Here is a 143846-nt window from a genome sequence, read left to right as displayed (position 1 = left end):
CGCATATCTTGGTTTTGTTTCAGCCCTCCTATCTCATGTTGTTCAGTGTTGCTTGGAGCCCAGGAGCCAGGGAGACCCTACTTCGCTGCTTGACTTCTCAAGAAGTCCAGAATAGGCCTGTGCAACATGAACCTCTCTATTTTTAATGGGGCCTGTCCAAGGTATGGTTTCCTATCGTCATCTGGCCTAACTGGGTCACTGTTACACCTACTGGTATAACAGTGCTGCAGACACTTGCAGACCGATGCCATTACTGCGTGATGACATTTCTCTGGCTGTCCAAATATTTCCCCTGAGTTGTATTTTCTGTAGCATCATTCTCCTCCTGTTTTCTATGGCTTGCTGTACATTCCTCTGCTTTCTTTTCCTTTTTTTCCTGTTCTCCAGCTATTCTTGCAACACAAGCAAAAAAGTGCACAACTGTCAAATATTGTTGTAGGACTTGCTGTGACTACCTATCCATTTTGCTGCAAACACGGTAGTTTTCTTCACTTGCCTTTACAAAATAAAACTATTGAATCAAAGAAGAAATCTTATTAAAAAAAGTAATCCTGCCAGCCTTTAAAACACGCAGTGCCTTGATTTGTGGTTCCTATAAAATTGTGTGTCTTCAGCCAGAGTCAAGAGATGAGTTATTCCCTTAAAGGACAGAAGAAATGAAAAATGGTGGAACCGTGTCTCCCTCTTAACGCATGTGTTCTGGGGGCCACCAGTGATGTCATACCTGTGGCTGTGTCCCTGTGGTCCCAGCTCTTTATTTTTAAGCAGAAATTTTATTTCCTAATGTCAGTAAAACAATCCAGACAGTGCATTGTGGTTTAATTACTCTATCTTTCCCTTGGCTGCAGTTGCTGGAGTTCTGGCTCTGCGCATCGGAGGACCACTTTGATTGTTTTACAGTCGCTTGGTTACGCACTGCCGGTTGATTTGCTGCGTTATCACGGAGAGCTGGCTTGTCGTGACGCCTGTGTAGGATGATGTATGCGTATTTGCATACTTGTGCTAATGCAGGTGCATCTTTTTTATTTTGGGGAGAGAGAAAAAAGTCACAAATACCAGCAGCCTTAGAATACAGCAAAACTGATGCTGCTGCAGCTGGAAAGGTATCTGACCGTACTTGGTCTAATAGCCTAGCAGGGTTTGCACAACATGCCCCAGCTTTTCCCAAAGATTTACTCTGTGTCATAGTGTAGGCCAGGCAGCTGCCTTTTTGAAGCCCTCCTGTGCATTGCAGCCTGTACCAGAGATCCTTAAAGAGCAGTCAACTCTGGATCAGGTAAATTAGGATGGTAACATGCAAATTAGCAGAGTGTTGATCAGCAGAATCGTCCTGCCTGTGATCTGTTCTTTGCCTTTTCTGCCCCATTCAGTGTAACTTGAGAATTTGATGTGATCTCCTCTGTGGCCTATAAAATCATAATAAAAGCTTTAGTGACGCCTCTCTAATTAAAGTTGAATTGAATTTTGCACTTCAAGCATGACTTAAACATTTATTACTTGTGAAAAATTATACCATATCCCCCCCAACTTACGCCAAGCATTCTTTGAGTACGAAATGGTATTTCTGAGACATTTTTTGTTGTTGCTTTTGCAAGTAGGAATTAAAAAGGGATCTGCTATGCAGTCCATACATGCAGGGACAAATTTTAAAAGTAGTTTGCCTTGAGCCACTAAGAAAATGTATCTCTGAACCACTGTCTGTCTATTTCCTGGATTTAATTTAAATCTATGGTGGGAAGACTCCCAGTTATGTCACTAACTTTTGGTTAGTAATTCTTTTGCACTGTACCTCTGCTAGCATTCAGCTTCCTTTGCTGAAGGTAATGAAAAATATTGATGTGGAAGGAACTGCTCTCGTTTCCCAGACGAAGTTCAACTTTTGTCTTCAGTTTAGATTGAAATTGCTGTGTGAGCACTTATACTCATTAGAAGTACCCAATGGGAGGCTGGAGAACCAGGCCGTTTGATTCAGAAGTGGACAGTCATAGGGTTGGCAATGGACACAAATTCCAAGAAAGGGCAATTCCTATTAGATATTAGAAAAAAAAACGAACAGCCATCACTTTGAGGATTGTGGAATGCATGAATAGGGGCCCACAGGTGTTGTGGGATTGATATTTAGAACTTGAACGGACAAGGTCCAGAGCAACCTCCTCTGAGTTGACTCTGCTTTGAGCAGGAGGTGGGACTAGATTTCCAGAAGTCCTTTGCAACTTGAAATAGTCTGTGATACTAAGGTGTACCAATTTTTGAGGTGTAAGGGGAGAATGTGATGAGACTGAAAATAGTAGTTAATTGCTAAGTTATGGAAGGTTCAGAGATAGTTGACAAGCACGATTGTTGGAAGGTTCAGCGGTAGTTGACAAGCACAAATAGGATTAAATTGCTTGAGTGCTGGAAAGATGTGAGGGAGAGGAACTAGATAAGCAGTTTTTGACCTATATTTGAAAAACCTACAGTCTGGGGGTGAAAGGTTGATAAGAAAAGTAAAGATATTGTCTGCAGGTTTCCATTTACTGTGTGGAAGGTGTGTCCTACTGGAAGAACCTTTAGCAGTCAAAAAGGGCTGAGACATAATAGGACTCTTCAGGCTAGGAAATGGTGAGCATGGTGGCCCAAATCACCCTGGTAAAGTGATGGAAGGAGTGGTTGTTCTTATTCACAGAAAAGAGAAGGTCCTTTTTTTTCCATGAACGTATCTCCCTCTGGTCTGTGGTTTGGCTATGGGAAAAGGCAGTGGAGATGAAAGAGTAGAAGGTATGATCTTGGCTGGAAACATAAACCCCACGAAAACTGCTCAGGGCTGTTTGTCTTATAGGTGAGGCTCTTCCGTGTTTCTTATTATTTATCTTACTGGTGAGACTTACCTGTGTTTCTGTTCAGGTTTCACCTTATCAGTGAGGAGGTGTGAAAGGAACTTCCCTGGCAGGGCCAAGCGGACCTGGATGCAGAAAAGAACCAGGTTATTAAAATATACATGAGTTGAACATGGCTGAGAAAAATGCAGGGTTAATCTGCAAGCCTTAAGGATGAGTTTCTTCCCATTATTTCTGTTATGTCACTTTATTCTCATCGTGTGCCTTTCTCGCATTTGGTCTCTCCTTTTTAAAAAAAGGAAATTTTTCTAGTGATGATTTTTTTTTTGTTTTGTTTCTTTAAAAGAAAATAGTCTGCAGAATAATTCCCTCTCCTAGGTGAACAAACGTCTTCTTCAGAATAAACCATGCATACACAAGAAAATTCCGCTGAAGGAGGAAAAAAGCATACTTGGCTTGGGCCCCTCTCGGCATTATTTGATATACAGTATTATGTTATCCTTAGATGGTCTGTTATTGTCTTCCTCCTCCTGAGCAGTATGCCAGCAACCATATGTGTGCGAGCTGCTTAAACTGTATATTGAACTCCCTGCTGTCAGACTGACAGTGTGGTCAAGTGGACAGCAGGCTCGAGTTGGGTGCAGAACCTGGCTTTGTGGCTGACCAGCTGTGTAACTTCAGGCAAGTGACTCCATGTCTCTCTTCCCTTTCCCGTCCTCTGTTTAGACTGCGATCCCTCTGAGTGCCTCTACCCTGTGTGATGCAGCGCCCTGTGGAGATGCCCAAGGTAGCTCCAGCGCTTAGAGGAATGTGCTCGTGTCAGTGTGATATTGCAGCTGAGCCAAGCAGCTCGGGATGCTGGCTGGGCTTGGCCACAGGCCATGCTGATGTGGTTCTCCTCCTCTTCAGAATAATCTAGTCTCTCTGCACGGGCCTCCATCATGCTGGCTGGATGTCCCAGCTTGTCTGTGGGGAATTGGTGCTCCTGTGAGCTGAGCACATGAATCCCTGGTGGCCAGAAGGTGGAGGGGATTCTCCTGGGCTTTCCATTTCTTGGCTCGGTCTTCCAGACACATGTATGTGCTAGACTTGATGCACCTGGGCTCATCTTCGCCACATCTGCACAGCAGAGAGCAACATCAGAAGGGAGTGTCAATTCTCTTTACCCTCATGATAACCATAAATCATACCTGAGCCTTCTCTGTATGCCTACTTTGAAAGCTTTGGACAAATCTGGGGAAGCTTTACAGGATACAGACAGCTACGTAAAACCACTGGCCTGTATTGATGGTTAGTGGAGATCAGCACCAAAGATGGTGGAACACCAATTGGTCCTTGCAAGACATTTGCTAAAATGCATGTATTAAGTCGTGATTGGAAGAAGTGTAGCTACTGTCACCTAAAATCTCATAAAAATGATTTTTGCCTCTATTTCCATGATACCCATGCAAGATGATTAATAGACAAGCAGGAGTCTTTAGTGTTTTGTGTTGACCCTGTGTCTTTATTCCTCAGAAGCCATTCTTTTTACTGATACCAAATTGTAGTAGGACTTTGCAAACGCTGTGCGTGCATATAAAATGCTTGACCGGGGAATGATCTCTTTGAAGTAGATCCTCATCTGTGCAGTGTACAGCACAGCTTCCTCACCTTCAGCTCGCCAAGGACTTGTGTGGAGTTACATTTATGAGCGCATTTCCTTCTTCGTGGGCTTCCATAGACTGACAGTGAGATACAGTGAAACGTCTCATGCTGGTGCGGCCTTTCATAGAATCATAAAATGGTTTGGGTTGGAAGGGACCTTAAAGATCATCTAGTTTCAACCCCCCTGCCATGGGCAGGGACACCTCCCACTAGACCAGGCTGCTCAAAGCCCCATCCAGCCTGGCCTTGAACACTTCCAGGGATGGGGCATCCACAGCTTCCCTGGGCAACCTCTTCCAGTGCCTCACCACCCTCACAGTAAAGAATTTCTTCCTGATATCCAATCTAAATCTACCCTCTTTCAGTTTGACGCCGTTACCCCGTGTCCTATCCTTGATGGCTGCAGCTCTGAACCTGCAAAGGCCTCGTTTGTCTTTCCCAAACACTTCTCTTGGGTTCCTGCTTCAGAGCAGGCCTAAGGCACAGGCCCAGTAAGATCTCTGTAATTAGTCAGCAATTAAAATGTACTGGATTTTATGCTAGTAAATTAACTGGAAGGAAAATTCGGCATTTTTAACACATGGCAAAAATGCCTTGGGTACTGGATCACTTTTATCAGCCTGGCTTGAATGCAGCATTTTCCAGAAAACAAATTAAATCATCCAGTGCCACTGTTGCATGGTTGTCTTAGTTCAGAAGTAACCGCTGGTCCTTGCTTTCAGGGAAAGGTCTGAGGGTTTGTGCCAAAAAGTTATACCACTCTAATTGGGCTTCTGCTTTTAATGCAATATGATTTCTTGTCATGACAAAGTAACACCAGTATCTCACTGAGAGTATGGATGTGGTCTGTGCATGCTCGAGATGCCATCTTTATACTAGAAACACATCTACACCAGGGTACGGAACATGCAGAGATCTTTCTAGTCCAGACCAAGCACTGGTTAGGATTGTCCTATACACAAAGTTGCATTTGTTAAATGGAAGTTATTGTTAAAGAACTCAGTTAAATCCGTGTGTAGTACTCTGCAGGTGAATCAGGAAGTGGCACAGGCCAAACTGATCCTGTTGAGATAGGTCTTTGCCCTGACGTAACTGAATCAAGGTAAAATTCTGCATTAAGTGATATTTAAATTGATGGCTAGACCAGAATACGTGTGGCCGGGTTTGAACCTGCCTGGAAAAACAATGAAGATAAAGTAATATACGAAATTTCAAAGGTTTTCGATCTATTCAGTTTTGTACCTGTGTTGTACTTCCATTGTGCTGGGACTCCAGTGCTTTGCTTTGGAGCAAGGAAGGTGGTTAAAAGTTTGTCTGCAGTGTGTGTGTTGGGGCTGTGAAGTTTAGTGTTCCCTGTGGATGAGGGCTGCCAGCCGGAGCTGAGAGCAGGGTTGCCCAGTTCAGTGAGGACAGAGATGGTCTGGGCAGGGGAGGTGACTGTTCTTGGTATGCCGGGAATGCGAGGGAAGAGCCCTCTGTGGCACAACTCCATCTGCTTTTACTTATTTCTCCCTTTCATATTCCATGGGGGTTTGGCTGCTGTTTGTTGTTCTCATCGTCTGGACCTTCCTTTAGGCTTTGTAAGCACCGGAGACGCCCCTCCTTCCATGTTTGGAGACACTTCTCTCCCTCCAGCTGGGAGCATGGCATGCTCCATCCACTGTGACTGGGGATGGGAACCCACAGCTCCACCAGGGACTGGCATTTTATCCTTTCCCCAGGAGAACAGCCATGTTGTCTCTACTCTTTGGGGCATCTGGGAAGCGGAGATCACTCTCAAACCCATGGAGCAGTGCAGCTTGGTCTCACTGTGCCTTCTGCATGATTCCGGTCCAGCATAATACTCTTCCACTTGTATTTGAGGACTTTCCCCCTGCTCCGAAATGCAACGAGTCACCTGTGGAAGATGTGACTTTATAACGTTTCACTATTGTCACTTAGTTTGGAGTCCTGTTCAGGGCCCACTGGAACTAGTGGAGTGCATTTCATCAATGGGAGCCTTTTGACGGTGATAGGAGTTGAGTCAGGCGTTTGAGTAGCAGCGCCAGAGCCAATCAAGAGATAGCTGGTGGGTGCTTCTGAAAAATAAGATTGTCTGCGTGCTTTGGTGAAGTGAGGAGAGACCAATGAGGGGGTGGAAACGTTTTTGTAATGAATACTAAAGGTCTTCCCCAGACACCAGCTCCCTCATCTGGGATGAGGAGACCATCTAGGAATGAGGAAGTTCTCACACATCGCCAGAAGCAGAGCTGAAATGTGAAGAGCAGCCTGTTTCCAATCAAGGTCTCACACGCACTCCAGCCCAGTTGCTCTCGCAGGATACAGAGAGTGCCTTCCATTGTGACGTATTTTGGGTGAGCTGTCAGAGGCAAAGGGTATCAGTAGCTCCCGCTCTTTGCAAGCAGTGGCCAAAAGTTCTTGCTTACGCCATGGTCTCCACTGGAACACCCTCAATCATGTGGTGTACTTTCCTAAAGTGCATATTGATTATCTGCTGCGTGTTTCTGAGGCAGAGGGTGTCCAGTGCCCAGGCTTAGAAAGGCAGGTAAGCCTTTCAGAATTCTGAAGACTCTTGTTGTGTCCTGTCTCCTGTTGAGTTTCTCTTTTATGATGGACAACCCCAGTTTGTTCAAAGCTCTCCTTGCAGGTGAGGTCTTCTTAAACATTTGATTGTTCCTGTTTCTTTCCTCCAGACCAGTCGGTGCACACCTTTTCTGAAGCTCACTGTCCCGAGACTAGATGGGACTCTCTGGCTAAGGCCTTGCTATGCTGACCACAACAGAAGGGTTACTCTACATGGTTTACAGGTTGTCTCATGTTTGTACAACCCAGGATGTTTGTGCTTTGTTTGTAGCAGTAAGACATAGCTGACTCATGTTCAGCTTGCAGTCCACTTCAACTCTCTCCCTAATTTTCTGATGAATTGTGGGCAGTTTTTCTCCATCCTTATCTCTGCTGAATGGGATCCAATTTTTTTTTCAGACATTTTTCCCACTTTGCCAAGATCAGAATTCAAACCTGTCTTCAGGCAGTCCTTCCCAGCTACATAGCAGCTGCGTATTTTACAAGTGTGTGATCTATCTCACGGCCCAGGTTCTTAGAGAAAACTTTGAAGAAAGCTGGACTCACAACAAACACAATACAACTCCGCTGGGTTAATCCCTCCGTTTTGACAGTGACCCATTGATAGTTCACGTCCAAGTATCATATTTCCAGTCAGTTTTGCATCTGCTATGTGAAAGTTTATTTGAGACCATTTATTTGATGTCTTATGAGGATGTTATGCATCTGAAGCTTTACAAGTCAAGGCATGTAACGTCAATGGCCTCTCTGCTATCCACGTGGCCTGTCACAGAGGGAAATTATCTTGGTTGGATGCAATTTGTTTCTGATTAAATCCATATTAGCCTGAGACTTTGCTTTGTTATCTTCTGTGCTTACGAATAGTTTGTGGTATTTATTCATTATTTATTTATGTTTCAGACTTTTTTCTGGGAATTGTAGCTAACCTGACTTTTCCTCCTTCTGCAATCCACACGCTTAATTAATTTAGGGCATGAAGTTTGCTCTGTTCTCTTGATTGAGCACCTTGGCCATGCTCGACAAGAGAGGCATTGGTCATTACTAATTGTTTCAGCCAGTTCTCTGAATCCTGTGAGTTAAAGTTCATCAGGTGCTGCGTCTTCCCCATTTTAGGTTGAGGTACTACACCTCTGCCATTGGTTTTAGCTGTGCTTCTTGTTATCTGTTTAGTGATGACTGCTGTTAGAAGGCCACTCATTTCAGTGTCTCACGGGTGCAGCACGAGGAGAAAGTTGCATGAAAAGTAGCATAGAGATGGTGCAGTGCAGCTCCTTGGCACAGTGTGTAAGTCAGGCAACAATAACAGATGCAAAAACCTTTCTTGGAGGAAAGCGTATGTAAACAGCAAGTAGCAGCCTCTTCTTCCAGGCTGAAAGACATTAAGTAAACAAGGGAAATGTGGGTTGAAAGGACAACCTGTATCAGTCTTTTAGCTGATGGTACTTACACATTGTAATGACCTGTGAGGCTGTCTAGGGCTCTTATTCCAGTCCACAGAGGGAAGCTGAGGCCTGAGAGTCCAGACTGGAGGATGGACAAACAGAGGTGACCTCAGTGTCTCTTGGAGTAAAGCTGTCCTGGCTTTTTCAAAACTTTCTCCAGGGGAAAGATTGTCCCTAATTTTGGTCTGCTTGGGCACTTTTCTGAATGCTGCAGTGATTGGAGGTCCCATCCAGCCTGGAGGTCTTGATCGGACCCCTTGGTTGGAAGGGGTTTTTAACCACTGGGGCAGCAAAGAGCATGTCCTTTGACTTGTCTTGCTGTCTGAATCAGTCTGCAGTTCCCTACCTCCTTCGTTAATCACAGGTCATGATAACTGGAGCCAGACCTTTGATTCAACAGGGGATATTTGCAGGGTCAAAAATTGGATCTAAAAGAGATCAAGGGACATCTACAGAGTTCCAGCTCAAAAGGTTGTCTTGGGGTTTGCACCACACCCACTCTTTTAGGAGCTGGAATAATATATACCCTGGCAGGCTGCAAGTCTAAGTCCTGCACAGAGAAAATCCAACCATGCGCTGTCTATTTCTTTTTGTAGATGCAAGGACTTTTGGCTTTCTTCTTGCTGTCTCACACTTTCTTACTTTTCTATATAGTTGGTGATTTCTGGCTCTGCTCTTTCCCTCCACTGCCACATCCCAAAGCCATCACTACCTGTACTGCAGCCAAGCAGAGAATGGCTCCAGTGGTAAGGTGTAGAGTGGCCTTTCTGGCTGAGGTCTCACAAGCCCTTCTTGTGAGTTTGAGGCCCATCCCCAGTCTCAATTCCAGTTTTTGGTCTGGCTCCAAAGCCCATGGGGGGAGGCTAGAAATGTAGTTGTCACAAAGCTCCGGGCTAGATAAGCCAAACAAAGAGATAACCATTTAGGAAAAAAAAAATAGAAAACAACTGAGTCCCCTGATTAATTTTGCTCTGGGAATCCCCATAGTGTTAGGTTTCTAGGCCTGGCCTTGGTTCCACTTCATCCTCCCTCTCTGAAGAGCCTTTTTGTCCTTAATTGCAACTATAAATAAATCATCGTAGCCAGAAGTAGTATTTTTCCAAGTCTACAGCTCTAGTGTCCAAACTCTTCAGTTTCCAGGAATTTGCTTCATCTTACCCAGAACTTGGGACAAAGAAGTGAAAACTGCATTCAGCCTTCATAGTGCTAGCTCCAGGATTGTGAAGTTTTCCTCCAGGTATTTATGTCCTGGATCCAGACCTGACCTGCAAAATAGCACCTGTCTGTCTCCCTGAACCAGCTGCTCCTAAACATCTCTTAAGCAGCCCTGCAAGCATGTTCAGATCTCTCTGCACCTTTTTGCCATGGACATATCCTCAGGAAGCAAGCAAACGTTGACCATAATGGACAGTCCACAACAAATCAACTGAGCTGAGGAAGGACCCTGCCCTTATACCACCTGCATGGGAGCACATGGCCTTCTCATAAATTTAGTTTCTCACCTGCTGTTAGTTAAGCTGTACAGGCTCAGGTGAGTCAGAATTTGTAAGTAGCTTTTCACTTGGCAGCATAGGGTGCTCTGGGCTGTTGCAGAAGTCAGCCAGCCTCAGGGAGCTTGTCCCAGAGGGGACAAACTGTCCTCCCTTGGGACTGAGTCAAAAAAGGGCTTCTTGTTGGAGCTCATAGGGCAAGTCTTCAGTGGATCAAGGTCAGGTAAGAGGTCTGAGACCTGCCCTTGCAATGCTGCCAAAGCTCCGCTCTTAGGTTGGCTTTCCCCAGCCCAGAGGAGAGTGGTGGGTATGTGCTGTGGGCCAGACACAGCCCACCTATGCTGGGAGTTGGGAAAGGGGCCAAAACCCTTTTGTGGGGTAGGTCATGTTTAGGTATCCCCAGGACATGGAATAAGCTGGACTGATAACCATCATGAGTTTATAGCATGCTTTCTTTTCTGCTGGTGAAATACTTCAACTTCATTAATACATGAAGTTTGCCTACTTGTGCAAAAAAGTCTTTAAGTAAATGGGGGAGCAAACTGGGAGTGAAAACTGCCTTGTAAGGATAGTGTATTAGTCTTTGTTTCAGCCTAATTCCCTCATTGTCACAGGAACATGTGTGATGGTGGTAGTCATCCTTGTGGATTGTCCTCTTGTTCTTCAAAGATCATTAAACACAATTACAGGAAAAGAGATCTTTGTTTCTGAGCAACACTCAGCTTTTATATAAGTGTTCCACAATTTTCTTCAAAATGCTCTACCGATTGTAGCTAATTTTAACCATTTGGTTGGCATGAATATAAGCCAGCCCTTTTCTGCCTACTGATTCCCATTTGTTTTCATGGGAATTGAGTGTCTGGATCCTTAAGTCACCTTTAAATATGCCAGCCTCAGATCGCATTCACTTCATATGGCTTTCTCGCTGCTTAGTGTCTCGGGATAAAAAAACCCTCCCATTTTGGATACTGATGGTAAATTCCTAGGGGCCTCTGTGAGGGCTGAATTTCACATGTCTAAATGGAGAGAGGCTCTGTATTAATGAAACCCATCTTCTTTCCCTGGCTCTGCTGCTGGTCTCCAGGTTGATTGTGGACAAGCAGTTTCTCCTCCGTGGACCTCAGCTGGCCCATGTATGAAGGGGAATGGGATTGCTTTCCTTTACCAAGGGGCTTTCAGAGCTGAGGGGGAGATGTGTTTTGGGAAGAACTGGGCTTGGTGGCACAGTAAAGGGAAGAAAACAGGGAGTTTCAGAGCCAGCAGCAGAGGGAGGCATGGTCCAGGCAGGGAGTGGATGAGCAGAGTCAGCAGCAGCTGAGATCTAACTCAGATTTGGCCCTGCAGCTTACAGATGTCAAGGCGTGGACCTGTTGCCTGTGTTCATTTGTTAAGTACCTTTCTGATCAATGGGGTTTTAGGGACAGTAGCATTGTCCAACAAAGGTCTCTGTTTAGAAGATGTGGGCTTTCTAAGCTAGTAGAGGCTATGAAAAAATAATAACGAAAAGATATTAAAAACTTCGCAAAGCAAAGAGTGGCAGGGCAGAACCGATTGGAAAGTGGAAAGTATTTCCCATGATGAATTATGAATGAAAAGAAATGTGTTCCTGTGCTTTGAAATTTCTGCAGCACTTTTTCCCCCATCAGAAATGCTAAAACCTAGAAGAAATTAAGTTTAAAAGAAATAAATAAGATCTTAAGCAGCTCCTCCCTCCAGGAAATGAACTCCTCCATCTCCCTTTTCTATGAAAATGTGTGTTTAGAAAATAAACTGTTTTTCTGTTTGAAAGTAAAACAAACTATCAAATATAAAAGGTTGACCAACTTTAGGAAAGTCTGGTCTTGCGCTTAAGGCACTGATTTTGGACCGAGAGACCTGGGCTTAATTTCCACTTCTGCTACAAACTTTTCCTGCGTGACCTTGGGCTAATCCTTTAATCTCACTTTGCCTCTGTTCCTCATCTGTCAGATGAGGCTATGACTTCCCCACCTCACAGGGGTGTTATGAGAGTAAACACATCCTCCGTGCCCTGAGCCTCACCTTCCAGCCTTCTCCTCTCCTGGGGCAGGGGGAAGGGAGAGGTATAGTCTGCACTTTGGGAGCCGCAAAGTTCACTCCCTCCATAGCCATCGGATAGACTGATGAAGGCAAGGCTGAGTAGGACCCCCACCAGGTCCTAAGTGTCCTCAGGGAGTGAGGAATGAGGGAAGAGAAACGCTAAGCACATGTGAACTGTGGAAAGGAGACATTTGTTGTCTTTTTGTCTTGCTTTGTTTTTGTCGTAAGATTTCCCTGTGCTTTTTTCTGCCTCTCAACCCAGCGTTCATGAAGCATCCATAGCTCTCTAACGGCACAAGAACTGGCCCCGTGTAGGGCTGGCTGCTTCCTGAATTAGTCTCCATTTGCAGCAATTACCTTCTTTCCTTTCTAGCCAAATGTTTCTCCGAGCCTGAGGCCCAGCTAATTTTTTTTGTCAGCTCTGGTTGCGCTGGGCAGCCCTCCCTTCCATACGGGAAATATAGAGATGCCATTCAGGCACCTCTAATCCCGCTTTCACTGCTGCACTCGTTAAAACATTCCTTTATTTATTTTAATTTTATTCTCTCCTCCCCACCACCTTTTCTAAACAACCGCTTGTATTATGCTTTTAATTGCCTTTAGATTTCCCTTGTGTAACTTCTCCGGCGTCCACATAGCCGTAGGCAGAGCGCGCAGTGCTGGGAGCCGTGCACATGGTCTGTGGGCTCGCTATTGACTCAGTGGCGTGCTGTGAATGAGTCAAAGATCCGTGGGGATTGCTGGGGGTGGACAAAAGGGCGGGAGGATTGAAAGCAGGGGTGGAGGGGGGACGAGAAGGAAAAGCCAGTGACACAAACACGCTCTGCTCTCCCTGCGTGTCGGTGGAGCATCTTCCCTCGGCGCAAGGAGGAGAACAACTTGAGCTGGGGACCAGGAAGCTGGGCTACCCTGCCAGGGTCGGGGGGCAGCGATGTCTGCATCATGGCTCTTTGAGCACGAGCCGTAATATGGCATTATAGAGGCATGACTTCATCTGTTTCCATAAGATTGCTTTCTCCCTCTCCCTTTCTTTGGCTGGTAATTGAGAAACGCATGAGCTCACCTCCTAGGAGCGGGAAATGAGAACCGCAAGAGGAAACGAGCTGGAAAGTATACTCGAGGCCGGAAAAAAAATATAGATTAGGTAGGGGGGAAGTCAGAGATGGTATGGAGAAGAAAAGGGATTTCTCTTGTGCGGGGTCATTGCCATACAGGGCTGACAGCACCTTCCTCTGCACTGTAGATGAGGGCAGGACTGGGGCAGCCCTGTTGACATTGCTGTGACCGTGCTTCAGCCTTGAAGGCATCCCCTGGGCATGAAGGGCCCGGAGCCAGGGTGAAGGGATGGTGTAACATGTAATATGATGGCTGTATCTCCTCTGCAGTTTCTTGGTGAAAACACAATCCATTTCTTCCAAGTGGTGCTATTTATGGGACCTGCTGGTGAGGAGGGGTGTAGCCCAGGTGTAAATGGGGGCAGAGGATAAACGCACCTATTTGGTGGGGCTTTAAAGGGCTTGCGGGGGAAAGGGGAGGCAGAAGGAGTGGTGGTTTACGTGGCATTAATTCCCCTGAGTGAGATCTACCCTGGGCTGGCACATCCCCTAAGTGAGAACTCTCCTGGGCAAGCACAAATACAAGTTGGGCGGAGAATGGCTTGAGAGCAGCCCTGAGGAGAAGGGCTTGGGGGTGCTGGTGGATGAGAAGCTCAACATGAGCCAGCAATGTGCACTTGCAGCCCAGAAAGCCAACTCTATCCTGGGCTGCATCAAAAGAAGTGTGGCCAGCAGGTCGAGGGAGGTAATTCTACCCCTCTGCTCCGCTCTGGTGAGAGCTCCCCTGGAGTACTGTGTCCAGCTTTGGAGTCCTCAGCATAGGAATGACATGGACCTGTTGGAACGGGTCCAGAGGAGGGCCATGGAGATGATCAGAGAGCTGGAGCACCTCTGCTATGAAGGCAGGCTGAGAGAGTTGGAGTTGTTCAGCCTGGAGAAGAGAAGGCTGTGGGGAGACCTTATAGCAGCCTTCCAGTACCTAAAGGGGGCCTACAGGAAAGATGGGGAGAGACTCTTTATGAGGGAGTGAAGTGATAGGACAAGGGGTGACAGTTTTAAACTGAAAGAGGGTAGATTTAGAGGAAGAAATTCTTTACCGTGAGGGTGGTGAGGCACTGGAACACGTTGCCCGGGGAAGCTGTGGCTGCCCCCTCCCTGGAAGTATTCAAGGCCAGGCTGGATGAGGCTTTGAGCAACCTGGTCTAGTGGGAGGTGTCTCTGCCCAGGGCAGGGGGTTGGAACTAGATGATCTTTAAGGTTCCTTCCAACCCAAACCATTCTATGATCTTATGGTGAGGGCTGCAGTTTTGCTGGTGGTGGGAGCTGCTCGATCAGACCATGCTTTCTGCCCTTGAATCTTGCTCACAGGCACATAAGCAGCATCTATAGCCAGCCCCCCACATCTCTTTGTTTCTTGTCTCTGTTTTTACCTAAAGCAACTTTTAGGAAGAGGAGAAAGAAAATGCCTCTGGAGGTAGGCTATTCTCAGTTGGGCTTCCACGTGGTTTCTTGTGGCTTTCTTGGCTTTTGAAATGGAGATGTGTGACAGAGGAAATGGTTTAATGTGATCAGATTGGTGAGGAGAGCCTTGTTCCTGCAGTGCCTTAAGTTTCTTCCCTTGTGCCCACTTTTCGCTCTTTCACCATGTGTCCTTTGTTTGCTTTCACTCCTTGCCTTAAGGATGTCTCGCGTCTTTCCCCACAGCTGCTTTTGAGGTGCAGTTTGGGAAGAGAACAATTGTTTCCTCAGCTAGGGTTAGCTTTTGAACCTGAAGGCCTTATTCTTTAGCTGGTGAGCACTGATACAGTGTCACCAAAATGAATTATTTACTCTGCCTGAGGAAGGGGCCCCCAATTTGTTAGTTGTCACCCAAACACAAATTATTGCAACCAAGACACAACAGAAGAAAAAGAGGGATGTAAAATGAACGATGCTAATTATGTCCAGAAAACTGGGCTGTCCTACACGCGGCCAAATGCAGCTAAGGTATGGATAAACCTAACGAACCAACTGCAGGATCCATGGAGAGTTTGCAGCATGTCCTGTTGACACAGAGGGCTGCTGCGATTCACCCAAGGCAGCCTGAGGGGCTCGGAGCTTTGCAAATGAGCTCTCTGTCCTTGATCTACACGACCTTCATTTCAAAGTGTGAATAAAGACAGGTCAGGGTTTAGGACCAGCTGTCCTTGGCATGTGTATATATCTCTTTTGACCTGTTCCACCTCTGTATGGTGATTCAGGATTTTTTTTTTTTTTTTAATTTTTAAAATATTTTAAAGGGAACTTCTAGCTGAAGGGAAGTCTGTGCAATGTGTTAGGGCTTAGAAGGTCTGTGCTGGCACAAGTGGGTGCCCCATATACGTTATATGCTATTTATGTTTCCATTGGATTTTTTTCCCCTTCTCTTCACCTTTTTTTTTTTTTTTCACAGTTTTTCCTAAGTGAAACACTAATGCAGTAATGTTCAAACCCACAATGTTTGAATGGCCTCTAAATTAGGCAAAACAAGCTTGCCCAACCCTAGTTGAACAGACTGGATTCATTTTCTAATTCATACACACTCTGTTCATTTTCCCTAATAAATACATTTCTGTCCTAGACTAGGAGCACTGGGGGACCTTGGAAAGTTTGACGTTAGCAGAAGAGGGGCAGGTGATCAGGGGAGAAAAGGAGAGACTAGATTGGTATCCATGATGCATCTATATGCCTAATAGGAAAGGCCATATATCCCAAACAGGTGTTGCATTTGAAGAAGCCCATGCTGGAGACTCAGGAGGAACCAAGTTCTTTGGATGTCACTCTTGTTTTTCAAGGGTTTGTCTTTCACTGAAGAAACCCAGAAGGTACTGAAACTACAGCTAATGAGCAGCAGAGCAGTCTGATGGGGTTTCTGAGACCTCATTGAAAATGGTCTGGGGTTTGACCCAATTTTATGTCTTGGGGCACAGGTCTAATTTGTATTTGACCTGGTTTCATTCTTAATACAGAGGCTCTAAACACTGGCAAACTTGTTCCCTGTCATGCATGTCACTCTTCGTGTAAGGACTTTTTGTTAAGTGGAGTTTTTTGGGACTCTCAAAGGGATAGAAGCATATGGACTGCTGTTACTTACTTCTCCTAAATATGGGCACAGTTGTAATAAGGCTTGTAGCTGTGACTTGCAGCCATGGCTCATCTTAGAAGAGACTCGTGTCCCTGACAAAGCTTGGCATCCCTGTCCCTGTGTGTGTACCTAAACTGACCTATGGATGCCACTAGAGCAATGCCGTTCTGCTTGGAGTTTGGGAAGGTCTGTGGCCCAGACCTTACAGTCCTCTTTCCCACTGTTAACTTGGGAGTGGGCCATGAAAAAGACAAAGGATTCTGGCATTGGGAGATCCCTCCTGACTGATATCTGTCCAAGGGAGACGGCAGACTACATATCCGGTGCATTACAGAAGTGCTGTGAGTTCATGTACGCACCGAGTGACCTGACTGCGTAGCATATTCAGTCCCGTTACAGAGCCATAGAATGGCTGTGATTCATGCCAGTTTTCTGCCATGGGAAGAAATTACATGCTTCACCTAACCCAAAGGGTTCAGCCCTGTTCACAAGTGTTTTTTAGGGCTCAGATGCATTAATTCTAGATATCCAGTCCTTCAAGAAGGAAACTGAAGAGCTCTGTCTTGAATTGGAAAGTTGACGCCAGTCAATTGTTGCTCTGCAGCTTTTAATCCAGTGGTGGCTTGTTTGTGTAGGTTGTACTACACACAGTAGGTTGGTGTGTCCTCAATGCTGGTCATGAAAAGTAATTTCACTGTGGAGCCGTTTTCTCTGTTGGCCTTATGAGGAAGCAAACACAGCTTTAGAGGAAGGTACGGGTCTGTGGTGTAGTCACTACTTGATGTTACCAGGTCTAGACTGATGATGAACCTATTTGCCTCTGTCTGGGCTCATAGTGAACACCCAACCTTTTCCGTGAAGCACACCAAATGATAGCGTGGCCTAAAATAAATATTTATTTCTGCCTTCCATGCGTGTTCACCCTGCCTTTCTACCTTCAGGTTGTAGGGTATGATTCAGAACCTGTTTGCCTGGCATTTTAAGTCTTTGCTTTTCTGACCAATGTCTCAGTACCTTTGCTTTTGCCCTGCCTTCCTCTTCTTCCCTGTCTGGCACGTCTCCTTTTTTTTTTTTTTTTTTGTCAGGCCCTTTGCCTGGAAAAAGCAGGCTGTGCCTTCTCCTATACACACCTGCCCTCATCTGCGCTGGCCACTCTGGTATTTCAATTTCTTTTTCATTGGCCCATTGCACGCGTGTTGATCAGCTTCACAGCTGAGGTCAAGGAATTTCCATGTCGTACTTGGAGAGAGGGTTTCCCCTTCACAGCCTCTGCCTCAACCAGGCACCGGTTCATGTAGAAATAGCTTGGCCACTCTTGGAAATAGGTCTGTGTGAAATAATATTGTCTTTTTGAGGTCAGGAAAAAAAAAGTCCTTTTATACAGTCATGCATACACTCTTAAAAAGAATTCCACAAAGCTTGGTCTGTTCCCCCCTCTCACACTCTCCTCCCACCCTACCTTTTTCCTAAAACACTGGAGAATTCAGCCTTGGAGTCTGACGGCACTGAGCATACAGCCTGTACTGTGCCTTTTGAAATGCTGGCTGCACATAAAAGTCTTGCTTAACACCGGACTCTGTTGCTTTATTATGTTGTGCACATGGTATGTTGGTGATGGAGTTCCCCACTGGCAGATCCATGGTGGGGAAGAAGGGCAGGTGGGATGAGGAGTAAGAGATGTGGACAACGGGTGATACATGCTGTGGGTTGCCATGCTGGGGCTCCTGCTTCCCCGGTTGGGAGGGGAAGCCAGGAGTGGGCGGCTTGATGCCCAAGGTTGTGTGAGTCGCTGTGGGGTTGTTTGGGGGTTTTGCATCAGTAGTTGTTGTTTTCCCTTCTGTTTGTGATGCTCAGTGCTTCTTGGGAGAAGGGTAGGAGGTGAACACGTGGGAGGAGAAGGAGGAAAAAAGGTCCCACTGTCCCAGGACCATAAGGCAAGTTCTTACCCATCTGCCGTTTCCAAGGGGAAAGATTGACAAGAGCCACCCCTTTGGGGGTAGATGGTCTCATTCAAGGACCAGGACTGCTGCTTGGTGTGCACATGCTTGTAAATCCACTGCTATACATCTGTATGATGGCTTGCCTGGTGACATGTTTCCAGTTCAGGCCCGTGGTGGTGTTCCTGGGTGGGCATCCACACCACTAGGCATACACGGTGGAGGAAAAAAGCCCACTGCCAGCTTTGCATGAGCAGAGGAAAGCCCTACTGTGGACATTCCGTAGGCACATTGATGGATAGAGGAGCAGGCAGCCTTGTGCTCCGTAATACATGTGTCTGGGGCTAAGTGCTGAGTGTCATGCTTTAATGCTTCCCATGTGTTCACAGTATCGCTCCGACCACTCTTCTTACTGCAGCTGGGGAGAACCTGGGGGAAATCCCTGAACACAAAGCAAAAGCTGCTCTATTTCAGTATCCGTAAGGGTGTTTCTGCCACCCTTGCCCATACACTTATTCTTGAAAAAGGGGTCAGAGCCATGTGCAGCTTGGACTGACCCTTATAGCAAACACAGAACCCATTCTCTGGAGAGGTCTGTTGGCCCCTGTAGTTAGGTAACTGCTAGGATTGCACACAGTTCTCTGCAAGCTTTGCGCTAACAGAAGTATCTGCTGAGTTGCAGATAGCTGCACCTGCTGCTGCACTGTGCTGTCATCAGTCCCTGCGTGGTGGAGGGAAACCCTGCTCTGTACCCACCAGATACACTCAAAGACCATGGAGGTTCTTGGATGGTGGAGCTGGAGGCTCTGTGGGTAACCTAGAAAAAATGGTTTCTTCTCCCACGTGCTGCTCAAAATGCATACGGCTGCTGCGGACTAGCCCTTCTTGCTGGCCAAGCACTGAAGCTGGTCTCTCTGTCAGCCTAAATCAAACCATAGACGGAAAATACACAACACTGCCTGAAATTTCCCCATCTGCAGGTTGTTCAGATGTTGCCTGTTTATTTTGGAGGTTTGGACGGTGAACTACTATGTGAAGGGGACACGGTGCCAGGGGATGGACCGGGATGCTGGTGTTTGGAGCGTGACACAGCAGTGTTGAATGGGGCAGCTCTGACATGGCTTGGCTGATCTGTCTGCAGCCCAGCTGGCTGCAGCTGTAAATATTCACCTGTGGCCAGCATTTGCCATCTCTCCTTTTATCCAGAGGACCGGGGTACGTACTCTGATGCAGCCTGGCAGAATCTTAATTTCCCCTCTCTCATGTGGAGAGTGAAGAAGGAAACCCCACAAAACACCTCCCTTATGTTTTTCCAGATTGTTACAAGTATTTTAGCTCCCATTTTCCTCTTCCAGGTGCCTTTTTCTCCTTCAACCTCTTCCTGCAGTCCCACCAGTGTCAGGTTCCTCCCTGGCATTCCTCATTGCCTTAGGTTACTCTCTGTCTCCCCAGGAGTTCAGTACCTGCCCAGGCACGTGAGCCAGCAGGCACGTACGTATCATATACACTTCATTCAGTCCCGTGTGATGGTAGCATGGCGAGAGATGGCGGAACCCTTTCTGGATACCGGCTTAACTCTCAGCCTGGCACCTTGCGGCAGCAAGTTCCATGTGTTAACTGGGCACTCTGCAAAACATTGGCGAGCTTTCTTTTTCCTGTTGTAATAACATTTTTGGAGTATTTAGGTGTCCACTATTTCTTTAACATAAGAAAGGGCAAATGGGAAAACCTTCACTCTCTCACGCATCATTTTATGCACTTCTAGCGCAAGCTATTTTGAACCATTTGGGCCTTAATCTCTCCTCCTGATGACCTTGGAAACCTTTCTGTGCCTCTAAAGATTTTTTGGCAGCCTTCTCTGGCCTCTGTTCCTGCTATCCCTGCTCTGAAACAGGGCGAGAAGACTTTAGCGCGCGTCTCAAAGTGAGAACGTTGTCATTGATTTATGTGGTGGCATTTATAACATTTTTGGTATTGTTCTTTATCCTATTCAACCTAACATTTTTTGGTTCTTTCTTTTTTTCTTTTTTTTGATGGCCTCTGTGCGTGGAGCAGATGTTTTCATTGAGCTGTCCACAGTGACGCCTAGATCTTTTTCCTGAGTGGTTACAGTTAATTTAAAACCCATCAGTGTATTACCTCAGCAATCCCTTGATGTCACTGGTTAGAAGATCCCAGCTGGCTGCTGCGCTTAATTCTATTGCCTGTCTGTTTCCTATTATTTTTTATTATGCTTACATTTACTCCCATGCTGCGCCAGTTTTTAAAGCAAGGTGGGCACGGTCGTTTACAAGTGACTAACGCAGGCTCTCAAATTCTTCTGTTCATGTACATAAATGTAATGTTTGCGCTTAGGTGTTTTCACAGAATATATGTGCTTTTCCCGTAGCACATACTACCGAGTAATGCCGGTACACGAAAACAAACAAACGTGACATATGTTTGCACATGCCCATCTTTGAAAGCTATCCTCCGTCACTCGCTGCAGAGAAATGTTGATCCCTGCATGAAAGAGCAGCTTGTATAGCGTGCCCTTCTGGATCATGCCAACGGGCAACCCGTGCTGCCGGGCAGCCCTGAATATTTGGCGCTACGCTCTTTCGTATAAAATTGTATGGCTTCAATGAACTAACAGCGAAGGGGAAAAATCCCGGATGCACCACAGGTTGAAAATGGTTGGCACAGGCTTAGGCAACACAAGGGTGCCCTTTGAGATCTCCGCCTGTTTGTGGTTTCATTGTTTATCTGCTGCACGGTTTTGAAGACATTTAAAATATTGCATGATACTTTCCGCCGTGTGAAATAACCTAAATAATGCACGGAGTCCTACGGTGCTAAAAGCAGCACACTGAGGGGGTGCTGTGGTCTGCCGTGGTCTCCGGTGAAATCACGTAGCCCCGAATAGGGCATGCAGGGACATTGCACAGGGTTTGCATTAGAAAGCTCCATCCTGGAAGTCAGTGGAAATTTCACTCTTGACTCCCAGAAGAGCAGTAGTAAACTGGTGTTAATGAGAGATATTGGAAGACTGCAGGAAGGAGCCAAATGTTGTAACTCTGCTTAATGATTGGAAACTTTGTGAAGTCCCCTCTTGCTTTGAATGCCTTTGCAAACAAGCTCTGGCAACAGCCATTTTATCTCCTGTTTTGGAAGCCATGTGCCTCAGCCACTCTGCCACCGAGGACTGAGTCGCAGGAAGATGGGACAGTTTAAACAGGAAAACAGAAAGACAGCTGCAGTATGTCCAATTTCCTACTGTGAGGAAGATGAAACCAGTCTAATTTTGCTGAACTATGACTCAGTTCAGTCCAGAGATTCCAATACCATGCAGTAAATGTTATAAGCTCCTTTGAGGGAGGAAAAAAACCCCTCCGATTCAAAGGCGCGGGGAGGAAGTGCCCAGCAAGAGACAGAGATTAAATTGCCAGTAATGATGGATGAGGAAAGCCCAGTAGGGTACTGCTGAGCAGGACCTGAGAGCAAAAGAGATGAATGGCCCTTGGTGACCAGGCTCCGCTGAAGTCTGTGTGATGTGGGTAAGAACAAAAGCGAGCCACACTCGGCTCCACATCGCGGGGAGGGGATGATGATGCGCTGTTGCCTCACTCTGCAGAGCTCCTGGGTGGGTGATGGATGGTGTTCTCGAAGGATGAAGCCGCAGTCGATTCTTCGGTTCTTGAAAGCAAAACTCTGCTGGTCCCTCCCCACAAAGGACATGTGGCTTGTCTGGCTGTGTCACTTCAGCTCATGCCAAAAATGATTGCGAGTAGCGTGCTACACCCATTAACCTTGATGGAGAATCGCTCCCATTAATCTTAAGGTAGAGCAAGAGTAACACATCTGATAGGCCAGTGCGCAGAAGAGATGAGCTGACTGAGTGCATACATGTATCCCCAAAGAAATGCCATCTCAGAGCTGTGCATTGCAGCTGAGGTTTGAATGTGATGGGGCTTAGTAGTCCAGCAATAGAAACAGATGCAAAGGTTTTTTTGCGAGCACTTCAGTTCATGATGTGCTCCAGCACATTGCTGGTGATCACGGCAAGTTTTGCTGATTCATAATAGCAACCTAGAAGAGCGGAAGATGCTTTCCCAATGCACTTAATGTTGGTAAACCTGACAAGCAGGTCTATGATGGATGCAGTGAGGACATAGAGAATCTGATTGCCTGAGCCAGGTCTTGGATGCCAAAAAGCTGGAAATGGAAGCGAGGGAATACCTCCTGCTGCAAAGGATATAGGATTACAAGGAGGAGGTAAAGAAGGTCGAGGTAGTCTGAAGTGTTACTGATGTGGCAAGAGGTCACTGAAGAGCCAGGTGTTATGGAGATTGAAATATCCTGGTCATCTTCTGCAAAGAGGAAACAAGAGTGACTGTGTCTAGCAGGTCAAGTCTGACGCTGGCAGCAAACAGGTGGACCAAAGAGCACAGGAACGGTCAGAAGAAATCCTCTTGCTCTTTACAATCATGTTTCCCACTTTTTCACTGCCTAAGGAAAACTAGGCTGAGGCTGCAGTGGCCTGAGCCAGCCAGGCAGTCCGTCAACAGGAATAGGGGAGGAACAGATACGCAATAAGGCCAACTGTATATGGGAAGATAAAAGGCAGTGCAGAAACTTGGAGGCAGTGCTGGCTTGTGACTGCACCAGAGAGAATAAATTGGCTTCTTTGCTGAAAAAAAGGCCTACAGCAGACCAAGCAAACCTATGCAAGAGATGTCAAACCAGCCCTGGCAATGATGAGGCTGAACTATGTGGACTCAAAAAGCAGCTGAAACTCTCACACAGGCCTAGAGTTGTGCGGTGGGAAGCACTCTGCTCACTTCCAGTCTGAAGCCTCTGTTGTTACTGGAATAAATCAATAGTTCTTTATCAGCTTCCTTTTCCCATAGACATAACTGATTTTGCTGGGGCAGTTCTTTCGTGAATATTACTCTACCGCAGCACGATTTCCAGTTCCCTCTATTAAAACATGGGCTCATTTCTCTGTGAATCAGCTCTTTGCTAACTGCTTTGCAAACTGCAATAGAGCAGAATATTCCTACCTCAGAGCCAGACACCTCACACAGTTTTCTGGTTGATGACCAAGTTCAGAGGCTATTTCTTTCTGCAGCAACTTATCTCTGCGACACTACGGTGCTTATGGCCATTTTCTTGCCGGGGAAGGGCTCACCAGTCTGCTCTGGGATGGCAGCAGCCATTCTCAGCCTGCCTCAGAAAGGTAACGTAATAAAAGTCTTACTACGCTGCTCACTGATGCAATTTGCCTTTTTAGGATTTCTTTGTGAGCCCAAATATACAGGAACCTCTCTTCCTTCTACACCTTTGTCTGCCTACTTGGTAGAAGCCCTCAACCCCAGAACTCTGTGTGTGTGTGCTTAGCAAATGAGGACTTACAGATGCAATGCCACAGGGAACAATGTGAACCAGGAATGTACTAAAGCCAGAGGCATTGTAACGTAGAGCCGCACTGAACAATGTGGAAGAAATGCTGTCAAATCTGTGTCTGTGTGAGCTATTATATCCCCAGCTAGCCCCCCTCCAAAAGTTTGCTCAGCATGCTGACTTTCCAGGAGCTTTCTTAGTGCTTGGAACAAGTTACCTATCTCCTGCCAGAATCGAGAGAGGAACACGACTGGCTGACGAATACCATATGTTCCAGGCTGGCCAAAGGAAACCTAATTGTATTTTGTTTAGCTTGTCTACTTAACTGGGTTTCTGTAACAGGAGTGGGTTGGTTGGTGGTTTTTTCCTTTTCTTCTTTTTTTTTCTTTTTTTTTTTTTTTTCCTTCAGATATATGGGACCAATCCCTTCTACATGGGAACTGTCCTGGGACAGTTCTGTGTTTTGCCCTGGAAATGTGGGGCACATCCTTCTGCCACTTCTCTAATGGAAGAGAGGAAGAGATCAGGGGAGAGCCGAGTAAAGGGAACGGCAGTTGCCAACAGGAGCAATCAGAAATTGCAGTGCTAAAATCTCATTCTAGGCAGGGAACATCCAGTTCTGAGAATGCAACAAGAACGCTTATGCTGACCAAAAGATTGTCGACCCCCCCTCCTTTTTTCAATTGTTGTTAATGCATCAGAAAAGGAGAAGTGTGTGCTTGTGACCTGGGAGTGGGAGCAGAGAACTGTGAATGTCAAACCTCTAAATGTAGATTTGATTTGTTTAAAATGGCTTAAAATTAGAGCTGCCTCAGGCTGCAGGAGATGAAGGCTGATCTCTGTTCTGAGACCACCGGGGCAGAGTAATGCCCTGAAAGGCCACAAATCAGAGTTTGCAGAAGTCAAGGTTGGACTGATGCTGAGCAAGGTTCAGTTCCTAGAGACACCACCTCTGGACGGAGCTAGAAGACTTATTCCCTCTTGTCTCCTCTGTTCCACTCCATTGTGTCATTTGGAGTTGGTCTCTTCTCCCTGATGTGCTTTGTTGCTTCTAACCATGCTAAATGCAGAGAAGGTGGCACCATCTTACATGGTGTGATTGTGCAGCATCTAGTCTAATCTCCACTTGAGGAGGTAGAAGGGAGATCACTGGGTGTTGTTATGTTGCAGGTAACAGCTTTGGCTCACCTAAGACAGGAGCTAGGTGGAAACCCTGTCTTTTCCTTCAGGTTGTTGGAGCATGTAGTCATGTTCTTCCCAGTTTCCTGGATAGCCTCAGCTGTGGTGTTAACAGGGGTGTGCAGCGAGCTTTGCATTGGCTAGGAGAGAGTTGTAAGTGGTAAGCTTACACTGTCTTCCCAGGTGAGCAGAAAAGGGTGGGGGCCTTCATTTCGAGCTGAGCAGAAGAGGAGAAATGGAGCTAAAAAGCAGCTGCCACTTTAAATAGATGCCTTTCCTCCCCATCTCTTATTTATCTCATGCCTTCCTGTTTACAGCGTCATTTCCTGCAGCTCCCCTTCTGCTCACTTAGAGGTCAGGTCAACTCAAGGTCTTCCCCATTTCTAAGCACCAAATCAGTGCAAGTGTCTCCATCTGATGCCACCCAGGAGATATGGGCTATTGACCACTTCCCCCTCCATTAGCTGAACACTGTCATGCCATAGCAAAGCAATGGGATGTCCCACGTTTAATGGAAAACAGAAGTTGGCACAGCTCTTGACTTGTCCCTCTGAACACATCCCCTGCCCTGCTGTGTCCTTTCACTTCTGACACACTTGTTTATCCACGAGCTGCCTGCACCCTGTTGTTCTGCCATGTGCTTCGCTGCCCACACAAGCACACTCAGCTGCATGCTCAGCGACCCACCTATCTAGATATTCATACACGCTGAATCACCCTTCAATGTACACTCATAGCCACGCTTGCAGATGGACTCTGATCTTCGTGAGCCAGACTGAAGTTCTCTTTCAATCTGTCACCCCTGTGTCCTCAGGAAAGGGGATGCTCTTCCCTCCTGGAGGAAACAGATCTTTGTAGTGTGTTTGCTTAACCAGCCATTTACTCTTAGGGCCATGGGGAAAAGGTGGTGATGACTCCAGTCATGTAGAGAGAAAGGGTGGATGTTGACACCTCATTTCTGCAGCTGACCCATGCTCTGAGATCTGGTCTTGAAGGATGCCAGCATGTTTAATTCAGGTACCCCCTTTTGGTGGGGTTAAAGACCATCTCATCGTCATTTCATGGACTGAATTCCCTGTGTCCTTCCTTGGCTTGCCCCTCCCCCCCTGGCTATCATCTTAATGTTTGTGATGACCACCATGAGAAATTTTGAGGCCAAGCCCTTGCTGGAGGCTATCTGTCCCCCACACACACCTAGGCCCATGCACGGTCCTGCTGATACTACGACGTGCGCAGGTTGGATAAGACACTCCCTGATCACAAACACCTTCAAAACAAACCAGCATGTTGCATGAATGTCCCCCATGACTGCCCTGTTCAGTGCGCAGTGCATTAGTTCTCCCTCCCCGCCTCCCCCTCCCCCCCCGATTCGTCTACCCACGTTGGACCATTTAAGAATTAATTAAGGCCAGATGCATGTTCTGCAAATGCGGGATCATTGCATTGTGGAGTAGACGCTGGCTTGATGCCTCCTGGTCCTTCGAATCTTCAGTACAGCTAATAACAACCAGAGGCAGCCCTCCTCGGTCTGAGGTAGAGCCCACCTCAGTGGTGACGTCTCTGTGACCGCAAAGGATTTCTCAGGGACCTGGAGGGGGACCAGCTTTCGGCCGTGGAGCCCCAGGATCTGGTTTCATCTCTCACCAGCATTGGCGGGATGAACTCGGTGTGACTGAGCTGTCCAACAGGGAGGCGGCGAACTAGGCCAGCGCTGGATTTCTAAGGGGGAAGGAAGGAATTCGGTGTATTTTGGTGCATGTGAAAATAAGGGATGGATCGTGCTAGTGGGAGCTGTCCACGTGTTGAGATAACAGAGCAGATGTGCTGCACGGCTGCTGTGGCTCCATGCTACAAGGTCTCTCATGAACTGCCAATCCTCCAGGCAAGAAGGGGTCAAGGCAAGACGGAGCGTTATTTTTCGGACTTGGATCTCAGTGGCTAAAATGCCATTGCCACAGCAGCTGTGTTTCCTTGCTGCGCAAGCAGAGCTTCTCTTTTTATGAAGTGTCTCTTAGCCATCTCTGCTGGTCAAGGGATCCAGGAAGTTGTTGTAGGGCTGTGCTTTGGCCATCTTCATGCAAACACATAGCGTGTGATGGGGGTCATCTAGCTTGATGTGGATGTCTCTGTGCGGGTGTGTGTGCAAGGGTATTAGAAAGAAGTGGACTTCTACAGGTTGCAAAACTGATTTTGTTGCTCCTTGGAGTGAGAGAGCCTGTAAACCAAGCCTTTAGGCCTAAAACTCATTGTGATTTGTTTGTGAAACAGCACAAGTTATTGCACAAGACTGTTTTACCCAGAGTGTTGCCTCCTGGCGGGAGGCTGGAGGTTGGTGGGCACAGATAACCTGCAGTGAAGGTGTGGTGCTACATGACTTTACTCATCACAGCTCTGCCATCATCATTCAGAAATGGTTGGGCCATGACCTTGTTATATGTTAATGATCCTAATTTCAGTTTGCAGTGATTTATGGGAAGGCCTTGTGGCTGCTTGTAGCAGTTCATGATGGATATTTCCACCACCCATCACTCTCTGGGACTTGCACAGTTCCCTATTAGTGGGTGGGATTTCTGCAGAAAAAACCTTCATCCCCACACAAGCCCAAACTTCTCAGATATTCAGCACAGAACCTTCTCTCTTTTTCCCTTCTCTCCCCATCCCCTTCAAACATACCTGTGGGTAGAGGTAGTGTTATTGGAGCAGCCTATTTGACGGCTATAATATTTTCCACTCAGATCCATTGACTTCTATTTCATGTTTTTGTTGGATCAACACCTTTTGAGAGCAGTTAAAGCTGCTTGTATTTGAATAGTTGGAGACAGTGTGTCACCCTGCTATCTTTTCTTGGTTTCACCTCTAGAAGGCAGTGATGATATGTCTATATACAATCACCCAACTGAAATGTGTGTCTCTGTGTCCCTCTCAGTGGGGGTCCTTTACCTGTGAGCCTCTGTATACCGCCAAATGTACCCCTCGGTAACATAGCATGGTCTTAGATTGTGTTTAGGGCAAAAGTATAAGGGAAGTAGGAATCACCATTTTTCTAAGTCATTTTCTTTTCTAAGAGAGAAGAATTTTTGCTGCTCTGATGATAGAAAGAAAGGAAGATCTTTGTTCTAAATGTGGGCTGTTTTGATTTTTTTTTCTCCTTATCTATGATGGTCTGGCAAAAAAATAAAAAGCAAAAAGTAAAAAGATCTCCTGTGCAGGGTTGAGAGCCCTGAGACTTCCCGCTAAACCCACTGTCCTGTTTTGAGCCCCCAAAGGTGGTACTGAGCCTGTAGTTCCTCCCTCTCAGGGTCTCTCCATTTCCTAGGAGTCTGCCCTCCAGTCCCCTGTCCCTATGTTCGTCATCTGCTGGCTTAGGAGAGAGCAACGTAGGGGCACAGAAGACCTGGCTGAGCAGTAGCAAACTAACAGAAGGGATAAACGTAGGACTCTTGATGCAGCTTTTCTCATTAAGACCATTACTTTGTTTTTTTTTCCCTCTGTCGAACCACTGGTTTTCATGAAACTTCCACGCGTGAAGAATCTTAAAAGCAATTGACAGATAGATAGGATTACACCTTCTGCTGTATGGTAAGAAATCATTTAGTTTGCCCAGAAATAGAGTCCCTATAGGAAGAGAAAAATAGCCACAGGAACTGAGGTGAGAAAAAGAAAATAAAACCAGATTCTGTGAGGTGGGAATTATCATTTCATGCTTCTGAACACTGCCATCTCTTGTTGAATATCATCGTGAAGCTTGTGATGTTTGTGGATTTTATTTGAGACTTGTGGTCTTTATTTGAGCTCCTGGAATCAAGAGGCTGAATTAGATTCTCAGCTTTCTATTTATTTTTATTTTTTTAAACTAGCATTTCCAGCTCTTTTGATCCTGGAAGAAAACAACTTCACTTGAAAATATGAAGCCTCGAGGGTCCAAATGAGAAAACAGATGAAAAATACTCCAAATTCTTTTGGGTTGGTTAAGTCTTATTATTTTGAAGCCTATATCATTCTGTTCTAGGGCCACACACAACATTTTTGAAAGCTGAAAGTTGGCAATGCTCATGCCTTTTATCCAAAGGATTTTACAAAGTGCATGAATGTTAGCAGCTATCGTGAATGCGGGTGTGCAGGGGTGATATTGCAAGCGGCATCTCGCAGGCCTGTGGACTTCTTGTGCACGGTGGCATGCAGTCCCTGCCTTCTAGAGTTCATGAACTAGTCATGGTAGACAAAGACATCTAAAGTGCTGTTTTCCCCTCTCCTGTTTTCAGTTATCTGTCTATAAGGAGGCAATAAGCAAATCGCGCCTGAAGCCAAGGAGAGAGGTAGGAATGTAAATCCAATTTGCCACAGCTATTTATGTGACCCACTGACAAAACAGTGCCGCGGTTGTGGGAGAAGTGGGGATGCACTTAACAAGATGATGGTGCTTCATCGTGTGCTGGGATGGGACATGCGGATGAATGTTGTGTGGGGCAGAACAAGGGCAAGAACAGCTCCTGCAAACGAAGAAAAACAGAGGCTACACAGCGCCAGTCGCAGACACTCCTCCTCACCATGGTGGTTGCTGTTATTGTTGTTTCTGCTTTTAAAACAATATGCAAGGAACCTTCCAATATCCTAGGGCTTTTGTTTATCTAGATTTTTACGAGGGAAAAAAAAACGTTAGAGGAGAAAAAGAAATAAGAGGGGAAACACAAGCATTCCTTCCAACCAGAAAGTCATGAGTTTTGATTCAGTCTAATTGCACAAGTGATATTTTTATAACCTCTGTGAAGTCTCCTTGCTTTCTTGGTGTGTCTCCATTGTTTATGTGAGAGTGGCCAGGTAGCCAAGGCAAAGTAATGTTGCGAGAAAAATTCCCTTGGCCTTGGAATATGCTGCACTCTCTTTTTGGCTTCATAAACAAGCCTGTTTTCCTGGTTTCAGACCTCTCTTAGGTTCTTTTGTTGCCTCTTTCTCTAAACCAGGGTTACTCATATTCTGCCCAGCCCTGGGCCATTTTGGCAGCTTCATAGCATCCCTTAAATATGCACGAAATAGTACACCGTGGGGCCAGATGTCCAGTAAATAAAATCACCGCTGCTCTCCCTGGTCCCCTTCTGTTTGCAGGGACAAAACATAGCCCATGTGGGCCCCTCTGCTGGCTGGTACGGACAGCCCCTGCCCAGACGTGGTTTTCCCCACTGTGTGCACATGGACTCCTTGTGTGGGTAGGGCCAGGCTGTCTGGGAGGCTGCAGGGTGGAGGGAAGGTGTGAGGTGGGTGAAAGCCAAATGCTGTGCTCTGTGGTGACATATTCCTAAACCATTCTATGATTCTATGATATCTTTCTGAGTAGCATGGATGTAGTGAAAAGGTGGGAGTCCAGCTTCTGTTCTATCCATCCTAGGCATGCATTGCTTGCTCAGTTGAGCAAGCCTCAGAGATTACTCCTATACTGGCAAATAGCCCAGCTGTCAACTGCATGCCATTGCCTCTTTGGAGATCTGCTTTCTCTTCTTTAAAGAGTGAGGTTTCCTAAGACAGTTTTCTGTGCTCGGAGTCAATATTTGGAGATCCAGAACTAGTCAGGCCTGAGCAATGGCAGAGCAGGGGCCTAGAGAAGGCACAGTGAGAAGCAAGGAAGTGAAGAATCAGCATCTTGGGTTCATGGACAGACCTACTGGAGTAAGGTGGATGGAGCTGTTGAGTTGTCACCTACTCTGAGCAGAGGAAATTAGCTTGGTTTGATTTGACAGGTCTTGATTGTTAGTGATTTTCATGGTGTTTGCTGATAGCAAGAACGGTACTGTCGATGGCTATGAGTTGGTTCTATCTCTTTGGCATTGGTTTTTACCTTCTCAGGGGTACAGGTGACTTTGTGGTGCAGGGGTTCAGCTGGCTGGAGCTGCATTTAATCACCACAGGGCAGTGTTACTCTGTGGATGTGTCAGGGGGTTCCAGGGACCTGGTGCGCGAGGGTGATGAGAGCTGGAAGAAAGATATTCATCCTGGCAGATAGCCAGCATTTATCCCACAGACTGGCTGCTGCTAGCATGACAGTGGAGATGTTTGTTGGTGGCTGGGTGATGCTGGAGTTCAGCCAAGGTGGGCAAAATCTTACCTTTGTAGAAAAGGTCCCTGTGACCATTTTGAGCTCTTCTTATTTGAGATGAGTTGTATCTTAGTTCACATGGTGGCAAGATGAGTCTTTTCTACAGGGACAGCCATCAGGAGATGGGGGAAGAGAACGTCTGCTTCAGGATTTCTGGATTGTTATGTGTCTGTGTCCCCTCTGCCCACCTGCTCAGGAATGTGGAAGGTTTTGTGGCAGGTGCCTCTTCTGTGCTGTGCCTCTTCTGTGAAGAGTAGTGTTGCTCTCTAGGAAGGGGATGCCCTCTTCACTGGTCAGTATATGGCATTAGAAAGGAAGATCCTTCTTTAGCTTCAGCTGGCAGTCAAAGTACTCTGTAGTCTAATGCGACTGGTAAACCCTGCTCAGTCTTACATGATCATATGCACTTCTCACACTGGCCTCCCTGCCATTATCATGGGTGATGGCTGGGCTTCATGTATCTCTCCTTGTGCTCCTATTAATCCGGAGTACAAATCCTTTTGGACTCATTTTATGCTATATTGATTCAGCCAAAATCCTGAAGCAGTAATTTCCACAGGTTTGTCAGGCCGGGTTTTTGAGGCTCACACCAGTTGCTTGAATGATATCCTAAACTTGTGCCGTTAGCCCCTTGGGTACGCTGCCTCTCTAGGGTGATAGAGTGCAGCCTAGGTTCTTGGTGCTAGGACCCACCTGCAGTATGACTATGTCCCCTTTCTGCATCTCCATCTACCTCTGCAGACTGCAAGGCTTTTGAAGAAGGCTTCAAAAACTGGCCTTGATTTTGGTTGTTCAGTTATTAATAATATGCCAGTACTAATTGCAGATGCTTGTTGCCTCATGCTTATTGCTTTTGAGATATTGCCTGTTGCCTTGTTAAAAAAGACCTCGCTCAGAGATACGTCACTCCTTGTTTAGTCCCTCCCTCAAGTATTTGAGTACCATGGTCATTTTACTGGTGTGCTGCTTGGACCGCCCTGTTGCTGTAACCATTGTGCTGCTTAGAGATTTGGAGATTCCAAAGGCAAAATGGACTGTTTCTGGGCATGGGTCTGCATGGTTGCTTTGATAGCACTATGGTGCACTAACTCCACAGTAAGCCTCTCTGCCCCTTCTATCCCTCGTGAGAAATGAAGTTGAGGTCTCAGCTGGTGAGTGATTAGCACTGGTCTCTTGCGAGGAGGCTGTCAGCTCCAGTCTAATACTTGTGAGCTCTTCCCACATCTACTGATGTCACTGTGTTTTTATGATGGGCTGTCATCCATACATTGCATGTTTGGAACAAGCGGTACTAATTCTCCTCTTGGGTGGTGGTTTGCATGATGTGGAAATAAGTGGATGTTCTCCAAGTGTAATTTTGTCAGGGGACTGCCTGAGGAGTGACCCGAAGCTTTTAGCAGAGGCATGCAGAGCAGCGAAGTGTGGGCTCAGGAAAGAGAGAAAGACAAAGAAGAGAGGCGAAAATAGATTGGTAAAGCTTCAAAGATGGCACTTGGGTTCCTGGGATTGGATGTTTGATGAAGCCACGTATGAAGGAAGGCAAAGACTCACTCAGAATCATGGGAGAAGGAGACTGTTCACCTGGGAGAGGGAGTGCTCACCTTGAGGAGTCCATGAATGGAAGATTCAAGACAGGCCATGGTGGAAAGACATGTAAAGATGGTATGAGTCAAGGGCGAGAAGAGCCCAATTCAGCACTGCTTTTAGGCAAAGGAAACTCCACTGACATCTTATAGCTTCAGGCAAGTACCAGCAAAAACATCTGGGCTGGATCTTGAGCAGTATAAGTCTGCTCGGGGGCCATTGACTTCAGCGGTGCCACACCGATTTATGCATGTGAAACGTTTGGCCCTCTGCTCACTTTCCTGCCGTCAGTCCTGCCTGCTTTTGGGGTCCTGGGGAGTTTTCCAGCTGAATTTGTGGGGGTCGATGCAGACAGTTTCCTGGTAAATGAGAAAAACACTGTCCTTCCATCCTGCTTCATCTGCCTGGGATTTCCAACCGAAAGGCACTGACTAATTCCATCTGGCAGGCTGACCACGCTTCAAAGACTGCAAATCCTGAGACTTTTAACTTACAAACAAAACCATGCATTAAAAAAAAAAAAAAGAGAGAGAGAGAAAAAAATAAAAAGACAGCTCTCCCAAGGGACAGTCTCTGCGAAATCCAAAACAAGGTCTCAGCGCCTGCCCTGGTGCTCCGGCTGACGCCAGTGTTTTTTCTGTCCCTTTTAAAACTGAGCTGGAGTGTTCCCGACTCCTCCGTTCGACACCTCCGGCTCCCTTATTCCCCTCGGTGAGTGGGGCGGGGGGGGGGGAGGAGGCTGGAAGGGAAAGGCCAGAGCAGAGGAGGAAAGAAATGCCTGGTATTGATCCACCAAGTCTGGCTAGACTGCAAGAAATTCCGGTTTGTGAAAAATGTTGCGGTTTAGAGCATTTGTTTTCGTTCCACGGTGGGATGAAACCAAGACTTTCTGGAAGGAGGGGGGAGAGGGGAGGAGAAGAAGAAGAAAAATGACCCTTTTTTTTTTTTTTTGGGTGGTTGTTGTTGAGGAGGGACAGCCTCCCTGTGGTATGGATGCCCACACCGCAGGGCTGGGGAGTCAGTCCTCTCCCAACAGCCTCTCATGTCAGCCTGTGCTCCTCTAGTAGGGTAGGGCAAGGACTGCCCTCGGGGGAATGAAGGGAGACCTTCTGCTTCCAGCTCATCAGACGCTTTTGGTGGAACAGAACCAAGGGGTGATCTTCAGGACAATGACCTGCCCCTGTGACACTCGTGCACTCATGATGGAGTTTGGCAGCAGGACTCAGTGAATGCCCCCCCTTTGTGACAGTTTGGCCCTTGCTGAGTTTTTGTCAACTCAACTGGGCAAGTTTCCCCAGCGTGGGTGTGAGGAGCCAGCTGCACAGCTTTTGGGAGGTGAAGAGGGTCCCCTGACTTCAGCAATGTGAAGTAGGGAGGCCCTAACCCAGAGCTGGTACAAAGGGGAGTTTGGAATGATTAAAAATAAAAAATTAAAAAAAAAAAATAGAGATTTAAAGACATTGCTCTTCCCTTTTAAAATGAGTGTGTTGGCTTTTCCCACAGCCCCCTGCTCCTGGGTAATGGTAATTCTTTGCAGAGAATGTAGGAGTAAGTAAAAAACATAGCAGAGCTGGGACTGGAAGGCTTGAAGATGGCAAATAGGAGGACGCAGACACAGTATGCAGCTCTTGTGCCTTCCAGGCAACTCCTACAGCATGATGAAGGGAGATCTGGGCTTACCTTTAGGTGAGAAAACAGTGACTTTGAACAAGGTAGTGGTGATCTAGCCCTTTTGCATCTTTCCCGAAGTCAGAGAGCAAATTGGCCAGCAGAGCTGGGAAGGGGATGGGGCAGTGCTGTTTGGAGGGCGTCATGAAGGCCGTGTTCCAGAGGCACCCTCTTGCTGTGCCTGTGCGGTGTTGATTGGCTCCCAAATCCCAATATGTGCACTTGCATGTGCCTCCCAGGCGCAGCCTGCGAGAGCTTGCCCCACTGTTTGAAGAATTGCTGTGGCATCCTGGTGCTTGATTTCCACCCTATCCCCCCACCCCAAAAAAAAACATCCCAAGCTGTGGACAAGATGGGGATGGCAAGTCATCCTATGCTTGCAGCTAGCAGCCCTTGGGAGCTGCCTTGTCTATTTTCCAGGAAGTAAAAACCCTTTTCTGGACATCAGCAAGCAAACTATACAGGGGAAAAGAGAGAGAGGAAAAAAAAAAAAGTGTCTGCCATGAGTCAGAGGACTCCTCCGGGGGGCTGTGGGATTGCAGGGAGGGCGGGGCAAAGGGAGGAGCATGGCTGCTATAGGCAGACCTATGTACCACCAAGCCACAGGCATGAGGTCTCGGAGCTCCCAGGCCCAGGAGCACAACGGGACCTTCATCAGCTTTTCCAAGGCAGGAGGGCTTGCAATAAAACCTGAAGTGTCTGGTATTCTGATTGTCAAAGGCCACAGCTTCCAAGGTGAACACTTCAGAGTGACAACAGAGGGTAGAGCTGAGGTTGCTAGGTGAAGGCTGCTAAAAGAACAGGTTTATTCCCCCAAAAGGGATTCATTGACAATGGCTATATCCAAAGCTTTTTCACTAGTTGTGAGCCTGTCTTGTTGGTGGGTTCCCCCCTTCCTGGCACCTCCTGCTTTCACCCAACACAGCTCTCAGGACCTTCAGCCATACACCTGTTGCCCTTGCTCTGTTATTGTGAAGCAAAAGAGTATCAAACCTGCTGTGAGCCATCATCTAAGAATTTCCCAGCCTCTTCAGCTTCCCCTATAATGGTGTTGAGTGTCCCTTCTTATAGAGGAGGGCTTCCTACTGAATGAGACCAATCATGGTTGACGCTGTTGGGGTAAGAAGGCTGGGAGCTGAGTCTCTGCTGCCACAGCTGTTTGGTCTTGGCAAGGCATGCGTAAAGCTTTCAGGTGTTGTCTGGTGGCCTCCAGAAGTGCCTAGCATATTGCAGGCTTCCCAGGTTGTAAGTAGATTATTCTCTTCCGTTTCCTACTAGTAACAAGAGATGGATACCAAGGATGGGACTCACCACCATGGCTGGGTATTTTACTGGGGTATCCTTGGTGCCATGTCCATGTGCAGAATGGCACCAAAGTGGGCTCTTTCTTGCTCTTTCTCCTTTTCGCATTGACTCTAGTAGTAGGTTTCCCATGGCTTTACCTGGCTAGTGCCCGTGTTGCTGATGGGCCAAAGTGCTGCAAAATGACAATAAGGGCCTCTACAGGTATGTCAGCCCGAAAAGGAAGGTCAAAAGCAAGACTGGCAAACTGGTAACAATGAATGAGGAGAAGGTTGAGGTACTCAACAACTTTTTTTGCCTCAGTCTTCACTGGCAACCTCTCTCCCTGCACCTCTTGACGGGGTGGACCTCAAGGCAGGGATTGGGGGAGCAGAGTCCCTCCCACTGTAAGAGAAGATCAGATTTGTGACCACCTAAGGAACCTGAACATACAGAAGTCTATGGGACCTGATGAGATGCATCCCAGAGTCCTGAGGGAATTGGCTGATGTAGTTGCCAAGCTACTCTCCATGATGTTTGCAAATTCATGGCAGTCAGGTGAAGTCCCCAGTGAGTGGAAAAAGGGAAACATTGCGCCTAAGTTTAAAAAGAGTAGAAAAGAGGACCCTGGGCACTACTGACCGGTCAGCCTCATCTCTGGGCCTGGGAAGATCATGGAACAAATCCTCCTAGAAGCTATTCTAAGGCATGTGAAGGACTGAGAGGTGATTTGAGACAGCCAGCATGTCTTCACCAAGGGCGAGTCCTGCCTGACCAACGTAGTGGCCTTCTATGATGGAGTGACTACATCAGTGGACAAGGGAAGAGCTATGGATATCATCTATCTGGACTTCTGTAGTCCCCACAACATCCTTCTCTCTGAATTGCAGAGATATGGATTTGATAGGTGGACTATTTGGTGGATGAGGAATTGGTTGGATGGTCACATCCAGAGGGTAGTGGTCAACAGCTCAATCTCTCAATGGAGATTGGTGATAAGTGGTATCCCTCAGTGGTCCACAGTGGGACCAGTACTGTTCAATATCTTCACCAATGATATAGACAATGGGATTAAGTGCACCCTCAGCTGGGCTGCATCAAAAGAAGCGTGGCCAGCAGGTCAAGGGAGGTGATTCTGCCCCTCTACTCTGCTCTGGTGAGACCCTGCCTGAAGTACCGCGTCCAGTTATGGAGGCCTCAGCATAGAAAGATATGGACCTGTTGGCGCAGGTCCAGAGGAGGGCCACAAAAATGATCAGAGGGCTGGTGCACCTCTCCTATGAGGACAGACTGAGAGAGTTGGGGTTGTTCAGCCTAGAGAAGAGAAGGCTACAGGGGTACCTTATTATGGCCTTTAAAGTACTTAAAGGGGGCCTACAGGAAAGATGAAGACAAACTTTTTAGCAGGGCCTGTTGCGATAGGACAAGGGGTAATGGCTTTAAACTAAAAGAAGGTATATTTAGACTAGATATTAGGAAGAAATTTTTTACAGTGAGGGTGGTAAAACACTGGAAGAGGTTGCCCAGAGAGGTGGTAGGTGTTTCATCCCAGGAAACATTCCAGGTCAGGTTGGACAGGGCTCTGAGCAACCTTCTCTAGTTGAACATGTCCCTGCTTATTGTAGCGGAGGTTGGACTAGAAGACCTTTAAAGGTCTCTTACAACCCAAACTATTCTATGATTTTATGATTCTAACGCCAAGTATCTGGTAAACCCATCACCACCGAAGCACCTGAGGTTAAGGCTGGAACTCCTCTCCCAGTGAAGCTGAAGGCGGGTTTGAGCCTGCAACGCTGCATTTCATTACTTACTGTACTGACTTAGCTCAGACGGGAGGAGGGGGAATGCTGTTTCCTTGCTCTTGCTAACTTTTACTTTCATACAAGAAACAAAGCTCACTCTTTTCCCCATGCTGAAGTATGCAGATGTGCTGCGCGCCTCTGCAGGCTGCGTTGGAAGGAGTTGCTGTGATCTGTTTTAAACACTTGACAGCCCCCTCATTAATTGTCGGAAAGCCTGCCTGGTAATGCGGTGGAGTCTGGAGCCTGCAGAATGTTACTGAGAGTGATACGTATCTGTATATCCTATAGTGCTGGAAGAACTGTTGAATCCTGTGAAGCTCTTGGCTTTGGAAAGTCACTTTTCAGGCACATTTTTCCTTGTAACTGAATTCCAGGCTTGTTAGCGTCTCTCCCTCCCTCTTCTCTTCCCCCTAACCCTTCCCCCCCTGCCCCAAAAGTGACAATCGTTTAGAGGAAGATACAACTGTCTTCATGCCATGTTCTCCTCTGAAGAGAAACCGAGGTCACATACTGTGCATTGAAGAATAATTGCAAATCAAGGCAAGGGCGAGTTGCTTCCTTGTATCCTACTTGAGGTGTATATGGGACTAGTACCAATTGGAAAGTTGTTCAACACTTCCTATCATAAGACCTTGTATTCAGTTGCTTATGGCTTTGCCAATCTCTAACTGTTCTAACTGGCACTTTTGGTGCCACACTTGTGACTCAGCCTGGATTTTTCTTGGGATGGTGTTATCTGAAATGGTTCAGCCATTTCCAAGAATGAAATGAGGAGAAAAAGTTTTATTTCTTCCATGTTTGAATAAAGACAAAAAGCAAGATTTTTAATTTTTTTTTTTGGTGTTATTTCACTGAGGCTCTTTCCTCATTTCCTCCTCCTGAATGAGAGGCTGAGATGTTGCTGAGGAACCACGGGGAGCTGGACCTCACCTCATTTTTAGTCCTGGGTGTTTGTTAGGCATTCATTCCAGCTAATTTGTTTGAGCTGAGCTTCCTCCACCCCCTCTGGAGAAAGATAGGTGTGTTCAGTCAGCCCGTCTGAAGGTAGGTACCTAATAGAAGTGAAAGGAATTGCACCCTGGAGGTTAATGACAGAGATAGTTCAGAAAATTTGTTTAAAGTAGACTCCTCATTTTCAGACAGGTAAGTTCAACCCTCTGAGGTTGAGGAAGAGCCTGCTGTTGTTCCTGTGAAAAGCTCATTGTTTTCAGCTGTGTTATATGTTTTGGAGAAAACAAAACCAAAAAGATATCTCAGTTTGCTTGTGGTCGTAAGAGTCTGGTAAATGTTTTGATGAGTCTACTCGAATAGTGCAACATTGTGGACATTTATCCCAAAAGCAAGAGGGTGTATTTCATCCATGAACCTTCCTAATGACTTTCATGGTACCATGATGCTAGGGAGGAGGTGAAAAAGCTGTCTGTCTTTCCTGCAATCATGGTGGCCTCAGTTCTGCTGGTGTCTGGGAGGCAGGGAGGAGCTAGGCAACCAGACTTCAAGTGCAGAGGGAATGCTGGGAGCTGAATGTGGTGGAGAAGACAGCAAAGGGAGTAGATAGACACAAGAAGGCTTGCACGGGAAGGCAAAGAGGGAAGTTAGGACAGGCAGGAGGTCTGAAAGCCAGCAGGGAAGAGGAGGCTGATATCGGGAAAGGAACTGGAAGAATGGGAAAACAAAGTGAGGCTGAGAGCATGTGAGAAGGGAAAGCAACTGAGGCTGTTGGTGGGGCAAGGAACGTCAGGCTGGTAAGCAGAGGTTCAAAATTCAAGAAAGACCAAGTCCAAGAGGACAAGAAACTCAGTTGTGGAGGCAGCAGCACAGAAAGAGGCAGAACAAGGACAGGCTGTGGGAGACAGGCAGAAAAACTCAGGCTTGGATGTGGACCAGGGAAGAATGATCTGGGATGTCCTGTGGAAAAAACTGGCTGTGTCACAACGACCATGTTCAGGGGAACCAGTTACTGCTGCGTGAATAACCTGGATTTTGGCACTTACAGGGCTTCTAGCTCCTGGCATATAACATCCTTTGTGGGTATAATACTGTATAGACTGAATGTATTTTTTCATCTGGATTTTTCTCTCTGCTCTATTTCTTGTGCTAACCTTTCCTTGGTGTTTTTCTCTACTGCTTTTTCCAGCCTTTCATGTGCAAACTTTGGGCCCAAGAAGGTTTATGCTGAGCTCACAAACATATGCTGCTCAAGTGGTTTGAAATACTGAGTGAAGTGTGTTCATCTTTCACTAGCTGGAGTAAAGATACATAAGAAAATGGTTTCCAGGAAAAATACCGTTGGAAGTCTGAGGAAGAGCCTATTATCTGTTTACTAGGACCTAGTCATTCCCTTCCAGCTGTCAGCCCTCTATTGGTTATCCGCGTTATGCCTGGATCTTTGTCTAAATGAGAACCCATCAAACAGTTAAAATCAAGGGGGCTTCATCAGCGGAAGATCTGGCCCTGATCTTCCAGCTCACTGAGACCAAGAGCAGTCTGTTACAAGGTCTGAGGTACAGCTTGACTTTAAACACCTGCTTAAGTGCTTTTGTGCTTTCAGTTGCTGGGAAAAAGTTGCTGGGATTCCTGGGTGGCAATCTGTGATTCACGCCCTCGCAAAGGGTCAGCAGAAACGGGCATTGTGCTTCTGGCTTTAGAGTCTACAACTTGATCTTCGTCTCTGTCTGGCAGCGCGTTTCAAACCCCAGCCGATATTGCGTGTACTTCTTGGACAATCTTGCCTTTTTACGCACTTGCTGTTCCATGACCCTCTGGCAGAATTGCCTGCCCCCATTATTCATCCTGACACGGTTCGTAATGCGCAGAGCCAACCTGTGGCATCCAGCCTGCAAGTTTCCCTAAGGCTGCAGAAGAGAAAAAAAAAAAAATATGCAAGCATAAGCACATGCGTGTAAACACACTTTTCGTGTGTTTTCACATACTGTATGTGCGTGCATATATTTATGCATGCTTGTCTGCACACACATATGCATCTTTTGAATACTTGTTTTGTGTCCTACTGGATGAAAACCTGAGAATGGAAAATGTGTCGATAAACATAGTGGAGCTTTTCAGAGCATTTTATCTGAAGCCGCAGCTTGCAGCTGCTTTCCAGTGTTAGGGTAGGATAGGGGGAGAAAAAGGGAAGAAGGAAGGGAAGCGAAAACAGAAGCCGAGAGGCAAGTGGGAAGGGAAGGGAAGGAAAGGGAAGGGGAAAAGGAACAGAGTGTAGAGAAAAGAGCAGGAGAGGGAGGAGGAGAGAAGAGAAAAGGGAGAGGAAAAGGGGAAAAGAAAGGAAAAGAAAAAGTGCAGATAGCAATGCTGTCAGAGTTTGTATACCTTAAAATCAGAGAGGTCCAAAAGTTTTTGACCTACATTCTCTGTTTCAGAAGCATAGTACAATAACACACCGTGGTTTGTTCAAAACATGGCAACTTGACTTGAATCTTATGTTTTGAAGAAAGATTTCGCAATGGTGCTGAGGAGAGAAAGACAAAAGATTTAGCTGTTCCCCTTTACTATCGCCCTCCCTCTGTCTTTTGGCAGGCTTGGAATCAAACCCACTCGCTTCTGAAATATCATAACATTGCTGTTTTGATGGAGTGAGGCTTGAATTAAAACTTAAAAGAAATTAAAAAATCCTTAAATCCACTGGGACAGGATGCTAGTATTTCTAATAAAGCGGGTTTATAGACTGAATGGTTTGACATCTCATATACAGACTGGTGGAAGTACATGCTGCAGAGTGGTCTGCAAGGGGACAGCCATCACGTGGTGTTCTGACTCATTCAGATGGATTTTGATTTCTGTTTGATTTTTTTTCATTTCCTTCATTTCAATTTGAAGGGGCAGAGTCAAGTGCTCTGGTGCGGGGTCTGGTGCACTAATGGAATAAACAGTATTGTGGACATGTTGGCAAACTCTCAGTTTGACTTGGCTTCGCTGGCCTCCAAAGAGTTATATTATTGGTTATTTATGAGTATGCGGATGACCTTTGGGCAGTGGGGAAAATGTTTATGAATCTAAAAGGCTTCGCAAACTTTAGCACAAAAGCTTGTTTTGTCCAAAAAAATGTGAACTGTAAGTGACTTCTTCATCATTCAGCCTTGCTTGTTCTCTTATTTTAAAAGCCTTTGGTCATTCAGTCGAGCTCTAGAATCAAACCATGTAGAGCAGATGAGCAGTCACATGCCCTGAATAGCAAAAAGTGAAAATCCAAGTGGAAAGCATGTGAGTAACTCCAAGAGAGCAGCTGGTTTTGTTCAATGGGCTGGTGAAGGCTGAGTTATTCAAAGAAGTCAAAGGGAGTTAGGTAGTGCTGACCCATTATGTTTGTGGACTTCCTTACCCGCAGGGGTATACATTTGAAAGTTGCAGATTCACTTGGGAAAAATTAGGATCAGTTTGTGAACAATTTGTAAGTGGAAGAAAAAACCAAGCCGGCGGCTGAATTTCCAATCAGTCCTACTGATAATGAATAACTTCTGCAGTTCTGCTTTCTGAAACAAACTTTGGGTTGTCCATTTCTTCGCATGTCATTTCAGGAAATTGAAAATACATGGGGGAAAAAAACCCCTCATTCTCTTCTTTTGAAAGTCATCAAAGTTATTCTTTTCTATCCTTATTTTTTTCAGTGCTTTTTACTTTTCTGTTGCTAACGCATGCCCAGCATGATTTGAGTGCTGTTCCCGGGTCAGTATTTGCAGCTAGAAAAATGATTCGCCAGAAGCAATTGGTGCATCCTACTTGCAAAAAGGCTGGTCTCTTTTTACATGCTGTCTTAGTGTTGCGCTCTCTTTGCCCATTGTAGGCGAAGCCTGAAGTATGCCACACTGGGGATTTGTAATGTTTAGTGTGTTGCTCCCCCAGTGAAAGCCAAGAAATGCTGGCTATTTAGCTTCCTTGCACCTGGCTTCAGCTCCCAGAATAAATCAGAGCAGCCTAAAGCTTATTATAAATTACTCCTGGTTGCCAGTGACTCCTGGGGAGTCAGGCAAGGATCAAAGGGGAATACAAACAGCCCAGCCACAGCTTCTTTCCTTTTCTGCGGCTGATGCTAAGTTTAGGTATCACTGCAGTGGCTCTGTGCCCTGATGCTTTCTTTTTCCTTTTGGGAGGATCCTCCACCTATGGAGTAAGACAGCACCGCCTGGCTGCTTCGGTACTGTCCGGTTCTTGTTACAACATTCTGCCTCTAAATTTCTGAAGATGGACTGCAAAGTTCAGGCAACACTTAATCCTGTTTAAGACACTCTGGCGTCCTGTTTGTGGCCTAGAGAGTTTAGCGGTATTTCCCAGGGCAGAACGGATTTTATGCTCGTTGCTGCGGTGTAAGGCTGGACAATTTGTGGGGCTGCCTGGTAGGACAGTACCAGGAAGGAGAGCAGAGTGCAGCCTGATTTCCCCTGTTATCAGTGGTGCAATTGCAATGTTGGGAAGGAATTAGGCACACCCAAGTACTAAGAGGATGGATGTGGCTTATCATGCATGATGTGGCTTGAAATAGTGGAAGGTGAGATACAGTTCTGGGTGAACAAGTTGACTTTGTTATTCTGATATATGTACGTGAGTGTTCCTCTTCAAAACCTTGTCCCAAATGCTTGTCCTTTCTAGATAGCTGTGGCCGTAACCTGTGACCTTCTGTCAGAAAGATGCAAAATAATTTATTGGGAAGGAAGCTAGCAATGAGCGTTGTCAATTCCGAGGCAATCTTCCTGTATTTGGTGTTTTTTCTTCTCCAAAGACTAAGCTCCGGGAGTCATGGGATTTATATGAGACCTGTAAGTTTGAGCTTGGAAAAAACCCCACCGAACCCCGCCCTTATACATGCAGAGTTTGGCGGCATAAATCTTAAAACCTCAGAAAAACAGATGGCAAAGAAAGGAAGGTCTGTCTTTTGAGGTTTTAAATAATAAAGGGCTTGTGATTATTTAAGGCCGGTCTCTCAATGTTTTAAACACGTCTCGTGATATTTGGATGCGTGGAGGTGGCGACGCTGGCCAGGTACCTATAAAATGCCTAGATCGCTCCTTAGAACACCCCTTGTTATAGGCAATATAATAAAACACGGGGTATAACCCTCACCTGTGTTTTATAACTAGATTAAAAAACCTTTCAGAAGAGACCCCTTCCCGTTATGTCCAATCATGCTTTCCACAACAGAATCTCGCCATGGAGCTATTCAAGCGTCAGTATGGCCTGTTTTCCCTCTCTTTTAATGAACCATCCACTGACTTCAAGCTCTGAGAACCAGAGCAAGGAAAATCAAACTGGGAGATGAAAGAGAGGGAAGACCCCACATTTCCGCCTGCTTCCAGAAGAGGGGGGCTGGAGGGAAAAAACACCCTTTGCAGCATGCCTCGGGGCATGTCCCGCAGGAGAAGAGGCAGCTTGCCGGGTGGAGGGCTTTGATCAGTTCCTGACTGCTGAGATATGCTTGCTGGTGTGGAGAGGGAAGGAGTGGGGAAGAGAAGCCAGAATGGGTGGGAGGGAAGGGAGAGCTGGGCAGGGTTTCTCAAGCTGCCTGGACTTCCCACAGCCTGCAGTTGGGCTGCCCCGACCTTCCTCCCTTTGCCTCCAGCTGGCCATGGCTGGGCTGATGTCCAGGGCAGAAGGATGGATCCGAGCAAATTGCCAGATGAATCTTCATTTTATGCTGGTTTTGGTGGTGCCTAGCGCTGCTGTTATCTCACACGCAAGCTGCTGCCCCTTCTAGCTGCTTATCCCCACCTCCTTGTGATGGACAGCTATTTCTCTGCTGGTGGCACTTGAGGGACAAGGAGCTGCAGGTTGCCCTGAGCAAGAGGTCACAGCTCCTGTGAGGCTGTCCCTGTGCCGTTCAGCTGGCATTTGCTCCTGGAGCACCTCTCCTGCGTCGCTGAAGCAGCTCTAGCCCCATTACGGACCAGAGAGAACAAACCGCTCTGGGCTGGCACCGGCACTTGGGAGCACACGCAGCTCATAGCCCTCGCCTTTCTCTCTGCCTGGCTGGGGCAGGAGCACCTGTTGTCCTCCCAATTTTTCCCGCTGCCACCTGCATGGGTGTTCCTCACAAGGGAGGTCTCGTGCCACTTGGCTGTCTCGCTCCGTGTTTGTGTGCCATAGTGCTATGAATAATTTAGAGGCTGTTCTCTGCCTTTTCGATTCACTGCCATGTGTTACAGTGGCACCAGGTCTGGATTCAGTGGGATTCAGTCCTGTGTTCTTCTCCCTGGAAGATGCTCCTGAATGGTTTTCAGAAGTTATAGCCTGGGCTGTAAGCTTGTAGCATGGTGGAAATGGCTATTGTCGAGGCTTTTACTCTATGTCTCTGACTCTGTCAAAGCTTTTCTGCTGGTAGTTACTTAGATGAGCCCCGGAGGAAACCATCCCTCACTTTCCTTTCAGCCCCTTTGTAATTCTTTGTATAGTAAATGTGTTAAATAGCTGGTGTCTGAGAAGCATGACATTTCAAGTACTTAATTAAGCCTGCTTTGAATGATGGCAAGGTTTTGCTGCACTGTTAGGGGTGTGTTCTAATACCGGGGTGACTCTGCCAGGTGTCACACGGATGCCAGTGAGGTTACCTCCGCTTGGTGCTGACCTGTGTGGTCATTCAGGCAAAGACCATTCAAATGTTAGACACTGAAATTAGAACCACTGGCATCCATGGAGAGCTTTCACAGACCAGGAGGTGTCAGGACTTTGGATCTGCAAAGGCGGGTAGCTCTGCAAGCCTGCCTTTCCAAATCACCTTTCGCGCAGCACTAAAACCCGTGAGGAGAGCCGTTTCTTCCACAGCGACTTGAAATTCATATACAGCAGCTGAGAAAGCGATCTGTCTTGTTTACAGGCAAGCAAGGGATTTGTGTATGCATGCGTCTGCCTGACTGCTGGCGAATGCATCTATTTGAGTGCTTGACGGGTCCATCTTCGTGCAACATGCTTTTCAGGCATAATTCTGCTTTTTATTAGAGCAAACTGGCAGCGAAGGAAATGGGGATGGTGTGTTATGTGTTACTGGGGCAAGGGAAGGGAACTGGTGGTAATTCCTTCTGTAATCAAAACCAGCTTCAGAATAGACAGAAAAGACCTTGATAAACCTTTCTTTCCTGCAGAGGACTCTGTACAGCCCTTCTCTTGGATCCAACCCCAGGTTTTGTCGCAGTCGAGTTTTGGAGACTGTTTCCCCCCATCCACCAGGTAGCTAGCCTCATTCTCCACCATGGGGAGCAATGCCGAGAAGAATCTTATCTAGACCAACCTTTGCTATTTGAACCTCAGAGCTCAGGGTTTGTTATTTTAGTATTTCTCAGGGCAGTGTTCTGCTTGTGAAGTTTTAGAGAATTGCAAGTCAGGTATCTTCAGGCAAATGCTTTGCAAGGTTTCTGCATGGACTCCCATCACTACCCTCAGTGCTTAGATCCTTTTGGCTAAAAGCAACCATGACAGTAATTTAGTCTGACGTAGCGCAGCGCTGATCACATTTGTATCGGGGTCAGGCAGTTTCCTCTCTCTTCCTACATTTGTCCTGAGCATCTGCACAGCTGGGCCAGACAGAAGGCTTTTTAAACGACACTGTTTGGGATCCTGGGGGAAGGATCCTCTGTAAGGTAAAGGGAGATGGGAGACGTGGCTGGGTAGGTTACTGCTGCAGAGGTGTTGAGATAAATCTGGGGATGGCAGGCATGCCTCTTCTAAGCATTAGTATGGAGAGGTCTTTTGACAAGGCTGGCTTCTGCTAGGGCTGCATCTCCCCGCATCTGCAGGCTCGTTTCTTAACCTGCTCCTAAAGCCTCTCCCTTTTCCTTTCTCTTCAGTTCCCAGGATATTTTTTCTCCTCCCCTCCCTGGGAGCCCAGTACAGCTTAGGAACTGGTGTAGTGACTGTGTCTCTTCCCTGAGCTCAGGCAGGCAGTATCCAGAGCAGGCAGGTGAACTGCGGAAAGCGGAATAGAGTTGTTTAGTCTGGGATGCTATTAGTGGAGACGAGCAGCAACCGGAGAGCGTGCTCAGGGGCTGAGCGAGGGGAAACGTCTGTTTTAAGATGGAGCAGCTTGAGGGAATAGTTGGGACTGTATTTTTGGGGTTTTTTTTTCCTTGCACAGAAGAAAGTAGAAACAAGAGTGCGCCCATTCGTCACCTGTACACCACTCCCTAGGGTTAACCCTATGTCTGAAGCCTGTCGGAGGGGTTAGGAGGTGGGAGGAAGGGAACTAGCTCTTTTTCATGAGGGTGGAGGGAGAAGGAGGAATTTTTTATTTTTTATTTTCCTGGGAGGGAGCTGAAGACAAAAGGGTCTCTGAGGAAAGCTGTTGGTGGGGAGCTGAAAAGGGGGAGAAAACTGTCTCCTGTAGAGAAGGGGAGGCGAGCTCCCATCCAGCTGCCATGGAGCTATCTGTCTTGCTTTTTTCTCATTTACTTCAGTGGGAAATCAGGGTTAACAGCACACACAGGGACAGCGCAGAAGGGGACAGCCCATTCCATGGAGTGGAGACGCTCATCCAAACCTGACAGCTGCCTAAACGGCACTGTAGGAAGCCTGTTCAGTAAAGACAGCTGGGTGCAGAGAAGCAAAATCGAGCAGGAAAGGGACAGTGTGGCTGGAGCTTGGGAGAGGAGAAGTCAGGAAAGCTGCGAGCTAATCCCAGCTCCACCACTGGCTGCTGGTGGGATATCGGGTAGGTCACATGTGTGCCTTCCTAGTCTGTTCTCCCTTGCCTGTCTGGAGAGCAAATCCGGCTCTCGGTTTTGTTGAGTGACTGGGTGTAGCAAAGTGTTTTGTTTGGGCTTCTCTGCACAGTGGTCCTTTAGTGCTGGGTCTGCAAACACTCGCCTGCACTGGGACTTTTGTCACCACCACAATACATATAGCAAAAATGGTATCTTCCTGTTCTCCATTGCATGAATGCGAGTTTCTAGAGGTACTTGACTGGAGATCTCTGACTGAGGAGAGAGGCCACAGCTGGCATGGATCCTGAAACAAAGTTTGTGCCCTGAGATTCAGGGTCACTTGGGGGCAAATTAGTTATAATTCACAAGGGTTGGTGTTCATTGTAGTTCAGTTTAACCTGCTTCTGCATCTGAGCTCTGTCTACACGAACAGATTGAATACAAGTTCTGGCCCCTTTCTTAAATGCAGGCTTGCTTTGTGCTGAAGCTGCAGCTGCAAGAGGGAAGCATATGGGCATGGGGTACCACAAAGTTGGCCGGAGTTGTGTACCTCTGGAGGCAGGGGAGCATCCTGGGGTGGAGTAAGTCCATGTGTGCTCTTTTCTTGCGCACTTCCCTCCATTTCTGTTGTTGGTCACCATGGGAGCTGGATATGGAGGTAGATGGACCTTTGCTCTGAGCCAGTGTGGCTGTCCTTGTGTTGTTACCATCTTGATGCAATTATAACAGCCCCGAGCATCTTGGACCCTGTATGCACCAAACCTCTCAAAGTGAGCCCTCATCCATTGAACCGCAAAAGGGTTCTGGCAGTCTTACATGCAAGTGTGTGTTTTCATATCGAAACCTGAACCCAGCTGTGTGTTGCATAACTCACCTGCTTTCCCAGAGCCCTGCTAGGCCTACCGGTGGGCTCACACACACGGTGTCCTCCCCTAGCTGGATTGGTGAGCTGAACTGGCCACCCATGTCCAGTTCAAAGAGACTTTGCAGGCCCATCTTCCCTTCTCTCAGCTTGCAGAGTCCATGCTGACCTTCCCAAGGGTGTTGTGTATGCGTGGGGCTCCCCAGCTGCCCAGGGACAGAGTTTGGAAGAAGATCATTTTGGGAATGAACTCCCATGACTGTAAAGGGTTTGCTGCCCCCCTATGGATTTGACCGGCGCGGCTTGGGCCAGGGCACCAGGGTGGAGGAGGTGGTGGCTGATGGAGCCAGCTCCACTGTCCTGCCATGTTCTCCTCGTTCAGGCTCTCCTTGTGCTCTTGTGCAGCTGATATGTTGGAGTCTGGGCTCCCATTCAACCGATTGCATAAATGTAGCAGAACAACAAGGTTTCCCCAAAGCAGCTCCATCTGTGCAGGGCACTTGTTCCTCAGGACTCCCTTGGTCGTGCTGTGCTTTGCCAGAGTTTGTGCCAATCCCAATACCCGCAGTTTAAAAATAACACTTGGGTGTGACAGCTCCATTATTTTTTCTCGTTTAGGAGACAACATTGTCTGGTAGGTAGAGCGAAGTGACTGGAAGTCTGGGGCGATGCATTCTCTTCTCATCTACCACTGTGTTGTGTATTACCTCCTGCTGCCTCAGTTTCCCTGCTGGTGAATCAGGGGTAATGAAAAACAGCTCATGCTAACTTCTGCAAGGCTCAGTTACTTAAAGGATCTCAATTAGGACTCTCCTCCAGAAGCCATAAGCAATACCAAGGCAGACCAAAACAGTTGCACTTCTTTGTTGGTGACCAAACTTTGAAAGAAGCTATTGACACAGAAATATGTAGTAAAGGACATTCTGGAAAACTTACGATAGTGGCATTGATATGTTGCTGGCTCGCCCTTTACCCCGGAAAAAATCATTGCACACTCGATTCCGCTCCATTTTCAATGCTGCCAGCTCTGTCTGTGCTTTTCATTTCAATGAGAGCTCAATGCCAGGCATCTTTTCTTCCTGATTCTGTACATTAACCTTAGAAATTTTCTTCAGTGTCTGAGAATCCTCATCCAAATAATCCTGCCCATCATGGGCAAATGGCTAGGAGGCATGAAGGTTGTGACAGCATCATTTGGAACAGCACAAGCTTTAGGGGATGTGAAAAAGGTGGCATCAAAACACTTTGACCTCTGACTGAAACTGGAAGCAACATGGTGTAATGGAGCACTGTCCTAGCTTAAAAATAGCTGCCTCCAAAGCCTTCCTTTTCTCTCCACATTCCACGTAAGGGAATGGTTTAATACCATGGGCAAAGACCCTCAAGTAATGCAACTGATACAAGAGTAGAGGTTGTGTGTGTCTTTGCTCCTTTATGATGTACAAAGAAATGTCCTGAAAATTGGATTTTTCAAACTCTCTGGAGCAGATAATCTTTTTGCTGTCTGCGTGAGCCACACCAAGCACAACAGGGGTCGAGTTCCCAGATGATGTGCCTGGGCAACTGAGCAATACAGGTGTCAGAAATCTGAGCTTGCTGGAGGACTTCTTGGAGTTCTCTTATGGGTACTGGGAATGTCCTCCCACTGTAAGCAGAAAGCATAGAGGTATTCCATTTTAATAAATGTCAAGTTTTCTATCGGCTGTCCATTAAACCCTGGAGTGCCGTGAATTTTTTTGAAGAAGGGTAGATTCTTGGGTGGTGTGAATCCGCGTGGTTCCACTGACTGTCTTGCAGCTAAGCTAGATTTCTGCCAGCTGGGAAGCCAGCCTGAAGAGCTTAACGCAGCCTTCCTAGAATTCACTCCCAACTCCCCCCATCTTGTGATGATAGGTTTCCACTCCCATTTCCATTCTGCAGATGGCCAACAACTTCTGGGCCAGACAAAAATGGAATTTCTAGGATAGCTCAGATCAGACCTTGACTTGGAGCCAAGCTCTCCAGATGTTTGGGGCTTCGGTTTGGGCCATCCAGTAACAGATCTATCTACTGAATCTGGAGAAAGCAGCAATGTTTGAAGTGGTTTCCCATCAGACACCTGATGGGCATCTAGTAGGAGACAAGACCACCCTGCCTTGTCCATTGACTCTACAGTTGCAGAGCTGTGAAGGTCCCTGACACAGGAGAAAGGGTTCTTCATGGAGTAATTTTTTGTTTTTCTTTTTCTGCCTGCCCCCCGAACCTTTTATTTTTCTTGTTAACGAAGCAGGGAAGAAAAAAGGAAGAAAAAAGACATTCCAGAGTGAGCAGGAGGCAGGGAGTAAAATTAGCCGAGAAGCTTCCAAAAAAATGTGCGGCTTACACTTAGGAGAGCTTGTTTTTGTTTACTCTTTGTTTTGAATTTCCACTCTTTGCCCTCAGATGAAGCTCCAGGAGAAGGGGGAGCCTGAAGGAGGCCTCAGATGTCTGTGCAGCTCTTAAATGCTGTGAAAGGAGCCCTGATGAAACGTTAAGGCAGTGGGATGGATGACACTCAGTGAGAGGTGGGTGCAGCACTTTTGATGGGTTTTTGCTGTAGAATCCTTTTTTCCAGAGAGTTTAACCCTCCTTGCGATTGCTAGGAAAGGGGGGGCCAAGGGGGAAGGCCAATCTTTGTTAACCTCTTCAGTGCTGTGTTTTCCCAATGATGGTTGTCACCTGCATCACAGGAGAGCCTAAAGGCTGAGACCAAGTGGTCTGTGCTTATCTGTATGTTGTATGAGAAGATTCCTTCTTGTCTAGCAGACACGACAGAAGCACAAGACACACAAAGAAAGCACCAGAGCTCTCTCACTTCTGTTAAGCAAAATTCAGCCTGTATGATTTCTAAGCAATGAATTGATAAACTTTTAACACACTAATGATCCCATTGGAGCTGGCTGTATATGTAAAATTAAGCATAAGCTTAATAAATGTATGTGCTTTTCTAGGCTGAATGTCTTAAGAGCATGTCTTAAGGCATAAGCCAACTCTGAGAAGACTTAGGAATAAGCAGCCTGAGTGGGTAAAATTTCTTACTGACAACCACAACAGAGAATTTTTGCATCTTTTTTGTTTACAGACTGCTTAGGTCCTGGTCCTGATGACTGATGAAACCAGGTTCCTCATGTAGATTGCTCCCTGGTTTGAAGCCATGTGGCTGTTCCAGTGTTCTCTGTCCTGTAAACATCTCCGAGAACATGGCACACTGCTTCATCTGTCTCTCGTTAAGTGGAGAATGTGATTATTATAATTATTATGCAGACTTGTCAAACCAATCTGGTGTCTCCAGACTTCACCAAGGATCAGGTAGTTTCACCAAGATGCCATCTTCTTCTTGACAGCTGACATGGAGAAAGCTAAGAAACGTTAAAAAAAAATACATATTAAATATACTGTACACAAGCAAAAGTGCCAAAATGCAGGCGGAGTACATGTCAGGGAATTATTTACAGTGGCTGAAGTTTGAAATCTATTGAGGCTGAAGTTAAAATATCAGCTGGGATCCCAGCCCAAGCTTGGTCACAAATGGAACACGTCAAAAAGTGCTCAGGAAATGAGTAGAGGCCCTGCTGAGCAAAGCCAGCTCTTCTGTGGCTGCTCCTTCCCGCCCCGAGCTCCAGCAGAGAAAGAAAAACCCTGCTAAAAGAATGAGAGCAGCTGAAGGGAACAAGTGTCATTGCAGTGCAATGTCCTCTGGAGAGCCAGGGAGCTGCTAGGCAAGTGCACTCTGGGCAGCGATGCCCTGGGGAGCTGAGGGCCCTCGTAGCAGAGGCGGGGAGGAAATTTGCGGCCGACCTAATGTCTATCTCACAGTTATTGCGGGTAGTAATAGGACCAGAGTGCATTAAAACATCAGGCTAATTTTGCAGCTGGTGTGAATTGGTGTTTCTCCACTGATTGTGATAGTTCCATGACGGGAGAAACTGGATGAGGACCGGGTTTGTTGGCAGCACCCTGTAGAGCACCTTAGAGTAGGTGGGACCCCCTGAGCACCGACAGTGCAGGAACAGGGCTGAGAAGAGTGTGCCAGCTCGGTGGTCATGCCTTTGGCACAGTGGATGGTGAGTGATGTGTAGGAGTAGTTTTACAAAGGTAGGGAATAAGTGTGCACTGGTGGCGTAGCTCATGTAGGTGTCATCACCGAACCCAGGCAGGAGATTTTGTAACTACCGCTTGTGTAAGAGCATGAAGTAAAGGGATTGTGAGGGGAAAAGAGGGTTCACTTTGTAGGACCCCTGCCCATTGTTAAATTCCCACAAACACACACACACACAGGCTTGTTGGTCCTCCCAGGACAGGCATGCTTCCCCTTCCATTACTCAGCTCTTTGGTGTGTCTCCCGAGACACGCAACAGCAACGCTGTGTGTTCATGTGCTGCTGCTGCCCGGGCTTCTGGTGTCATCCTCCCCACAGATGGATCCACCTTTCCTTGAGAGAAAGACAGAGATTGATACAGACCATAGACTGACACTTGTCCCTTGTGGTGGAAAGAAGAGTGGGACCTATCTGTTTTCTGCGATGACAGCTCATCTATCATCGGACCTTTCCCTCTGAAGTGTTAAGTGGGACCTTTGTGCACAGCTGCTTGAGCTGTCCTCCTTCTGGGTGTGGGTAGGTTCCTTCAGGGCTAGCCGTGACCAAGGGAGAGACTCTCTCCATTTGCTAGTCTGCTGTTACCCAGCACCTGTACAACATTCTTAACTGACCTGAATAAAAAGCCGGAGGTGATCAGTTAATCTCCTGGACTTAATGGTGAATGCTGATGCCTTTCAGCTTGCTAGTGTCCTAGATCAAAACCAGATACAGGTAGCAAAATCTCTGCACTGTACCATAGCTCCTCTGATTCACGCAGTGTCTTTTCTTCTATTGTCCTCCACTGGAGTTGGAGAATACTCACTGTGTAGAAGAACTCCCCCCTGGAGATCCCTTCTCATCCACATGCACGGCGCCCTCCCAGGAATGCTAGGAGGGAGGCCATGGAGAGCAATGCTGTGTGATCTGGTGCGGAGCACCGCAAGCTAAATGAAGCGTTTCTCCTCCCCGGGGAACACTCACATGCTCTGAACAGCAGCAGCAGCAGTGTGAGGATAACCCCAGCGTGGGCATGGGGCTGACTCATCTCTCCAGAAGAGGCAACACTGTTTATTAATCACTGCTCCTTTGAAGTGGAAAAATGGAGAAAACCTCTCATGGCCAACGTTGTGATTAACCATCTAATTGTTCTGCTGGTATGTTTGCTTAAGGGGTTTCCTTTGCTCTGTGTACATTAAGAAATAGTTTCTCGTCCTATCGTTGTTGCACCCAGATGATAGTCATTAGCGATGTGCCAGACAGACCCATTGTATATGCCTTGTCCTGACTTTTTTTTTTTTTTTTAATCCCTGTGTCCATCTCTGTTGAAGTGACTTCAGTGTTGGAGGGAGAATGACAGCTTTTCAGAGCAAAGTCTTCTGTTCCCAAAACATACAGAGTCTCTTCATGGAACAGAATTGATTCCTTGTTCCTGTCAACAAAGATCCTTCAGTCATCTTTTCCATCATGGGAGATAGTGCCACAAGTGACGGAGAGTGCCTCAACATCCTTTTCTGGGAGAAGACCCATCAGACCGGGCTGCAGGCACTGTCTGGGTACTTAGCCCCAGCTGAAATGCAGAATCACAGCATGTCTTACCAGCTCTGAGCAGGCACGTCCCAGATACGGCTGATGTGGAGCACAGGATTTTGGAGGGAGCTGGCACATCTAGCCCTAGCTGTGGGAATGTCTCCTCTTCAGTGCACGCCGGGTTACACAAGGGCTTAAACTTTGTTGATGCTCTGTGCCTCCTAGACTTTGCTTGCTTTTGCTTGAAATATTAGACTGGACTTAAGTCTTGGGGCTTGGCAGAGGATACGTGGGTGAGCTTTAGTTTGATCTGCAGTGTGAGTAAGAAAGAAGATCACTTTGTCTTTGCCTGTCTTGATATTTATGTGTCTGTGAATATGGGAAAGCAGAAGTGCATCTCAGCGAGCAAAACGTGAAAGAAAATGGTATTAATGGAGGACAACTAGTTCTGGAAATTTTTGTCCAACCATTCATTCCAGGCCAGGTCCAGCAAAATGTTCCATTTCAGGTACAGATCCCATAGGCATACATTTCAGTAACATGTCAAGCCTTTTTTCGCTATATCCAACAAACCAAAAGGAAGTTTTCAAATGACAAGTAGCTTAAAACCAGACAAGACTTGTTCAGTCTCACTGACATTGCTGTTCCCTTCTGTGCCACAGCGCACATGGTGAGCTTTGCGAAAGCACACATGCCCTTAACCCTGCTCCCATGGAAGTCCATGCAGGTGTTAGTGTGTTTGTCACCAGACCCTACGACACCTTAGATGTTCCCCTGCATTGCGCGCCATGCAGCAGGTTCAATTCAGAAAGGTATTTTCACACGCCGGGCAGCTGCGTTGTAACTGAGGTGTAGCGAGTGGCTCCTGCTTCGTTTGGTGCTGCAAGCCTGTGGACTGCAGCTAGAGGGGGTGAGCAGGCAGAAGATAGTTTTAGCTGAAATTTCACATGTGAAACTTTTCATCTTGCCCCTCTCTCTTTCCTCCTTCTCCTGATCGCAGTGGCACCTGCCTTAACTGCAAACATATCTGTCTCCAGTAGGCTTCTACACGCGTGTGCGTTCCTAATATACGTGCAGTGTGTGTATATATATGTAACACACACATATATGCGTGTGTCTATGCGTGCACAGCATATCTGACGATTATCATTAGTTACTGTGATTTGTGGCAAGACATAATGTGAGATCTCAACTGGTGGCTGAGGTTGGAGTGCATGAAGTGCTGTGCACACGTCATGAGTAAATGGCCCTTTCTCCAGAGATCTTGCAGTCCAAGTATATGATTAGGAACAACAGATGGATACCACAAACAGACAGGCGGCGTGGGTGGGGGAGGAGCACAAAATACCACCGAGATAATTAAGATGAATGATTAATGACTCGAATGGGTAAGAAGGGGCCAAAACACGCTAGCTGAGTGTTCGCTGGTGATGCTTCACAGGAGCCTCGGCAGAGGTGGACAACAGATATATTGTATTTTGGACTTGCTCATCATCCAGACTGCTAAATTTGTTCCCAGTCTGTGTTTGTAGCAGTTCAGCTCTAATGTTATGCTGTAGCTACACTGTAAGGATGGTGTAACTACAGTGTATTCTGTGTGGAATGCTAACCCAACCACACTGAAACACTAGTCCTTACAGGAATTTTGATCTCGTAGGATCTGATCCAACACCCACTGGAGTCAGTGAGCTCTTGACCCATATGGGATTTGGGACAGTCCCAGAATGTTCAAGTGGGCTCCAAACTGGGCAAAACAATTGCGATATGTATTTAAAATGATAAGAAGAAACGCTTTGTATGAAATGCATTTCATATATTTCTGTTTGCATGTACACATTTTTACTGTGTGAAATCAGACTGGTTTTATATCTGCTGCATCTATCTTAACATGTGGTGTATGTTACAGTGGACCGATCAGTTACATGATTAAAATACGTGGTAAACAGATTCACAGCATGCTTAGCACTAGCAGTTTCATGTTTTTGAAGTGATTTTTAACCCCAATCTTTTTTGGTTTTGTTGTTGCTTGTTTGTCTTTCCTTGAGAGATTGTCCATTGGTGTCCTAAGTCAGCTCAGTTTGTCTCACAAAGTTCCTTCCATTATTTTTATGTTAAGTGACTGTCTGGCTAGTCCTAGAGGTCACCCAGCTTTCTCCCCACTTGGAGAGGTTGGATGTTGGTAGAAGAGGATCACGTGCAGCAGCTCCCCTTGGTGTGGATAAACACAAAATGTCAATGCTGCCGGGCTAGCAGTTTCCACCACCACGGCATTCACTTAGAAGTAAATACAGGGGGCGGGGGTGTGTGTGAAGGATGCAGAAGGTGCCAAGGAAAGATTTCTTGCTTCATCACACAGGATTTGGTTCTGGCTCTGGTGCGCGTAAAAGCTCATGCAGATAGGTGGCCGGGTGGGATTTCAGATCATTCATCTCCACTCTGGAGAGGGTTGTGTACGCACAACTTTGGACTGTTCCCCTGAGTGAGCTCAAATAATTACAAGGTCATTTCCAGTAAGTCCCTACCTCTAAGGCCAGGGTTGCTCTGACAACCACTTTGGGTGGATCATCTGTGGGAACTGAACCTGGAGCCTCTGGATCCGAAAGGACAAGCCACTATTGTTAGAGCTGGAAGCTGAAATCCTTCCCTACGTCAGTAGCAGCAGCTTCATTTGTGCACCCTTCTGCCCTCAGAAGGATGGAAGCTCCACCTGGGCAGCAGAAGTTATGCTGCGACAGAAGTCATGGTCCAGTCTGATGTCCACAGATGCTGTGTGTGTGCTCATTGTTTGGACTGACAGTTGTATCCGAGTTGAAAGCTCCATGTGTAAATGGGTACATGTCTTCACAAGGAGCTACTATGGATTTGCATGCTTTCCTCAGTGCCTAGGTGTTTGTTGTATGTGTTAACATGGGTTATATTTTCAAATATCTGGGGGTTCAACAGAGCATGGATTCGTGTGCATGTGATGGACCAAGGGGAAATATTTGCAGCTGTTGTCACATGCACGTGAAGAAATCTTGTGCTCCTTTTCAAGCAGAGCTTTTCAGACAGCCACACGCGGCATGAGGATTCAGAGAAGGATGCTGGCTCTGATGCCAAACTTGTGGTTTCCTCTAACTCATTTTGCAGGGCCTCCTTTTGCTGGCTAGAAAGCCTTCACTTGAAATGCAATTACCCAGATGTAGAGAAGAGAACAGGCGTAGCCTAGCCATACCAGAAAAGAGGAAATTTCCTCAGATTGCCCCTTCACTATCAAAGGTGGCACATTTTCTACATTTTCCAGATAAAGAGGGGAAGACTTGGGCTGGATCCTTGTGTAAATGCATAGCAGCACAGCCCTATTGACTTCAACAGAGCTTTGCCAGTAAATATTAGATCATAAAAAGGGGTAGCTAGATATAGGGCCAGGTATAATATCACCAGCAGTGCAAAACAGTAGTTTTATTGGAATCAATGGAGCAATATCAGTGGAGAATCTGATCTTTTGCGTGTGCCCAATTGATGTCAACATTGAAGTGAACTTCCTCCTAAAAACTGCCTTGCTTTTGTTAACTCTTGCATTCACTCTGATCTGCCATCCTTTAAAAAATGTATTTATTTTTTTCGTGATGCATTGAGAGGCTGATCTCTGATATTTTCAGAATTTCTGGTTCTCTCTTGTATCCTTTCCGTTCATTCACTTCTTCACCTGTGTTGCATTCTCTTAATTTTTTCCCTGCTTCTCATCTACCTCTCCATCCTTTCACTCGCATCCTTTCCCAGCAAGATGCTGGGATTAACTGAACTGAAATATTCCCATAGATCAGATTGACACACATACTTTTGTACTGTGGAGTTTCTCTTCATCACATCATCCTCCCCCTCTGATTCCTTCCTGGGTCTTCATGCAGCAATGGACATGATGGTTACCTCTTCATTAGGGCTGTCTAAGCTCCTGTCCACTCTCAGTCAACTCTTTGCTTGGAAGGGGCCAGCTGACAGTGGTGGGCCATACCAGGAATATGGAGCCAGGGTATCTGCTTTCTCCTTTTCCACCTGGAGATACTAGGAAGAAGTACTGAATGTAAAGACAGTATTGAATTATGAATATGAGTCAAGAAGACCATGGAGCTGGAAGCAGTCATTTTCCCTCATCCCTGTAAACAAGGATATCCATCTACCTCTGAAATACTGGATGATGGATGGGGTCTGAGCTGGTGATCATGTTGGATGATGGTGCTGTATTCTCTGGTCTGCGCACAGCAGCTGTTAGTGGAGGCAGAGCAGGCATCACTTGTCTTCATTCACAGGGTCAGCTCTGAAGCCCACGTAGAGACATGGTGTGCACTAGACTTATGCCTGTTTGCTCAGAGAGGAGGTTTCTCTACCGTAGAGGCTACTGCCACCTCTCTGGTTCCCTGAATCAGAAGGGCCTATGGACTGCATCATGAGAGAGATATTTCCTTGCGAGAAAGGACTGAAAGTTCCCGCATATCTTTCCAGCAAACCTCAGCTTTACTTGTCCCTTCTTTGACACCAAGAGGTAGAAAAAGCTCCAATCCATGAGGACCAACAAGCTGGTTTGCAGGTGGTGTAATGTTTGGGAAGAGGACTGTATGGGACTTGCTCTTGGGAACAAAGAGACAATCCCAGTTTGGGGGGAAAACACAGGCAGTCACAGTTCTGTCTGCTGGATCTTTGGAGAGTGACAGCAGCCTTACTGCTGAGGGACTACCTCTGCTCCCAGATGAGCTTAATAAAAGGGTGGAGCTGATCCAGGCAAAAGTCTTTTACGACCCACTAGCTCATTGAGGGCTTGTTGATAAGGGAGTAGGTAGGGAAGAGGGTGGAGTGGCTGTGCCTTTCTTTTCAAAAGAGGAAGGCAATGATAACAGTCACAGTTATTGGGAAGGTTCAAAGGCTGATGGAGCACAGGGATGTGACTGGAGGAAAGTGTTGTGGGTGGATATTATCCTACTGAGGGTTTCTGGCAGAGGCTGTGTAGGCCTGGAACAGCTGGAGAGCATGGGAGAGAAGATGTGAAGGCTGGAGCTGCAGCTGAGACTACTTGTCTTCAGCTGGTGGGTTAGAGAAGTGAGGAGGCTGCATGTGTGATGGACTTCTCCTAACAAGCAGGAGATTACAAAGGGCAGGTGTCCACCGATGTTGAAGGATCTGTGCTTGTGTGAGACCTAAAAATAAGGTTGGTTTTGCTGAAGAAGTGACAGAAACAAAAGTGATGTTAGTGAATAAAATGAGAAGAGCAACTAGCCTCTATAAGAAGAGAGGTGGAGGCCTGCAGTGGTAGCTGAGGAATGGCACTTTAGAAAGAACAAGGACACAGAGAAACTAGGATGTTGAAGACAGAGGAGAATGTCTACAGCTTCAGGAAAGAAAATTCAGGTAAATAAGTGTGTGGTAATGGATAAGTGTCAGTGGGTAGATGGGAGAAAGAAAGCACTGATGCTTGTTTGAGTGGGTGATGTATTAGTGGTAAGATTGTGCCTCATCTGTTTGGGATATGGAGTTGGATCAATAAGAGACAACTGGAATGAATATATGGATGTAAAATGTTGTGAGTCTGGGTAACAAAATGTAGGAACTTGAATTAATCATGCTAGGTGCCAAAGTGAGTATCTTGGGGTAAAAAAAAGAAAAAAAGGACAGTGAAAAATAAATAGTATTGAATTTGATCAGTTGCTCAGGAAAGGCAGAGACAGAATGCAGCTTTGTCCATGTATGCAGAAATAGTGTTAAATTTCTGTGAAGAAACTGGTAAGGGTAGCGTGAATGAAAAATGGATGTGTGTTGGTCAAAAAAACTTTGGCTATGAGTTTCTTGCACTGAGAATCCTCCATGGGCCACAGACTCGTTTGATGTGTTGTGGCTTTGGTTTCTTGGGTATAGATTGAAAAGCCTCAAGAAATTGTGAGCATTAATGGCTGATGAACTATTTTTTTCAGATAGTTCTTCCTCCTTCAGTCAGTTTTGGTACTGTTTCTTTTTGGTACAGAAACTGGAAAGCTATAGATGGGCTAGTGACCCAATTTTTTTCATTAAAAGAAATGGAAGACTACATAAAGCTATCCTTGCAGCTCAGTTTATTGATTTCAAAAGGTGAACTTCTCAGAGAGGTTAGCATGTTCAGGTGGATTAAGGGGCTCGGCCACTTGGATATGGAGGAGTTCTCCAAGTACAGGACACTGTGGCTATTGGGAATCTCTGCCTCAGGTGAGAAGAAGGGGATGGGAAAGGGTTTCTGGGCTTAAATTAACGCACAAGGAAAAAGCATGTATTGGTTAACTATGAAGAATGTTTGCCGAAGACAAAAGGATATGCATGGGTTTCCTAAACAGTCAAGAAATCAACTTCTGGGATTGTTTGTTGACACCAAAAATCAGGTTTTTGTTTCTTCCTTAAAAAATAAAATAAGGGGGGGTTATATGGTAGTTGGTTCATATGGTAAGACTGAATTTAATGACCCGAGAGCAATCTGCCTGTCTGTAGTCTTAAGATGAAGAGATGTTTGCAAATATGCAAGTTGTATGGTTAAGGATGGAGACAATGTTTAAGCTACTGTGTATGAGGGGAGAGATGAAAGCAGAGGTGCGTAAATAAATTCTGCTGGGGGGCCTGGCTGAACATTGCGTGCTGCAATCATTCCCAAGCCTTGGGCAGCAAGGGCAGGCTCAGAAGTCTCTCTGGCTGGCAGTCACTTTATAAATATGTGGGGCCCTCAGCTCTACCATAGCTGCACAGAAAAGTTGTTCTCAGTCCCCTGTGTTTGCTGTGTGAGTCAGTGCCCCACATCTGAAATGGTTGTAAGTGCTCCAGACATGCTGTGGCTATTTGAAGTCAAACAGTCTCTCATCAGGTGGTACGAAGATGAAGGCACTTCTTACAGAGAGCAGTTTGTTCCCACTCTGCTCACCACAATGAGATTTTCCCTCCGGGAGGGGGTCCAGGATAGAAGTCCACACTGGCCTCCTGTGAGAAATGGGTGATGAGGTGTCTCCCGTGTACTACTGTAAAGTGGCAGTTGTGGTATCTTCTGGGTTCTATTGAGGAAGGTCTTTACTGCAACATGATGCATAGTGTGAGGAGGCAGAATACTAGAGGGAGCCATTAGCCAGTCACTGTTTGGTCTTGTGGTCCCCTGTTGTTGTCACTGTTTATTCACATATCAACTCATTTTGGGTGAAGAAAGATCTCATGTGAGTGCAGCATGTGCCAGGAGGAGCGGAAGCCTGCTATGCACTTGTGCTGTGTTTGCATTTTAACTTCTTGTACTAATCTTTCTTAAGAGGTTTCTATTCTTTTCTGCTCCGTTTTCTGGTTTCTTGAGGAACTGCTTTAGTAAAATACATGACCCAGAGTCAGTCCTAGATAGAGCGACTCTGGCTGCTCTCCATTAAGATCTTCATTTCTCATGAACTGTTAGCAGAGGAGTGACAAACACATCTGTCACAGTGGACTGGTCTGCTTTGGCAGCTGGTGCTGGTGGCTGCCATGGCTTGGATCAAGTACTTGTTCCTCTGTCTTGTACATCTGTGTCTATTGTGTCTTCTGCCTACTTGAGTAATAGTCAGCCTGCTCAGTAACACATTGTAAAGAATTATGGGGGGGGAGCATTTCCTGGGAGAATCCATCTTTTTGAGGTTTTCCTGAGACCAGCTCATACTATTGCATCTCTCGTGATTGTCTTGTAGCATTGTGGCATAGTGTTGCGGTTTGAAGAACCCCCAACAATTTATTGTTGTTCAGGCAATCATTCTACCACCTGATGACCACCTGGGAAGGGGAATCAAGGTAAAAACAAGGAAATCTGAGGGCTGAAATATAAGCAGATCTAATAGACTAAGACTAAATAATTAACATTAATAATACTAAAGAACCAATATTGATCCCAATACCTATACAAAGTATACAAGGATTGTACTCATTCTATCAGCAGGAAGCTGTGTGCTCCCAGCTAGGGACAGCAAATGTTGGACACTGCGAGCGCTACAGCTTTGGGAGAAAGGGGAAGGGCTCAGGGGTCCAGCACTGGGGAAAGAAGTACTCAGGATCACAGCCATCATAGAAGAAAAAAAACCTCCTCGGCAAACTTTCTAATTTATATTGAATGTGACGTTCATGGTATGAAATAATCCTGCTGGTCCGCTTGGGTCAAGTGCCCAGGTCTCACCCCTCCTCATCCCTGCACCTGGCAAGGCCTGAAAACACCGAGACCTTGAAACCTGCATACCGTAGCTGGCTATGAAGTAAATATTTTCACCTGATTTTCACCTAAATTCATTCAATTTATGAAATCATAATTTCAAAAAATTCAGACACCAGAGTCTTCAAAAAGTGCAATTTTCTCGAACACTAGAAGAGACCTTACTGAAAAGTAAAATTACTGAAAGAGAAATTAATCCTGTGTCACTCAAACCGGGACACGTAGCTGCATTTATTCTTCAGGATAGATCTTGGTGTGAGTGCTTGGTGTTTCATGGTCCGTTGTATCTTCTGCTGGAAACCATTTTGAAGGTGGACAGGGGGCGTGTGCCAAGTACCCGACTGTATCTGAATTGATCACTCATGGGTTGAGAATGGCTTGTGTGAAACTTTCCTACTGTACCTAAAGCTGTTGTGGATTTTGGGTTTAGCTTTCAGTGAGGAGGGTGTTTGACCATGTGCATTCAGCACCAAATCAGATAGGACCTCCTGGCTTTAAATACGCGCTAAATTCCCCTGTACCAAAGAACTGAATAGATGCAACGGAAAACTTGCCACTCTACAAGCTTGTTCAGCTAACAGCTGTGACTGTTGTGTTAGCTACAAGTAGGTCATGAATACATCCACTGACTTGAAGTCTCCAGGGAACTTAGATTTTTATGCCACTAGTTTTCAAAGAGGTGAGGTAATGTACCCTATTTGTGTCAGTCAGTGCTCATTTGTAACATGTATCGTCGTGCTGAAGTCCAGGTGTCCTGGCTGGAATTCAAAACCTGTTGTTCCTCAACAGGTCAGTAGCACGCAAATCACAGAAGCACGCGTCTGATCCCCCTCCTGGGCACAGAGAAGGGTGTTGCCAAAACTAGGTTATTTCAGGCATTCTTCTGGGTCGCTACAGGCTGCTTTTGCTGCAGCTGTCTTCCTTGCTCTTCACCTTTGGCTTCAAATAACATCAAATTTGCAATTTTGCCAGCCTTCACCTTAGTGCTTCACAGGATGTCACATTAATGCTTGGCCTTTTTAAAAACAAAGTCCTTTAGTGGTTCTTTTTCCAATTAATTGAGTTTTAACTGAAAGTTAATGGATGAAAAAGAAAAATGTGGGTATGTGTGCTTATGCAAAAGACAGCAAAAAAAATAGTGTTATTGATAGTTTGCTAACCATCCTCCTTTTGTTGAGGATGCATTAGCAATACTTTCTATCTTTAAATCAATGAGGAGTTTGAATACATAGTCCCAGAACAAGGCTGTATTCTCCTGCCAAAACACTGAAATGTGGAATCTGCTCCTGCCAGTTACTTAAAACATACAGTATTTCTTTCTGTGTCTTTGAGCTCTGTACTATCTATCACTCATTGTCACCATATGGGAGCCTATTTAATCCCAAATAATTTGGCAGGCCTGGAATTGCTGGTTTTTCTTCCCTCTCAGGTTATAGTGATGTTGCGTGGAGAATGTGCTATGTCTAGTAAAAGTCATCTACTCCCTCCTTTCAGTCTGTCTCCAGTTGCGATAAGAGATGCTTTCCTTTTATGTTCCTGCTTAATAAAGCCCTTCTGGTGTGGGGGACACCACTGAAAGAGTTAAGTGGCTTTGAGGATTTGCCGAGATCCCAATTCTAGGCTGTTCTAAGTCAGGAATTCTGGGTCACTAACAATGTGAATTGTTCTGAATAATCTGATAATGTTTTCCTCCGTTGTGTTGCTTTGTTTCAGGGTGTTGTCACTTCATATCTGGAAGTGAGGTAGTGGAAGGAGTTCTGGAATAATTAAAAACTTTTCCTTTGCTCTTTATCCGAAATCTTTGGCCTGTGTGGATATGTGGTGGGATGCCCAGCCATCCTGAAATGCGATGGGAATTCGTTCTCCTCTCTCCCCCCAAAGAACTCTGGGAATTAGATTTTTATTGAACTTTCTTTTTATTTGCATACACTCGGGCTGTCAGAATAGGCTGAGCAGCAGAGAGTGATGATGTTCTTAGTGCCAGAGAAACATCGTCTCTGGGAAGGAACGTAAAGCATGTCTTGAGTGCCACAAACATCTAGTAGATCAGATGGTTCCTACGGCATTCCCTTAGGAAATACTACTCATAACTCGACTCAAATGAATATGACTTTGTTACTTGGAGCCACCCAGTATCTCCTCGGATCTGATGATTGTTTTAAACTTTAAAAGCTCTCATATTCCACCTGTGTGTGAAGGATGGGTGTTTGTTAATAGCTTTTGGTTTGTGCAGCACTGGCTTCACTAGATGTACCTCAAGCCTTCTATTTATTTTTATTCCATGTGCTCCTGGGGCCTGGTGGCTTCGCAATGGTCAAAGGTTTCAGAGTTGAAAAGGCAGACCTGTGTCTAGGAAACAAACTTGTCAGCTGGAGGCCAGATTTTTCCCCAGCTTTGGATCAGTTTTGCACAGTAGTCACTCACCATGGATTTACACCGGATGGTTGGATCTGGGGCAAACTCTTGGCCATTGCAATCAAATTGCTGAGTTTTTGCAGATCTTCATGGAATGTTTTCAGGATATATAACCAGTTTTTGGTGTTCTTATCTGGGTGTGCAACTGAGACACAGTTAAGGTTTTCCTAGGAGGGGGAAATATAGGAGGAGTAATCTAATTGGTGGCCTTTGCTCTTCTGGACATGCATCTTGAGTGCATTCAAGTTAATGCATCTGAATGCTTTACTGCTTGTTAGCTGAGCAAAGGTAACTGAACCCCAGTTGCGAGGCTACATGCATTAAAACTCCTTGCCTCGTAGTCCTCTAAGTTTGTTATAGGAGCTCTAAATCTTTATTGGTATATCTACTGCCCCTGGTTTATGGGACTAAGAAACAAATTCTGCCCTTGATGCTGCATGTGAGCTCACTGCAAACCTGAGTTTCTCTTAGCTTTGCTAGCTGAAAGCAAAGGCAGCCTACAACCTGCCAAGAGACACTATGAACTGTCTTCAGAGTTTTGACTGTGTTTCTCCTCACTCAGGAAAACATGCAGTATGGAGAGACAAGGGGTAAACATGGATCTCATAAAAACTATCTCCCCTTTGGCTTGGATTATAATAATAAAATGTCTGAGTCACCACATGGTACACTGATATGAAGCAACTGCCTGCAGAAAAACCAAAGCCATGCATTTTTCTGAAAAACGAGGGGGAAAGAAGAAGAAAAAAACCATTTATTTTCATTCTTTTGGCTAGCCTAATTTTCTTCTATTTCTCATTAACCTTTAGAAAATAAAGCTAACTTTCCTGAGGGAAAATAGCACTTCTTTGCCTCACTCCAGTAGAGCTGTCCTTCAGCAGCCAAATTTAGCTAAAGGCATGCAGTGGTTTCTTGGCCTACTGAGTTGAGTCTTACTTCTGGTCTGCAGGGGACCTGCCTTTAAGCCCCACAAAAGCTATTGCTGAGACTATGGAAAATTGTCCATTGCTTGGGCCGGATGCAAAGCCCCCTGGAGGCCACTGTAGCCACTAGAAGTGCTGATCAACTGTGACATAGCAATCAGCATGAACAAGAAGGCTGTTCAGATCCCAAGACCACAAAGAGATACCATATCCTTTTCAAAACTCAAAGCATGGAGTTCCTCTCTAACCTCAATCTTTGAAGTTACTTGTCTAGGCCCTCTAAGGAGAAGGGGATGGGCACCCCCAGAGGTTAGTTTGTCACAACTTATATGAAGCGTCCAAGATAACTTCCTTCTGTAAGACTTCATTTCTCCACAGCTTGTAACAGGAGACTCGCTGACTAGCATAGATATATATATTTTGAGATAGATGTGAAGAATACCATACGTATTTGGTGGCTTCTGTAAGTGGTTTCTCTTGTGCCTCGGTGATCACAGGTCTCCTTATCTTGTATGTTCATAGAGGGACATGGATTTTCTTTTATCTCCAGCTAACCACAGATTTGTGTAATGGGTGGCTGGATTTTCATCTTGGGTGATGCAAAGAAGTCAGTGGACTGATGCCAGCTACTTGCATTAAGGCTTCTGGTATACGTAAAGCTTTAAAGGAAGCCATTAGAAATGTGAAGTATAACTGAGTTTGTGTACAGAAGTGTGTACAAGTCTATAGTTTGTGCTTGAGATTGTGTAGAGAATTTCTGTTTTCCCCAGAGCAAAGCAGTATGTGATTTGACAGCCTGGAAAATTGGGAACATGACACAAAGGTGTCCGAAAATGGCATTTCAGATATGTAATTTGGTGCTGGTACTAGGATGCTGTACTGGCTTGGTAAAAATGTGGTGGATTGCTTCTGTGGAGTACCTAGAAGATTCAGTCTAGAACTAAGCTGTGTCCTCTGTTAGCTTCAAATCTGGCCTTGCCTGGTGTCTTTCGGTGCCACTAAAACATTTTACCCATGCACTGGTAGTACTTCATCTCTTTATGTGGCTCTGAAGTAAATGGTCATGTGAGATTTTAAGGATGGTCTACATGGCCCAGCACAAAGACTTGAAGAAACACTTGGGCTACCTCTTGTACTAGGAGCATCACAGTCATGTTAGTGTAATAGGCTCCCTGGGCCAAGAAGGGCTTTAGGGAAGTGCCTATAATGATGACTCTCCCCATCTTTTCTCTCAAAGAATAAGGAGTAGAGCTCATCACGACTATTTCAGTGAAACAAAGGTTTTGTCAGAATTCGCAGATCTGTCTTTCCTTTGGGGAGCATTTCAGGAATACTTCAACTTGAAGGATTTCCACTGAGGCAAATGGAAAACTGTTGGCATAGACTATCCCATTGGCTGCTCACAGGCCAAGCTTTCCAGAGAGTTTCACATTTGCTGAGTAATTGATTTTCCAGGCTGTGGGACCTCATAAATAGGATTCATCCTATGTGCCTTCTCCCCCATACAAAATGATGGGATGCATCAACCTCTGGTTGTATTCGACTCCTTGTATTAGCTACCATAGGAGTTCACCTAGTTTACACTAGACACCTAATTTCTGGTCCTTAAAGTAAATTGCAAATCCCTTATTGTGCTTCCAAATCCTATGTAGGGGAGACGGAGAAAAGAATGATGGGGAAGGTGTCAATGTTTAACTGGGGGAAGGGATGAACATCAATTTTCTGTGGGTCAGAAACTTGCCCGTGTGCATGGTTGCCTAGGTGCCTAGCTTGCTTAAGAGCTGAATGCAAGAATCATTTGTAATATGTTGTAACAACAACTTTATTGGTCATCAGACTTGCAGACATATGACAGATAGTATCTTTCCAGTAAGCCACTAGATGGTGATCTTTATATATGTTACCCACGTGCCCAGGTAGGTGAAGACGCTACTTTTTCTATAAAACCTTTAATTATTTTATTACCCCTCTCGTCCCGCAAGAGACCTCAGTGCACTTCCAGAAAGGAAAGTGAACATAGGCCCACTTGGTTGAAACCAAAACAATTTGCTCTTACTGTAAGAATGGAGTTGTCATTTAGCCAGTGAGATTGCCTTTGGTCAAGGTTTGAATGGAGAGAGGACTGGTGATCTACTCTGCCCATCTGGGGTAGTGGGGTCAACTGAAGTGTGCTAGTGCTGGTCTGCTGGGTTCAGCCATCTGCACGCACCCTCTGCAGGGTCTGGACATATTTGTTGATGAATGCAGTGGTTGTGGGCTCACAGACTCAACACCTGGAGGTTTAATGCACTCAGATCTCTTATTTTAGCTCGACTGCATAGTTACCCTTGGGAAGCAGGCAAGTAGCACCAAGTTTGTTTTAATCAAAAGGTAACCACGGCAATATTTGTATTGGAAACCCCACAACAGGGGTGCCTCCATGCTGATGTTTGTACTTGAACATGAGGTACTGTGTGTATCTTGGGCAGGTTCTGACGTGGCCTTCTTGATCACAGACTAAGATAGGTTGGAAAGGACCTCCAGAGGTCATCTGGTTCAAGCCCTTTCAGAGCAGGGCCACACGAGTTCAGATTGCTCAGGGCCTTGGCCAGTCCAAGTTTGAGCCTCTCTGGGGATGGAAATCCCATAACCACTCTGAACAACCTGTTCCAGTGCTTGACTAACTTTAAATGTTAATCTTTTTTCCTAATATCTAACTAGATTTTCTCCTGTTGCAACTTGCATCATTCAAGCCCAAAGCGACCTGAGTAACCAGTGCGTAACTTACAGAGTGGCTGTGGTGGAAATGAAATGATATCTCAATTCGGTACCATCAGTCACTTAGGTCTATAAGAAATGTTAAACTATTGGCCATTCCCAATGGGGTGCTAATTTATTATCACCCTGTTCCCTGAACTATCATTTGTAGCAGTTGAAACTTTTTCTGGTAGCAGATTTTAAATGCACCTTGTGTCAAGGAGGCAGGGGGCAAGAAACCCTTGGAGAAGCTGCCAGATCGATTGAATCCATACCAAATCTTCACGAAGACTTGAGGTGGGGGAAATTGAGGAATCATTTGTAGAGTGCAGTGCTGTTTGCTGTGTTTATCAGTGATGTTGTCTCTGTCTGATTCTGGTCTAGGCCATATGTAGAAATTGCAAAGTATAGCACCAATGGACCCCTGTTATGATGCATCTTCTCTCCCCAAACTGGTGGCAGACAGTGAATGGTTAACTGCCAGTCAGAGAAGGGCTGTGCTAGCTAGTCTTGATGCACAGGAGGCCAGTGAGGTTAGCAAAGGAGCTTGTCTGGGGAGGCCTTTAATTCCAAGGAGCAATACACTAAGTAGTAAGCACTTTGAGTTCATGGTACTTGACCAACCTGTCCTATGAAGTACCACCAAGGGTGCTGAAGCTCAGCCAGAAGCGTAGCTGTATCACTGCTCTCTTATGTGAGGTGAGAGTCATGGTTTGCTGAGGCTTGCAGCTGTGGCTTTAAGATTTGTGTTGTTTCTTGGAGGAGAGGGTGATTGCTGGAGCACTTTAGAGGACACATCAACCTGCAGGATGCTGCCTCCTGGTGTGAAAGGTAGCAGAAAGCTGGATGAGCAGCTTGAAGAACAGGCTGGCTTGGTCCTTTTAAGGTATGCTGTCTCTCCACAAGCTTTCCAACTGTGTTTCTGCCGAGGTCCACATATAGACATCTATAAAGGAGGGCTTGTTAGCCTTTCCCAGGCAGATGGATGTTCCAAAAAAGCTTGCCTCTCCCTTCCCCTGTGCTAAGATGACTAACCTCATTCCAGTGAGATCACGGTCAACGTGACCAGAGAAGATCTAACGTAGCCAGACCTATGCTGGAAGGTGAGGATTGAGCCTCAGCCAGGATCCAGGACCAGTCTGTGTGCGGAGCACGTGTACAGGCTTGGACCAAATTGTATCTAATTTGTGCCCTGTGCTGTAAACACACAAAACACTTGTGTGCTCCAGAGCACCACCCAGTTGTGACTCTGTTTTCTCTCCCATACTGTCAAACCAAAATGCTTGAGAAAAGCACTAGCTTAAGATGAAACTGCGTTGAGATGGGTAGGAGTGTGATTCCCAGAGCCAACTAAAAGACAAGCGCAGGCTGAGTCTGTGTGGTGCCAACCTGGAGACCGTCAGTCAGTAGATCTTGGTCTGGACCTGCCTGCCACTTTCTCATCCCCTTTGGTTTTGAGGATGCCAGGAGGGGACAAGGTTGGGACTGTTGTTTCTAGACACTGATTTTCCTCCTCTTGTTCTTGAGAGAGGTGAACAGCTATGCTTTGCCAGCTTGATTAGAAATGCTCATAGATGTATTTACACCAGGGATGATGACTGTGCCAGCAAAACCTCCCCATGCAAGCTGTTCTGCTCCCTGATGGATCCCCAGAGATGGCTCCCGAAACCTTGTCTTGCAACCTCATCCCTTCCTTTCTTTGCTCTCGCTTTGCTTCGCGCTCTCTCCGTCTCTCTCACATGCGTGCGCACACAGAGTGTGTCTCCACACACACCCCTCTCTGTTTTTCTTTCCTTTTTGGCTTCCTCTCGCTGTATTGTTTTAAGTTGGTGGCTGGGCTGGTCGCCAGTTTAAATTTCATCTGCCTCTCTTCTCCTCCTTCTCTGCCCCCCTCCTCCTCTCCCCCCTCCATCCCCAGAAGTGATACTGTTTACTTTCTCTGCTGCTTTCCCAATGTCTTTGTACGCACTGCAAGGGATATAATCACCAGCTGTGGAGAGCTTTCTGAAACTCGAACTTATTCCTCAGTGCCCCAGGGCTAGTGACCTTGCCACTACAAATAAATAAATAAATACAACAATGCTGTCTTTAAAGACAAGAAAACGCATTTTTCACATCCCGGGATGGATCTTGAACAATCATGCCTGTTTTCTCCCTCCGTCATGAGCAGTCGTGGGGCTTATGTATAGATGGATAGATATCTAGCTGGGCGGGGGGGGGGGAACCCAAGCAAAAAAATCCAACCCAAAATAAAAAATGAGAAAACCCAGGCCTCAAGAGCAAGATTTCTTTTTTTGTTGTTGTTGTTGGGGGGTTGTTTTTGTCTTTTTTTTTTTTTTCTGTTTTGTGGTGCTGCCGTTTCTCTTTATTTCCTGGTGGAGGTGGAGGAGGAAGAGTCCAGCATGGAAGCATCAGACACTCCGAAGGGCACTTTGTCTGCTGGACAAAGCCTCTGCAGCACTAAGGCAAAGAAAGATTAGAGGATAAAAGTGTTTGCCCGAATCTTGTCTTCCTTTTCTTCTTCCTCTGTGTGAGTGTGCGCGCCTCTCCCTTTCGGGGAGGAGGTGAAAGGGAGGTCAAACCGTGCCTACTGACCTCTGCCCCTTGCCCCCTGTGAACCAGAGGGAAGCCTTTGAAGTTGTAAAGTGCCCACAAAAACAGCAAACCAAACACGCCGCTGGCTTTTCCCTCCCCTTCTCCCGGCCGCCAGCTGCTTAATGGAAGGTGACAGTACGGAGGCAGCGAGACGGGGGCTCGGTGTGCTGCGCCTCCGCCCCGGCCCCAGCGTGCACTTAATTGGCACTGTAAAAAGCCCACACACCCGGCGCAAGGGAGGCACTGATGAATGGTGAAAACAAGCCCTTGCCCATCTCTCCTGGTGGCACCGGCGTGCCCTGCGTCCCTCTGGGCAGCTGTGTTGTGGCTGGGGAAGACCCTATTCCTGGGAGGTGTTGGGGTGAGGTGGCTGGAGTGGGCTTGAGAGGTCACTGTGGTGGTTGGGAAGAGGTGAGAGAGGTTCCCCAGATCCCTCCTGTTCCCGTTGTGGCTTCTGCTGGCACAACTCGTGGGCAACACAGACAGCACCCTTACAGGGTCCCTCCTTCCTCTGCTCCTTCTGCTGTCACAGCCATAACAGGAGAAACAGGGTCTGCTGCTTCATGAGAAACAGGCAGAAGAAACTGGGAAAGTGCTTGCCACCTCTTCCCTTGAAATTTGGACTATTTTCAGCCCCAAAGCCAACAGCAGGTTGAAGTTTGTTGTGTTGTCTCATATGGCAGTAGGTAAGGCTCCCCAAGCAGATAGCATATTAGCTTTGAAGGAGAAGTGGGTTTTTTACTGTAATACTTAGTGTGTGGTACCCATTTTGTTTCTCCTGTTGTCTTTGAGGTCTGCGTCTTACTGTTAGCAAGTGTAGCTTGCAGCATTTTGGATGCCCTCAAAGGACAGGGAAGTTGTTCTTATTGCTATATGAACACCTCCTCCTTTCCTCACTGGACAGGGGGTTGACCATGGCCAAGCCCCAGGCCACGGGTGATGCTGTGAGCCTCCACCTGCAGGAGACCGAGCCTGGCACAGTTTGCTGCGAGCCCTGGTCTTCCTTCCAGCAAACCGATGCCTTGTGTAAGATGGCAGGCTATTGCTTTGGCAGATTGCTGCTTGCTTTTTTTTATTTTCTTATTTGTTCGCGGTCCAATGGCTCTTTCCTCTTGGCAGATCGCTGGGATTTGATGCTTCCCCAACTCGCATCACGTGGGGTTCCTGCCTTGGGAGTCGAGAGCCTCCTCTGACAGAAGACAAGCAGTTAAATGTTGCTTTGTGCATAGGGAAACATCCTTCTATACCAAAACTGACCCCTAATCCCCCCAAAAGCCCGACCCTAAGCCTCATAAAAACAGGCTGGGTACTGGCTGGGGGGAAAAAACCCAACAAACAACCCAAAATCTGGCCACCTTTCCCATCTAATGCATATATGTTCATGCTGGCCTCAAAACAAGTGCAGCCAGGAGCTGTGCATGGCTTCAGTAGTTTCTACTGCCTTTTTCCTGTGCTTACTGTGTTTTTTACCCTTGGATGCTGGGCAGGAAATCCCAGCCCAAATGAAGTCAAACCAAGATTTGTCATTGACTTAGTGGAACCTGGGACTTCACTCCTTATCTACAGTGGCAGCATTCAGGGATTCATATAGAATAAAACTCCTCTGGCTCTCGTTCTTCCTACGCTTCTGAGTGCCCAGATAAGCCTTGTGGGTTCCAGCTGGCATTTCTGATCTCATGCGTCTGGGGCCTGATAAGGTATTACAATGTCCAATGTAGAAAATCCTGTTCGGCAGTTTTACCTCTGCTGTTCCTGTATTATTATTTTTTTTCTTTTTATGCTTGAAGAGAACGTGGCTTTCCTGGCTGATAACCTGTGAGGAGCACAATAGTTAACTGTGGCTAAATAATTAATGTGCTGTGTGGCAGTGGCAACCGATGCTCAATGCATCCAGAGCTGAAACTGCTCTTTTTTAAAATTCAAATTAAGCCATGACCGCCACAACTGTTTGCATGGATTTAGTGCACACCTTTCAGTCTTTGAGCTCAGTAAAATCTTCTGTTTCTTGTTTCCAGTTATTGTAAACTCTCTTCTTAGCACCCCTATAGAAGATAGAATTTTATCATCTGGTCTAGCTGAGCTTTTATTCTTTCTCCCATTGAGAACAGGACTCTGTTTTATACACGTGTCTAGTGATGGAGGAAAGTTGATTCTCCTTCTTCCACCTTTAGCACGTACCAGACTTCATCCAAGTCCTAAAATAAATAAAAATAATAAAGAAATGTAGTGTTTGCCACAGCTCTGCTGTTCCAGCCTACAAGGCAGCATCAGGTTCCCAGTCTCAGATTCTCCGTCATTTCCCTCTGGGCTCATACCATGCTTGCCACATAGAGGAGATTTCAGGGATTCGCTGTTATTGTGTAATAATTGCCATTTAGCGTAGCAGCCTAAGTCAGGCTGCCTACACTCTTGAGTGTGGACTAAGAGGGGAAGGCACCTCTGGGGGTGGTTTGGACCACATAAGTAGAACAGGAGCTAGGTTCCTACCCTCTGGGCTCTGAATCATGTTCAAAAAATCTGTCTCTCTCTGTGGAGTTTGCAGGGAGCCTCAGTTTCTAATTTGGACATCTCAGTGAGGTCCACATGGTGAAATAGCACAAGGACCCCCCTGCGTGTTTACTTGAACATCCATTAGAATAGAGCTTTACTCACAGTGTCCTCAGGCTCTTCTTCGAGGGGAACTTCTCTAGGAATGACTGCTTGTTACTGTATTTTTCATCTTGAGGTCCAACTTTGAAGTAGGACCTGTTTTCACAGATTTATTTATTTATGTAGGTATGTATCTTATGGGTAGCTCCTTTCCCTCTCCTCTTCAGGCTTGGTTCTCCTCGCATATGTTGGAGAACATTGTTTTCTTGAGTGTGTCACTGCTATAGTTTCTGCAACTACCTACTTGTTGCAGCATTGCAATGAGCCTGTGTCTCCTTGGGGAGACATAGCTGCAAGCTGAGCTGGTCTCTGCTCCGGGTTTATCCTTGTGCAAACTTTGACTTTGCGCCTTGGAGAAACACATCTCATGCGGTAGTGTTGAGTGTGCTTGAGTTCCTTCCCTGCTTGCCAATACCTTTACTGAAGGAGGGCAGACAGTGCTGGTCCTTTGTAAATTCCTCTATGGACTACAGCAATGTAAGGATTTTCCCTTTAAAGAGTTTTCTTAATATTATTTCATAGTTTTGCCTGCTGTGTCCGTATTAGAAGGTGAGCACTCGTGAGAGACAGCTAACTCCACAACAAGAAAATGGACCTTCTTCAGCGTGGGTGGAAGCTTTTCCAAATTTCTCTGTTTAGCAGCCTGTGATCCCCTCAACAGTCCCACTGCATGGGCACCTCTGGTGGTCAGCGTCTCAGGGATTAACATCTATCTCAGTTCCAGTCCATATGGCTTCACGTAGCACCTCCTTCCATTCACCATCCGTTTTCCACCCAGGCATTTAGGCAGCTTCCTTTTTTGTCTTTTTGTCAAGGAATGATTACACCTTGGTAGCCCACATAATAAATAGAAGTGCTGCAAGTGACTTAACTTTGGGGTTTTTGACCAAGCACTAAGCTACAGGATATTAAGCTCAGCTAAAATCCCCAAACCATTCTGCTGATGTGATGGTCAGCATCTCCTGATTCCAAAAGACTGTATGGTCTTTCTCTTCTTTGATACCTGTGAAGAGTTAGAGAGATGAAAGGCAAGCACCAAAACCTCCTCTCTTGTTCTTAGTTCCTTCAGATACCTCTTCTAGGGCCCTAGAGATGGTGAGATGCTCAGAAGAAAGTGTTCCAAGATAATCCACAAACATGAAGGCCACATGGTTGGGCAGACTGGATGTTGAGCTATGGTGCAAAGGCATTTTGTCATGATGTTATTTTAGCAGGTGTTTCTCAGCTGCTTCTTGCTTGTCATTTTGGTACGTATGGTGTCATGAGAATGTAATGGGTGAAATAATATTGTCCAATGGATAGTATGAATACAAAATATCCAAAAACCAGAAGCTTTACCTTGGTAGGCTAATGTGACCCCAGGTAAACAAAGGTCTGGTGATGTGTTTGCCCTGCCTGATACTACTTCATCTTCAAGGTAGAGACTGTTGCGGCCTACGTGGCATGAGTCTTGGTGTTGTCATTCTACTGTGTGATTTGTTTTCCTCTAAGTTTGCAGCTGGAACCCAAATCAGAAAAGCAGATTTGTCTCTGCCTTGGATTCTCTCCTGTGGATGACATTGAAAACACAATTGCCAGCCTTTGAGAAACAGATTTATTAAGAACCAGATTTCTCTCTTTCCTCAATCTGTATCACCCATCCATAAGGTAGTCAACAGGGGTTGTAACCCCAGCAGAGAGGGAGCTTACATTTCAGTGTCTAACACTGGGATTCTTGTGCACCAGACAAACAGCGCAAGCCCTGGGACCAGCTGTAACGAGCACAGTTCTGGGAATCATTGACTGCACCATTTTTAGTGTCCCTGCATTTAAAGGGCAGGTTGATTTCTGCTGCTCGGCATCTATCAACACATAATATGGTCAGCCTGTTCTTTTCTGAAATGAGGTTTTCATTTCAGGTCTTCACTGAAAAGAGCTTTAGTGTACGCAGGCACAACAACGGGTTCAGTGCTGTGCACGGCCCCCCTTGATGTGCCATTCATCCTGTATTGGGCACGAAGCTTTAACTCCCCTTCTCGGAGGGACCTTAGCAAGCCAGAGCCCTGTTGTTGCACAGACATTCACACACACACAGTCTGAGACAAGCCATCAAGGATTATTCCTGGCGTGATTAGGGACAAGTTCTAACAAGCCTTCATAATAATGCAGACTATTTAAAGCTTCTGAGGGCCAGGATCATATGGCAAAGGGCAGGGTAAATGAAAACAGGGTAATTTCTGATGCTGTGAACGTGCTAAAACAGGAGGTGGGGAATGTGTCTGTGGGTCTGTGGGGGGAGTTGACTGGAAGGAGGGGAACATTATAATAATAGTTAGCATTTATATAACGCCTCATGTATTTAAAACACTGCACAAACACTGACTGAAGAGGAACTGGAATGCACTGCATGATACCCAAGGGAGAGCTTTTTTTTTTTTTTTTTTTTTGGTATTGATCTAAGGTAAGAAGTAGCTCCAGTCAGGGGAGCAGCAGAATGGCTTGCCTGGCACATGACTGGGTGTCACTTTTTGCAGCAGGGCCAGAGGGATACTGGAAGAAATGGGCATGGCTGTGGTGAGTAGAGTATTCCCTGGGGGACAGTGGGGAGATCTGGCTCTGTCATGTCTTCTCTCGTGCCCTTATGAAGGTGTGAAAGCCTTGAAAGCGCCATTTAAGCCTCCTTGAAATGATCGCATATTGCCCTTAGCTCACCATTAGCTTGGCAAAATGTGAACAAATAGGTGCTGTGATCAGCAGCTGTGATTTCTCTTCCCATGGCGTCAAGGTCAGCTTGGTAGAGTTCAAAATCAGATGGAAAAAGATATTTCCCCATAGTTATGACATGACGAGGTGAGGACAACTGCAAGTCCAGCTGCTACCAATAGCAGGCCTATAAAGGAGCAGCAGGGTCCGTGTATGCTCTTGTTTAGGAGACGCGTGTCCTCCATCAGCTTGTCCTCCTTGCATTGCTGGAGAGCATCTGTGGTGACACAACCAGAGCAGCAGCAAATCCCAGCAGCTACAACAGGCCTTGCTCATTCCTATCTTCCTAGTGTTAAGTTTGGGCTTCTTAGAGGTGCTGGTGCTACCTGCAGCCTCTTCCACAGTTGCCAGACGTTTTTGTCTTGTGGTTGAGAGACTCCGGTGAGTGCCTCAATTCGAGGATTCCTGGGAAGCGGGTGCATCATCTTTAGAAACGGCTGTGGGATGGGTTGGGTTGAGTGGATGACTGAGAGGGCAGGAAAGATGGGAGGAATCTAGAAACTATTTTTTTCTGGCTTCCTTGCTGAACTAAAAACTACAAGGACTTTTTTTCCACATTGAATGAAGCACTTAAGGCTCTGGATGAATGAAGCACTTAAGGCTCTGGAGTAAAGACTTAACACCAAAAATCCCCTCTATATCAAGATAGAATCTTATTTCAAACAGAAAATTCAGTTTTTCTTCAGGAAAACAAAATGGCTTGATTTTTACCTGCTCCTGTTTATCTTATTCCAGAAAGAACCAAGTCACAAAAACCAGTAGGAGTGTGATGATTGTTTTAGTCCACTGTATAAAACCATTGCTCAGTGAAAACATTTCCCTGAAACATTTCCCTTAGTGCTTGCTCTGGGTTTTCTCTCTGTGCATCATCCTTTCGTCATGCAGGATGTGTGACTGGGCTCATGGTACACCCTACTTCCAAGATCCTTTTTTTATTTTTGATTTTTCTTAAAGACTTAACAAAGGACTGCACGCGGAGTTGGGAAAACTGATCAACACCTTCATAGTCCCAGTTCCTCCAACAAAGAGGAGAAAGCATCTGTTTAATCTTCTGTTTACAGCTCCTGTTTCTAGTATGTCTCTAGAGTGGAGATGGCTTGAGAGAGTTGCTTTGGTGTCTGGCCCTGGTTGGAAGTTCCCATATCCCGCGTGCCTGGATTTACAGTATAATTTGTGCATTATCCCCAAATGACGTCTGAGTGCTCTTTTACAGGCTGTTTACAGTGCTACGATTCAGGCTGTTCTGCAGCACTTTGCTGTCTCTGATGACTCTCGATTCTCTCTAAATGGAAAGGCCTCTCTTGGTTCTTGAGAACTTCCTGGTATGTTCGTCTTTGTGCCTCCTCTGTGCAGAGTATTTCTTCTGTTTTCCTTGCTCATAGCATCGAAATGGACTATATGCCTTGCACTCTTTAGTACCGTTGTTGGCTGTTGCCAGAGAAGAGGTGTTGCTTTGAGTATTTGTTTGTGCCAATGCACTTGGCTGTTGCATACATGAACCGAATATTCGAGGTCTACCTTTTCCTGCCTTCCCCTGTGTGCTCCATTGTTCAATGCCTACCCTTATGGCTCGGAAACCTTACAAGAAACACCTTTGTCTTACTGACAGGCCTGGCCCAGTCTGCAAATGTCAACCCAAGGTATCAAAGTGAGTCACTGCGCATGCACGTATATCTAGACAGCATTTTCCATGCAACATGATGAAGTCATTGAGAGCCGTGTTATGCAACTGTCGGTCATGAATCATGGGGATTACTGGCTGAGGAAGGCTCAGGCTGTGGAACCAACTCATGTAATTATCTATGGTGACATGAATATAGAACAAATTAATTAATAATTCACATATTCTTTCCATTCACTTGGCACCAGTTGTCCCATCGGGCAGGCTAACGTTTCGTGCAGGCTGTTGGCAGGCTCTGTTAGTAATCTGCTGCTCTTGGGAGGAAAGTGAATGAGTCTCTCTTGCCTAAGGGAGATGCCAATGAATCTGGCTACTGGCAGGTAAACAGGGAGCAGCACAGCTTCCTATTGTGAACTCTGCTCCGTGTCCCCCTTGCTTCCTTTTTTTTTTTAATCATTTTTCTTAATCTGTATTCCTCTCCCTGCTTTTCTGTCACCTTTCTTTCACCCTCCCCTGCTTTTGCTCCTCTGTTTCCTCTCCCCTTTGTTCTGCACAGAAAATAGTTGTGATAGATACTTTTCACGTTTGCCAGCCAAAATTCTGTGCTCTCTTCCTGTAAATATTTCAGTATCATCATGAGACAGCATTAATTTGTTAGCATTTTTTTTCACTGAATGGGCAGCATATTCTTCTTGTGTTTGTTTCTTCTGGGAGGTTTTTCTTGGTGTTTTTTAGTGTCTTAGTTTTTTATTAGCGTTTCCTCTTGCCAGTGTTTTGCTGCGGAGTGCCGCCTGGTCTTACTATGAATGTTTTGGTATGAGGCAAAGAGAATTCATATTTTTGGAAGATTCATTCCCTTGGTATGTGCTTTGGGCAAGACCCTGTCTCCATGAATGTGCTGAAGGCAAAAATTCTCATGGATTTCCATGAGGAGCAGGACTGGGTCTTGCTTTTGCACCCGTGGAGGATTGCTCTACCCACCATGTGTCCTCAAGGGAGAGGGCTGGCTTGGCCAAGAGCGGGTGAGCTGGGACTTGTGTGTGCTGTCTCCACTGGACAGTATTCTGCTGAGATGCACGACAGACTTGACTTGCCCGCAGTGGTGAAATACATCAGTGTCATGAGCTTGAGTCCCCACTTCCCTTTCAGTAAATCGTTGAAACCTCCCAAAGTTCACAGTCAGTATCGCCAGCCTTGACAGCATTCAAAAATCATGAGTCAAGTCTTGACAAACCATGATGCTGGATGAAAAATCACGAGGCTGAAATATGTACCTACTTCTTCACTGCTGCCACCTGGTTTGTGAGCCTGTAACTGTGTTCATATGTCATCTCCAAGTTTTCCTGGGCAAGCACGAAGGCTAGAAAACATTTTTATTAATAAAAATTGTACATTTCACCTGACTGTAAGACCTGGAGTGTGAGAAATGGATTGACTGTTGCAACAGTTGGGGCAAAACTGAGAGCGCTGCCATACGCTGAGATGAGCTGGCAGGCTGGGAGGGACACAAATAGTGCAGGGAAGTGATGAGGGGACGCAAGACCTTGTCTTCAGATGGTTAACTTGGGTCTCTGGGCTGGAAACCAGCAGGCTGAGTATGTGTTTCTGCAGCTCCATAAATAAGAGAAATGACGATTTTAGAGAGGAGGAGGCTGCAGGCTATGGAGGCCTGAAGTTGAGCATATGCTCTGCTACAGTTGCATTGCTCTGAGCAGGGTAACTATGGCAGAGGCAGGTCTGGTAACAGGAGGTTGTGTCGTAGAGAGCCCAATGGCTCCTCTGAGATCTGGCATTAAAATGCCTCACGGAAAACCAGATAGCATGTGGTGTCCAGTGAGTTGAGTTGCTGGAACACATCTGGGCTGTGTTTGAGAGCTGGGCATATCCACAGATAGCAAGAACATTTCATAGGGTGTGTTAAGGGAGGCGGGAGCAATACAGATAATCTCCTAATAGCATTTTCTGCACGTGCTTTTGAGCACCGCTGAAAAAAAAAAAAAGTCCAGTTTTCTGATTTGACAGTAAAAATGCAAGCAAGGCAGAAACTGGAAACCATCTCAGAAAAGCAGCAGAAAATGGCTCTGAGAACTTCCAGTTTTAAAAGACATAAATAAAAATATTTTATTAGTTTAAGTATTCTTTATTTCCTGCCCGCTCACCTTCTCAAAGGCTTTTATTCTTTTTTGCCATGAAAAGCGAGGCAACAGAGGAAGAATGAAGAAAAACAAACCTGAAAAACAGTTTCTTGTTTTGTGGTTTTTACTGAAAAATTAGAAAAATTTGAGATACTGGAGAATGAAAATGCTCACAAATTAATTTTCTTTCAAAAAAACCCAAACCACCCAACACTGTTAATTTTAAAAAAGTATGTTTTGACCAATGCTGTTCTTGTTTGAGCAATTCCACTCATGGAGAAAGAAGACTGGTTTCAGAATTCAGGTTCTGGATCCATGGTTTGGCTCAACGCCTTTGTTTTAAATATGAGTGTAGGTGAACATGTATGAGCTAGAACAGCTCCTGCAGAATAATGAGGCTATTTATTTGGAATAGCCCTTTTTCCCCTCCTACTTATGATGTGTTTAGTTTTCAGTGACTAACTGGAATGATGATTAAGACCTCTGTCTGGACAGCAGCCGCTTGCCTTCAAGGGTAGTCTAACTTCCATCTCCACCATAAATAGTTAGCTATATACAGTTTGCCACATTTCTTCGAAGAAGTTTTTTGGACTGTCTTAACCTGATTTTCCAGGAATCTCCTCTCCCTTGTACTTGGAAAGTGTTATTAAGTAGTTCCTTTCTCTTTCCATCCATATAACGCATCCCAAGGGTCTGGATGAAAGGCTAGGTCCAATGATTCAACACTGAACATAAGCACAGCTAAGTAACATCAAAGAAAAAGGGAGGGGGGAAGGGCTTATGACCAGGAGACTGTTGGACAATGTGGCGTCCTTCATGTGCATCCAGTTGTGGTGTCTCTTCCTAGATCACTTTGGCTTAGAGCTACAGGACAAATCCATGCTGTACGTGAGCCCTGACTTTCCATGTAGTGCCAATGTGTTGGGCTGCCGTTCAGGAGACCTGAGGTGGAAATGGAAGCTGAAGTACACATGGCTCTTGGGCATATCCGTATGTGATCAAGCAGGTCAGAGAAGAATCTTCTTTTTGAAGCCCTCAAATAATTGTCCTCTCCTCAACAATTCTCAACCAGTAATGCTTTTCTTTCCGTCCCAGTGGGGTGCACTGTGCCATTTCTCAACAATGCATGTATTTTTTTTTTTCCATTGAAATGCTATGGGTTACAGTTTTTCAAATTAAAAACTGAATGTTTTTGAAATTTTTCCCCCACATGAAGACTTCTATTGACTTGCAAAATAGTTTTCTGTTAACAGTGTCAGTAGAAGATTTTTAACCCCTTCTAAGAAACTTCCTGCTGTTAAAAATGTCTGACATCCTAAACTCTCTTAGGAACTGTTTGTCCCCATTTCCCTTGCTGAAAAATGATGATTTCTAAAATTGTTTTTCTTCCCTTTTCTCCCCTTAGCATTCTCTTTGTGTCTCCATAATTTTTCCCCATCCTTGCACAGCACTAAACTTTAGGCAAGAGTGATATTTCTGAACATAGAAAGTAACAGAAATGGCACAGTAGTTTAGCCGGGATTAAAGAAGTGATTTAAGCCAAGCCAAGCCTGATCAACTGAGAAGTTTTCTGGAACCAAAAGCTGTCATGCTCCTGCAGCTTTTTTTGAGCTTAATAGCTTTGTAAGTCCAATGTACAGTTCTACAAGAACTTCTGAATGAATCTGGTTCACTAAAAAATTCCAAATAACTCTTGCCGACTCCTGGGCTTCTCCATTAGATTTTATTATAGGACTTTTTACATAATGGGAGAACACAAACAGGACACTTGGAGCCACAATTTCAGAGCTCTTTGTTCTGGGGTTGGGAAATCAGTTTCCAGATGTGGACCATGTTGGCGGTTTTTTTCCTTCTCCCCCCCCCTTTTCTTTTGTGTGTGTGTATGTGTGTGTGTATGTCTTTCTTTCTCTTTTGGCCAGGAGTGAGAGAGGGAAATTAAGATGATGAATGAAATAATGAAAATAATAAAATAACAATGGTCAAAATCCCCTTTGTTCATGAGTCATGACTCAGCTGAGGGCAGCAGCAGGAGTGCTGCTGTGAGTCTGCTCTGATGTCAACAGCAGACATCACTATAGGGACACATTTAGGTACTTTGGGTGGAAGAGGTGGAGTCTGGGGGATGCATGGAGAAATTTGTGAAGGACTTAGAAGGATTCTTAGGTCCATGTTCTCTCCCACGCTCTGATTTCTTTGCGCCGTTCTGGAAAGACAACAGATCTCCCCAGCTGAGGGTTTTCCCAGCATGGGGTAGTCCACAGATGGCAAAGCTGGCTTCTAAATTAACTTCCCACAGCACAGGGTGTGGAGGGAGTGGGCTGTCACCAGCTGATGGGGAAGAGAGCTGCTCTGAGAACAACTCCCCAAACCAGGGGTGAACCCTTCTCGTGTCAGTGGCGCTCTGGCTATGGAGCAAATGCTCCAGGTGTTGGTGTGAGTCAGGCTGTCTCCTTTCTTCCTCCTCCTCCTGTCCTCTTCAAGGGAAAATTCAAAGCCTGCAGTACCACACAGAAGTGACATTGTGTGTCTGCCCACCACAATCCACATGACCAGCCACTAAAAGGGACCCCCAGTCTGGCTACTGAAGAAAGACCCAAGGGCTGGAGATGTCTGCAGGACAGAGCCTTTTGCCAGGGTTGCATGAGTGAGGACAGTAGGATTAAGATATATTAGTGTTGTACGTGCTGTTGCATCTATCAAGGCAATCAAGCCCTAGTCACTGCCATCACTTCCATTGTTTTGCAGGCATCCGTTTCATTCCAGCATGGGGAAGGACACCAAACTGGTTTCTTGTTAGATATCTGTTAAGAAGGGCTTTAGCCAAAGATCTCTAGGAGTAAATTCTGAGCAGTGAGCTGAGAGAAAGGCTTTAAGTATAAGGGGGAGGAGAAGAGTTGTGTTGTCTCTCTAATCCGTCCACGTGCTTCTGTGGTGTATTATTGAGACCCCTAGAACTGCTCGGTGTTGCCTGCATAGATGACCTGGACAGATGCTGAAGGAAAGGGAGGGGAAGGGGGACTCAGCTCTGCTAGCTCTAAATTTTTTATTTTTTTTTTTTCTCTCAAGTCACTGCTTTCAAGTTGTGGACACATCTGGAAGTAACAGCAAACATGTGTAGACTGTGGTTTTGGAGGAGGGGAGATGAGATTCATATGCAAGGGGGGGGTGCCATCCCTGTACTGACAGCATGACCTTGGAGGCAATTGGAGACAAACTGGAGGTAGAGGAAGAACTCCCCAGATCAAAGAGAGTTGTCCATCCATCTCTGCCATCCTGTCTGGAGGAGCTGGGAGGTTATTCTTGAATGTAATGGACATGCACAGAAGTTGTAACACATGACTCACTCTGGTGGTTATAATGAGATTTGCACCCCCTGCTTAGGTGACAGATGAGACACAAGGCTCAAGTCGGGTAGGTGATGGATGCTCAAAATAATCCTGACTGTGTCTTTACAGCTGTGGTTGCAGCTAGGGTATCCATCATAGCCTGGGAATCATAAACTCTTCCACCTAAACTGGACATTTAAGAGTATGGCCACAAAGAAAGTACAGCTCGGAGCCCCTTCGCTGGCTGTAAAGATCATTGAGCTAGAGAGCTTGGGAGGTATCAGGTAGCTTTGATATATCATTACATTTTTTGCTTCAGTCCTTTGCGGTTTTGGGTTTCCAGGGGTGAAACCAGATTTTGGCTATGGACCAGACTGCTGATCTATCTACCTTTACATTAGTTTTACGCTACTACTATCCATCTTTATGTTGTGTGAAATGCTTTCAAACTCAACAGTGGGGTGAACTTCACGTTGGAGTCCATAGAGTCCCTTGCCTGGTCCTGCTTTTGGGAATCCAAACTCTGTTTTGGGGATAGTAGTATTATTGTGCTGATTTGGGGGTGGAGTGTTGTTGGTTTGTTGTTTTGTTTTTTGTTTGGGTTTGTTTGTTATTTTTTTTTAAAAGTTTACTTATATTCTGTTTAGTTTGGTTTATTTCAGGAGGCCTCTTTAAGATTGTCTGGCTTTTTTTACTGCGAGTCGGGCATCCTTGTTTTTACAACAAAAAGGTTCATTCAGCAACAAACTTTTTCTGGTGTTTCCTCCTGATTACCAAATCAGAGAGGCCAATAGGGTGGGGTAGTAAGTGAAAGAGAAGATCGTGTTTGACTTTTCTGGAAGAATGTTTCCACTGATGGGGTTACATGATGCCTCATGGTATGACGGACAAGCATCATAGAATGGAGTAAAATTTTTCAATTAAGTGTTTGTCTTGAAATAGTGAGAGTATGCTTTTTGGGTTTGATATCTTAGCATCTTGGGAAACAAGGAGGAACCCGATTTTTGCTGTGTCAATGTCTGTGTTTTTTTTCAGCGTTCTTTCCTTTTACGTTGTTTCCTTTTGACTTTCCAATGCTGTGAGAGATGTCAAAATAGCAAGAGAAGCAGAAGTGGCAGTTCACGAGATCGCTGCTGATTTCCAACTAAATCTCTGTGCCTGGTATTTCTTACTGCACAGGCACTTCCAAAGAGCCGGTGCCAGCAAACAGGAAATGCTGCGTACATGGAGTTTGGAAATATGTAGGCAGGCTGAATCTGCATTTTCATTTGTAAGGATGAGCTGACTCCTAGAACTGAGTTACTGTGACTTTCAATGTTTTTTGACAGAATTAGACCTTGAAAACCAGAGAGGCAGAGATGCCTGGTTTCTTTCACTGTCCATCTTGGTGGTGCAGTAGTCAGAAGAAACATGGGTGACAGCTGCAAATGTGAGCAGGTAGGAACAGCGCTTGAGTTGGAAGAAACTAGGAGGTAGCTGACCAAAGATAACGATGCTACATGTGCCTCCTTGGAGCTGTAGCCAAAAAGAAACCATCTGCATTTCATTTCTCTCATTTGTATCCAATCAGGACACATTTCCTGAGGATCTGAATGGAGAATAATTTCTCAGAGGAACTACTCTTCCCTAAGTCATATAAAACGGGACACAGAGTCCGCGTCAGTGAGCAACCCAGCTTGGTCTTTGAGCATTTTCATGAATCCTTTTTATCTTTGAGTTGAATAGCTCCAATTGCATGGCAAGATGGAATGCTAGAATGAATGAAGAGGAAAAAGGAGAAACAATAACCTAAACCAAGGACTTATATTGAAAACAGGACCCAGGGAAGAACAAGTAACTGCTGGCTCTGTAGGCCAGCTCTCTCTCTCCTGGAAATGTCTTTCATCGATGAGACAATGTAGGAATAAAACAGAAGCATGTTTCAGATTGCAGACAGCGTGTTGGCAGATGAATGGACATAAGTATCAGAGATGACATGGCTGACCTTAGCCTACAAATGTTACTCCAGGCTTGTATTCATAAGCGGACTTCTGGTAGCTTGGTCGAGCAAAGAAAGTGAGTACAATTGTCACTCCACCATAAGCGCACAGGGTAATTGTCCTAGCACGCAAAACCCAGATGCTGTCAAAGCCCTGTGTTACCCAGGAGAAAAACTGGAGTGGTAGCACTGCTTAATAAAAGAGAAAGGAGAAAAAAAAAAAGACCAAGAACAACTAACTAATTGTCTTTATAAGGAGAATTACTTTTGATGTTTGCGCAGCCAGCTGTGACATCCATCTGCTTTTCTCCTTCACAGCACGTCCAATGCTGATGAAGGTATGGGTGAGAAATCCATGTAGTGGTTTAAAATTCAGCATGTGCCTTGAAATGAGAACTCAGCCGGCAACATCAGTGTGGTTGTAGAAGCGTCGTTTCTTTAGCCTCAATAACGGGAAGACAAAAACCTCAGTCCATGTGTTTCAGTAACCAATTGTTAGTTAACAACTACTCGCAGTCTTATTTAATCCTTGAGTGCTAATAGAGGAGCGGCAACATGATTGTTTAAAAATACAGTCTTTCATGAAAAATATTTTCTGAGGTTTATTAGTTAACAAACAAACGTATCTAATGGGTCATAAATAATGTATCTGGGCAGACAACATAAAAAATAAAGACAAAGCATAGGCCAAATACCACCTCTGGTTATATTGTGTAGCCCAACGGAGAAGATAAGTGTAAATGAGAACAAGATGCAGTCCTATAATTGTAAATATATAGATTCATAGAGAGCTTTGGCCACAAAAAAGTGACTGAAATTGTCAAACTCCTGACTTCATGCCAGATAGCTTGGGGCTGAATTTGGCATCCACTGTGATGTGTTGGTTAGGGAGGGGACTCAAAGGAAGAAACATACCTCTGTCCTGAAAACCCCTGCCTTGAACTGGGCTGGCTGCCCAGAAGTGGTGTGCTGTATCACAGTGTCTCTGTCTGTCCCACCACATTTGTCCTCCCGTGGTTTTTATTGATCTTTGCCCTTTTTCTTCCTCCCCTCAACGCCTCGGTCTTGAACCTACTGAGATGGTGGTGTCGCCACCTTTGAAGTTGAAGTGAGTCCTCCCAGCTGTTGGTACTGGCATTTTGTGCATAAGGCACACGTGGGTTTCGTGCCAGTCCCAAGCTGCCAGCGCTTCCTCTGCCTATTAGGACACTTGAAATTTGGATCCCCAAAGCCACGACCTTTGCTCATTTGGCTCAATACAATGGTAGGAAAAAATTTGTGGTGCTATTCCCTTGAAGGCTGATGCTGGCAATGAAAGGAAATTCATGGATTTGAACGCTTGTCTGTTTACTTATTTATTTACTTTTGCGTTCAACAGTGGGAAAATATTTTCATCTTCCTCCTGGTCTTGTCAAGCCCCTTTATTCATCACAGCGGGCACCAGGGTGCAAAACTGGACTGTAATAATTTCTCCTTGTCCTGGGTCTCTCTTGGTCCTCAGTGAAATGCTGCGAGGCTGGGAGAAGAACCACAAGGGATTTGCGAGGAAGAAATGACCACCCTCATTCTCCAAGGCCCACCACCACAACCAGCTCGTTCCTCGCGTCACCTCAGGATGTCGGCTCCCCACACTGTGAATCTGGACTACCGCACATCATCGATGGAGCTGCCGGTGCTCGCCTTGCCTCTCTGAATGGAGAGGGCATGCCCTGCCACCCCGCCTGCTCGCCTTGCCTTCTGCTTTATCCTGTCTGTGAACTCCTGACCTTGATTGCTCCCGCTCCTCACCCGTGGCTCCCCTCCCTCTTCCAAGCTCCAAGATGGTCTCGTGTTTCTTGGAATCCGGCAGCGCGAGGGCTTCTTGTTGATTGGTATAAACAATCTTAAAGGTCACATTTTTCCCCCCCTGCAGAGGGAGTTGGGGGGTGTGTGTCTAAAATAAAAGGCTTCTCTCAAATTAACAACCACAAGGATGTAAACATGGAAGCCAAAGGGAGCTGTTCACCAGCAATGTGAGCTGTGCCAAAGAAGCCCCTCGGGGCTTTCTTAGGAAAGAAAATGTGGGCACAAGATGCAGCATGCTCTTGCGGCTGGCTGGGAGGGAGAGGTCAGGGTGCCAGGGGACGGTGGCAATCACGCCCTGTGTGAATGGTGACATTGGATTTGAGCAGCTGTGTTTGTGCCAGGGCTGGCGCTGGTCATCCTGCTAAGCTGGGGGGGAATGTAGAAGTCCTGGTGGCTTTGAGCTGCGGGGGCAGGAGGCCTGGAGCTGTGGGACAGCGGATAGCGTTTCACTCGGTCAGGCGCTGGGTGCCATCCAGCTCCTAAAGCCGGTCGGCCGCCTTTGTGGACTTCAGTGGGAATTGGGTCAGAGCCCTGTCTGGGGAGAGGCTTGTGGAAAACAACCAGAAAGCAAACGTAGGTGCTTAGTCTCCTGCTCAGAGCTCATGTCTGCTTTTTGACTGAATTGCAGCCAAGTCTCCACTCCAGAGGTTTACTTGCTTGGTTACGCGAGTTCAAGTACGGCAGGGAGTCGCAGTCTCAACCAGCTTGGCTGTGCCAGGAAAACCCTTCATAGGTGCAGTCTACACTGGGTTGAGAATCCTTTAATTGGTGCAGTTTATCTAATCTAGCGAGACAGTTTAAATGCAAAAGGGCAAGACCTCTTCTTATCTTCTTAAACTGTCTAGTGTCTGAAAGGCTTTGTAGCTTTACTTCTCCCTAGCCCAGCCCAGCTTGAGGGTTGTTAACGCTGCTCTGCACTCTGCTGCCCGTGCGTTTTCTCCTCTGGTGTGCTGCAGGAGAGCAGGAGCAATTTGGGAAGGGGCACGGTACCCGTTTCTTCCTTGACAAGGCTTCAGAAGTGAAAGAGTTGAAAAGCTACGTTTCAGAACTGGCCCATGCCTTCAGCAAACCCAGCAAAACTTCATATCCCAGCACGCTTTTCTGAATTATAAGTTTACATTAGTTCAAGGGAAGAATTTTGTCAAAGAGAAATCTGTAGAGATTGCTAAGTGTATAGCGATTGCAATTCTTCTCGAAGTTGCTGAGCAAAAATTGTTGGAAGTGAAGAGGACACCAGAGGAAACTATCAAATATGTCTGCTGAACTTTATTCCTCCTTGGGTGTCTGTTGCGGCCACTGTTAGAGACAAGATACTGAGTTAGATGAAATTTCGGTCTGGCTTAGTAAGGCCACTCTTTATTTTCTACATCTGCCTTAGCTTTCTGTGGCCTGATCCCTTCTCTGAGGGAGATAACCGGGCACAACTTGTTGCGGTATGCATTAGTGGGTATGGTTATAACCCTGCTGCTTTGGCCGGCAGATGTAGGCAAACCAGGCCAGATGTAATTCCAGCATCCAAGAGCTGAGAAAGTGTTTTGTGTGTTTTTTCTAGGCAATTTCCTAAGGAAGTAAGCTTGATGGAAACGTATTCTATGTATGAACTTGGGCTCCTGCTTGTCCCTCCATCTCCTTCCTTAGGATTCTTTAGCTGATTTCAACCTAATTTGGGAAGGGGTAGAGATCTCAAGGATAATCCAGTTTCTACAAATATAATGAAATTTAGAGCTGGTGAGGAGACACGTCCCACTAATGGATGTGAATGTCAGCACTTACTCAGACATGAAAAATCACACAGGGAGAAGATCTTAAGAAGAACCTCAGCCATGGGAAAAGCTTCCTGGGCCCAGCAATTATGTCGGATACCAACGTTCATGAATTCTACTGCTTTTTCTCTTATTTGTGTTATTTCTCTGGACCCCTACTTATCCAGGTTTAAGCTCTGAATGGAAGCAGTCTCAGAAACAGCAGGAAAAAATTTATTTTTTTGACTTGTATTACAATAGATCTTAGATGTCCAAACAGAGATCAGGATCCCATTGTCTTGGGTGCTTTCCATCTCATACACAATAATAGAAAATCCCTGGTCTGAAGTGCTTAAAACATCAAATGCAGGCTGAGGAGTGAAACTGGGTCACCAGCTCACGCACCAGGTTTGCATCCAGGCTTGAGGGCTTTGAACTTGCTTCCTCCTGAGCAAGAGCCCTTGGGGCCATGCGTTTCTATCTGCCCTTCTAAGAACTCCCCAAAGGCTTGCTCAGATTGTAACTGAGCTTATTATGATGCTGGTGATACTCTCCTGCAGTCAATGCTTCAAAAATTAAGTGCTGAGTATTTGCCTCCATGTCTAAATCAAAAATGATTGCCTATGTCCATCCTCTTCCTTCACAGAACTTTATTAGATGCCAAATAGTCCATTTCTCTCTTCTGTGGGGTGGGAAAGGAAGGGAAGTGTCAGATTTGAGAAGATATGTTTGTGTTTCAAATGGTATGGGTATTTTAACTATTGTCTGCTTTGTTGGTCTGTTGCTAAAGGGCAACAAACTTCATTCCTGTTCCCAAATGTTGAGTGGCTGGGAGATGAGATCACGCTGTCTGAGGGTCATTTGCTGATACATCACCTTTGTTTAAATTCCTAGCATATTATGTTTTCTAACAAAAAAAGTGCCTGAAAGAACTACTGGTGGCCCAGAGTGACTAAAATGTTGAGTTTGTCTCAACACAAGTTTGAAAACTGGGCAAGAATTCCTCAAATTTAAAGTTTTGTTATAATTTCAGGCCTGATAAGGACTTCAGGGAGGTTAATTGAATACTTAGTGAATGGTTAGAGAGGGTGGGCTCCAAAACAACTAAGAAATAAATGACTTATTTAATAGTCTGGCCTTCAATGTTACACTGGACAATTCCAAACTATTCTTGCTGAAAACAGCAGTTTTAGTTAAATAGAACACTTAAAGGAGAATTATATTTTTCATAAGCAAGAAACTGTTGTAGGAGTTGAAATACTAACCCAAGTCATATAAGCACTTCTCAAAATTTGATTTAGTTTTAGCCAAGACTTCTGAAGGGCTTTTAATTCTTTCTGAGTCAAGCTCTTGTAAGATGCTCCAAAGTGAGATCAATAAAACTACAATTTTCCGTGAAAAAAAGAGAGGAAAAAGACCAAAGACTGCTTATGTGAAGCACCAGTATCTTTTAAGAGATGCACAGTGAGGAGAACTGGCTTGGGATCTTTCTCCTAAAGGAAATGTTGACTGTGTAGAAGAAAGAAGAAAAAACTTTATGCTCAGATGATGCGAACCCTTGTGGGGTTTTTGCCATTATTTGAATCTTTGGTTTCAAGCAGTCACGAGAGCTTATACTTTGTGACACGTCTTGTCTCATCAAACACTTTATTTTCTCCCTGCTGAAGATTTCCACAGGAAATCTCCAGCCAAACCATAATATTAGGCATGATTCTTCCCTTGTTTCCACTGCAGTAACACGGTCTGAGTGGCAGGGGTAGACCTATTTTTGCTAAAAACTCAGGCTGTCAAGAACTGGCCCTTCTACTGGAGTGGAGCGGGAAGCAGTTTGGAGAAGTCTGCATGCATATTTTCATAAGAGATGTCACGCTCAGGGGGAAGTTTGGATCCACAGGATATGGAGGCAAGGCAGCCCACTTCCCCCATGGCAAAGCTTCTCTTTTTTCGGAAAACGTCCCTCCCCTGTGTCCTGGCAGGACTTGGGTCACGCTCCAAATTCCATCCTGTCCCTCTGCTTCCTGCCCTTTCACCCATCACCAGAGTGATAAAACACCCGTCCAAAGGCGTTGCAGAACCGATTGCTCTGCTGTACTTTCAGAAATTAAAAGTAATGTTGCAAAAGCTGGTTTTGTGGTAATTTCAAAGGGACCGTACCGATGTGAGCTGCCCAGCATCTCGAGAGTTTCAGTGTCTGAAATCTCTTATGGTCCAATGAAAATCCCAGCCTCAATGCTTAGATTTTGTTTTTGCATAGACTGCTCTTTAGCAACATGAGAAATGGTCTGGGTCTGTCATGTTTGCACTGACAAAAATGTCCCTCAAGGAATGGATCCTTCAGATTTGGGGTTTTGGATTGATAGGCTCAAGCTGAGAAGTAGGACTTCACAGGAGCAGAGGAAACTGCCCCTAGGAACAGATCACCACCCAGATACAGAAGAAAATCCACCCAGATGTGGATTTTCTGGCATTTTTGAAGCATCTGACCTTGGTCACTGTTGGAGGTAGGATGTTGGATTGGAGAGAGAGTAGTTTTTTCCAATTTGGTTGTTTTTCTGTTTCCCTAAATCCAAGGCTCTGTAGATAGAGCTGTTTTTTGGGACCAGTAGGAAAAGTTAGTTTGTGTTGATATTTCTGTTCACAGCGAACTGTGGGACTGCTTCAATGAGACAAGTTGTCCTAGAAGTGTTGCTGTAGCTGTGATTGTCTATGACTGTAAGCAAGGAGAGGTTTGTAGCAAGGTCAGCAGTATCAGCTGGTCCAATAAAAAATACTACCTTTGCCTTCAAACCTTTCCTCACTTAATAAACTAAGGTACTCCTAGGGCAAGTTAAACAATAAATAATGCTGAGCCTGGAAAAAATAGCTTGGTGTACATGTTTCAGCTCACACAAAGAGAAATCTACCCTTTGAGCTGCTGAATGCTGGGGAGGGAAGGAAGCTGGTTATCCTGATGGCGAGGTCTGGTGATCTTGAGAGTAGGGATGCTGATTTGAGGGGGGAGTTTTAATCAGTAAGGTATGAACAGATTACATGCAAAGTCACATTTGCTGGTTGTTCTCCCCACGTTGCCACCCTTCCCAGCCCTAGCCCATGTTCTTCTCCTGGCATGTTCTTAAGATTGTGCTTTGGAGGTTGGAGAGGTAAAGATTTAGAGATGAAACAAAGGGGGAAATCTCAAGAGGTGTTAAAGGTGGTTGAAATATCAAGCTGGGGTATAGAAGTGTGCTCATGTTCTAGTTCTGATGCCCTTGAGGAGAGGTTATGGTGAGCTTTTTTTTTTTTCATTTTGACTTCTTCCACGCTTTCCAAACATGTGGCAGTGTCCCTGTTTCCCTGAGATGACTGCTAGACACTGCACAAGTATCTCGTGGCCACTGAAAGTCTCCTGGATTTGTATATTTTTTTGAGACAGTTGGGCACATCGAACAGCTTTCTCTTTAGGTTCTTTATATTGTCCTGGGAAACCTGCTCTAAGTGACTCTGCTTGAGCAGGGCGGATTGGACAAGATGACCTCAAGAAGTCTCTTTCCACCTCAACCATGGTGTGATTCAGCCACTTAACTTAGAGTGTATTTCTAAGTCTGCAATGGGCTAATCTGGATCCTGGAAGCAGCATTACCTCCAACAATACCACAGAATTACCTTGTATTCATCTTTTGATGTTCCACTTAACTTATTGGTAGGTAACTACCGTGTTCTTTCACACAGCGCTTTAGTCTAGACCAACCCATAGGTAGGTAAGCAGGGTTAGGAGGTGATGTCCTGCCAATGTATCTGGCAGCCACCCCTTCCAGGCCGTCTCTTTAAAGCAGATCCTGCCCATTTCTCAGTGCCTCCCAGCCCCTTGCTATCCTGTCTGTGGCCCTGGCCAGGCTCAGCATGCCAAAGGAGACAAAGCCTCCTCCCGCATATCTTGGGCATAGCTCAGCCACATTCTTCAATGACTGTTTTTCCCCAGTGACCTTACTCCACAGCTCTGGTGGTCAGTTGACTATTATGCTGCGAGTTTACCCACATTCCTCCACCCACTCAGGCAAGCACTGCCCGCTGAGAAAGGGCGGCAAGGCAGGGAGGAATCCAACCGTCTGGGGACTTATTCAAGGGAAAAAGAAATTCCAGGCCTTTGGGACTGTTTTGCCCATCACTTCTCCAGCGACAGGGAGGTTGGAGCAGCTGCGTGAAGAGGGTCTGACCGCTGCGGTTGCCACACACCCTGCAGTGACAGGCATTACCATGGCAAGCTAGCAGGCTCCCCTTGTCGCCACACTACTTGGCCCTTTCTTCACATCGAGAGGAAACCCCAAGGAAAACAGCCTGGAGAAACCTTCTCAGAGCAGTTGCCACTTGTTATGTTTGTGGGGGCCTTGCAATAACAGGTTTAGTTCCTCAGCTCCCCACCTTTGAAGGCTGTGAAGGCTGCTAAGCTAAGGATCTTTAAAGACTGTAAATCATACAGCTTGTTGGTTTTGAGAGCCTTTTAATTTTGACCACTTAATGTGCAACTTCTAAAATAACAATTTTATTTTTTTATGTATGTGTCAGAGAGAAAGAGACTAGACATGAACTAGATAGGGAGTTGCAATGCAGATGATTTTTCAGCTCTGGAGCCAACTCGGACAGATTACAGTGGAGAAAGGTTTGCACAGTAAGAGGAGAAGGGTAGAATCCTGCTATTTTATTATTACCATGGTTAGATTAGAAATGTTAAGGATTTGTGAAGAAATGACTAAGTCAGGAAAATTTATGATTCTCATAGCTCACTCAGCCACTCTGCACATCCTGTATATTTTCTGACATACTTCCAGCAGCATAAATATTAATAGAGTAATACTGACATTTAGGGCCTGATCCAAGTCTCATTAAATTCAGTGGAAACACTCCCATTGTCTTCAGTGGAAGATGGATCATGGTCTTGAAAAGGAACAAAGGAAGAGAAAATACCAAGTGGGGCTTCGTGGGGCTAAATAATGTTGTTATCAAATCAGAACTCCTCCGCTTCCTGACTCTGAGCATTTTGCTCTGTGACCTTTAACGTTAAATTATTGCCAAAACAGGAAGAAGAAATTAAGGCTTGATAAGGGTTGAGATGGTCACAGATTTTACCAGCCTCACTGATGGAATGTGACAATTTCTTCAATGGGAATGAGTTGGGCGTGAATTGTTCATCAGTCGTTTTGATTTATTCAACCTTTCAGCCCTATAGTTTGCAGTGGCAGGGATTACTAGAAACTCTGCAAAGAAATTCTTTCTCCCACTTAGTTTATAACCTCTACAGGCACATGAAGAGTTACAGAGAGAGGATTAGCTATTGTAAAATGGCTCCGTTTACTTCCCTGAAGAGGTAGCCCAGAATCAGCTCTGTGGATACCATGTGAAGATCTATTGCAAAAGCTTTTTTGGCATTGGAATCTCTCTCTCCTTTTCTAGATCAAAATCTTTTCCCCAAACCTTTCTGCGCAGCGATTAGTTACAGCTGTGTTTTGCAAAGCCACCTAGGGAATTTGGATGTCCAGTTCCCATAAAGTTTAATGTGAATGAGGTTTCCAAGCAGCTTTGAAAGTTCAGCTGAGTTAGGGCTGGAACCTCCTGGTTTTGATACGGTTCTGTATATGGAACCCCTGCATCTCTGGATGACAGAAGAAAGGGAAATTTGAGTTTTTGTCGTCACCTTGCAGAGCATAGGCCTTGATGAAACAGCTAAATCAGAGGTTGCAGCACCTGCAGAAGTCCCGCTTCAAGTCAAAAGACAGAAAAGTAATTTTTCCAGCATTCTCCATGATTGTTAGGACCAGATTTCCAAGAGAGTCTCTCTTTGCACCCAAACACAGGCCAGGTTTCCAAAGGGTCATTTTATGAAAGCACAAATGCAGCAGCTCAGTACACTGAGTTCTCCTGAAAATCTGGGCAAGGATGGAGTGACCACAGAAGATGCTGTACTCAGGAGTGCATGGCAAGTTGCAGGCCAGTACAAACTGTAGGGTACGTTGCCCTGGAGAGGTTATAGGTGAACGTGTGAACTTTCCAACCATGGCCACCCACAAAATTTCCAGTTCCTCCTCTTGTTCATGTCTGATCTGTGAAGTACAGGTACATGCAGGCAGCCTGTCATCTCTACTGTTTGAGGAAAAATATATGTGGAGTAACAAATGGAAGAGCCAAGTGAAACTGCTCAAGAATTGCAAGAGCAAAAGCTGGACCTGTTCTTTGGCTTTGCCACATGATGGGTGGAGACAGCTCCAAGATACCGACATCTACAGAGGTGATACCTTCACTATCTCCAAAATATACGTTAGGAAGACAGAGAGGTGGAGAGAAGGGAAAGGAGAGAGAAAACACTTCTAGTGCAACTAACTGATGCTGAAGCCTCATGGAAAGAGATGGTTATTTAAGCAGCAGACTTCTCAGAAAAGGAAGACTTTAGAAATATTTCCTGTAGCTACACCAGGGGTCTACAAATCTTAGCCAACAATCTGGAGCTACATTGGTAAACAAACATGTACTGAAAAAAAGAAAGACTTTGAGAAATAGGTCCAAGGCAACTTAGATGACTAGCTTTCCAGTGTCAGTACTCAGTAGCCACAGGAGCAATAAACCAAAAAAGATTTCCCCTTAAGTAAAAACCAGAAGCAGCTGTTTATGATCAGTCCTGTTTGGAGCCTCCAACATCGTAAAACTAAACCTGCAGTGACCTGAGTGAACGTAAAGATTTTACAGGGCCACAAAGTATATGCATGTTTGCAATGCTGTAATAGAGGAGAAGCCAACTGGAGGATTTGAACCAGTCCCCTACATCTTCCATTTAAAAGCTGTGCTGCACATTAGCCCTCAGAGGACAGGAACGGTGTGTTGCACTTTTTTGAACTCTTGTCATACTGTTTGCAGTATGTGTCTGCCAGGCTTTTTACTTTGCTGCATCTCTACCACCTTAGCTCTGGAGAGTTCATGGGCTTCCTCAGCTGTCATGAAATTAGCAGGTACTCAAGGAAGTGGTGTTGGGTACTCTGAGGTGGCTTTCTATCCAGGAATGACCTGAATAAGGGGCTTTTATGCTGCTGGTTGGTCAGATGAAGTACATCAGAACTCCTGTTCTGATGGCCTTTGGATAAATAATGGTGAAGGTTGGATGCTGTAGACCAAATCTTACTTGAGTCACTCACGTTATCAAACATTGTTTTACCCTTTAGCTCCAAAAGAATGTCTTTTTTGTTCCATGCAAGTTTTTTTTTTCAAAATACAATTTTTTTTCAAAACTTTTTCAGAAAGTTTTTTTTCAAAGTGCTGCTTGATGTGATCTGAATGTTGTCAGGTAGGTGCAAGTGCTTGTAAGCCTTAACCTACTCCAGGAAAAATGATCAGTGTGACTTAGGTAAACACATGCGCCTCATCTGAGGGACTTGGTGCTCAGCGGCATTTTGTTCAGCTTTACGCAACCAGGAAAACGCCTTTAGTCCTTAGAAAGCTCAGATGGAAAAAAGAAGTGGACTGGTCTGACTGAAAGGAGCTCACTCTGTGAAGGCAAAGCGCAGCACTGCCTGGTGCAGAGGTGAGCCGTGGCTTCGTTTGCCGTGCAGCCCTCTTCCTCCGCATGAAACAAAAGTTGCCTCTCCCCACCCCCCTTTGCATTGTTTCCTCTCCTCTCTTTTTTTTTTTTTTTTTCCTCTTCCGGTCAAATATTTAAGCAGAGATTTCCTTTCTGGTGGTGTGCCAAGCAGCATTCCAGCTCCTTTACTCTGCCCCCTTCAAAAATAAAAAGGCTGACCCCAATTTCCATAACCAAGGAAGGGACAGGTAGCCTTTGTTTGTGTTCCAGAGCATGACTGTTTTTCTTATATTCACACCAAAAGAAGAGAAACGATGCTGTTATTCAGAAGAGGAATTGGCCAGTGACCCCAGCAAATGCAGTAGCAACAGCAGCGAAATGGGTGGTATGAACCGAATGCTTTTTGGTGATGAACCTTTGGCTTCAGCCAATTCCTTCTCTCACCCTCTTCCTCTCCCCTCTCTCCCCACAAGATTTCCCTTTTTTCTTGTGTTTGAGGCACATCAAACCCTGGAATAGCCCTCACAGGCATTAGTCACCAGTGATTAAAATAGCCACTAAGCAGGCAAGAGCCTGCGATGATTTGTGCTAAATTGGGTGTATCTCTGTTTGTAGCAAGGGTTGCTAATTTGCAAACCTCCCTTGTTATTATCATCATAATTTTTATTAATAGTGCCAAGGGGGCTCCAGCTGACATTAACGTTTCATTTCATCTGCTGCTGTACAAAAGCGGGGAAGAGAAGAGTTTGTCATCTAGATGGGCAATGTAAAAATCGGGAGAAATGAAGGGCTATCTGGTCCATACGGCTGAAGCACAGAGGTCCCATTGGTGGCTGCTCAGGAGAGGGGAACACCAGACCTGAGAAATGGGCTCAAGTCCCCCTGGTTCTGAGCAGGTTCCCAGCTGGGTGACTGCTCATCACCTCCCTGCTGGCAGTGGGGGACTCGGTGGCCCGACGCAGGCAGAGCTGCTGCCAAGGTATGTGCTGTGCTGCGGGTTGAAGGTGATGCTTCTTGGAAGCAACAGAGTGTGCAAAGACAGAAAGAAATCAGAAACACCAAACAAAAAGGCCACATTGTTGGGTTTTTGTGACAATAAACTCAACTGAAAGGGTGGAAAATTCACCTTTGTCCAGAAAAGTGTCCAAAACTGTAATTGCAGATGCATACCTGCATTCCCTCACCTACAAAATGGAGGCAGCAGTGTGACCTCACAGGGCACACCTGTGGTTTAAGGGTCCGATTTTATACATACGCATGATCTTGGACCACTCCCAGTGACCTGAGTGAAAAGCCTGTTTGTAATAAGGATGACTGATATAATATAGTGACCAAATGTATGCGTTAAATACGTCAGGTTCCCCTATAGTCATTAGTATCTGTAGTGGTTAAAGTTTTCATTTCTAGAGCCTAGAGGAAGCTGTAAGGAGTTACCCCATTTTTTAGCCCATTAACTCCATTACCAAAAAACCTCTGTGGTTTTTATTGCTTGAAGTCTTGGGTTCCGTCCCTGCTGATGGCTCATGGATAATACATGTCTTTGATGCAGAACAGAAATTGGAAATCTTGTAAGAGCAACTTAGGTCAGGCTGCGAGTATATCAGAAGGGTTTTTCCCTCTGCGTATCTGCTTCCAGCTGAGAGGAAGTTACAAAGAATGTGTTTAAAATCAATGGAATTAGTCAAACTTCTTTGACTCATAATAAAGATTTGGATTTTTTGAGATTTTAAGTGAAGTTTTGGCTCCAATCTTGTTTTGTCTGCATTAGTCGCATATCTCTAACTGTATAATAAACTACAAGATCTAAGCAGGATTGCTAGAGCTCTGCAGCAAGCACCACTCCTGCTGCCCGCACTGATGGCAACAGTGGTGGCTTTCCAGAGAGGGCACATTTTAAGTATCAGTTGTTAATTTGCATGTTAAGGTGTGGTGAATTGAGCTAAGCAGAGAAATCAACCTGCAGTCAGTTGAAATACAGTGGTGCGTAATTTGAGACTGCTGCCACCAGATTAAAACTGTGAGCGCTTTGCTCACCGTGAAGGGGATCCCTGACTGGGGAAAGCCACTAATGAAGCACTGAATGCTGAGATGCGATTAGACTCTTTGCCATTGACATGACTTGAGCGTGGACTTCAAGCAAAGTGTCTTTTTGGCGTGCAGGGCGAGTGTGTGGGAAATGTTGTACCAAGCTGTGAGCATGGAGAGATGAGAAAGTTGAGTGATGAGGCTCGGGAAGGCTTCGGAGTGGCTGTGAATGGACGTGCAGGGGAAGGACGAAGTGAGGGTGAGCTGTGAAAATTAGTCAAAACGTCTCTTGTCTTCAGCCAATTTATTTCGGTTTTCCTGTGAAAATGTCACAGGGACAGAGAACGGACGTTTTGCTGATGGCTCCTCCAGCAAGCAGTGTGGAGGTTTGGGTTTGGTGATGCCGTGGAGCTGGAGATGAAGGTGGAGGTGATGGGGCTCATTCCTCCCAGCTGCAGGACTCGGGGGGCTCTGCCTGCTGGGGTGCTCCCCTGATGTGCTGACACTGACCATCACGCCTGTTCATGCTGTTGTAACTTGGACTGTCCCTTTGGGTTTTATCCTGCCCGGTGGTTTTAGCTCTCACTTGATTACTGAGAGGCAAGGAGACGAAGAATCTGTGAAGCAGCAAAACTACCTTTTCATTATACATTTCCAAAGAGACGACCTCAAAATATTCTGAGAATCTACCCCAGGGGAAGAAAATCTCCAAACCTCCAATTAAGATACTGCCACAGCACCTCATTTTAGCGAGCTAAGAGCTCTCATTAGATCCTTCCCAAGCCACGTCCCAGCTACAGACTTTCTTCCTCCAATACCCTAGATGGTGGGGGGAGAGACGGGAGGAAAAAAAAAAAGAAAACCAAAAGGAAAGAAAAAACCCAACCCAGCCCACTTTCCAAATGCTGTTCAGTCTGCACTGGTTATATAACGTGATTGATAAAGTAGAGGAGTGAGCGGAGGTCAGAGCCTCAGGACGCCGGCTCCCCATGCTATGAAGGAGCTTTTTGTGTGGATGTGTATGTGTATGGGGGATGAGGGTTGTGTCTGTTTCTTGAAAAACCCTCAGACACTCTCCAAAGAATTCCAAATTTAAAGCGGTGTAAAATGCTCCATCAAACATGTTTTACAGTCTCGACGTTGCTGCCTGTTAAATCTACTCCAGTGGCTGTTTCTGAGAGCTTTTGAATAATCTCTTGATAGCGCTTTTCTTGCTGCTGGGCAGAGTCTTCGTGGAAAATGGGGACAGTTGTTTTATAGCCCTGTCTGGATGGAGGAAACCTTGGAGGAGGCTGCTTCACCCAAGGTCACGCAAAACACGTAAAATATATTCTACCTCCAAAAATAAACAAGGTATATAAATATGACTGGGCCAGGGCATGAAGCAGGAGTCATTGAGGCATCTGGGGTCGGGGACTTGCTTTCAAATTGAACAGAGACCACGGCATAGCTGTCACCTAGAGGTGTTTTCCTGAAGCTTTTCTTGTTTCTCCGTAGTGCCCAGGAATGGGACCATGCACAGGGAAGCCAGAAGAGAGATTTCTGTAGGAGATCAGATGGGAAATCACTCTTCCACCTGGATTGCCTCAGAATTGGTGAGTTCCTAGAGGTAGCCACCGTGCCGTTAGCTTGCATGGAGATAATGCATCCCAGTCCCTTGCTAATGCTCTACTCGTTCACATGCTAAAGGGACTCTGCTGGACTATTAGGACAGCTGCATTGCATTTCAACCATTCATTCATTGCATGTTCAACCATCACGTCTTGTGTGAAGTACCCAAGACTAGGACTTTCAAATCTGCCCAAAAGACCAAGGAACTGGACTTCCATTGGTTGGTTAGGTCTAGGTGGTGGTACTGGTGCAGCAGAGCTAAAATGCACTGTGATAAGACATGATCTCAGCATCACTGTGCCCCGACAGGAAAATAAACATCTCGGCTTTGTCTCGCTATTTGTTTTCCACCAATATCTTGACTATCCCTTAGCATGAAACCATTATCCTGCATAGCAGCATGAAACCATTATCCTGTGGCATTTCTTCCTTTCTACAAAGAAACAGAATGGAGGAAAGTATGGCCAAGGGCTATAATGTTAGGAGCAATAGGAAGAAATCAGACATGGCAAAATTGCAATTCATTCCAAAGGAAGAAGATGCATCAGCCATGGCTAGGACTTGACTGTGGTGAGGCTCTGCTCATAGACAGACAGTTCTCCCTTGGATCTGTTTACAGTCCATAGAGATGACAAGTGTGGTAATCCTTTCTCTTCAGAGGGAGAATTTGGATACAAAGGGTTAAATTTTTGCCTTTGTAAATCAGCAGGACCTTTGCTGCAGCCAGGAGTGGAGTTTCACTGTAAGCCATTTGGCCAAGGTGTGTGTGGCATGTCCCGTTTCAGTCCCTTACCCATCCTTCTGCGTGCAGTCCAGTTTTCGACTTTATAATGTGAATTATCATCGTAAAGTAAATACTCATCTTAGAGGTAAATCAGGCTTGTGCCCGATCTCGTGCATTTTTATGTTGTCCCTCATCCCTTCATGCAGTCGTATGCATGCCACTGCTGGCCAAAACCTGTGGACTGTCTGTGCTGTAGCTGGCAGCAGATTGTCCCTCCAGGTAGGAGACACATCAAGCCACGCTCCGCTCTGACGAGCAGGATGTGGACGGGAAATGCCTGTGAAATGTGGGCGCAAACATGCGTAGGATAGCTCTCACATCGGGGACGATTCAACCCTTACATGGTGTAAACGCGGTCAGGTCCTTGTGCCCAGAGAGCAGGCTCTGAGCAGTGCAGCCGTTGTCCATGTAGTTCGGGTCATTTTTGTGGAGAAGTGTCTGGAGGGGACACAGAAACTCAGATCTGGCCTTTCAGCACTAATGCTCGCTCCTGGGTTAGCTGGCTTGAGGTTAGAGCCAGGCAGCAATCACCCAAGTTATTTCTGCAATGAGGAATATGTGCAGAGTCAAGCAAAAAACATCTCAGAAGAAATGAATTACCAGCCAAATATAGATTATTTCATTTTGAGGGACATCATCCAATCTACTTAAGTTCTCAGTCATTCAGCAACTTTTAATGTGTATTAATGCCTATATTTATTATAATCATGCATACTAAAAGCCCAGCCTGTATTATGTCTTTCTTGCTTGTTACTGGCGTATAATATTCGACAGGGCAATGCCTTTTCTGTTTTCTGAGACACTGAGTGCACAAACTCCTCATGTGTAAGTATTCCCCCATAGACTTTAGCCCCTTTTTTTTGTGGCAATAAGCAGGAGAGGGTAGAGACAGAGCAGGGTCATTTTCTCAGTGGGCTAGTTTCTTTTAAATGCATCCTCTGGCACTGATTCAGCAAGATGTACAGATATTCATTTGTGGTAGCTTTGGTGTGATTTAAGCATGTGCCTAAACTTAAAGATAAGCTTTGTATTCTGAAGAATAATTGTCCTAATGCTTTATTTGATGCTGCAACTGTGAAACTGCTCAATTGTGCAATCTGCTTGAGCCAAAGTAGTACAGCAGACAAAGACAGCTAAACCCAATTAATTACAAGTCCCACATAAGTACAGCAAAACTCAGAGACTTGCTAATAAGCATCTTAGAAACCCCGTTGAAAATTGGTAGTCACCAAGTAATAAAATATGGAAACTTTTCTCTGATAAAGCTAAAAAGTGGTGATCTTTCTTCTGAAATACTGTAGCAGAAGCACTAATGAGATAAATGTATTTATGCCATGAATAAAACGCCTGATGAAAACTAATCTGAGAGATGGAATAAGTGATTGAAGCGGGCCAGGATTGTCAGTACGCTCCATCTGCTTTGCATCATTGGGCCGGGCAAAACATCAGAGCATATTGGTGAATCTGGCAGACGTCATGTTATTTTTATGTCATCCTTATTCTTCCAGGGCCTGATCCAAGCCCCACTGAAGTCCATAGAAATGAGTGGACTTTCCTTTACATCAGCGAGCTTTGAATTGGTTCCTTCCTCACTCACTGGTAACGTCAGGAATCCACGATGGGTTTTGGAGGCATTTTGACAGAGCAGTCGGGCACAACTGTGCTTTTGATTTTTAATACTGCATTTTGATGATCTTGTTATTGATGTATGGTGATGGCTGGAGTCCTGAGATAAAATGAAATCGGGAACATAACAAACTGGAAAATGCACACTGTTTTAGCAGCTAATGAGACTGTTCCCAGAAGTGCTGAAATTCAATGGGATTTAGAATCCCAAGGACCCTATTATTTTGGGAGATGGACCATATGCTTTCAAGGCGTTTGGGCAGCTCTGAAAACTTCATCCATCACTTCTATGAAGAGCAGCGTAGACCTTATGTAATATCACAGGCAGCAGCCAGAACTGTTGAGAGTAAAACCCGCAAAATGGCCTGATCTTCTATTGTTTCTGAAGGTGCGAATTCCTCTTTTCCTGATGTTAAGTAACTTTTGGGCGTTGTCCTCTTCTGTTAAGAGGACTCTGCTGTATGTTGCAAAAAGATGTTTATAAATTCCCTCACATGCCTGTCAATCCAGACATCCCTTCTATTCCTTTTATGTTTATTTATATAGACACATATAAAACCAACAATCTTACACTTATTAATCAAGGTGATTCAGCCCATGCCTCCCACTGTCTTTCTTTGATTCCAATCTTATTCCAAAAAACAGCCCTAAATATCACTGGGGTTACTCATAAAACGTGGTACTGCTCTGCATGAGTAAGACTATTTGGATCTGGCCTGGAGTAAAGTTACAAATTCTCAGTGAGAAGCAGAGCTAGACAAAGATTGCAAAATATTGTCCATTAATCTGTTCTTGAATTTTTAAACATATTTTTTGGTCTCTGTTCACTCGTGGATCTCTGAGCTAATGAACTTGTTGACAGGAATGTTCACCATAACAACCCATTTACAGCAAATATTGCAAGATCTTTGCACTCTTTCCTTCATTCAAAATAATACCAGTCTCCCTCCCCAAGAAATGACCTTCCTGTTTTAGAGTTTCGTCGTTAATTCACATTGGTAAGATATTTTGTTTGTTTTTCTAAATCCTCCTCCAGCAAGAAAACAGAATTAAACCACTTGAAGTAGAGTTTAACAAAGAAAAGACCTTGGAGGTCCAATGCCAAGGAGAAAAGATGGCCCAGAGGTTAGAGATGTGGACGTCAGTCCTCTGTCCCACCAAAGGCTGGGAAGTCAGCAGTGTTGCATCTCAACTCCCCGTGTAGGAGCACTCTACCTTGCAAGGGCACTAAATGTTAACAGCTTTCAGGACCTCAGATACGCTGGGATATGCATGAAGGATGCATAATACTGACAAATCATCCGCTTGTGACCCAGCTATAAAAAAAAAAGGGTGTAGAAATGATTTAGTTACAAATTCCTTACCTAAAGATGTCCTTTCGGCTGCTGGTGGATATTTTCTTCGAGGAGATTATTCATGGAGCAAGGTTCTAAAATAAAAATTGAGGAGGATGAAGCAAAGCTGGGCTTTGGTGAATACATCCAAATCCTAGACACATTGCAAACAATCTGAGCCTGTTCCCAGGCAACTTCCAAGTAGAAAATAGGCACAACTGTTCCAAATGATTTTCTCTATGATTTGTTTGCCTACCTGTACCGTCTTCTTCAGAGGCAGGCAAAATCAAGGGAGGCACAGTTGTTGACCTCAGCTTCCTTTGGATCTGGCCTGTAACGAGAGCTATACCCACACCAAGCTTCAAATTTCAAGCAGTTTGATGTGGCCTTTTACAGAGAAAAAAATTGTCAGAATTTTTATTACAATAAGGAAATGCAATTTTTCATTCTCTCCTTGTTTCAGAAGGTCTGAAGGGATTTTACTCAACTTCCTCCTCTACCTTCAGGCAGAGACCAAATTTGAGAAATTGCAGCCCAATTTTGGAAAGTTCTCAGGATGTGCAGATTAGGGGCTCATGATGGGAAGCTGCTATTCAACATGCTTTTTTGTCATGCATGCTTCTGGGAATCTGCTGCAGACCAGGTGCCCCCTTCAGCCCCACTGTGTTCTGATTCATACTCTTCCATCAGAAAAAGTGTCTGATCAAAACAATGGCAGATTTTGCCCTGCTGGGGCCAAGGTGGCTCGAAGGTAGTCAAGATCTGGCCTTGCACAGGTGGAAATTATCTACCAACTTCTAGAGTGCCACATCCAGTAGAAAAACATAAATCTTTAAGCACATTGCCCAAAGCTTGGCAAGGTCAATGCAGTCTGGCTGTTCAGTCAGAGGGTTTTGCCACTGAACCTATCAGCCCCAGACAAAACTACATGGACGACTCAGGGAGGAGGAGAGGAATGACACCTGAATCCAGGGGTGCTCTCTTTAGTCAAAGTCATGGAACCTAGGCCAGGCTATAGCCTGGACCTTTGATGATGCAAGACTTCATTTAGTATTGACCTGCTTTTGCAATATTCAGTGTTCAGAAGAGTGCGGTGTGCCCTTACCAAGAGCAAATGTGAGCCTTATAATATCTGAATGCAGCTGGTGTTATTTTCAAGCCCAACTTAGACGCCCATGTTAGCCATTTTGGCAAAATACACTAGCAGTATGGAAAAGAGTCCATAGAACTGGAAAAATTTGCTGTAAATTCACTGTCGTTATATCCACCGTTTTGGAAAAAATCAGCGCGAAGGCACAATCCTTAAAATAAAAGAAAGAAAATGTCTTGTAGCCGCCAGCAGGCACTGGAGCTCCCCAGCAGAGGCTGCCTGGGAGCAGCAGAAACAGCCACGCGTGATTCCTCGGCCAGAGTAAACGGCAGCACGGCGTTCGCCCATGCCGGGGAGAGGTGTGCTCTTTGCCATCCGTGTAGGTTGCTGATGCTTCGATCTCTTCCTTGGCTGTAGACACCTACCCCTAATTTGGGATCCTGTGCTGCTCCAGGCAGAGCTGGAGGAGGCAGAAGGCGTGAATGGACAGCCAAGACCGAGCACAGCCAAGGGACTGGCTTGGCTCTGGAAGGCAAAACGCAAGCTGAGCCATTGGAGCCGGCTGTACACAGATGAGAAGGAAAATGCACAAAGTGATAAATAACTTTGCTCGGGCCGCCAGGAAGGGCTGCCAGAACATTCTCACTTGGCTATGCTCTGACTTGGCTCGCCCGCTGCCGCCGGCCCCCCTCCTGCACAGACGAAGCACCGGGCCAGAGCCACGCATACATCTCCGGGCCGGCTCGCCCCGTCCCCCCGCTGGCCAGCCTGCCCCTTGGGCGGCCGCTCCCTTCCAGAGCCCTCCCTCCATCCAGATGGGCAACCCAGAGGTGCACCCTGCAAGAAGGCGCGGAGATAAAAATTTGGAAGGTTTTCCATTAGCTCGGGTTGTTTTTGGAGGAGCCACCTCTCCCGTTGCTCCTCCAGCAATCCGGACGGCATCTGCCTCTAGTATCAGCATACAGTACTGCCTCCGTGGGCAGCAAGAACCCTCTTTCTCCAAGGGTCAGCTCTGCACCCTTTCCTCGCAAAGGCGAGTAGCGTGCACAAGTGATCCGAGTGATTTCGGCAGAGGTGGTCAGACACCTACTTTCTCACCCATGAGTACATGGCATTTTGCAGAGCAGCCTTGGACAGACGACTGGAGTCATGGCATGGGGTGTGCAGAACGGGGACGAACTGCCAGTGCCGCACACAGCGGTATAGAAACCAAGAGACGCTTCCTCTGGCGCCCTGTGGCACTATCAACTTGGTATCTAAGTGGAGTGGAAGGAGAGGTGGATCCTTCGGAGGATTTATCAGAGAAAAAGAAGTGTCTGTATTTCTGTTTCAGCTGGCAGCTCCAGCTTGAGAAAAGCTATTGTTGCAGGATTTCCAATGTCTCGTTGCCTTTCTGATCTGCGATGCACATTGAACATATGTCTTTGTTTAGTTGCCCATTATTTAACCTAGATTTTCCCCCCCTTGAGAGATTGCAGTGAATTCAGGGCACATGAATGGTTTAATTTGTCATTTTCCAATATAGATTGTCCTGCACTTGTGTATAGTGAAAATAATTTGTTGTCAAGTTATCCAGTTACCACCTCATTTTATATGCTCCATAATGAGCTATTTGTAATGATCCATATTTGTAAGAAGTCTAAATAACACAAATATTGCCATTTCACTTCAGATAACTACTCCAACAGCACTGGATCATACTGATCCCTGGGAGAGCTATGTACACATTGCTACAGAAACAGTTTGCTACCAGAAAATCCGTTTGCAAGAGTACCCCGTTTGCTTTTGAAACCCTATAGACCTTGGGAAAGCTTCCCATTAAAAAAAAAAAACATGAAAAGATATTTCAATTTGAGGGGGAAAATATGATTTTATTGGATTTTTTGTTGTTGTTCCAGGTTGCATTTCTTTCTCCTTTTTTCTCTTACTGTCGTGTATTCCTTTTACAATGGTATGTCTTTCCGTGGGATGCTGCTCGTAGCAGTAGCACATTGAAGGTTATGGGCATGTCCTTGTGCTAACTGCAATTTTTTTCCCCAGTATATTAAAATGCCCAGAGTACTCTAATACACATTCACCCTGGATTTGTCCTGCATGCCACAAAATGCCCAAGGATCCCTGTAGTCAGTGAAAAGAGATGGGCGCTCTTAGAAAGTGGTTCATTCCCCACCCCCAAGATCCGGATGACCCTTGGCTGTAGCTGTCTCACCTCCTGACAGCTGAGGCAAGTGCGTTATTCTCCTACTTAAATGAGGTTCTCAATTAGGCAGATGAGTTAGGTGCCTAAATTGCTTAGGCTGAACCTGGCTGAAGCACTGCTTTTGTTGTGTCATTTTCGGTGTTAAACCATTTCATTCCTGTGCAAGCAAGAGACCCCTAGTACCATTCCTTACACTTTAGCGTCTGTTTTCTGATCAGCCAGCCTGATGTGGTAGCTGCCCTCGGGGATTTAAAACGTAAGTTATTTCTACTGTTATTTTATGGCATGACTTGGCATGATGTGACATCCCCATTTGGCTTGGACGAGGGACCAGTGACTTGGACTGGCTGACAGACTATAGTCAGAGACTAATGACTGCCTGCATACTGCTAGGAGGAACCCCCTGGGGTGGCAGGGGGACTGCTGCCAGCTCTGCTCTGAATTAACATCTTCACTAAGGAGCAGGCAGGGACATTAGGCAGCTGCGGAAAGAAGGACAAGTAATACGAAAACCCCCAGCATTCTAGCTGCCGGGAAGTCAGCCTTTTGAAAATATGCTGGGTTGGTTGTTCAGGTCGATCGAATAGATAAATATTCAGGAACCCACACAGTAAGCTTCAATGTTTCAGATGGATGTAAACATGGGAAGTTGTTATCGGAGAAACTGCAGTAGCTGAAACTGAACTGAAATTGTTTGTACACAGAAATGATCTGAAGGCATACAATTAGTATATTTATCATATGAGCTGCTAGCTGCAGTTTCTGTGATTTTCTAAAAGAAATAATGGGCTTAGGTAGAAAATTCACTGCCCTGCATATTCTCAAGCTGCTGAACCAAGGCTGCAGAATAAAATGGGGTCCTCTACAGCAGTAAAGAAATAACGGGGTTTTTTGAGAGCTTCTTTGAAGCACCTCTCTGTACGAGCAACACCTCAAAAAATATCCCAGGTGATATTTTATCAGGAGCAGGAGATTAACACAAGATAAACTCTCAACTTGAGTCTTTCTGGTTTTCTAGCTCTGTCACAACTGTATTTCTAATCTTATAATACAAAAAATGTAATGTTTTTTTCAATTAGAATAACATTGTTTTTCTTCTTTAACCTTGAGTGGGCTTTTGAAGGAATTTAGATAACTCTGGAAAGCACCAGGAACACTGGGTTTTAAAAAAATGTTTCTGAAACCAGAAATACTTTAAAGGGTTTGACTTTGCAGAATACTTCATTATTCAATTCTCTGAAACGTTGGTCTGGTTCCTCCTCTTTTGAACTTGCTGTTGTCTGTTGTTGTGTTTTTTGTTTGTTTGTTTGTTTGGGTTTTTTGCTATTTCTTGATGAGAGAAGGCCCAGATATTACAGTCAAATTGTGTAATTTGACACTCGAGGGGGACACCTGGTCCTCTGAAGGTTTGCTTTTGGAAATTTGGTCTACATTTTTTAAGGGTAACGAATGGCAATACAAACGGTCATAGGAGACAAAACAGGAGTCTCCTCTTGTTTAATCAGCCATGCAGCGCTGGCATGAAACACCACCTCAGGAGTGTCATGGCTTTCTTGGGCATCGGTGCTGTCAGACAGGAGAGTAAATGCTGGTTGGAAACACCACCAAGAAGTGTCCAGTGGAAGCCTCTTGGATTTTCTGTCTTGCCCTGATGTAGGAGACTGTGCTAGGCCTCCAGCCAACCAGTACCGAGCCATGGCGATATGGTGGCTTGGAAACTTGGGCTCTTTTTGTCATTTTGCTCCTGGTCTCTTCTCTGTCCGTGGTCAAGTTACTCCATCAGCTATGGCCATGGTTACCTCTGTCCTTTCTTTGAATTTTCTGACCAGGAAGGGTTCATAAACTAAGTGCTTGCTCAGGGCTGGTAGCCATTTGTAACTTCTTCAAATTATGTACATCAAATTATGATACTTAAGAAGCTGTTAGTTTTTTAAAAGGTGGCGGCAGGGCTGACAGAGGAGCCACAGACCCCTTCTGCTGCTCCTCATTTTGTCAGGCTGACTGTTCACGCATGATGCCTTCAGCCAGGGCAGCCCTCCTTGCAGGGTACACGAGAGAAGTGGGGTTAAGGATACTGTAGGCCCCACCTTCTTCCCAGTACCTTCCTTAGGAGGACATGTACTGTAAATCAGACAAAGGAGAGAAGTCACATGGCTGCTCTGCACCTATGGACTGTAGCCCGTCTCTGTGTATTTTAAAACTGTGACATTGTTTTAGCTTGACTTCTCTACATTTTCAGGCAGAAGTTTAGTTAACACGATCCCTGTTAAAACGAATGTGGGTGTTATTCATATATCAAATTGCACTGGTTTAATGAAATCACTATGAAATAATGCCTTGAGAGATAGCAGTATGAACTGGGATAGCCCCGAAGTGATGTGAAATAACCATAGCGATAGTCAAGGATTCTGGGCTGTTGCCGTGGCTACTAGCCTATTTGACTTACCATCGCAGTAGAAGAGTATTAGCCAGGAGACAACTCATTTCTGAGACTCCCACATGACAATAGTGCTTTCTGCCAAACCTCCCTCCCCCCTGCGGGATTGAAACAAGACAGACGTCAAACTGTTACTATCGTCGATCCTTGCAACGTGTCCCAAATGGTAAATTAGATTTTCAAATGTCATTAGAAGGGGTATTTGAAGACATATTTGAGAGTTTTCACATAGGCTGCTTTTTTCTCCCCACAAAAAAAAAAGAAAAAAAAATCCTTTTTAATAAAAGGATTAGGTGTATATGAGAAAAGTTGTCAGCTTTCTACAGAAATTCTTTATGTTTTCCAAACGTTAAACTATCCCAAACTGAAGTATTTTAACCAAAACCTTTATTACATTCTACAAAACAGCACCGTGGTGTCCTTTTGGAGTTCAATCTGAACTTTCCCCTTATCTCACATGGATCAGAGCGGGTAGTCTGAGAAGCTCTCCCAATATTCACCGAGATCCAGCAGTCCTATATTCACACTGTCAAATGGTTCCTCTTGACTTACACCCTGGAAAAAAACGTCCAGTCTGCTCTAGTCCTTCAGGAGTCCTTATGCTTCTGGTAGCATTTTCCACCTTTAGTTCAGGACACCTAGAAGGAAAGTTGTTAGCAGAAAGGCACTCTTAGCATAACCTGAAAATAAAGCCCTTTGGATGTCCTCACCTTGGATGTGTAAGAGGGAACCCACTCATATCACTACCTGCTCTTGAAAATCCAGACCAAGGTGTTTTCCTGCATGTCGGAAAGGACTTCCCTTCCAAGAGCAAGTCAGTAATGCTTTGGACAACAGCTGTGAGGATTTCCTCACATGGTATTCATAGAGATGGTGTTGAATGTATGTAGTTAACAGTGATGCCTTTTTGGCATAAAACTATGTGCATCATTGCAGCTATGAAACCTCACAAAACTGCAGGGGTTGCAGTTCTCAACAGCAGCATTTTAGGGATTCAAAAGAAAGGGTGCTTTAGATGTTTTTCTTGGCCCAGTGTGTGAAATGTAGGTATGCAACTGTAGAGCCCTGCACCCCAGCACTGAGAAGGATGGAGTTTCAACAGAAATGCCACTGGCTCATGGGCATCTGCAGGGCAGTTATTGGAAATGACAGTGGTCTTCAGCTTTCCCCTCTCTGACTGCTCATGCTGTCGAGACTTGTAGTAGAGGTGCTCGTGGGTCTGAGCGGGTGTCTGGTGTGGAGGCAGCAGCAGAAGGGTTTCAAGAAACCCCCTTGATTAGTGGGTCATGAAGATCGCAGCACATCTACGTGCAACTTCTCAGGATGCCCAGATTGGGAGACAAAGGACTGTGAGTAAATTCAGATGACTCATCGAGGTGGGACAGGATGGAGAGTCTAATCCCTGTCAGCTCCTAAAGAGTACAAAAAGGCAGATCCAAAACAAGCACATCATCATCAACCTCCAAAGAGTCCAGGAGACATGAGAAGACCACGATAGCTGGCATCTCTCATCCTTGGCATCCTTGCAAGGGATTCTGGGCTGGCTACTTGGAGACAAGCGTCTTGGTGCCTGCTGATGGACTGGCTGCTTGGACATGTCTTGGTGCCCATGAGTAGGTAAGTGTAAGGGTAATAGTTTTTATTTTAGAATAAGATCATCTCCCCCTCCTCCAAGCTCCTGTGATGAACTTTGCGGCATTGTTGCAACATTATTTCCTACACTGGTTTAAAGCGGAAAAAAATTTAGGACCCCGCTTTCATCCCAATGTGAGTCAGTCCTGTGTGTACATAACAGTGTGCAACCTTGGTCACATCCAGCGGGGAATCCAAACTGGCACTCAGGGCGCTTGGAGGAAGGGTGTAGTTTAGGAGGGAGCTGGGACAGGGGGATCTGTTAGGAGAAGCCGTTAATAATAAAGCTGTTCCCAGCCCTTGAAGTGGCTGCAAGGAGGTGTGAAGGTGAGAGATGCTTAAAAGCCAGCGCTCAGCACTCTGTCCCAGTGGTGGCTGGAGAAAACCAGGAAGCTGGAGATGGTCTCTGCTGCAGCAAGTGTGTATTTGGAGCCTGCTAAGAGGGAAAGGCAGCTTGGACGTAGATTAGTGTTGTTGTTGTATAGTTGAATCAAAGCATAAGGCAGCTGTCCCCTCGCCCTGCCTCCCCTCCTCTTTTTGTGTCCCTCAATACATAAAAATAAAGATCCTTTATGTGAATAAAAGTAGAAGGCGCCTCCCCTAAGCATGTTTTAAAAAAGCCAAAAATAGTCCCAAAGTCTCAACCAAAAGCGAACATAGCCAGGATTTCTGTGGAAAATGTCTGTAGCTGGAGTGAGGGGGGTGGGGGGAGAGATTCGAAGAAGGGTTGCCCGTCTGTTTTGCCTTGCCCCCAGCCCGGCTGCCTGCCGTACCCCCCCTCACCCTCCGCAGTGGGGGGCTGACTCAGCCGGAGAGCTGGGACAGGGTTGCTGGCCGGGCGGCCGGCTGCCCCCCGGGAGGCAGCAGAGCCTCCGCCGTGGGCTTCCCTGTCCTTCGTCTGACAGTTCTTGGCAGCTCTGGCGCAACGTGTTGTTAACAGCAGTCCTCCTAATTAATGGGGAACATGTGTGTGTTGCAGAAACCTTTTTAGGTTTTTTTTTCTTCTTCTTCTGTTTGGTGGAAATACCGCAAAACTGTTTATATCCACTATAAAAAGGGTGTGTGCGGGGGTTTGCTATCTTCCTATCCCAAAGGTTTCCTTTACCTCAGATCAACCCGTTTTGGGAACAGGCACTTCTCGAATCCCTGGGTGTCCTTTCCTAAATGCTTTCACACATCTGCACCCCTCTGTCCTGCATTCCTGCCATACCATCATCTTGTCCTAATGAAAAGTAGCAGCCTTTGGCCCTGCCAAGTCCGTGTTTTTTTCTTTTTTTTTAAGACAAAATCCTGTTTATCAAAAAGAATTTCAGAAGTTTGTTGACTTTTTTCCATTCATTAACTTAAATTTTTGCAAAAAATGAAGAAACTTTTGCTTTCCCAACTGTTTTCCCTTCTTGAGTAATAAGAAAACACATGTTTATATACCATCTGCCACCAGCATGTTCTACAGATGATCTGGCAGACTCATATCTTCAGTTCACCTCTAGCTCAAAAATAAGGGTCCCATGTCACAGGTGACTTGGTCTCCAGCACAAAGAGCGTTTTGCTTGGCTTAGGATTAAACATGGGGAGAAACGAGGAAAGCGATGCATACATCTGATGCACCAAGAGGACAACCGAGCCCAGTGTGATGCAGAAGGTCTGCAGTCCCCCGTGAATGTACTAAGGCCCAGAGGACAGTGGTGCAGGGCTGAGCTGAGATAATATACTCTGAATAAGCTGGACCTTGGCAGCCCTTCGTGGTGTCCTGTTACACAGAGCACACGTACTGTGGATTTATTGCATCCAGGCCTTGAGCAAGGACCACTTTCAGACCTCCCTAGGGTATATAATGACGATACAATACACAGCTCTAGAGCTGTGCATGGCCCTTCTTGGAGGCTTAAGCTATATTGACACCTGCAGGAATCCTTTCACAGGGGTGGGTAAGACTTGAGACATGGCAAGAGAGCCCTAATTAATCTAGTCTCCTTGAAGGGAGGAAGGTACTCCTGTTCCCATTTAAAAATGTTGAAGTAGAGGGAGGGAGTGATAAAGAAAAGCACTGCTGGTGGAAGCAGTTGGAGAAAGTCGTAATGCACACCTGCCCTTTGAAGTTTCCTAGTGCCAGGATGAGGAGAAGCAGCTGATCACATTCTGGGTTTTGCCAAGACCCAATACTAAAGCATCATCCTTTGGTGGGTTCTCCTGCCGCCAGATAGGTATGGTGAGTTGCAGGCTTGACAAACAGCGCAAGAGCTATTGAGTTGTGCTTTGGACTTCAGGTTGCATGCACACACTGGTAACTTGGAAAAAACCTGTCATATCCTGATGAGTCTGGCGGGAAATGTTATCCTAGTCTGTATCCAGGTTCCTGGATGTGTTAGCTGAAGGTCCTGGGAGACTGGATATCAACAAAGAACAGCTGTCCCCTCTCTTCTGGGGAAGGATGTTTCTGAACACAGATCTGGGTAATACCTGCTTTGGAAGTAGTGGCTTCATCCAGCTACTCCTTGAACCTTGACTGCCATAGTAAGACATTTTGGAGATGTATAGAGTACATAGGAGGGGAGCAGAATGATGAATAGCAATCAGTACGCAATTTTGGCTTAGGGCAAAGTTAAATCCTACATTTTCCAGGAGAATGTTATTTCTGGTGGTTTTGGTGTTTTGCATTAAAGAACAAGTTCTGAAATTCCACAGATAACACATTTTCCTACATTTGCCCCAAAAGGGGGGAAAAAGAGAAGGCCATTCGTGAAACATTGCCCTTTGTTTCTTGTGGAAGACAGCAGAAAATTTGATACCAAAGCATCAAATGTTTTACTTCTCATCAAACCCATGGAAATGTCATTTTTTCCAGGTTTACCAGAGCCGCAAATATGTTCACATAAGCTGATACTACCAGTACAGCTAATGGACCAGATCCACAGCCAGCATTCGTTGGCATTGCCCTGTGGTATACTTGTTACCTTAGCAGCTTGCCAACCATGGTATCATTTTCCAGATGATTTGCATGAAACTATGACAGTTTATATCCACTGAGGATTTGGCCAACTCAACTGACACCCACCCGGGAGAACTTGGTTTTGCGGAGTTTTACCCATGTCTTATAAACCAACCTGATTAAAGTGCCTCACCTTTATGTGAGGTCCTCAGCATCATGTTGCCATGCAGTGACTTTGTGACGTATCTGGCAAAGCTCTACTGAGAAGGTCCAGTCTTGGTGAAGCTCCAGTGAAGGAACATAGTAGTGGTGTATTGTTTTGCAGGACAAACACAAAAAGGAAGAAAAGCAAGCAAATGGATGAAACTAGTGGATTCCCTAAGATGAAAGAAGAGATGGGGTCATTTTTGAATAACAGACCTTGACTGAGGTTACTGATCTCTGACAACCTTGAAATCCTATAGACACTGTTTTTTTTTCCCCACAGCCTGCCAAGACCTTGCTGACACATCCAGCATAAAAAAAGAATCAGCGTATGCTATATTCTGGAATATTTCTGGATAATCCTTTTCTAACGTATTTAATGCTTTAGCATGCAGAAGCAGAGGGCTCCATCTTTTTCTATTTAACGAGAAGCCAGTTAGTCCTTCTATTCCCCATTTGGTTCCCAGACTGAACCTGTCCAGTTCCCATCCTTTGTGCCTTCCGGCACAGGGAGCTTTTCTAAATGTGCTGTTTATGGTGCCTTCAGGGCTCACCCATCCTCCATTTAGGGCTTTCTTATATACTGAAGGCAAGTCTAAACTTTTTGCTCAATTTCTTTGATGCTCACTCATCAAGGGCATGACAGTCATCCAGTCCTTCAGTGAGCACTCCCTTCACTGGTCCAACTAGAGTTTGTTCTTACATACTTGGTGGTCAATGGCTCAATGTCCAGATGGAGATGGGTGACGAGTGGTGTCCCTCAGAGGTCAGTACTGGGACCAGTACTGTTCAGTATCTTCATCAAAGACACAGACAGTGGGATTGAGTGCACCCTCAGCAAGTTTGCAGAGGACTCCAACCTGAGTGGTGTGGTTGAGACACCTGAGGGACAGGATGCCATCCAGAGGGACCTGGATAAGCTTGAGAAGTGGGCCCGTGTAAACCCCATGAGGTTCAACAACGCCAAGTGCAGGGTCCTGCACCTGGGTTTGGGCAATCCCTGGTATCAATAGAGGCTGGGGGATGAAGGGACTAAGAATAGCCCTGCTGAGAAGGACTTGGGGCTACTGGTGGATGAAAGGCTGGACATGAGCTGACTAGATATAAGGAAGAAATTTGTTACAATGAGGGTGGTGAAACACTGGAAGAGGTTGCCCAGAGAGGTGGTAGATGCCCCATCCCTGGAAACGTTCAAGGTCAGGTTGGACAGAACTCTGAACAACCTGCTGTAGTTGAAGATGTCCCTGCTCATTGCAGGGAAGTTGGACTAGTTGACCTTTAATCGTCCCTTTCAACCCAAACTATTCTATCATTCTATATACGTTTGTAGAATCATAGAATCTTCATGGTTGGAAAGGACCTTTGAGATCATCGAGTCCAACCAAACAACCTACAATCTCTGCCACTAGTCTGCATATGGCCTTAAAAGAAATACCCTTACCAGCATAAGCCACTGTTTTCTGGACACCAGTGTCGAAGCTAAGAGTGTTGCCAACTTCAGGTAACACAAACCCCATTTGCTTTTAGATGAGCAAGCCAGTACTCTGCTGTAATGATGGGAATTAGAGTCAGAAGATAAGGAAAAGTACCACTGGTGGGCTGAGAAAGCCACAGCACACTGGCCCTCAAAAACGTTCACAGACAAGCCGAGGTTCACCCCAAAGAGGGTAAAAATCCAAAATGGGTGGATTTGGAGAGGTTTACCCAAAGAGGTTCACCCAAAGAGAACCTCCCTAAATCCACCCATTTTGGATTTTCCGAAGATTAAGGGACTGTCAGACTATGCACATCAACTACCTGCACAGTTGGCTTCTTGTCACCATCCCACCCAAGCCTGCCAGTTTCCCCTGGTGCTTCCCTCCACTGGCAAGGTAGCTCCACTGCAGCTGAGGAGAAACTCAGCGGGGTAAGAGAGCTGGTGTTCCCACTGAGTGCATGCAGCAGGGTTTGTGCTGTAGCATTTTCCCACCAAGCCTTTGTTCTGGCTTGTTTTGGCCATGTTTGTAGCTATACATACCATTTTTTTTGCTGAACGCTAGCTTTGAACTCCACGTTGCCTTTCTACTTCAATTCTCTTGACAAATGGCTCTGTTCAACCTAGGCCTCCCCATATCCCCCCTCTGTTTCTCTTTCTCTTGGATCTTAACCACAATTGGGGCTGCAACCAGGGGCTTTGACAGACATCTTCAAAGCAACCTGTGTCAGTCTTCAGTTGAAAGTTATTCTGTGGCCAGCCTTTTTTTGCGCAATCTCTGCTTTAGAGCATATTACTTGTACGTTTCTTCTTTGTGGGTAGAGAAAAAGGCATTCCTCTGATTTCTGGCCTGTGGTATCAGAGCTAGCTTTTCTCCCTGCCAAGCAGATCAAGCACCTCAGGACTAGCAGCTGCCAGACTTAAGGCTGCCTGTCTGACTTGTCCCACAGCGATCCTATAGCTTTCTAGGTACAGCATGGAGTACTGTAAAAGCTTTCCATATTTTCAGTACTTCAGCCTTGGTAGAACATCCAACTACTTTGTTCAGCCACTGACTATAGCCTTTCTTTCTTATTCTGGTGCTCAGCAACCACCTAGGACTTGCATAGTCTTTAGATAAACCTGTTGCAGCTACAACTCTTTCCAACAGTAGGGCAGCTCCCCCTTTGAAAAGGTAGGTGCAGGGGCCCTTTGAGGGCCTGGCACATCCCATCTGGACCTGATTAGGGTGGTAGGGTGGCATTAATAAAAGGAGAAAGAAGCAGCAAAAAGGGCTTTTGGATGTCTGCATGACCTCCTATGAAGGAGGGAGTTAAGAACGGGGTTAGATGAAGAAAGCAAAAGAAAATGTTTTCTGGGAAAAGGACGCAGCAGAGGTCCTTCTCGGAGAGCTTCTGCAAATCAGGGCTGAAGAAACCTATAGTTAGTAGAAATATTGGTATGTCGTTTTCCTGCACTGACATAGGCAGATGAGGAAAGGCAGGGATGAGATCTTCAGAAAGATTCCTGTCTGTCTTCCTCTATGATGAGAGAAAATGTAAAGGGAGACTGGACAATTTAGAGAATTAAAAATAAGTAGGGACTCTTCCATTGTGACTTTTATGCAAGTCTGTGAGGTGAAGGCCTGCAGGCTGAGCCACAGAAGGCTGTCTCTAGGCAAAATACTTCAGGAAATTTTTGTAGGGGAGAGCTGAAGTGGCTGATGGCACAAGAGGCTCCAGAAGAATTTGGGGGATAACAGGAGATGGGAAAAAAGTAGGGATGGACTGCAGTTAGGAGTTAAGTAATGTGTGGATGCTTATCTACCTGAAGTACCATGTTGCTGGGGGTGGACTGTCAGTACTTCTCAACAGTCCAGGAGTAAACTGAGCTCTCTGATTCTCTGGTCTCGGAGGGAAACTTGACAGGTGGATAGGAGGGGTGAGAATTGCAGCAATTCCACAGGTCTTGGAAAACAAGTCACCTGGGAGAAGGTGAAAGAAGGCAAATTTCTAAGCCTCTAAAAACATATGAGATTGCTGATTCCTCTTCATAAGACTGATTCAAATCTGCTTGAATTGTGTTATCCCTTATTTGTAGGCTGTAGCTTGGCTTACCAAAAAAAAAGAAAAGAAAAAAAAAAGGCAAACAAGGAGGGGAACAGACACAAATCTACAACACATCAAGTGACCATGTAACAGCACATTGCAAATGGGTTCACCATGGGACTGCAGATGACTTAATGGTATATAACGGCCCACAATGCTCAAGTGACTCATTGCCTTTGCTATATCTGTTCAAGCTCACCATATTGAGTAAGAGAGATTTACCACCCAAAAAACTCTATTTAATAAATTCTGTTGCTTTGAAATATCCATGGTGCTTTTGAGAGAAGTATGGCATACCTCGTGCTCTGAGAACATCTCAACCCACTCTGCAGGGCGCTGGTAGGACATGCAAGCAGATCAGCATCCTTCAAGCCAGATAAAAAACTCACTGGGCTGAAAGTGACTTGAGAGAGCTCCTCTGGAGCATAGCACAAAGTTGAGATGTATTTCTCACCTTCTTCTGCTAGCCAGGGAATGGGAGATGCTGCATTTGTTGATTCTGGGCACTGGGGAAGGAACTATAGAGCTATCCCATGCCAAAGATGCCCCCATGCCTTGCACCCATGAACCATCACCAACATCCAGCCTGTTCCATGAGGGGCTGATGCCCCACTACATTGTGCTTGATTATGTTGGGCTTTGACTTCAGGAGGGGTGTATTGATACAGCCCAGTTGCAAACTAAGGTCCTAAACTCCCTACCTTCTCCACTGGCTCTTAAATCCACTTTCCTGTATTTTTTGGATGCATAGCAGCAGCTAATTTATTAGTGCTGTTAATAAAATAATTGCACTGATGACATTAGTGCAAAGAGTGCAAGTCATGTCAAGGGTCCGCGGTGCACGGTGTTACATATGCATGCACAAGAGGTGGGGACACTCTGATCTACAAGCTCTTGGCTGTGGAAAACTTCCTAAAATCACTTTCGTATGGAATGCTTTATTTTTACAATCCAACCCAGACTCGGCTCTGTCAGCTTGCCTCTTTCCAGCGAACTCTTTAGATACTCAGATGAATTAAATCGTCAGAGCTGACCTCAGGTTCTTAATTTTCACTAATTACCAAAATTGGCAATTTCCCTCTGATGTCAGCATGGTCTTTGCCTGAGGAATGACTAAACCAGAACTTCAGGATACAGCTCTCCATAGGTTTTAGGAGAGGGGGTTTTTTTTGGTGTTGCTTCAGTGAGGGTGTGGGAGAGGGATTGATAGAAAACTTTCTAGCTCAGCTTTCTTTGGTTACTTTTTCCATGAAAGGTAACAGATGCTCATTGTGACGTGAACATTATTTCAATATCTACAGAGGAGAAATGAGGACCAGCGTGATCCAAACTTAAAGGTTAGTTTATTTCAAATTATTTTGTGACGTCAATAGGCGACGATATATATAGCAAAATATTTTTCCTCCTTACCGCAGGGCCTTTAAAAGGATATCTTTGTTGTCTTAGTTGCCATAGCAGTGACTAACGTGGATATATATATGTATGCGCGTGTATATATGTGAGGAGGGATTTCCCAACCCTGGGGTTGATTGTGTTGGCTTCTGTGCGCTTCTGTGGTTGTATTTCCTTTTCCTTCCCCTGCTTGAGGTGCTCCAAGGCACTAAGACAGTTTGTGAAACATCCTCAAGTTGGGAAATGAGTATTTTCAGTCGACCATCTTGAAGCGTGGGTCTCATCGTGTTTTGCAGGGCTCTTACGTAGCACTTATCTCTGAAAACAGGTAGCAAAGTCTGAGCAGAGCTGCTGCACCACTCCCCCAGTGCTGGAGTGATTTGTGTGCGACACAGATGATGGAGATTTGCAAGGCGATGGAGCTCCATAAATAAATTAGGAGGCCATTAGTAGTAAATGCGCTGTTTACTATTTCGATGGTTTCATATGTGCCTAGATTGTGCTGAAAGGCCTTTGACATATTTAGCTCATCCTCACCTTAGAATAGATTTTTATCTCTGGGCTCATGTTTCAAAACTGTTCCTCCCTTTCAGCAACCTACTAACATACTCCAGAGATTTTCCTGTCGGTGGTGTCTGCTGTGGTCCTTCCCTGGGTTTTTCCCCTAGCAGTCTGCCCTGAGCTCTTGCCCAACAGCGGGACTATGAGCCAGACCTGGAATGGCCCCGGAGTGCAGCCCTTGTGAAGTGAAACACTCACAGAGGGTGTCTTGATCTCCTTTTGACTGAGTTCAGTTGTCACCTAAATCCGAGCCCCTCTTCTACTCTTGCGCTGTACTGTATATGCTATTCTTGCACTGGGCCCAAAATATTTGATAAACACATTAAGCAGCATGATTGTGTCTGTGGTGTGCTGTTTGCGCTCTCTCTTTTGTGTCTGTAGCAATCCGGATGTCTACCCTTTTTCCTTTCTGTGCCTGGTAAGGCATCTGGCAAAGAACAGCTATCCCAGGGAGGCTGAGAGGTTCTGCCTGTGTTTTGTTCTCGTCTTGGCTTTTTGTGTTTCAGGCCAGGAGACCCCTCCTGTCTAGAGGCACTGGGTTTCTTTTCTCAGGGACTTCTTTGACTTGGCTCTCACCACGGTCCAGATCTCCCTGGTCCATCAGCTCCTCGCTGCGGGTGGGCGCATGGTGCCTACTCTGGTTTCATGATTGCAAGTAGGAACCTCTTTGGACACAGAAGAGGGGCTAGGAAAGTGGGATGAGGGGAATGGAGAAGTCAGCAGGCGACTGTCCCTTCCTTCTCATGCTTCACCAGCTTTGCTGAGGTCTTGCTCCTGTTCCTTGGCTTACTTGTGGAGGAAGCGGCAGCACACTGGGGTGGCTTGGGTGCAGGGGTGAAGCCGCCTAACTCCCCTGTGCTGCAGTCTTGTCTCTGATGATAACGTGTCACATTCCTAATACGTCTCCCACCCTTCTTGCCTGGAGTCAGACAGCAGCGAAATCGAAGCCGGTAACTGCAGGAAGGGGGTGACCCTGGTTTCCTTTACTTTGTGAATATCTTGTGCTTCGCAAGCGTGAACAAACCTCAGGGCAGTCCTGGACGTGAATTGGGTGTAAGCTCGCTCCTCACACCTTTCAGGGGCAGGCAGCAGTAAGAGGGGTGGGAAAGGGAAAGGTTACTGCTTCTGAGAACAAATAGGTGAACATCTTCAAAACTACTTGCAAATCCCACGTGTTGTTTGGACAGTCAAACTGGACTTGGCCATGTGCTGGTGAAGGAAGAGCATTTATATGCAACAACATCCCAAAGAGCAGAAAAAGGGGAGTCTAAGAACCTGAACCAGCCTGCTTTTGGGGGTTTCAACTAATGCTTTCTTATGCATCGTTTTCCCCCAGTAATTTTCGTACTGGGGCTTTTTAACTTTACCTACCCATACCTATGCTTGTGCATCCCCACAGCCAGCCAAAATTCAGCTTTTCTCTTTTTGCCCGTGTTTGTTGTTACCAACAAGTAAGATGCTGGAATGAGAACTTGGCTGGCCATTGTGTTGATGACAAATGAAAGAGAAGCAAACACAGCTTGCTTGTCTGCAGCTACAGTGGTTCAGCAGGGCTGGCAGTAGTAAAGACATTTATTTGTTGATAAAACACACAACACCAAACTCTGAGAAGGAGCTGAGATAGATGCTGTCTCAGTGCTATCGTCTGCCTGTCCCGTCTGCACCTTCAGAAATCCCAGCTGCTTGTGCTGGCTTAACCTGGAGGAGTTGAAATGGTGCACGGTTCCTGCTAGGTAAGATCAGGAGGGGCACTCCACAAGAGGCTGTGAGCACTTGGCAGGTAGCACAGAGCAAATCACAACATGCCACTTGCGGTGGTGATGTGCATGGGCACGCACAGTCTTAGAATCGTAGAATTGTCTAGGTTGGAAGAGATCTTTCAGATCATCGAGTCCAACCATCAACCTAACACTGACACCCTAGGATACACGTGTGTCTGTGTGTTTAGATAGTCTTTCTATATGTATATAAAATGTACACAAACATATGTATACATCTATATTGGTGTACATGCATGGAAGTGCCACCTAAAGGAGTGAAGACAGAGTGCCCCAGTGTGCAGGGCAGCTAGTTGGGGCTCTCTGAGTTTTAATCACAGCCCAACCACCTCCCTGTGGGGTCATCTCACTAATACTGTTTAACCTCTTCACTTTGTGTCACTCGTCTATTGAGACTGAAAGGTCTTCATTCAGGGACTGTCCCTTCATGTTTGCATGCCCACATGACACCAGCTGGGGCTTCTGTGATACCACAGGTAAGAGCTAGCAGCTACCGAGCCACGTTGCTGGCTTAAGGCATCTTGGGGAACAGCCTTCAAAGAGATTTTGGGGCAGAAGAAGGACCTGTTCTCTTAGTGGTGTGGTGGCTCCTGGAGTTAAGGATCCTTAGTGCAAAGCAGTGAAGAAAAAGTTTTGCACTACTTTTTGCAAAGGTTCTGCCTCTGGCACAGCAATGGTTTAGCCCCAGTAAAAAAAAAAAAGACACTAATGTCATCCCCAGACTTTCTCTTGATGCTTTGGGCTACGTTGTTCAGACAAGAAAGGACCCCGTAAGTGCATGCAATACACTACTGCTTGCAAAAAGATGCACGCATGTCAGGCTGCGGGGTCCAAGGGGTTTCCAGCAGGGTCCAAGGGGTTTCCAGCAAGCTCAGCAGCCCTCCAAGGTCAGGTATAAACCCTTGCCTTACACAAGCAGTCATGACAAGTGCATGCTGGGGTTTAAGTGCGCCTTGGGGTACAAACCTCTGGTTTCTTCTGCTTCAAGTGTATACCTTTGCATTGAATGTCCCTGATAAACAGTGTTTCTCTGGGTCAAAGTCCCTTTGGGGCTGGATGTTGGGGTGCCTCTGGTGGGTGATGGGGGCAGGCTGTCCCTTACAGCACTTGTATGTCCCAGGAAGGGATGGCAGAAGCTGGCATGGTGTCCCAGCTGGCTACACATGTGAACAAGGAGGAAAACATGTGAACACACTAAATGCAAATAACTCCAAGGGTTGTTGGGTGGGAATGAGAAAGGTGACAAAGATGACGATGTCCCTGGGTGTGGCGTGAGTATGGGGACGTGTTGCGATAGGGGTGAGAAACCTCCACGGAGAAAATGCCTGAACTCCCATCTCTGCCCTGCTGCTCATGAAGACAGAGCTCTTCTAACAGAGCTCTGTGGGAAGAGGTGCTGGAAAGCAGCATATATCAAATTCTCATAATTATGGTGGTAGCTAGAATAGCAAGAGACAGACCTTGGACCATAAAGCTGGCAGCCTAAATAGCCAAGAGGCGCAGGATGGCAAGGAACATGGAGCCGCGGAGAGGAGACGTGACTTTCCAAGGTTACACGGTGGGGTGGCGGGGTAGCCAAGAACAGTGGCCTGACTCCCAGGCCACTATCTTAGCAACATGACCACATTCCCCTCAGTAATAAGAGCCACGCTGCACCTTTGCCAAGAACCAGCTTGGCTCAGCTATGAACGGTCACCATTTTTGAGGGTTCTTTGAGGGGAAAGAATAGCAGTTCAACAGTAACTAAACCCATTCTTTTCTAGTTCTAGAGGTACTAAAAGCAGTAGTGTCGGGAAACCAAAAGTACTGTTGGTTTTCTTCATTGCCCCAAACCTACCAGGAGGCAGAAAATCTTAATCTCTGCTTGCGTCTTTCAAGAGAAACGTCTCTTCTAAAGCTGCTGCCTCTGCTTTGAAGCATCCCAAGTGCTGGGTGCTTCTACCAGACTTCTGAGATTTGCTTGCTATAGACACTGTGGTGGGGGAAATGGGACCATAACAATCCTGACTCCTCACTGATTTAAAAGGTTGCTTTGATGAGTCAAAGCCCTCCAGTATGCAGCAGTAAGTAGTCCTTATCTCATCCATTCATCCAACTGATTTTAATGATTTGATTTACTGATGATACGCAACAACGACCTCTCCCTTGAAAATAAAGCGTCTGACCCTCAGTTAATTTCTACATGAAGATAAATAGATCAGTGCAGAGTTTATAGATGGTAGGGATGCCGATCCAGGCTCTGAACAACAGAGCCCATTTAATTTCAAGAGCTGAATCTCCACAAAATGTTCACAGCAAAGCCCCAAACTAGGTGCAATAAACCTCACGCCAGCCAAGTTTGCAAACCCAGGCTGAATTGCAGGAAAGCCCTGGGCCAGGTTTGGAAGAAGCCCTGGGCCAGGTTTCCAGTTAGCTTTGAAGCCACATTTTTAAGAGGCTCCTGATCAGGATTTTGATCTTCCCACAGGCTATGCTTCAAGCAAGTTCTACCAGCCAGGATTTGAGCTCACCGCTGCCAAATCCCAAACCTGCTTGGGATGGAGCAGTGGCGGTGTCCAGAGGCAAGTTTCGGTCGTGCCTAGCCCCTGGTCCCAGTTCAGGACCGTTGTCTTGGGGAAGGTGCTCTCGGCCCGGCCAGCAGCACGGGCAGGTCTGAGTGGCAGGCAGCTTCCCCTATAGATTGCAGCGGTTTCATTTTCGTCGGGTTTCAGCACTTGGCATTTTGGGCTGAATTTCACGCCAAGATTTCAAATCCAAGAGGCCCGCAGGCCTTGTGGACATGCAAAACCACCAATGTAACGAAAATTGGTTTAGAATTGATTTAGTTCAAAAACAAAAAAAAATAAAAATTCAAGCCACCATGTGGAAACATTTAGAAGAGTCGGTTACCAAGTTTAGCTAAATGGAAGTAAATGCCTTTGAATATGTCCATATAGAGCACTGGCACTGGAGAAAGTAAATCTATTTACCGTGAACTTTAATTAAACCAGTTGAGCTCTGGTTTAATAACCAGCAGTGAGTAAAATTTGCTAAAATAGCCATATCCCTGTTTAGACTCTCAGAAATGTGGACAGTATCCCAGTCACCTTTGTAAACTTTCCCAGACCCTTAACATCATTTTTTCGGGGGGACATTGGTGTTTTGGTCCAGATCTTTAAAGACACTTATTAAAATATCTCAGCACCACTGATTTCAAAGAGGATCTGGTGCCTTTGAGGATCTTGGCTCACAAACCTCATTCCTATTAACCTGAGGGAAGGTTTCTGCTCTTCTTGGTCATCTGAATAACTTTGACTGAGCTGTGGGATCCTAAACGACTTAAGCCTGGTAGCAATTTAGGTTATCTTTTAGGTTTCGAGGCTGCGGAGTACTGTAAGCGAAACATATAGAGCAGGGAGGTGTTCCATAACCCCAAACTCTCTGGTCTCTCATGGGCTTGTGGAAATCATTTCCATGCATGGCTGCTTGGTGCTTAATGGTGCTTGGTTGATGTCAAACCTGTTTAGTCAACACAGCCCATCAGATTGAGTGAATGACCTTGTTTTGGGTTGTTTCTGTGTAGCCTGGGTAATTTCCCGTTGAATAAAAAGTGCTCAGCAGTTCTTGTGCTAGGTGCCAGCGAGGTGCATGGTGGGCTACAGGTTTCCAGATAACTCTATCCTGAGGGGCAGCACAGAAGATTTGTAGCTGATGTTGCTGAGCTCTCAGAGTAGCATCAGTGGTATTTGTCCCGTAGTTGTTTTGTTCTCTGGGGTTTTTTGTTTGTTTGTTTGTTTTTTTGTTTTGGTTGTGGGTTTTTTTCCTTGACGGTGTTGTCCTGCAAACCCCACCTGTGGTGCCATGAGCGCAAGATGCCTCTGCTTCCCCATCTTTCCCTCTCTCATCTGCCCGCGTGCACAGCTATGTGCATAAACACAGCAACCTCCGAAGTGACGTGATCAAAAAGGTTTCAGAAGGGCTCTGTGTGTTATGAAATGTTTTGAGGCTCAAAGCCCAAAGGGGGAACTCCATCGTGAATTCCCCATGTATAACTAATTTGGGAAAAGGGATTAAAATGGGACAGAGCCTCTCACTTGTTCCCCTCCCCGGCCCCCCCCAGCCCCCTCCTCCATGGCCCCTTTCAGAAAATTAGAGGGCCCCTCTCCGAGGAGAAACTGTTGAAAATTGCACACTGCTTTCCCTTCCCCTTCCTCCTGAACATAGCCAGAACAGCAATATACATTTCTGAGGTTTGGCAGCAGCATCTGAAAGCATGTTTTTTTGCCAGAGAAGGGCTGGCTGATGGGGGCTAAAGTACATGTGGGCTTGGGGGACGTTCGGGGAAGGGAAGGCACCTGTACCCTCTCTTCCTGCCATCGCTATTAGGGATCTTATTCCCACTGTTTCCCAGTCAGTGCCTGATGACTGCATTTATTCCCTGGGTTGTATCATCAGTCGCTGGAACGAGACCCATCAGCTGAGATTTTGTGCCTGAACTTTGGTTTCATAACAAAAGCAGAGACAGTTGTTCTTGCGACAGACCTCTTTTGGACTGAACAAAAACTTGTACGAGCCATGTGTGGTCCATACAGCCGAGAAATGTGACGTCAGCTAAGCTAGTCCAGAGCTAGTGATGATCCTGTTTTATGTTAAGCTTTTCTCCTCTGTAACATCATCACCTTCCTCCTCCCGGCCTCATCTCTGTCCACCTCCTGCCTGACGTGGCACCAGCCCCCTTTTAGCTCGCTGAGAGCCCCCTTAGTCTGCTTCAGCTCTTGTTACTGCAATGTCTAGACTGGTATCTCACGCCGCAGCATGCACGCATGTTTTTAGACCATACTGAAGTCTAATGATGTCATCTCTTACAGCTCAGAGGAAGAAATTTCCATTTTGTTTCAGGATTTTTGTGGAAAGATTTGAAAAGTGAGGGGGGGAGTTTTGATGCCCAATGAATCTGAAACTCAAAGTGTTTTCGTGGCTCACAAGCTGAAAAGCCCTTCCTGCAATTCCTCCTCTGCACCTTTCTTTTCTTTAAAAGGAGAAGGGAGAGGAAAAACAGAAGGGGACACAAAAAAGATATTCTCTCCCCTCCTGGACAAGGGTGGCAAAATGTCAGCCCCCTTAATGAGACTTTGTCTGGAGAATTGTGTTAGAGCTAAAAACAAAAGGGATATTTTGTTAGAAAAATCTTTGTTTAACAAAAAATCCAGACTAGTTCCCATTCTTAAATGTCCATTTATAGGCACAAACCTGTCTTTTTTTTTTGTCCATGTTTGAACAGTACCTAGGATGTGGAGGCTCTAGGGCATGCCTGAAGCTTCCGAGTGCTGCAGCAGCGTGGGTGACGCGTCTCAATGTTAGCTTACAAATATTTCCTTATTGTCTGTCATCGTAATGCAGAGTATAAATACATACAGTTAGCTTGTCACCTTCCTCAGCTTGGGATGCAAGGAGTAATTCATGGTCCGGTGAGCATGGTAGTTAAACTCTGCTAAACTTCCTCCACCAGCCCATGGCAGTGGGGTAGATGGAGCTATTCCTGCTGCCCCCGAAGTTCAAGCCTCCATCAGAGGAGCTGCAGCCATCAGCGTGGGAGAGGAGAGAGGGGCTGCTGTTATTCATGTTTTTACATGGCTGGGTTCCACTTTGGCAGACAGGAGAGACTGCAGTCTGAAAGCCGTGGGCTGATAAGCGGTTTTTGAGAGATAAGATATGAAAGACTCTGTAATTCTGGATGAGAGTGTTGAGTAGTTTATATGTGTAAGTCCAGATGTTCAGTAGAAGGAGCTGTTCCAACCCTTCAGCTGCATATGTCTGCTTGCACGTGTATGGTCTGGTGCGCTCGTGGCACTGGCCGAGCAATGGTCCCTGGTCCCCAGGAGCAGTGAACGGGGCACCAAGTCCCCTGTGGGACTCAGGGGAACCACAGGGTTAACGTTCAGGCGGTGCCATTTTCATTTTGCTTTGACACAGTGGTATTTCACCGGGTGAATGCTTTCTGATCACAGAAGCTGCATCCGAAGCTATAGCCCAAACTGGCAGGGCAGGGGAAGCCCCAGACCATCTCTGCCCTGAAGACACTGCGACTTGGGCACACCTCTCAGTCACAGGGGCTGTTTTGCTAATCCCAGGAGCCACTAATTTACTACTAGCCTATTAAACGCTACCTACACGGTGCTGGTGTGGATACCTGAGGCATCCAGAGTGTGCAGAGGCTCGGTTATAGCCTCTCCACCTTCTCCCTGACTCCCAACTGAATAATGAGCAAGGTGGAAAGTAGCTCTCCCCTTGCCATCTGATAGAGCTAAGGTGACAGCGGTCGCTACAAGGCAGAAAGAGGGCTTGTCCCTGCCTCTTGTGTCAGGGTCCAGGAGCAGAGTTCCTGGTATTTGGGTATATAATTTGCTTACCAGCAAAGCTGCACATGTACACCTATTCCAGAAAGTGCTTTTCTTGCAGAGGGCAGGCTTGTGTCCAGAACAGCTGCTCTAGTTAACTGCTCTTAAATGTGAATCATCGCTGAAGGGGGGCTGTGTTTAACTAGAAGTGTATCTTATCAGCAACCCGTGTCTCAAACATGCAGTCACAGGGTAAGGGCTGTTTTAGTAAGAGGCAGTCTCAGGGCTGGGTTCCCAGCATCTGTCAATTGGGGGTAGGTTCCCTAAAATGGATATAGCTGTATTGATTTAAATAGGGTGGGAATTTAGCCCTGGATATTCCGCAAGTACGTGAACCATCAATGGCAAGGATTTTTCCAGGCAGACACATAATTTTTTATCGTGAGCAAGATCGTTGCAGACAGGGAAACAGATAAGCAGTTGGATTTTTCTTTGGGCTGTGATTGTGGGGTAGATGCACTGGTTCATCTAACGTGAGCTTGTTTAGTCAGTGTTTGAATAGAAACAGGTTACTATCTGTACTAAATGGAGCCTTTTCAGAACCAACCTTCCATAATTTGTCTGTCCCCAAGAGCAAATTGTACACAGGGCCCTTGGGTATTTTGATCGTTAAGCATCACCGGGTTTTTCAAGTGTGCCCACGGGTGGGTTACCACAGACCTGGGAAGTCTTAAGTAAGGTGGTGGGGACCCCTCTCCAGTCTGCAGGGTGGGATGTCCCCTGAGAAAGCCTTTCAGAACCTCACGTGCTGCTTGCACCCACATCCTGATGACTCTGCCTTCTCCACTGGTAGGATGGTGACCTGGCCAGGAGGGTACGGCAGGCAGTGGGTGGTGAGCATTGCCTCTTGAGCGTCCACCATCCAAACCAGGGCAGTTCGTGTGTTGGAGGCACATGTATTGTGCGGTGGATAATATTTGCCAGTGGGAATGCCCTGCTGAGAGCCAAGAGAGGTATGGTAGGCTCATGTGGGATGGAGATTTGGCTGCAAAGAGCTAAGGCAGGGATGGTTAACGTAGGGTGGGGGAAAGACACTTAGACCCAAGAGCAACCTGCCTTTTGGTAGCATGACCAGCTCATGGTGCTGCATCGGCGTGTCCCTGCCCCGCCGATACTCTACCTACCTCTCAAAATCCTCCTCGCACGCCACAGGCTTTCAGACATCACCAGCAGCTCCTGCCAGCCGTGGCCACAAAGGAGCACGACAACAGTTATCTTCTGTTCCACATTACAGCCCAGGATCCGCCTCTGTTGCCGCTAGCGCACATTCCTCACTCTGATTCACAGTGGCATCTCTCTCTGCTTCTTATTCATTACCCAAACATCTTGGCGAGCAGGGGCCTGTTAGTGGCTTTGGCCACTTGGCACAAACGGCGGAATCTTATGGTAAACCCAGAGACACTTTATGGAGGTGTAATATCTTGGTTTTGGTTTCCATCACATTTTTGTAGCGCAGAGGCCAAAAACACATCAAAGAAGCGAGTCTGGCAGCGAGCACCAACCCTAAATTCATTACACTCCAATTAGGCTGTTAAGAAGAGATAAAAGAAGCAGCAAAACTGTATGTCCTCCTGAACTGCTATTTGCTGAGGTTCGTTCTTTCTTTTGTGGCCTCCCCGGGTTGTTAAGTCCACGAGCACCAGTGGTGGTGTTTGCTTGGGGACAGCTGAGGCAGCCTTCTCATTAGAGCCACGATCGGATCAAAGGGGTTTGGCCAGTCCCTGTGGAAGAGCAAAGGGGGTTTTTTTGTGCATCTCCCATTGCGACTGACCACTTTTTCACCATTTCACCTCATTGTTCTGGTCCCCTTCTCCTCTCTGTAGTTTGTGATGGATTAAACAGCAAATGCATTTCTGAGATGTAGATTCCTTGCTGCAAAGGGTGAAGGCCAACACATCGGGCAGCTGAGGCAATGGGTATTGTCTCTGCAGCATCCTTTGCTTGGGGTACCTGCAGCTGTCCCTTGGCCAGGGTCATTCCTGTGGGAACAGGAAGAAATTGCTAAGGAAAATCAGCAACTTGGTTGCAATTTGGGTGTTCGGGGGATGAAACACTGCATTGCTGTGACCCCTTTCGATAGTTTATTAAAATGGCACATCTCTCTGAATTTTTTGCCATTACTTCCCATGCTGTTGAGTGCAGAGGCTTGCAGGAGCAACTGGGGACCTGGGTGGCAAAAGCATCAATGGCAAAATCTGCTGTTGCAGATAGCTACCGGAAGAAGTAGTTGAAAATGATGTAATCTTTTGTATATTTACCAACATTTATTTTTTTTTTATTTACCAACCTAAATAATTGTTTAGTCTTGTAGAGAGAATCAAGACAGTCTTCCAAACCAACGAGCAACAATCACATCTTTTAACCAACATTGATTTTTGTATTTGTTGTTGAAAGTAGTGGCAGTTTTTCCCCACATCTTGAAACATGAAAACTCCCTATAGTCAGACACAAAAATGGGGATTTCCCCTCCTTGTCTCATTCCCCAAAACCTTCATGAGCGATTCATCCAGCTCAGAAAACCTGATAAAACCTGTGAAAAATTTTTGGCAGCTTTATGGATAACACTAAGTCTATCCTCAAATGGGTCTGGCTTTGATGAATAAAGAATATTTCTGCTAGTCAATATGTGTTAGAGCTTCCCGTTCATGGAAAGTACAAAGTATCACAGTAGGGCCATGCTCGCTCTGTGGTTCCACCTGGGAATGTCCACAACTTGGCTAGGACAGGCAGGGAGGTAAGGTCATGAGTGGTCCTTGAGAAACTGCTGCATGTAAATGATATATCCAGATAAGATCTGTCTTAACTAGTGGATTTGGGACTGTGCCTCAGCTTCCTGACTTGGGGTCAGGGCACGCACCATCTCCTCCTCCATGCATCCTAGTGGACATGGGCAGGAAACCTGTGCACCTACTCCAGCCGTGTCCTCTGTCCTGGTTGTCTGTGGTCACCATGACCTCAGGCTACATCATGGCATGAGTCTGCCATGCAGTTTAGATACAGCCTCAATACACCCATCTCTGAGTCAAGGGACAGTATGTTCTTTCTGAACACTGTGGGACAAAAAGGTCACAGACCCAGTGCATGAAACATGTTGGGTAACAGTTTCCTTAATAGCTGGGACAACGGACAGTTTGTCAGACCTTATTAAACAAAGAAAATGAGTGACCCGTCTCTCTCTTTCTTTCTCATCCCCTCTGTAGCTGTAGCCTTGATGGCCAGAGCTGGCTTTGTCTTCACTGGGAGAAAATGGGAGGGTACATGCTGAACCTGTGCTAAGTAATAAGTAAAAACAAACAAGAGCTGTAATTCCAGGGAAGTCATAAAAATTGTAATTTTTGCCTAATTTTCCAGATCAAGAAAACACTATCTTTGGGCTGGCCTGTTAGCTCATCTGAAAGTGTGCAAACTGTCCTGTCTTACCAAGGCATTTACTTGCTCTCACCCATGCTAACTTGTTTTCATTGATGTTAGGTAATGCTCTTTTTTCCTAGGAAAGATCAGTGTCTTCTGTCCTTCTGGCTGGAGACCGTAGGCAGAGAGACCACGGGCGCAGGCAGGCAGGTGATCCTTCTCCTTGCAGACCTGAGCAGCTCTTCCCTCGGCATAGCCGTAGGTTTGTAGGGGAGCCTGGGTTACGTGCTGGTCACTGAGAAGAGGGGGAACCCCTTCCCCCAAAAACCAGAAAGCAATCAATGTCTTGGGGGGAGCCAGCATCAGCAGGCTTCTCTCAGCCAGCTGCTGCGGAGGAAAAGGTTGCAGGAAGCCTCAAAGGGATCCTTCAGCACAGCTCAGAAGGGGTTTCCCAAGCTGTTATGTTTACGCTTGCCGCAAAGCCACAGGGGAGGACAACCTTTCAGATGCTTTTGATTCAGCATGCTCTGGCCCAAGCCACGCTCCCTTCATGTGCTTTTTCCAGGGGAACATTGAGCTCAGTGCGTCTCCCCGGTGTGTAGGGCCTGCCCTGGCGCTGCAAGTGCAGGGCTGACCTCTGTGGCAGTGCTAAGGCTGGAGAAAGGCACCCCAAAGCCCCTTTCCTCTTGCTGAGGAGAGCAGGGTACAAAAAAAAGGGAATGAACTTCCCCTTGGATGGCTTGAGATAGGACAAGTATCCTGGGTAGGACAAGAGTATATTGGCCAGCCCTTTTGTTTCTGCTGACCATCAGATAAAGGTGAGAAGAGGCAGAAACCTTACTGCTCCTCTTTGGCTTTGCCTAAACTGATGGATCCCAGGTCCTATGATGGGTTTGGATCCAAATGCACAGCAGTCTTCCCTCATGCCCTGATCCTTGGTGCTACAGGGAAAGGAGACCCAGTGTTAACAGGCACCCGAATGTGCCCTGGGTGGCTGGAAGACCTGGACTCATGTGGGCTGGGGTGTTTCCCCATCACTCGGCCTCTGTCTGGCTCTCTGAAGGGATGCAAGATAACCCCATCTAGGAAATAACTTCTCTCCCATACCCCGTTATCATTTTGTCTTTGAAGGCTTCAACTTTTTTGTTATTGTTTGAAAAGCTGGTATCTCAAGGGTCCCCCCCTCCATACTCTCACAGATCAATAAAAAGACTTCCAGAAGAAATTTGGTTTTAGCTGGAAATTGCATTCAAAACCTCTCCTCGTGGACAAAGAAAAATTGCTACAGAAGGTTTTCAACTCTTCTGCCAGGAACTGTGGTTCTTTGGACCCACTTGAGTGACCCATCAGCTGGCAAAACGGCTTCCCATACTCCCTGCTCAATTTGTGTCACCGTTTTCCAGCTAACAGGCATCCAGTGCTCCAAGAAAGTGTTGTCAGCTGGGTTACAGCAATGTCAGGAACTGAGGCAACCCCTTGTTGGTAAGGCATTTCGAAATCAGTGCCTCATATGGTGATAGTCAGAAGCTTCCCGATGGGCCCCCGATGGCAGCTCTTCTTCCACTGCACGTGCCTCGGTGTAGCCCTGCCCCGCAGTTGGGGTGAGAGGTACCGGGGCATCTCCTGCCCTGCCAATGGCAGACGGAGTTTTAGCCTCAACAGTGCAATTATTAAGCAGGTGGAAGCCTTGCTTCTTCCTGTTTGTAAAGTCTATGCTAGAATATTTTATTAATGAAATCACTAATGTTTATTACCTACTAAATGATCTCTCTCTCCAACAATCTCTGAGGGTTATTACCACAAAGACTTGCACAACAGATGTTAAAAGCCATCAGTTTAAATCAACATATACTTTTATTAAAAACAAAACCGAATGGTTTTTTTTTTTTTTTCTAATCCCTGCATTCCAGTCGCTAAAGCTGAGATAATCTTCTGGAGAAGCTAATGGATATTGTTAATAGCTGGATTGAATTTATAAAGAGCTAGGAGAGAACAAAGAGGAGAGCAGAGACAACCTTCCGCAGCAGCGGTGAGGGCAATCCATTGTGCTTTGCTAGCAGGGCGTTAGTCGTGCCAGCCATTTCATCCATTCAAGATGATGCACAAGACAAAGTCGGGTATTTGTAATTATTCCTTGCACTTCTTTTCCCCTGACTCAAGATCCCAGATTTAAAGGGTTTAGCGACTGTAATATTATGAGTGCATATTTGTTGTCAGCCATTTTTCATTCCTTGTGGTTTGCTACAGAAATCCAGACAGGCTATTGTTTGTGGTCAGCTTATTGCAATGTGATACTTTTGTAAAGGTGACTAAAGACCTGACATCTCCAGCCAAAGCTTGGTTTTTTCCCTACTCATGAATGTAGCTCAGTCCAAGCAGGAATGTGTAGCCTAGGTTCAAGTCTCTCTAATGTACTGATGACTGCTGCGGATGAAAGATTTGCTTAATTACATGAGTGATGTGAAGAGCAGGGGAAAAGGTTTGGATCCTGATTGCATTGAGGGAGCGCTGCAGTTGGTGTGGTCATTAGCGAGCTCTAAGAAAATAGTGATACCCCACCAAATTGACACTATTGCACTTTACAGTGCCACTGGTCATATATAATCCATGCTAACGTGCATAGTGATACAAGGTAAGCAGGGCAACATGAATGATGGTCCTGGTGTGAACCCGCTTTCCAATTTCCACAAAAAGCGGGTTTCCAGTTCAGGCTTATTTATATACGTGACTTTCTCGGAACATCTCCTGTGAGTTGTCATGTCTCCAGCTGATCTAAACTCAGAGATCAATTCTAGCATGTACACTTTAGTGGAAAATTGTGTAATAAAACACATCTTGTGACATTTCATCAGGTACTAGAGAAGGACTTTCTCCAAGAGACTATTTCCCTGATGCTTTTTTTTCCTCACTTTGGATAATTCTGTTTTAAGACCTGCCGTGAGTCATGTCCATCGTAGTGGATTAGGAATGGTGCCTTTGGCATGTTTCAGAGCGCTTGGTTTGGAAATAACGTTATGGTTTCTGCAAACAGTGTAAACTGAAGATGTGCAGAGCACTCATTCCTAGAGCTTCAGAGCACCCCCAGGGATGGCAGGGCTGGCAAACTCGCCTCCCTGATTTCAAAACAGGGAGGAGGCAATATAAAACCAGGGTGCCTTTCCCACCCCAGAATCCGTCCATAATCATCTCCCTGTTTGGCTGCCCACCATTTGCAATAGGCATCCAATATGCTTCTAAAGGACCTCCTTCAGTATCTTCACCTTTCTTAGATGAAATAAAAGGTGGGAACCCTTGTTTTCCTTTTTTTTTTCCCTTTTTTTTTTTTTTTTTTTTTTCTCTCCCCCCCAGTGCCCCGCTTCTTTCTCCATTCCTTAGCACTGCAGAGCCTGATGTCACTCTCTCAACAGATATGCAGGAGGTTCTCGCTGGGGTTTTCCTCCCTGGGATAATGCACAGTGTTTACTGTCTGTTGCCTTTCCGGTGGTCTCCCAGCCTCCAGCAACGGGAGTCACGAGGTCCTTTCCCCCCCGTCCCATGGTCTGCGGTATCTGTTGTTTTCTGAGCGCTGGAATCTTTGTCCCCGTTACGTAGCCCCAAACCTGACCTTGTCGGAGACCACACACGGGTGTCTCTGGATGAGCGGGGAATGTATGGAATGTTTTTCAATGAGCAGTTTATGAAATTCCTTTTCTATATGTTTCGGAAATTCTTTAAGTTAAAGAGCACAAACATTTCTCCAAGGAAACTAGAGTTCGCAGGAGCTCAAATGCAGGCACTTGTTTTTAAAAACATTCTTTACTAAGAAAGGGGGGAAAAAAGGAGGGGGTGGGGAAGATAAAAAGAAAAGAGGAGATGTAAACAAGGAAGCCTAATTCCCTGCTCCGTATATGCACAGGCAGGAATAACAGCACAGTGGGGCTGCACGCCTCCAAGGCCTGGCAGCAGGCGGTGTCCTCTTCCCAGGGTTGCCAGCCAGCAGAAGTGACGGAGAACTGAATCGACCCTGTGTCTGCCATAGGGTGCAAGGCTTGAGACCTGAAGAGCCTCATCCTGACCCACTGAACCGGGAGCCTGAGCCCCTCTTACAAAATGTGGGGACAGATCGGAAACAGAAAGGCCAGGACTGATTGTGGAGATGTCCGAGACAGGCAAAAGGCAATGCCGAGGGCAAAAGGATGTCTTAAATCCAAAAGTCTCTCCTGAAGAGAAAGCATGTGGCTTTTGGATCTGTTTTCCCTCTGACAGTGCTTTATACATTCACATAATGAAAATAAGGAGATCAGGTATTTAAACAAAACTTGGCAAGGGAAACCAGGGCCAAGAATGTCTTTTTTGCATGGGACTGAAGCGCAGGGGGAAGGAGAGGGAGGACTCTGGTCAAGGGACCCTCTACAGCAAAGGGCTGAGTCCTCATGGGCAAGCAGGAGAGGGAAACTGGCTCTGCTTGGGTGTGTGCTCCAAGCGCCCAGCTATTGTACGATAAGGTGGTACCACCTCTTCCTCTGTTTGTGTTTCGGAAGAAAATGGAGTTGCTGTTGCATGTTTGAAGGACACTGGCATTGGTGGGCATGCCCCAGGGGAGCCTGGGAAGGTCTGGCTGAAGTTGAAGAGGGGAGGTGGGCATAGAGCTGCTTGTCAAGGCTGAGGTGCTTTGGGGCATGTTCCAAAGCTGAAATATTAATTTTGAAAACTCAGTGGTTTCCAGGGACTGAGGACCTTTGTCTGGGACTCGCATACCTCAGTCCCACTTTAAGTGCCTAGGTCCCTTTTTGGATCTGGGCCTAATCTGCTAATTCAAATCCAGCTTGCATGCGTCAGAACTGTAAGCCAATATAGAGTTGGCAGGAAATGGCTTTCCTATCCTGTGAACATTTTCAGGATTTTTTTTTTTTTTTTAACCGAACCTGGGTTTAAAACTTGGGCCAACAGCCAGAATTTCAAAATTTTTTGCAAAATGAAAACTCAGGTTCTGAATTTTTTTCCTCTAGCATCAGCTAAAACATTTGATTTCAATATTGACTTCTTCTTTGTGTTTTACTCTTTTATTGCCAGTGGTTTAATTTTAAAAACAAAAGTGGAATTTAAAACTGGAGGGAGTTGCTTGAACTTTCTCCCCCCATCAAAAGTCTTGGGCTTGATGGATTGGCATATTCAGATCTGAAAAGCACTTCATCAGAAACAACCGTAGCCCGATTAGCTACAGCTGTTGGCTTCTGATGGCAGTGGTCTGTATTAAATAAGTATGTCAGTGTAGTGGGACAGATGAAAAACACAACAGCTGGCACACACTGGCTATCTCAGCAGACACCATCCCATAGGCGCAGGAGAAGATTTTTCTTCTTATGAGGCATGGTCCCTTATCTCCTGGTTGAGGAACATGTGCTATGACTTGTAGTATCAGTGTATGAATCATGGTGATGGAGAAGTTTTGAATCTAGGACCTTTCACCACTGTGGGCCACTTGAGCAATAGATCTGTAACAGTACCTTTTAACAATTTGCAGTATGGCCAGGACTTCTCCCACTGTATATCATTTTTAATTTGAATTTTATTTTTTGTGCCTTCTTTTATGTTGCCCTCTGTGTCTGGCGCTAGTTCTTCCCTCCTTGGTTCCGATCCAAAGACCATTGGAATCAGCCGAAGTCATTCCACCAGCTTCAGTGGGCTTTGGAGCAAATTCCTTGCACGCTAAACAACCTTTATCTCATCTTTCAAGTACTTGCTGCAAAATACACTTCTTTCACAAAGCTTTTAAACACAGCTGATCCCATGTAATGTTTGTATTGCTTTGCGATAGACTTCCATCCAGTAAACTGTACGTGGGTCAATTAAAGGATAAACAAGATTCACCGACCAGGTTTGCTCCGTATTTTCTCTGTCAGAACATTCAAGCAAGAAAGTACATTGTTTATTAGTGCTAAGGATGAGTTTAAAAGTGTGATAAATGGCAGTTAGAAACAGGTCTTGTGGCATAACTCTTTCACCGACATATGATATTCTCAAAGTGATTTGTAGTAACTTTCCACATAGTTATGAGAGAGTTTTGGAAATAGAGTGTGGAAATATAATGAAAATGGGGGGGGGCAGGGGGGGGCGGGTAACTCACTTCAGTGTCTTTTTGATTCCAGTGTCCAATAAATAAGATGTATCTTGCAATTTAAAAAGCCCACAGTGAGCCGTGAAAGCCTAAGAGGTGTCAGACCCTTATTCTTCCATCATATCAGGTGTCGTCTTTCCTTGGTGGATAGCAATTGCTGTAGGCTGGCCATACAGCGACTCTTATCTGTCCCTGTGTGACACTGTGCAAACAGAGCTTTTCAGGCTGTCAAGAGAGAGTTTTCCACTGTTGCTTTTCTTTTCTGCTTTTTTTCTCTCTTCTCCACCCTTGTCTGTTCTTTGTCCTATGGATGGGCACTATCTGGGCCATCTTTGTTCCTTCTCCTGCTCTGTCTCCCTCCCGTTTCCATGATGAGTGCTAGTACTACACTGGCCCAGAACTACCTTTCGTGTAGCACAGATGACACACAAGCACAAAATAATAGACAGCCCTTGCCCTGAAAAGACTAGAAAGGCGTGGGGGGAAGGTGCATCAGATTCAGAAAGGTGCTTCTTCAGGGCTGAATGGCAGGTTGAACGAGGGGAGAAACCAAAACCAGTAATATGGTCACCTTCTCTCCTTATCACAAGAGCTAAATTGCATCATCCTTCTCTCTCCCCAGTCTCCTTGTTTTATTGTTGCCCAAGTGATGGTTCACCTTCCTGTGCTCAGTAGAAATATGACTCTAATGGATCCTTACCACTGGGACCAGCACCTTGCTCTTTTGGTGTGTTAAGCATACGTAAGAACCTGATATTCGTGCCTTGAGTAGCTGGTGATCTAATCAGGTGTACCACAGACACTGGGGTGGGGAGCAGGGCAGCTTACAAGAGCATAAAAGAGCAGGGAACTCTTATTATTATGAATTATTTGGGTTAATTGTTCCTTCAACCAAAATTGTGGGGATATGTTGTGCAGGAGGTGGCCAAGGGAAGGTATGGAAAGAGATGGTTGTTTGGAGTTTCCACAAGAAATGGAGCTGTCAGGAGGACGGGCAGGAATGGGAGGAGGCTATGAAGAGGGTGAGGAGCCTGACCAAATGTAGGGAAGTAACGGAAGGGCCAGAGAACAGTGACTGACAGTGTCTGGGACCCTGGTGAGACTAAGTCCCAAGAACAAACCAGAACATGCTGGAATTATTGAAATAAAGTATTGCAACTGATCTAACTAGAACTTGCTGACTTGCAAAATGTTTGGAGATTTAGCAATTCTCTTTCCTCCACTGGAAAAAAAATTGGAGGTGTTGGAAAACTAAAAACCCACTGATCTCAGAGGAGAACATCAATTTTTAAGGTGACAGAGATCTTTGTTCTCACTGAGCTCCTACCATCTGAAAGTCAAACCTGTGGACATTTCAAGAGCAGGAAATGCAATTGAAAAATCCTGTTCAGAGTTGCCTCTCCTCTCTACACTAATCTGCTTACAGATCCAAACTGCTGTATCCTGAGTACAACCTGTGTCACTGAAGTGGGATTTTTTTGCTGTACAGTGAAGTTGCGAACCCGGAGACCAGTGACTCCCATCCAGTTGTCACTGCAGTTTTCCAAACCAAAACCAAACAAACAGAATGAGATCCTCAGCCTATCTAAGAGTAGTGAACACAACTTCACTTTTAAAGCCATCTGTCAAACAGCTGGCTTCAGAAGAAAAATTTACCAAGCAAGAGTGTGGAGGAACTCAGTGTGTTGTGTTTTTTCCTTTCTTTCATCTGGCTAGGATTAAGTATTTTGTTTTTCTCTTCTATGTGCATCAACATGCCACCATGGGACTGTATTACTTCATATGCAGATGAACCAAAAATAAGAAATAAGAGTTACCAGTGGTCAAGTGGAACCTCAGCTGGGTTGAGGTGAGATAGAAACTGCTCAGCTGAAGCTGAGGTGTGAGGAGCAGAGCACTGACTCGTAGGTAGGGGGAGAAGTCAGCAGCTTTCTCTGCTTGTTGGGGGAGGATGCAAAACTTCAGGTCATTCCAGAGGTGCAAGGGTGAATTTAGAGAAGAGATGGAGAACAGGGAAGGGAAATTTCACTAGCTGATTCGAGGTTGGCTTGTTACAAAATCATGGGAATCAGGGCTGGAAAAGAAAACATGTTGTATTAAGTCATCTTATCTGGTCCCTGCAATCAAGCAGTGTACGTTTTCTCTCGTGGGCTTTCCAGACAAGTTTAACCCTTAGAGAATAATAAATGATCATTGCTGAAGTACAAAATTAAATCAGCTTCTGGATTTTTTTAAATTTTTTTTTTCCCCCCACCAGAGAAGTAATCTTTTCTTCATTCTGATACACATCTCCTCTGTCTTTCACGCCCTGCTGAGAGCCCCCAGACAGATATGCAACGCTAAAAGCAGGTCAAGAAATTGCAGTTTCAGGAAAGAAAAAGACTTAGGAGGAGAATTCAAAGATGGGTGGTCAGAGAAGTTCTTAATCCCTTAGGAGAGAGGTTTCTTTCTTTTCCTGTTCTAAAGAAACCTCCTTCCTGCCCCCCTACCTGCCTTTGCAAATGCTTAGCAAAGATGATGATTTACCAGTTGTTATCTAACTTGGAGTTGTCGGTTTCCTGAGGACAAAGGCCCAGTGCACAATATGACAACAAGGTCTTGCATTTAACCGCAAAGTCCCTTGACACTGCAGCGTTCCAGCACAGCAGGCTGGAAAATGTGTTGCAGCTCTGTATAAATTGAAGGGGGGAAGGAAAAGGGAAAAAAAAAAAAAAAAGGAGGAGAAATGTAATGAATTAAATATGGAAATGAATAATACACTCAAGTACAATCTCCTCTGTGTCGTCTTGGTATTCAATTCTATTTATTTTATGTTGTCCCCGCATGATCGACTTGCAGAGTCGCACAGATTTATGTGTAGTGAATGTGGAACTGTTTTGTAGAGATTATCCAGAAAAAGCTGGAGGCTCAGCCATGGAGGAAGAGAATAGGAAGGGCTTGTAGGGCTTGGAGGGGCTTAAGAAGCAGGCTAAGAACAGAGGGAAGCATGTAAAACTGGCATTTGTTGCTGGGGTAATTGTAGGACTCACCAACTGCCATTGAAATTAATGCCTTTAGATTTTGCCAGACCATTGGTTCAAACAAAGGAGAGTTCCATCCCTCAGAGCTGCTTCTTCAGGCAGACATTATTTTAGTGTTTATGAGGGTACCTAAGATCACCAGTTGAAGTTTGGTAGGCCACGCGGGTATTTTAGGAAAGCATGGGGCTCCTGTGGTGCAGAAGACTAAGCCTGGAGTGGTGGAGCTGTCCATCCCCACCTTCCGTAAGTGACTTTTGCTGCTTTGATATAAAGATGTGCAGCTTGTTTTTTTTCCTTTTCCTAAACATCCTAATGGGGTGTTTTCCTAACATCCCATTATTTCTAATGTAGGCTTCTTTTTCTTTGATCCATAGGTAAGAATAGACTATGGTGAGTCTCTGTATTTTTCTCCTCAGGTATAGTTAGGTTGCAGAATTTTTTGTAGGAGCTGCTACGGAGTGAATGTTCTATCAAGTATCTTGACCCAAGAACAGGTAACCTTAAAAAGATGAGTTACCATGCATCCACTGCTCTGCAATAACTGTCCAAGCACATGCTCTTAAACCTAAGTACTCCCATGTAATCATATGTGTCAAAGTGCTAAAATGTCCATCTACATCTGACAAACTCCAAATAGTTTGTGACTTCGTTACATCTCTAATATCAAACTACCCACACAGCAGGGAAATCGTATCCTGCTTCACGGTTGCATTTGTCTAACGTCAGCCTGAATTCTCCTGAATCTTTTTATGTCTCTGGCTGAAAGATTTGAAAGGTCTGTAAGGCGTCTTTTCCATATGAAAAGTACCTACATATAAAAATATAAAATCGCATGTTGACTAATGTCAGTGGATTAAAGGTTTATACTCATCACATTGCAAGATATGTTTTCTCCTGCAAGATCATTTTCGTGGTTTTGGTTTGAACTCTAAGACGTCCACATCCTTCCTGATTTGGAGATGCCAAGACTGAAGATATCATTCTTCTAATGATTTTAATTGCAGCCAACCCAGGGGCAAAACTACTTTCCTGTTTCTACTTGATAATCCCTTTTTTATATACCTGGGTATCTTATTAGTTGTCAAACACAACACCAAGATCTCATGCTGAGGTGTTTCATTTTGGTGTTCTTTAGGTGCAACTTTGCAAGACAGAGGTTTTCACCCTGAATGTAGGGCCTTGGCTTCAGCCCTTCAAATTTCAGCCAGGTTTTCCCCCCTGGAGGTGCCATCTTTTCTTCATTGACTGAAGAGGAAGCCTGGGACAGCTAGGCTCTTAGTTTAGATGCCTCTACTAGGGGCAAGAGGTGAGTGGGGTTGAATCTCAGCCTTTATTGCCAGGTGTGATACATTTCATTTGCCTTTAGTAAAGTGCTCATATTGCATTGTAATAACTTAAACAGGTAATTCTTGTACCCCCATAATTCAGCCTGTCCTCTTTCTTTGCTATTTTAGTAATTTATACACTTTCTGTAAATCCCACTATCACAGATTTTGTATTATCTAGGTAATTGCTGAAAATGCTAAACCTTATTGGACTAACAACCAATTTTCTAAAGAATCTTACTAATAATGATCTCATTCATTATAATGCCTCACCATTAATAACCACATGTTGAAAGTTGTCATTGAAGTATATTGGTAAGTCTAATAAGTGCCTTACTATTTCCATACAGTGCGAAGTATTTGTTTTTTGACTAAGATGTCATGAGATATCAAATTATATGCCTTGGAGAAAAACAAATACAGTCTGTTAGTGCCATTGCCTTTATCAGGATAGACCTTTGCCCAAAGAAAGGTAACAGTTTGTGCTTCTCCTGAGTACCAGGGCAATTTCATGTCTGTCTAGGCCTATTTCTAAGAGAAGTTGAATTTACTGGCAACTGGCGTTTAGCAAAAGTCCTATCAGAAACCTCTGGATCTCAAATTTACTGCCTTTATTCCCATCAGGAGATGTTGGCATTCATGTCCTGTTGTTGTTGGCCAGCATCTCCATAGCTGCCCGTATCTCACGTTTCAAAGAATGTGACCCCTTCTTTGAGGAGGTATAAGATTTCCTTGAGATCAAAGACTATTCCTCTCTCAAGGTCTTGAAAACTTCAGCCCACGCTTCAGATACTTATAAGTGTGATCTGCCATGTTTCCTGGATCTGAGGGATTTGCTTATTTACTTCCAGATATTCACTGGAGAACTAGATTGGCAGTGGACAACCTGAGAGGACAGCTTGCTCCCTCTAATCAGTGCTGGATGTATTTTACCTCCTCCCGAGCTATTACTGTTCTCCAACATGATGCACAAGCAATAAGGAGTTATCTGCTCGTCATGCTTTTTGTATGCTGTTGCTCTTGGAATCCATCTTCCCATCTTCTAGGGTTTGCCTGCCTTGCTCTGTCATGTTTAATTTCTCTTACTAAAGGGCCTTGGGACAGGGACCTGTGATTTCTCTTTTGCCCCTTTTTTTTCCTCGTTGTAATTGTAAAGGCCCATAAAGTCGCAGACCTCCTCTAGTACTGAATAAATAATAAACAATGCTAATCCTTTTCACTCCAAAAACTCAAGTCTGCAGATTCTTGAGAGAGAATAGTGTCAATGCAATCGCAAAAGTGCACATCATCACCAGATGGAAATCAATACATGGCATCACTGTAAGAGTCCACATGGTAGCACTTGTCAGTAATTCTCTTCCAGTCTGTCAACGCAGTACTCCATCACACAAACAGGAGGAGCATGCTGTGGGTTTGTATACTTGAACCTCTCTAGGGACACCACTAATATAAAAAGCATTGCCACCAGAGGCTTCTTGTGCACTTAACGAAAGGAAATACATTTTCCTTCATTCTCTCCTTGAGCTTGTGGAGGCCTGGATTCACAGAGCTGACCTATGCTCTTTTGTGGATAGCAGCACTGCAAGAGCTAATGGCAACTGTGATAACACAGACTCCTACCCCCTGAAGGCTGACCTAGGACCAGACTCTAGTTTCACATTGGCTGCACCTATACTTAAATTTAATACCAAGTCTGCAAATGCAGGTGCTAAAGCAATGGGTTGATGTTGCCCATGTGTGGGACCTCCAGGCCTTGCATGGAGCTCCCTTGCTTCACCACTTGGAGGAGAATTAACAGCAACGTGTAGTGGCCCATTCAGTCACAGCAAGGGCACAAGGGCTTAGCCAGCCATGGGCACACAACAGCGGGAGACATTCTTGCAGCACGGGGTGGCCCGCTACTCATTAGTCGGCCATCTTTCTTCATTCATCCCAGTGGGAGCTCTCCACAAGGTGGCAATGTAACACCACACATTCCACCATCTCCTCTAGCAGATATCCTCTAGTTGAAGTTTCCCTCACCCCAAGAATGGTGCCCTTGGTTAAGTGCACCCATTGCAGGCAGGAATGCAAGCCCGTCTGGGATTGAGGTGAATGCAGGTGGTCTGCCTGATGGTTCTCTGCCAAGCCTCCAGAGAGAGAGCAAAGTCCAACTACATGGCTTTGCCACTCCTGGTTGGCCATGGGGAAAAGACGAGGCATGAGTGCATGGAGTCACCAGGCCTGGAGAACGGTGGTGCTGCTCTATGGGGAAAATGGCAGACTTTCAAGAGACCAAATCTGGTATCTTTGTAATAGTAAATTTTATTTATTGAACAAATAATCCTGCTGCAGTATGTAGCATATCTGTGAAGCACAAGACCACTTTGATATGAATGAGCCAGCCAAAAAATATCTGTCCTAGCTTATACCTGCTTCCCATTAATTTAAAAGCAGCCAGGAAAGATGTTAGCTGAAAACAAGATGTGATCATCAATAGGCTGCTTATATCTTTTTAAATCGAACAGAAATAACAAAAGAAGTACAAACGAAAGATACATAACACTAGCTTCCTTCTGCACCACAGGCCAGGATTTTGTGAATTATCCCCAGATTTCAGTACCTCCCCTACGGCTTCTGTTCTGTCTCTTACAATAAAGATTTGCTTGCCAACTTGTTTGAACGGGGGAAGTGAGCCAAGCCAGTCCTGGAAGGGGTTGAGCTGTGTTTGTTGTGCTATGTTTTGGGAAGCCCTCTTTTGATATTGTTGTCCCCCTTAAGTGTCTTTATCCTTGTGGGGGGTCTCTGCCCTTTAGTTGATTCCTTGAGGATCTCTCTCAGAAAATCT

At 45.7% G+C, this 143846-nt stretch overlaps 1 long non-coding RNA gene across 1 annotated transcript; it reads left to right on the top strand.

Annotated features, from left to right (window-relative positions):
* The first annotated feature begins 32008 nt into the window (after nucleotides 1–32008).
* LOC128908505 (uncharacterized) lies at nucleotides 32009–102555 on the top strand. Its single transcript, XR_008465979.1, has 4 exons — nucleotides 32009–33072; nucleotides 50037–50158; nucleotides 99208–99305; nucleotides 101614–102555. It is a non-coding gene; the product is annotated as an uncharacterized LOC128908505 (long non-coding RNA).
* The last annotated feature ends 41291 nt before the right edge of the window (nucleotides 102556–143846 follow it).

The sequence above is a fragment of the Rissa tridactyla genome, chromosome 4, assembly GCF_028500815.1.
Source record: "Rissa tridactyla isolate bRisTri1 chromosome 4, bRisTri1.patW.cur.20221130, whole genome shotgun sequence".
Taxonomy (NCBI): Eukaryota; Metazoa; Chordata; class Aves; order Charadriiformes; family Laridae; genus Rissa; species Rissa tridactyla.
The sequence above is the reverse complement of the archived record's forward strand: the minus strand, read 5'-3'. Positions and strand labels throughout refer to the sequence as shown.